Raw genomic sequence first — 135,336 nt, forward strand, 5'->3', positions numbered from 1 at the left:
ACCGTCCTGGGACTTGAACTCTTGCCCTGGTTTCTGTCTCTAAGTTTTTGTGCTCAAGGCTAATGCTCTACCATTTGAACCACAGCTCCCTTCCCAGATTTTGGTAGTTAATTAGAGATAAGAGTCTCACGGACTTTCTCCTGCTTGGACTGTCTGAACCATGATCCTCAAATCTCAGGTTCCTGAGTAGCTAGGATTACAGGCATGAGCCTAGCCCCTGGCCAAAGCTGTTTCTTTTTTTTTTCTTTTTTTCCATATATTTTTAATTGTAATTAATAGAAGGGTTACATTATATTCACCAGATAGAAGGTGCATTACTTCACAAACATTGATACCCTTTCTCATATATCAGATAAAGAGGATATAGAAACAAAAGCCATATAATGAGTGATTGTTATCCTTAATGTACTATGTGATCTCTCAACTCTTTTGCTGTCCCTTGGTTATCTCCTATTGTTACAGTATTTCCCCTTGTTTCTTATTTCATGTATATAGCAGAGTGTATAATACCTTGAGACTATCAAATGATCATAGGCTTTAGTCCCTGGAAATAACTCGTGCTGCTACCAAAAGAATGGTGCTGCATTTATTTTCATAAATATTTGCATAATATTGGCTACTCATCCACACGCTGTAAATATTTCAAAGGGATTTCAGTCTGACCAATGCCTGCTTACAAGACAAACACAAAACACTTTTTTTTTTAAAGTAACCCAGGAAACTGACGACCCCTCCCAGAGCAGAGAGTTGCTTAATCATGGCTCAAGTGCTCTTGACATTTAAGATTTCTTTATTCCATGGTCAATATGAAGGAGATTCATCAGTTGTCACAATAAAGAAAAAGAATTATGTTTTTGCTTGCCAAAGAAAAATGTAATGTCTTGTAAACTGGAATTCTACACCCCCTGCTGGATTTTATGGCTTATACGATTACTTTTAAACAATATGGGAGAAAACTAAGACGTTGTTTAAGATTGGAGGCATCAGTTGTTCTGTTAAATACTCTGTTCTCCTATTGACGCTTCAGTAGATGCATCCTGGGAATGAGGATTGGAAGACAGTGTGACTAAATCCACAATTTCTGATGGCATTTTTGCCCTGAGACTATGTACTTCCATGGTATTTAGACAGTGACTATTTTTTAAATGAGAGGAGATAGATGACAGATAGATGGATAGATAGATAGATAGATAGATAGACAGACAGACAGACAGACAAGACAGACAGAGATATCTGAGAATGTCTCAGAGGATGTCAAAGCCAGCCCAGACTCTTACCTTCAATTAGCCATAAAGAAGTTGAAAGTGGAGCTGGGGCTCCAATGGTAGAACACCATCAGGCAGAAAAAGCTAAGAGGACAGCATCTAGGCTGCGGGTTCAAGTCCCGGTACACACACACACACACACACACACACACACACACACACACACACACGCTCTACAACTTCCTGTCATCAGCATGATGGATGCTCGCAGGAAAGATCACACACTTGTCTGGTGACTGATGTTGACATTAAGAACACGCCACAAATGTCACTCTGATATTTGCCACTCTCTAAGTGAGTGGGCGTTGACTTTTCGTCGCCCACCGCCTGTAAATCCTTGAAGGATTTCTCAAGCCAGCCACCCCTGTGGAACGGAAGGTATTATGCATGATTAATTACTGAAAAATTCAAGCAGGCAGCCTTTGTGAAGGCAAGCATTTCAAGCCTCCGTGGTGGCTTTGTACTGCTAGCAAGAGGGGAAAGAATAAGAAAAGCTGCTTTGATATTGCTCAGTCTGGAAATGCATTTCACTTGAGGACTGCTTGGGCTGTCTTCCCCTGGAGTCTCAGCTGGGGTTCCTTTCCATACTGCAGAGGCCAAGGTGTGTCACACCTCACTTGTACTGTCCTGGTGGCTCCTCGCGTGTACACACCCACAGCTTTCTCTTTGTCTGTGTTGTCAGTGGTGGGGCTTGTGCCACAGCACCACTTCTGGTTTTCTGATGGTTCACTGGAGAGAAGGGTCTCATATGGATTTTCCTGCTTAGGCTGGCTTTGAACTACGATCCTTAGATCTCGGCCTCTTGAGTAGCTGGGATGACAGGGACGAGCCTGGCCTTTCTTCTGTCTTTTCTTCACCTTCTAGAGATGACATCACGTCTAGGTGAGGGTTTGGGGAAGGCTGTGTGCAATAGGTGCTATTGTATAGAAGGAATCTGGGCATCCACATGGCTCTGGAAGCAAACCACTGGAGATAGCGAGGAACAACTGAAATCCTTGACCAGCTCTGGCAGCTCACACCTGTCATCCTAGCTACTCAGGAGGCTGAGATCCGTGGATCATGGTTCAAAGCCAGCCTCCACAAGGAAGCTTGTGAGACTCTTATCTCTAGTTAACCACTAAAACGCTGGATGCGGAGCTGTGGTTAAGCACTAGCCTTGAGCACCAAGAGCCTCAAGTACAGCACCCAGGCCCATAGTTCAAGCCCCAAGACCAGAAAAACTTCAAGTTGAATAGTCATATTTCTCCCAAACAATCTTCTAGCACATGTAGTAATATTTATAATAAGCTTGTGGCCTGCTTTTCCTCCAAGTAACCTTTACAACCCTGAACACTAGATGTCCTTCCCTCCCTCCATTCCCTTCTTTCCTTTTCCTTCTTTTCTCCCTCCCTTCTCCTTCCTTCTTCCTCCCTTCCTTCCCTTCTTCCTTCTTTCCTTTCTTCTTCCTTCCCTTTCCCTTGCTTCTTCCCCTTCCCTCCTTTTTTCCTCCTTCCCCTTCCTCCCTTCCTTCTTTCCTTCCTTTCCTCTTCCCTCTTTTTCCTTCCTTCCTTCTTTCTTTTCTTTTTTTTTAGACATGTTCTCATTATATAGATCGAACCAGGCTCGGTTGTTATTTCTACCTGCATCTTACAGAGGAACAGATAGGTATATATAGGTGCATACTTTGCCCAAAGGCTTGGGACAAACAAATTCCCCAAGGAAGAGTTGATTGACTCAGAAACTGAGTTGCCCACAAACTCCCCTGCCATTTTTCTCCCAGGGAAAGAGTCAGGCATCCCCACAAGCATCAGAGGCTTCACCCAACTCCATAAACACCTGACAGGAAAAACAACCTGGCTCCAAACCTAAGCCTTTTGCCTTTTATGTGGAACCCAGCCATTCATAAAGTAAGGTGTTATGAATACCAGGATGTTATTTTTCTATTGCTTTTGATTTAATTAATCTGTTTAGCAGAATTTTAATGGCCATGAGATTAGTTTTGTTCTTTATCACAGCAAAGTCTATTGTAAGTTCATCAAAAGTGTTATTATGACTTAAGAGAGTCAGCAGGTTTTAATGAGGTGCTAGTCCCACAGAACGCTTTTCTTTATAATGATGCTTTTGCTCGGTTCTTCAGTTGTAGAGTTCTTCTATAATCAACTACCATTACTGCCAAATTAACAGCAACAGCAAATTAAAAGAATGATCTCAAAAATGCCAAAAATGACAATTCGGAGTGGAATCAGGAGCAAGACAATGATAGCTTGGTTTTCAAAATTCTTACAATAAATAATTGAATCTATGGTCCTCTATCAAATACGAATATAACTGAACACCCAAAATAAATGAAGCTTATGTGCTATTTGTGGGTGGAAAGATGCCATAGTGCTTAAGATGCTTAATCTTTCTAAATACATGGCTTACATTCAACACATGCTATCAACCAAATAAGATCTAAAATTTACATGCAAATGCACCAACGCTCAACTGCCAAAAGACATCTTAAAAGAATCAAGTTGGAAGACTAAGACAATCTGATTGCAAGACTTATAGCTACCATAATCAAGAGACTGTTTTACTGGTGTCAAAAGAGACCATTGAAGCAAGGTGCCAATGGCTCACACGTGTAATCCTAGCCACTCAGGGGGCTGAGAGCCACAAAAACATGACCTGAAATGGGCTTGATTAGAAAAGTCCATGAGAATCTATCTCCAAAAGGGTAAACCAAAATGTGGGCTGGAGGAGTGGTTCAAGTAATAGAGTGCCAACTGAACAAATCCAATGAAACAAGTGAAGACCTGAATTCAAATCCTAGTACCACCAAAACAGGAAAGAAGGGAGGAAGGGATGGAGAAGGAAGGAAGGAGGGAGGGAGGGAAAGAAGAAAGGAAGGAAGGAAGGAAGGAAGGAAGGGAGGGAAAAAGGCAACTATCAAGAAAACACAATAAGGGTCTAGATATAGATTCACATGTATATGAACAATTGACTTTTGTAAATGGTCCAGGGACATACAGTCTTTTCTACAAGGACTATTGGAACAATTGGAGATTTTAGACAAATCTGCATATTATACATGGATACATACATCTATATGTCTAGGCTTCCTGCAAAATAAAATGAATAAATGGGTCATGCCTATAAATACAAAATTCAAAAATATAAAGTGTATCCATGGGAAAGTCTTTGTGAACTTGGATTCGGGAAAGATTTCACATATGTGACATCCAATGCCTGAACCTAGCCAAGTGACTGAACCAGCCTTCAGTAAATTATCCTACATACATGAGAGGCAAGAATTCAGGGGGTAACATAAATATATAAGTAAAATCTGATGTATTCAAGTTCAACTCACAAGTAGACATGGTGGTACACACTCACTATTTCAGCAACCCAGGGAAAACATAAATGGGAGGAATTTGATCCAGGTTGGTATAGACATAAAAAGCATGATCCTATCCCCCCAAAATAAATAACCAACGCATAAAAGGGCTTGTAGAGTGTCTCCAATGGTAGAGTACCTAGTGCTAGGTCCTGAGTTCAATCCTTCAGCACGACCAAAAGTAAAAATGTAAAAGACAAGCATTGAGTTTTTCCTCAGTGTATAAAATAAACACTATAACAGCAATAAAATTCACAAAATGATTCCTACTTTCACTTGTATAATGGATGGCAAGGCACAGACTGAGAGAAAATATCTATTATCACATATCTGATCAAAGCTATCCACTTACCAGCAGTCTGTGTATGTACCCATGTTCCATACACCAGAAATCAACATGGCTGCAATCCTTATACCAATGGGCCAACAGCCCTATACCAATGATCCACGTACCCAAGAACAATCAACCCAGAGCTTCAGGCTCCCACTCAGACCTGCCCTTGAACTTGAGCACATGTTAAATCTGATCCAAGGCCATCCCGCTGGAGCTCCATGAACAGAATGACTGTCTACAAAAGTATAGAACCTGCTTCTTCTTATTGCCCCCTGTTCAGGTCCAAGAGTCCCAAGAAGCAAGGAAGAATATATGCTCTGCCTTCTGGCAATGCAGGGAATTGGTACTTCAAGTGAAAGCTCCCCTTTCCAAAACCTTGATGGTTAACAGAGGCTGCAGGCATGGAAGGTGAAGAGGTCAGATAGGGCTGGGCTGGTAAAATGCAGGGCAGGCCTTTGCTGTGATCTGCTATGTTACATATAAACCTAAACCCTGTACACAGTGCTTAGCAGATCTGGTTTTGTGGCCCTCTTTACACACAAGCCCACTCACGCTCCATATCCTTTTACAAGGCCCTGTTTCCTGCCCTTTTCATACCGGAGGAAAGGCTTGAAAGAAAGTAAGTCAGCCCTTTGCCTCATCTGTACCCTGCGGCCTTCCTGTGTCCTGTCTCCTGCTTCCTTTCATATAGAGTCCACAAATAACTCCTCCTCTCTCCAGACCACTTTACAGCAGTGGCACAACTCTCAAAAATGCCACAGAGTTCTGCCTGATCCTGTCTTCAGTTTAGTTTTCCTTCTCCTCCTCCTTCTCTTCTTCCTCCTCCTCCTCCTCCTCCACACTTTTTCTCCTTATTCTGTGTCAGTGCTGGATTAAACTGTCCCTTCGTTTGTTTTCTCAAGGCTGGTGCTCTACTACTCAAGCCATAGCTCTGCATCTGGGGGTGGTTAATTAGAGATCAGGAGTTTTCTTGCCTGGGCTGGCTTCTAACTTCGATCCTCACATCTCAGCCTCCTGAATTGCTAGGATTACAGGTGGAAGCCACGGCACCCAGCTAGTTTCCCCCCCCTTTTTTTGAATGACAAAGGCACCCTTCCCTGAGCTGGCATTGTCTGATACAATTTTTAAAATCTCAAGCCAGAGATTTGCAATTCTGGCCTTTGGCTCAAAGATGTTACAAGTGCAAATATGAATATATATATGCATGTATATATTTACATATATATGCAGTAGAAAAACTGTTTTAGACGACATTAGGAGTGAGGGAAGAGATGACGCTGGCCAGAAAGAAATGTATTGTTGACCTGACTTATGTCATTGGAATCCCTCTGTGTACCACCTTTAAAGTAACCACAACAAAAAATGGTTTAAGAAGCCATTGGTTAAGATCCTAATCCAGTTACATGTAAGTAAGTACTGAGAAAAGAAAAATCCCTTGTTTAACTCTAGAGATGGGGAAGCCCAAGAGCAGGCCCCCAAATGGAGCTCTGTGATCACCAATGGAGTTTGGCAATGCTTTGCTAGAACTGGCCTCAATGGCTACAAAGAGATGAGGAAATATGAATGAATGAATGAATGAATGAATGAGGAGTATGCTAAAATTGCTAAAACACACACACACACACACACACACACACACACACACACACACACACACACACCATAACTTGATTAAGGTATCCAGGGGCCGGGAATGTAGCTTAGTAGTAGAGAGTTTGCCTAGCATACATGAAGCCCTAGTTTCAATTCCTCAGTACCACATACATAGAAAAATCTGAAAGTAGTGCTGTACCTCACGTGATGGAGAGCTAGCCTTGAGCAAAAAGAAGCTTAGGAACAGTGACCCAAGCCCTGGGTCTGGCATGTTAATTAATAATAATAATAATAAAAGTAATAATAATATTGGAGCAGATTAAAAAATAGAAAGCTGATACTCACACATGCACAGGGTGAGATATTAAAAACTCCTTTCAAATCTGCTCCTAAATAATGATTTGATGATGCTCTGATTACACGGTGTGGTTGATTAGATAAAGGTTTTCAGTGCAGGGAGCTTTGAGATAGTTCAGGGCTATCACAACAGATGCCTTTGAAGTGTCTGAGCTGCATTCTTCCAGTAAATTCAGAGTCAGGATTCAAATACAGCCAACAGCCGCCTCCTTCCGGATTAAGTTCAGTCCTGTTTCCTGCTTGCAGGAGAGCAGATGCTGTGAGAAGCTGCTCAGTCTTCTTAATATGACCCTACGAATGCAAATACACTCTTTGGGAAATGGCTGTACCAGAGAGGAGAGACCAGAGAATGAATTCATGGTAGAATTAGAAGTATTGATTTTTATTTGTAAACATGAAGGCGATTTTACACACACACACACACACACACACACACACACACACACACACACACACACGGCTGATTCAAGGTATCAGCTCAAAGTTTCTCTTCCAGAGAGTTACAGCCTGGCCAGACACAATCCCTGAGCTTTTGTGCTCAAGGAGAGTGCTCTAACACTTGAGCCACAGCCCCACATCTGGCTTCCCCCCCGCAGATCTTCCTGCTTGGATTGGCTTTCAAACCACGATCCTTAGATCTCAGCCTTCCAAGTTGCTAGGAGACACCACATAGTCACCAGAGTTGGCTAGAAGATCATTCCTGTGGGATGTTTCACAAAGTATGGACTGCCTGGGCTAGGAGGAAAGAACCACAGAAGCCCCTTCAGTGGCCCTTATGGAACTCATTGCTCTGGGCTGCAATGTGCTGTTCATCAGATCTGTTTTCAAAGAAAGATTCTGTCTGGCCTTTTGTACGAAATTCCAAACTATCTTCTCCAAATGGAATCTGTGGGGGGCTGAATTATATCTTCTTATAATTTATTCATTGAAACCCTAACTCCCAGTGCCTCAGAATAGAACTGAGTGTAGATATAGGGTCCTTAAAAAAAAAAAAAAAAAGAAAGACAATGGAGCTAACGGAGAGACATTGGGGTATCAGGATAGATTCTTATTGAAGCTGGTCAGTGTCCCTGTAAGAGGAAAATACAGATACACAAAGAACACCAGGTATGTAAAGCAGAAAAGAAAGACTTCAGGTGCAGGGGGGGGGAGGTACAAGTGGGCAGGAGGCAAAGAGAAAGGAAATAATGAATGCCGAGATTTGAGGATCACTATTTGAAGCTAGCCAGGCAGGAAAGTCTGGGAAATTCTTGTGTCCAATAAATTACCCCAAATGCCCGAAGCAGATCTGTGTCTCAAGACGTAGAGTGCTAGCCTGAGGAAAAGAAGCCCAGGAATAGCATCTAGGTCCTGAGCTCAAGCCCCAGGACCGACAAAAAAACCCCAAAACAATGAATGCACTCATCTTGATCCTGAACACATTTCTATTGTTCAGTGTCCTCAGGCTGTGGGATTTAGTGATATCAATTCTAGCAGATTCATATGCTATGCCACCTCAAAACTATAATATGTCATCTTTACATGGTATGTGGCAGCCATCCGTCAGCAATGCTTCTTTCCTATATAGTTTTTATCTACATTTCTCCTCCAGGGAGGAAAGTTCTTTTTATTCTCTTAGTGACTAAAACAAAAGGAGAGAGAAATGGCCACCATTTCCTAGACTAGCTTTCTTCACAAAGGTAAGCATTCTAAATAAATCAGTCTTTTTTTTTGCAGACTGAATAAATTGAACTCGTAGAAGAAGAGAGAGAGAGAGAGAGAGAGAGAGAGAGAGAGAGAGAGAGAGAGAGAGAGAGAGCGAGAGCACTCCAGTCTAACAGTGAGTACACTAAAGCAATGTGAAGAGGGGGCTGATGGGAAATAGAACCTCTAATGGAAACACAGCAGCCTGTCTAATTTCTCCTCCCTCTCTTTCTCCTTGCATTTCACATTTGGTTTCCATGGAAATCTACTTTTGTAGATGATCTCGCCTGGAGCTGCAGGCAGAAGATTTTTCAATTTGCATACCACCGTGATTTATGAAGCAGGCAGGAAGCTAGCAAAAAATAAAAAATAAAAGCAAGGATGATTGAGAGAGGGGCTGGAGGGGGCTAGGATCGTTTGCAATGTGCATGCTTCCCATGTTGAATACGTCCAGGGAAGCCACGGTGCAAGGGGTTGAGGAGTCAAAAGACACAAATCTCCTTCTTTCATGGATATTGTGCTGGCTGAATCCAGGGCTGCATCAAATCTAGGGAATGTTGTGAAATATCAAGATGATCCCTAAATGGCTTGACCACCTTTCTGTCTGTGGAGAGGCTGAGGAGCATGGCTAGACACCCCTGATATTAGAAATGCCACTCCAGCTTAGAGGGGCTTAGAGGTAGGTAGAGTGCTTGCCTAGTATGCATGAAGCCCTGGGTTCGATTCCTCAGTACCACATACACAGAAAAAGCTAGAAATGGTGCTGTGGTTCTAGTGGTAGGGTCCTAGCCTTCAGCAAAAGAAGCTCAGGGACAGCACCCAGGCCCTGAGTTCACACTCCAGGACTGGCACAAAAAGAAAGAAGGAAGGAGAAAAGGAAGGAAGGAATTAAGGAAGGAAGGAAAAAAGAAATGCCATTCCTGCCTTTACCCTTCCCATCCTGCTCTGCTGTTCTTACAAGAACCAGCCAGGCCCAGTAAGCACTAGTCCTGAGCTAAAGAAACTAAGTACAAGCCCCAGGATTCACACACACACACACACACACACACACACACACACACACACACACACACACACACAGAAGCTAGGAAATCAGTTGAAGGTACAGAATACATTCCCTGATGCTGAGTCGAGGATCCAGGTGTTCTGTGAACATCTGTTCCTACAATGTCAAGATCCAAGGTCATCTCTATAGAGACAGAAGCTATGGAGGCAACTGTTTTTTCCCACATTCTCCATCCTGGAAGCACTACAACTGCATTCTCTGCTGTCCTTGACGTGACCACTGAAGAACTCGGGACATAATCACTCTCTTATTCTTCTACCTCCCTCTTCCCCACTGGCTATTCGTTTGTGACTGAATTTCCAGGTCCTGGAAACTTACCTGACATCCTTTAAAAAATAAACAAACAAATAAATAAAATAGATGTTGAATGAATAACAAAGAAATGAACTACAAGCAAACAAATGCACAATCTGGTAACATAGGCTACCTTCCTCTATTCATTTCTATGTATAATCTATTTTTCCTCACCAGAAATCAAAAGAGGCCAGGTAGGAATTCAAAGCACACCATATTATCTGCCAGAAGAAACTGTTTAAAATAACGACTCCATGTTTCCTGTGGGGAAAATACAGAACATGTAGTACACACCCCATTTCTCCTGGAATTCCATCATTCATTATTTTTCATGGATCATCCATAAATTTTGTCCCACTGATTATCAAAAGAATCAGTCCAGAAGGTGTCTTGTTATTTAAAAATAAATAGACTTGGTCAGATTTCAATGACTCACAGTTATTATGCTAACTACTCAGGGATTGAGATCTGAGGATCATGGTTCAAAGCCAGACTGGGCAGGAAAGTCTGTGAGACTCTTTATCTCCACTTAAGCACCTAGAAAAGCCAGGAGTGGAGTTATGGCTCCACTAAGTAGCTAGCCTTGGGCACAGAAGCTCAGAGACAGTGCTCATACCCTGAGTTCAAATACCAGGGCCAACGTGCACGTGCGCGCGCACACACACACACACACACACACACACACACACAAATAAGTTTGTCAGGTGTGTATTATGAATGTGCAACTGTATTTTATTAGTGCCAGATGATCCTTCCAAGCCTTCTGATAATCTTGATATCGACATCCGGGACAGACTTTTGATTCTACTGCAGCCTTTTGTGGCACTTCAACAAAGAAAGCAAATCTCCATCTTCAACTGGACATGGTGGAAGCCCTCTGTGACTGATGGGAAAAGGTTCTTGTGAGGTTCGAGACCCTGCCTGGACCAGAGTGTTTCCAAGTGTAAGGACGAGGGTGGAGGTGACAAACCGCTTAGACTAAAGAATCAAAATCTTTTTGGAGTGAGTGACCCTCCATCGTGTTCCCAAAGCTTTGTCGCCTCATCTGGTTGTCAGGGAGGCTCTATTCTTGGGCTGTCTCGGGGTTGCCATGAGAACATGATAAGGATGAAATGTGTGTAAAACACTTAACACATGCCCCAATGCCTAACATCCCCTGCTGGTTGCCATGGTTACTTAGGCAGAAAGTCCTTGCTCTCCATCACCCAAATATGTGGCTTAAAGCCTGAGTTCCTGTTCAGGCATTGCTATGGAACATTAAGAGAGAGAGAGAGAGAGAGAGAGAGAGAGAGAGAGAGAGAGAGAGAGAGAGAGAGAGAGAGAGAGAGAGAGAGAGAGAGAGAGAGAGAGAAAGCTCTCCCCTCCTCTAGACACCAGAGGAATGCAGCCACCAGAAGACAGCGCTTCCCTTGCGACAAAGTCATTCTTCATCATCCATTTTTCATGAAATTCTAATGACTGCATTTACAACCTGATGGGCCCTCCAGAAACTAAAGACAGGACTGTCCTGTGATCCAGTCATAGCATTCTTGGGCATTTATCCAAGAGATTACAAGGCAGAACAACTAAAAACACTTTCACTTATGTTCCCTCTGCCTTAGTCACCAAAGCCAGGTTATAGAAACAGCCCAGGTGCCTTACAATGAATGAATGGCTCAAGAACATCTGTACACACACACACACACACACACACACACACACACACACACACACACACTAGAATTTTATTCAGCTATCAGGAAAGATAATATGTTGTCACTTATAGGAAAATGGACAGACTTGGGGGAACATTATGTTAAATGACAGAAGTCTGGCACAGAGAGACAAAGGGCTCATGTTTTCTCTAATACGTGGAAGCTAGATCTAAAGCATAAATATATGGAAAGATATACAGGACTGTATGTATGTATGTTTGCATGAACAAATGTATGGTATACACAGGGGAGGATTGCAATGGCCTGACTTCTTCAGGGCACAAACAACAATTCAACACATGAATGCCAAAAATGATCAAGTATGCTTTCTCTGGCAGGGGAAGGGGGGAAGAGATCAAGTAGAGGGGCCAGACAAATGGAGAGAAAATGTTCATCATCATCATCATCATCCTCATAATCCTGGCCAAAAGTAAATGAATAAATAATGTGTAAATAAATTATAAATGAATGTATAGATATATAAATGAACAAACAAAGCCAGGTACGGATGGCTCACGCCCATAATCCTAACTACTTTTGAGACTGAAGTCTGAGGATTATTGTTCAAAATCAGCCTGGGCAGGAAATTCTGTGACACTCTTATCTCCAAGAAACCACCTAAAAGCCAGAAGTGGAGCTGTGGCTCAAGTGGTAGAGAGTAGTTGACTACAAAAACTCAAGGACAGTGTGCCCAGGTGCTGAGAGAGATGGTAGATAATAGATAGATGATAAATAATGTAGATATGCATATAGATAAATGATAGGTAATAGTCAGATGATAGCTAGATTGTGGATAGATGTTGGATAATAGATATATAGATAGGGAGTGGGTAGATAATAGATCAGTAGGTAAACAATATATACATAAATGATAGGTAGATAGATCTTAAATTGGCTTCAAGGTAAGCGATATGATATACCAACTCTTGAGAGCACTCTTTTTTTCCGGGGGGCTTGAACTCTAGGTATGGGCGCTGTCCCTGAGCTCTTCAGCTCAAGACTAGCACTCTACCACTTTAAGCCACAGCACCACTTTTGGTTTTCTTGTGGTTCACTGGATGAAAGAGTCCCATGGGACTTTCCTGCCCAGACTGGCTTTGAACCACAATCCTCATCTCTCAGCCTCCTGAGTAGCTAGGATGACAGGCATAAGCTGCCAGCGCTGGGCTGAGAAAATAACTGTCTCCCCCCCACCCCCAGCCCTGGGTCCAGCAATCCCAGGCACAGAACCAACGTACTGGGATTAAGCCGCTGCCGTGCTGGGGAAGCTGCTTCTGGGAGTGCTGTGATTCACAGTAGAACAATGAGGCTTCTCCAACACGCACACCCTGATAGGGTGTCACAAGTGAGGTGCCTTTTAGGAGGGGGCATAGGGGGACAAAGTGGGTCCTGCTTGTAGAAACATCCCACGTCCTGACCGACAACCAAATCCGCACTTTATACAACAGCTAGTACTTTTTGTGTACCACATTCATGAGGAGACACAGTAAACTTTACCCCCATACAGTCAAGACACATGCCCTATGCACACAGGCCAGGGAAAGACATGAGAATGTTTATAATTTAATCCAGACGAAATATCATGATCATTGTTCCTTCTGATTCCCTCTCCCTGTCTCTCTCTCTCTCTCTCTCTCTCTCTCTCTCTCTCTCTCTCTCTCTCTCTCTCTCTCTCTCTCTCTCTCTCTCTCTCTCCCCCCCCCACCCCGCCCCGTGAGTACATAATCTAATAGGTGGACAAAGTCTTTCATCACAGCCCATTACCCAGCATTTAGCTCCTAATTGAAATTTCACAGTACAGTAGTACTTAAGACACAATTCCAAATTGTATCACCATTTAAGCAAATGTGCTTTCCTTAGCTATTTAACTGTATGTGATTCACACACACACACACACACACACACACACACACACACACACACACATACATGCACCAGGCTATATGCTCCCTATGATATGCTGTTGGTTTCTCTGGCCATTAAGCCCTTGTAGTAGTTACTTGAGGATATTCTGGAATGTTCTCTTTCTCTGTGAACTGAATTTGAACCAGTGATTGTGCTACTTGCCTCACCTGACTGTGTGTCTTTGGAAAGAAAAGGGAACATTTTGTTCTCAGAGGAGACACTAGCTCTTTGGCTTTTCTGCACCAGCAACTCTGTCTGGTTTTCTTTCTTGCTCTCTTGGGCTTGACCCTGATATGAGGTTGTGTGGAAACTCCATTCTGCCGTTAGGAGATACAAGCAACGTCTAAGAATAAGTCACTGGAAAAACGTGAAAAGTCTGTCACTCGGAAAGATTCCCAGTAATCTTTGCTTTTTCCTTCTAGATGGCATACTTTTTGTTGTTGTTATAAACCTTTCAAATGAGCGAAAGGGTAGAATAACGTGTATTATAGTGTTGTTGTGATACTTTTAATTGATCACACTGGCACGTGCCAGTTTTGGGTCTTGAACTCAGGGCCGAGGCACTGTCTCTGGGTTGCTCTCCCCCTCAAGCTAGTGCTCTACTACCTGAGCCACAACATCACATTTTCTTTTTATTTTTGCTAGTAAATTGGAGATAACAGTCTTACAGATTTCCTGGATCCTCGCCCAGATGTCAGCCTCTTGACTAGCTAGGATTACAGGCGTGAGCCACCGGCCCCTGGTTCTCAGCTCCTATTTTTTTTTTTTGTTCAATTTTGTGTTGGATTTTTGCGAGGGACTTTTATAAGATATGCCATGTCATCCCATAAAAGACTTCACTTTCTGCTCATCTAATGAAAGCAGACTTTGAGGCAGAGGCAGTGGGTTCAAACTCTACGGGCTGCACTTGGCATCGACAGTTACTTGCTTCCATATGTCAAAGGAAGAGACCAGTGAAGAATAATGGTGACAGTCAGAGAGAGATGGATTGCACAGCCATGGGGAAAGCAAAGCAAGTACTTCAGCTCTTTTCTTTTCTTTTTTTTTTTCTGGAGTACAGACATGAGCTTTTGGGTTAAATCGAAAAAGAATTGGAGGAAGAAAAGAAGAAAGCAGCAGAAACATCCCCATCCACAGAATACTTTTGTGGAAGCTTGTCAATTACCCAGTATCTTTCATGAATATAATAGAGTTGCTAAACAGTTACTCTAGGCCTACGCCAATGATCTGAGTCTCCTTGTGTGCATTTTGGGACCTATGCGAGGAAAATTCCTTCCACTTTCTAGAGGTTAACACATTTGTGAGCTGAGAATTCTTCCTAAAAGTCTGCCATCTCTCAAGGGAATACTGATAACCGCTCTTCGATGTTTCTGATTTATTCATGGTTGGCATGACTAATTGGCTCATCAATCTTATTGATCTTTACAAAGACCCAAGTGTTACTTAAGTTGGCATTCACCATTCCTCTCTTGTTTTCAGTTTCATTGATTACTGGCCTCATGTTTAGGGTTTTATGCTTCAATTGCCTTTAGGCTTATGTAGTTCCTCTTTCCCTAGTTTTAATAAGGAGTAGCCTTAGATTGATGATTTTCAAATCTTTCTTTTCTAATATACATACTATATGCTATATTAATATGTAATACATAATATAATAATACATTATGACTAATAATATAACATGTTATCATATAGTATTAACAATATATAAACCATATTATATAATATATGCAAGCATATTAATTTTGTATTCTAATTTTAAATATATTAATGTAATATATTGTAATTATATTGTAATGAATTATTACATGTTTTCATATTTGTATATTGTCACTAATATATAACCATATATTATATAACACTATACAATATATTATATATTGATATAGTACATGAACATGTGATATATAAGTTATATTATTACTATATATTACAATACATATCATACATTATATTAATATATAATATATATTCAATGTCACAAATATCTCCCTAAATAATCATTTTATTTTACTCAGTACACTTTTTTTTTAAATTTCTCTTTGCTTCGGATCAGTCTTTTCCCTAAAGTATGTAGAGTTAAATGTCTAAGTGCTTGACAATTGTCCAGTTATCTATTGACAATTGATTTCAAATCTAAATCCTCATTTATGACCCTGAGCATATTTTGCCTGGTTTCTACTCTCTTCAATATATATTATAAATATATATTATATAAGTATACATATACATATAAATATAAATATATATATTCTATGGCTCTGAGTGTGGTCTATCTGGCTGAATTTTCTATATAAATATCCAAAAAAGGGTGTTCTGTTGGGTAAAATACTCAGGAGTCAACTAAACCCACTTCTGGGGGTACTTCTGCTCTCATCCCTGACAGAAAGGATGTGTCGAGAGAGATTCCAGGAGATGAGGCGAGAGCACAGTCTAACAGCAAGCATTCCATCATATCCTCCTTCCCCACACACCCCATGGACTTAAACAAAACTTCCTGGGGTAGCCTAGCGTACCCACAAATTATATAACACAGCCTATTGTTCCGTGGGACAAATCTAGATGACTGCATTGAACACTTTGGGCTATTCTAATCCAATGGTATTTACGGATCTAAATATAGGACAGATACAATACTTGCGTAAAATACTAGGCAATAGAAAGTGTTCAGCTCCATTAGACTCTTATGAGGCCGCAGCTGTCTGGCTGTCATCATTGTGACAGCGTATGCTTGCTAATTTCCTGCCTACTGGATTTTGTCCCGTTACTAACAGAGGGATGTCTCTGAACAGGAGTGGATTTCCCTATTTCTCTTGGCAGTTTCATAAGCTTTTTTTGGAATAGTATTGATGTTCTGTCTGTACTCCTATTCATGTTATGGATTGTGCTGGCTTTGGGGAGCAGGGATTCCTTGAACTTCTCCATCTCCCACACTTGGTCTGACTGTAAGTTTTGTACTTGGCTCAGCTTGACTTTCCTTCTCCAACTTTCTTTAGAAAATTGGGGATACTCTCATGGGTTTCTCTCATGCCCACCCCAAGAGCGGTCGACTTCTCTTTGTATTTGAAGCTGTGTTCTTAGAGACAAGGCATCCAAAAATGCAGGGTCTAAATGAAAGGACACGGTGGGTAGGGGGAGAATGCAGGCCAGAATTCACAGCATAAACGATGGAATTAAGAAATAGAAGGGGTGGGTGAAAGACGAGGGGGTGAAGGTGTTGAAGTGACGGCAGAGATCAAGATGCCGCGTGCACACAAACTGCTTTGTCAAAAAAATTCAATATATAACCTAAAATTAAGATAACTAGGGAAGGAGGTAGGTTTGGAGGGGTGGGTGAGAAAGTTGAAAGCGGTGACAGTGATCGTAAACTCATAGTAACTCCTTTATACAACTGCTTAAAGATAATAATTATTTTTGTTGATTATGGGGCCTGGGCACTGTCCTTGGGCATCTTTGTGCTCAAGGCTAGCAATCTATCACTTTGAGCCCTAGGGCCACTTCCGGTCTTTGAGTGATTAATTGGACATGCAAATTTCATGGGGATTTTTCTGCCTGGGCTGGCTTCAAACCACAATCCTCAAATCTCAGCCTCCTGAGTAGCTAGGATCACAGGCGTGAACCACCAGCACCCAGCTCTAAAATGTTTTTTAATGCAACTTCTGTGTTTTAGTCACTATATTCCAAATTGTTCACATTTGAAATGACTTGTTTCTGAATTTCACGTCCTATCTATCCTGATTATAGCTGTTTTATGCCATTACATATTTTTTTTCTTTGTTGTCTTTAGAAGTATCTTCTGGTTGACACTGGTCAAGCTACATTGTATTCATAATTTAACCTGCTGCATTGAAATCCCCTACATACAACTAAATTATTTTAACTTAAAAAAATAAACATGTTTCTCCATTTTCTGTTTTCCTAGGGCTTTCATGATACATTTTGTTTTCAGTGCTGGAGATCAAGCTAAAAGACTTCATGCATGGCTGTATCCTACCACTGAGCTCTGTTCTCAAGGTTTAATTTAATACTAGCATCACTTAGATGAGGCAAGGCCAGCAGATCACAAAGACCAGTGGAATGATGACATAGACCCCCAATTCTCAAGAGCATAGCCCCCATGTTCTTAAAAGCTAGAGTCCAAGCCAGAACCATTTTCTTCTGCTAGTTATTTAGCAATACTCAGTTTCGCAAATAAAGAAATCCATCCTGTCTTGCTCAGCTCATGAACCTACTTATCCAAAACCTCTTCGGTTCTTCTCACAATTTCTCTCTGTTATTGCCCTGGGAACCATTCAAGTTAGAGGCTTCAGTGGAAATGGCAGTTCTTAAACTGGCTTCGTGCATGGGGGAGATGACAATGACAGACATTTATAATTGGAGAACAATCCATTTCTTCGTTAGGGAGAGAAACTGGGTAATTAAAAAATATATATGATTATTGATGTAAGAATAATGCGATGGTTACCCTGCTATTTCTTAACAGATTAGAAAAAAATGGCTCTTACTGCAAAAGATTTGTAGAAAGGAAAGTTAATTGACAGCCTAAGATGGAAACTAATTTGGAATACAATTAATTTTAGGACTCTTGAAAAGTAATGCATTTTACATTATAGTGAACGGTTACAACTAATTACTATCTGCGGAATTGGTTATATGTTCTTTATTTAATATAGTTTCTGGGATTGCTTGAGCCCTTATTTATGAGAAGGTCCAGTTTTCAATTTAAGATAATTACTAAGAAAGAAAAAAAGGGAAGGACACAATTTTTTCTATTAAAAAAGGACTGTATTCAAAACACAGCAAGCTGGGATGACTTTGAATTTTTTTTATTTGCACTGCCAACACTACATTCTCCTACCCACCATCAAAACAGAGATCTGAGGATCATAGTTCAAAGCCAGCCTGGCCAAGAAAGGCTGTGAGACTCTTATCTCCAATGAAACTAGCTAAATCTGGAAGTAGAGCTGTGGTCTAAAGTGGTAGAGGGCTAGCCTTCAGCAAAAAAGCCAGGGACACATCCCAGACCCTGAAATCAAGATCAGTGACCAACACACACACACACACCCCACTCCCAATCATGCAACAATGCTGCTGTTGATTATACTCTTCAGAAAGCCACAAATGTCTATCTTCTGCCCTAACTAACCATACAATAACAACAAAAATAATCGTAAGTAGAAGTATCACTCATAATATAGCAGGCCTATATTTAATGCTTCATTTTTGGTTTTTTTTTCATTTAACGTATTCACTTATAGATAACGCATCTTGATCAGCAGCATGCATTTTATTTTATTATTTTCTTTTTGCCAATCCTGGGGCTTGAACTCAGGGCTTGAGCATTGTCCTTGGGCTTTCTCAAGGCCAGTACTTTACCATTTGAGCCTCAGCATCACTTCTACCATTCTACCACTAGGCTAAACTCCTGCTTTCTTCCATAATCAATTTCTTTGATCCATTTTCACACAAGTATGTAGATTATTATGATCATATTTCCCATCTTTTCTGCTCATTTGCCCTCAATGCTTTGCTTTTATCTTATTTTATTTATTTTATTTTAGTGGGATTTTGTTGTTTGTTTTTTTGTGCTTTGTCAGTTGTGGGGCTTGATCTTGGGGACTGGGCACTCTTTCTGAGCTTTGCTGCTCAAGGCTAGTGCTCTATCACTTGAAGCCACAGCTCCACCTCCAGTTTTCTGGTGGTTAAGTGGAGCTAAGAGGCTCATGGACTTTTCTGCCTGGACTGGCTTTGAACCACGATCCTCAGACCTCAGCCTCCTGAGTAGCTAGGATTACAGACCTGAACCACCAGTGCCAAGCAAGATTCGTTATTTTTTTTAATAAAGAAATGAAGTATTTAATGTCATCTGCCTTGTCTAAGAATTATGGACAATTTGAATTTAAATAAATGTCTACTCGATACAAATAAGGAACTATTATAATTATATCCCCTATCTCTACCTTTACAGGTTTCAAGTTTAAAAACAAAAAAAAATACTCAATGGGGCTGGGAGAATGGCCTACTGGTAGAGTGTTTGCCTATCGTGTACGAAGCCCTGTGTTTGATTCCTCAGTACCACATACACAGAAAAAGCTGGAAGTGGTGCTGTGGCTCAAGTGGCAGAGTGCTAGCCTCGAGCAAAAAGTGTCCAAAGACAGTAACCCAGGCCCTGAGTTCAAGCCCCAAGACTGGCAAAAATAATACATTCAAATCTATGCATCAATGAAATCATAACAAACCTAATTTTGTGTAAAAGATTTAAGAGTAACTCCTGAAGAAAATCTGAAATTTAGATTGAAAGTTTAAATTAATTATGTTCCTAAAAAATTCTCAAGTCATAATTAAGCTGATGACATAATCAGAATAAAAGGCTAGAACTAAGCAATTTCTATGTCATTTCTATTTTTTTATCTGGACTTTTTTTCCTGTCTTTGAGTTTGAATCAGGTGATCCACTAATTATTACTTTAAAGGTCACAAAATAAGTAGATAGACTGCTACCCTCTTGGTTTACTTAGCAAGCATTTCCAAGTTCCTGGGTTTGAAATCAGGCATCAGATTTCCTTACATCATGAAAAAATGCTGTTATTAATAAGCTTCAATGTTTTGGATCTTTCTGCTGGAGCCTTTGAAAAACATCAGAAAAAAAAAGAACTACAACTTCCTGACCCCTGTGGAATTTATTAATTGGTTTATTTTTTGTGCATAGAAAGCAGAAAATCAAATAACTGCTACCAAATGTTCAGTATGCTATGTATGAAAAACAGATCTGATTTTTACCCACAAGGCCCAAAGAGAGAAAACATTGCTGAAACACACAAAACCCCATAACCTAAATCACCCCTCTTAGACCCTAGGATACAGAAGTTATCATTTGCATGGAAACAAGACATCCAAAGACCACTTTCAGAACGAATTCTCTTGGCTAAGAAACATTGACTTCACATTTCAAACCCTTTCCTCTGTGCCAATCTCTCCTGCAGTGATTTTGCCACCCATCACCTCAGGCCAAGGTTTACCCATAAACACCAAGGGAAAGAAAGGAGAACTGTTAGGTAGATGGTGATAGAAAATGACCAATGAGACAACGTGGGAAAGCCAGGATGCAGAAGACAACCCATGGCCCACTATGGAGTTTCTTGTTCCCATAATGCCTGAGACTCCTGCTCAAAATGGCACTTCTTCTTCCCATAATGCCATGGGTTCTACTCAAAAAATCCTACCTCAATAGTGAAGTAATGGCTTGTGGACAACTGGGCGTAATTAATGGGACTGACTTCCATGCTTCTGCCCAGGGGCAGAGACTGATAAGGGATGTAAGTACACATGTGGCTCTCACTGACCAACTGTTAATAAAGCATAAAGGCCACTTCATACTCTCCCCCTTTCCCGAGGCAACTTCATTGGACTCAGAACTTCAAGAGCTTTCTCTATGGGGGAATCCATACTTTCACTGAATTTCCTGCCCAGCCACATTTCATGACCCCTTTGCCTCTTAACACTTTTCTGTTCGTGCATTTTTTAATCGCTATTGTAAAGGTGGTGTGCAGAGGGGTGACAATTACCTAAATCAGATGAAGAGTATATTTCCTTTGAACACTGTCACTCCTTCCTTTGTTCTCTCCCAGTTTGTCCCTCCGGTCCCCATCCCCAAGTTGTGGATTCATGTTTCACAGTGCTCAGTGAAGACCACTGCGGTATTTGTTTATCCTTTGTCCCTCCACTTCTGTGTCCTCCTTTACCCTCCCAAAGGCAGATAAATGAACAAATGAGACAAAAGAAAAAGAAAACAAAAACAGCAACAATGAAAAAAAAACCCTCTTGTTTCCATTTCCTGAATTCCTTTTCAATATGGTCAGGTACATGGTCATAGGTATTATTACTCTTTTGTGTTCCTCTCCTAAGAATGCCTCCTTTGGTCTCTCGAGGTGTGACTGTCTCTTAATTCTTTACCTTGCAGAAGAACAGACCTAGACAGCATCAGAAAATTGTGATAAGAAAGCCCAAAGTGTCCTTCAGACTAGCAGTGCCACCTTCGTTACTTTTTTGTTGTTGTTGTCTCTTTGTTTCTTTGTTTGTTGCCAGTCCTGAGACTTGAACTCAGGGCCTGAGCACTGTCCTTGGGCTTTCCCAAGGCTAGAGCTCTACCATTTGAGCCACAGCACCACTTCTGGCTTTTTCTATGTATGTGGTACCAAGGAATTGAACCTATGTCTTCATGCATGCTAGGCAAGCACTCTACCACTAGGCTAAACTCCAGGCCTGAATGCCTTCTTCTTTTCATTTTGGGAAAAAAAGATAAAACTGCTTCAAAGGCCAAGAGCAGCTATCTTGGAAGCCAAGAATGTCCAGCCCATCCTGCCAGCTTTCAGAGACTCTTATTATTGCATCACCTCTGACCACCCCAAACCTGCTGGAAGTATGATGCACACCTTTCTCACACCCTGCCCTCCGTTCTCTCTACTTAATAGAAACAAATGTCTATTCCTGAAGACAGCTGGAGATGGCTGAAAGATGCACTGGAGTGCTGTATTCCTCTAGCTGTCATGTATGCAAGCTTTCTCTTCTTGTCAACATGTCTCTTTCTTTGGCATACAGGGGTATATGTGAACTCTTGGAGCTTGGGCCTGGGATCTAAAAACCAAGTTTTAATATTACTTCTAACCTTTCATGTCACTCTCCCACCCTTCCCCTGTTCCTGCCCCCCCAAATGTCAGGCGACAGATGTTCTAATAAAATATTCTTAGGTGGTGACAAACATGTTTTGGGAAGGTCTAGGGAGGTTAGGAGTGCTTCTATTTTTAGGACCCCACAAGAATTCAGGGATATCAGGCTGAGAGAAGCAATTAAAAATTAGGGTGCTGCTCGGGGCATTTACAAATCTCTGAAAAACCTGTCTTTCAGATGAATGTAATTCTTTTCCATTTTTTCCTCTTGTTTGTTTGTTTTCCTTCTGAAACAAGATCTGGCTTTTAACTTGCCAGGCCTCAGCCTTACAAGTGCTAAGCAGAAGGCCGGCAAGTTCAAAGTTAGATCCTGTTCAAGTGATAGAGCACCAGCCTTGAACTGAAGAGCTCAGGGACAGCACCCAGGCCCAGAGTTCAAGACCCATGACCGACCAAAAAAAAAAAATCCCAAAACTTTACCCTTCTCCCAACTCTCTAACTCGTGAAAATCAGGCTTAAGCTATCCTTGCACCAATTGGGAGGAGAAACGAAAAGGGGAGAATGCTGAAAGACTCTGTCTTCTTGGAATTCCAAGTACAAGATGGATGGCACTCGAATAGCAACTCATAAATCTCTGCACATTTTTAGCCTACTTTGTCATCCTGCATGAGAGAGCTGTGTAGCCTCGCTGATCATTAGAGGGAAATAGCCTCCCCAGAAAAATCTTTTTTATGTTTCTAATCTTCATCCATAGAAATACATTATTTTTCCAAAGACTGTAATTAAAGGGAAAGACGCCATCCAACTTCATTTCTCTGTACATCAGTTGGTCCCTGTGATCCCAATGTCAAATAAGAATCATTGCCTCTTCAAATGGTACCCTGTCAAACAAAGCGGAAGCAGAACCATCATCTCAGCTACCTTGATGCAATCAAATGTTTTAAGATTCAAATATTGGCTCCTTAAATCACCATGTATCCAGTCAGTTGTGTGGGATATCCGCTACCACTGAGCAAATGATTTGTTGCTTTTAATTAAATCCAGTCACAGATATTGCCACTTTTGCACTAATCCTAGACACACTGCAAGTGATTTTTTTTTTGGAGATGATGAATCTTGCTTCATTGAAGCAATGTGCAAAGTCCTTTTTTATTATTATTAAATTTGAATTTGTTGGAGAGTTTACATAAATCATGGCCAAAAAAAAGGAGAGTGAGCAAATATTACCAGCTCCATAAATCAATTCGTGTGCATTGAAGATGACAAGCTTGTATTAACTGCTGGCCTGCATACGAGAGTTAGAGAGTTATGCCTAGAGGAAGTACTTGAAGGAAATAACTCATGAGTAAAACACCAAGACGCGCAGGGACTCGTTCCTTCAGGTTTTCCTTCTGTGGGTTCTGCTCCAGTGGCAAAGCTCTCGCTGTGACTTTACTACTGCCATCTAGAGACTCATCAACGCTATTACCACAGATGCTCAGCCATTTGTGTGACAAAGATAGCACAGCATAAAACAGCGGAAGGAAGGAAGGAAGGAAGGAAGGAAGGAAGGAAGGAAGGAAGGAAGGAAGGAAGGAAGGAAGGGAGGGAGGGAGGGAGGGAGGGAGGGAGGGAGGGAGGGAGGGAGGGAGGGAGGGAGGGAGGGAGGGAGGGAGGGAGGGAGGAACTATAGAAAAGAAACAAAAAGGAGAGGAATAGCTCCAGTGGTAAAGTGCCAGCTGTGATCCAAAGAGACAAGCAGAAACATAGGACCCTGAGTTCAAATCTCAGGGCAAGAGTGAGCGCGCGCACACACACACACACACACACACACACACACACACACCACGAATTTTCAAGTGTTTCTTTTCTTCTTTTTAATATCATTTTATTGCTATGAATAAGGTGTTGTACAGAAAGGTCATAAGTCAGTAAGTCAGTAATTGAGAACATGTCATAAGTCAGTAATTGAGAACATTTCTTTTTGGATAATGTTACCTCTTTTCTTCACTTTTCCCCTAGTTTTTCTCTCCTGCCCCTGCCCACAAGTTGCATAGTTCACTTTCCACATTTTGTCTACTGAGTACCTGCACTTGTATTTGTTTATATTTTCCTTTCACCATTTCTGCACACCCCACCCCACCCCCCCCAAAAAAGACAGGAAGAACAAACAAAGCAAAAAGAAAAACAAAAACAAGAAAAACACACCCACTCATATTTCCTTTTCATTCAACCCCCAATAATATTCACTTCAATTCAATAAATAGTATTTTAAATGTTCCGAGACATTATGCTTGTGAGTTTCTCCCCTGGAGTTCCCTCCTTTATAAAGTCTGTGAGTGACTGCCTGGAATCCAATGTGTTTTGAGGCCTGGTATAACACCACAGCCTTCAGTTCTATAATATATCCCAGTTTCAAAATGTCTTTCCTCCCTGAAAAGGGCGGGAAACTGCAAGGAGACATGGTTTTTGTAACAATTAAACGCATGAATGTATTATATGAGGTGGGTCTAAGTGGAAGAAATAGCTCAGCCTTTCTTAGTCATGGCAGCTGAGGTCTTTTGTTAAGCTTCTCACATGCTCAGATCTCTTACATATTCCAAGCACACAGCCACCTCTACTCCCTTCTTTTCTTTCTTTTCCCAACATACACACACACACACACACACATACACACACACACACACACACACACACACACACACACACACACACACACGAAGGAACAATTCCATATCCAGAGTACATGTGTAAATAGGAAGAGACATTACTGTAATGACTCGAGGTTTAACATGGGGGACTAAAGAGGAACTGATGAGAAAGAAATCTGACTTTGAGACACAACTCTGAGATTTTCTGTGCAAACCTAGAGATGACATTTGCATTTGTACTCACTGATCTTCATCTAAAGAAGGGGCTTGGATTACAAGATGACCCGTGATACCTGCATTTGATAAACGATGGAGCAGAACTCGTTTTTTGTCACTGGAGCTTGAACTCAGGGCCTCTGGCACTTTACCATTTGAGCCACACTTCCACCTGTGATGGGTTTTTTTGCTGGAAAACTGCAAATAAGAGTCTCACAGACTTACCTGCCTGGGTTGACTTTGAACTTGCGATCATCAGATCACAGTCTTCTGAGCAACTAGGATTACAGATGTGAACCATTAGCATGCAGTGGTTGTTTTCTCGCTGAAGGTCCAAGATATACATATCTTCATCTTCACAGAGACTAATCTATAAAATTCACTAGTAATAACACATAGCTGTGAAAAGAAATGCTTTAGAAACAGATCCTACAGTTTATCTCTCATTCCAGAGGCTTTGTGCATCTCAAAATTCAAAAACAAAGCCCATCAAATGCATTTATGACTGACATCTCCTTTGGGTAAATTATATGCTAAGGTGCAAGAAACAGGATACTTCTGTCTTTAAGAGTATCATTTGGCATATTTTTTGTCATTCTACTTGGGGTTTTTTTTCCCATTTTTGAGAGTTCTTGCTTGAAAGTTTGGAATAAATAGGTCTTTGTTACCATGATCTTTTATTCTCCAAGATTGTTACAAAATGTCCTATTCTGCCAAGCAATTCTGACTCACCAGTAATTCCATCCCTCACAAATGACAGAGATGAGTCTGACAAAAGAGTTATTCCAGCTCCTCTAGCACATATTTCTTTGTTCCACGGAAGGAGGAAACTCGTGCTTTTACCATCAGCTGCACACATGCCCGCTCATAACCATGCACGTTCACATGCATGCACATATATTCACGCATGTGTGTAATGTGTGTACATACACTCACACCTGTATGTATAGATTCACAGTTCCACTCTCTCATATACACATAGGCCTAAAACAGCTCAATATTAGACTTAGGACAGATGCCAGCCTTTCCTTGAAGCAACAACTACTTTTCATGCAAGGCTGGCACATTACTACTTGAGCCACCTCTCCACTTCTGGCTTCTTGCTGATTCATTAACTTGGCAGTTATAGCAAATGCTGGCGTTAAACTGAGATTTGAAGGTCCTGAGTAGCTAGGATCACAGGCATGAGCCACCAGCACCCAACACAAATGGTTTTTTAAAAGGGTGGGATCAGGGTTGGAGGTGGGGCTCAGATAGTAGAGCACTCGCTAATGACAGAAAATGTCAGGTACTGAGTTTGAGTCCTGACCTCAGACCAGAAAAAAAAAAAAAGAGGGTGGGATCTAACCCTACTTAATTCAGATTTTTCCACCAAAGTAATGCAAGGAGTCAATAAACACCAAAAGGTCCTCTTTTAGTTGTGTGATTCTGTGCCATATCAGATACTGAACTATCAGTTAGGGTTGCCATTTCTAATGGAGGACATCTCTTATATGTGTGACATTTGAGACATACTTATATGACAATACTATTTACTCTTCCAAAATTCAAATTTAATGGAGCACCCTGTTTTTTTTTATTACTAAACCCAGTGGTCCTTGAATGACTACCTACACACACACACACACACACACACACACACACACACACGCGTGCGCATCTTCACATGTTACCAGTACTGTTGTGTTTGTCTTTTTGTCTAATGCCCAACTTCATGACCATTCTGTCGTTATTCCATCTATAAACAGAAAGCCCTAACACAATCCGATACCATCCTTCACTTTCCTTTCCTTTCCTATATGATACAGATAGGGATCTGGGTAAACAGAGATATATAACCTTCCAGAGTTCTCTCATCAGCACAGTTCTGGGAATCACCAAGACCCCTTCCTCCTGGGCAGACCTTCAGAATCTTCTGTGAATCTTTGCTAACTTTCCTGTCTATTCAGTCCACCTGGCTGAATCCACACTGCTTTTTCTAAAGCATGGCCCCTCTTCATTACTCTTCAGCTTGCTGGTGGGTCTCATCTGAGCACCTCAATGCATCATCCAAGACTCTTTTCAATATGGTACCCACCAGCTCTGGGTCCCCTGCGGAACCTGCATGCCTTTCTCCACACCGTGGACATCTAAAACTCCAAGCCACTCTCCAGTTCTCCCCTCTCTGTACCTGAATCGTCTCCTCGACACACAATCCCACCCTTTCCACTGCCTCAGCCACCTGTGGCGTTTTTAATCAACTGTTTTGTAGGATTATTGTTATCTGTGTGCTTCTTGCAGCCTCCTGGGGGGCTTCAGATGTGTGAAGGGGAGGAAAAGATTGCATCGGTAACAACCTGCCCGTGGTAAACATTTAGTAAATACTAGCTGAGATGCATTGAAATAAAGAAGCAATTTCAATACCATTACTGCTATCTGATTTTTTTTTTACTATTATGGAGAAAGGGACAAGATAAGCAATATCTGGTTGGAAAAGAACTGTTATAGTTAAAGAAGAGGAGAGATCAGGCAGAGAGGAAGAAGAATTCTAGCTCTACCCATTGGGTGAATATTTGCCCAAAATACTGAAAGAGAAGAGTGCGATGATTTTTTTCGAGTGTGTGTACCTATTTCAGCTCTCCAGAATTTACAAGCTAGAAGTGAGAATAGTATTTTTTGAAATAAAGAAAAGAAAGGCACTTGTGCCTCACGCTTACTCAGGAGGCTGAGATCTGAGGATCACAGTTCAAAGCCAGCCTGGGCAACAAAGTCCATGAATGTCTTATCTCCAATTAACTACCCAGAAAACGCCAGGAGTGGTGCTATGGCTCAAGTGGTAGAGCATTAGCTTTCAAAACGTCCTGGACCACGAATTTGTTCTTCATATGAATTTATTACATTTCCACTTATATAGGTGTCACTGGAAGGCTATTAAATAGGGCTTGAATAGTCTGAACACCAGTGCCTCACACCTGCAATTCTAATTCTAGTTACCCAGGGGGCTGAGATCTGAGAATGGAAGTTCAAAGTCAGCCTTGGCAGGAAAGTCTGTGAGAATCTTATTCCCAATTAACTACACCCCCAAATAAAACCAGAAGTGGAGCTGTGGCTCAAGTGGTAGAACAGCACTAGTCTTGAGCTAGGACTCACAAAAGAGATGGGGGTAGAGGGAGAGAGGAAAGGAGAGAGGGAGGGAAAGAAGGAGATAGAGAAAGTGACAGAAAGAAAGAGAGAGGAAAGAGAGAAAGAAGGAAATAATGGGAGAGAAAGGAAAGAATGATAGGAAGGAATGAAAGAGAGAAAGAAACAGATAGGGAGGGAGGGAAGAAGGAAGGAGAGAGAAGGAGAGAGAGAGAGAGAGAGAGAGAGAGAGAGAGAGAGAGAGAGAGAGAGAGAGAGAGAGAGGAGAGAACACTAATCCTTAATTGAAAAACTTACTTCCGTGGCATTTTCCTCCCTTCTTCTCAACAGATCGTTTTGACCCGGTGTGTGAACTCTTCCTGTGAGCTCTTCCTGAGCCAGCGTGGCCTTCCCGTGGGACTCCTGGTCTCGGGTTAAATAAAAGCGCCCTCTGTACTCATGTGCAGTCATGGGTTTGCTTTGTGACCGGGTGATTCCCTTTTCCACCAGGCCGGCCTGGCAGCTTCGCAGGCTTTGTGGTTTCTCTTTGTTCTCACCAGTAACTTACTGATCACCCATGGGCCTTTTGAACAAAATAATGTCAATTATCATCCCGGCTGTAACTTTCTATCATGCCAGGCTTGCATGGTGACTCAAAAAAGGAACTTCCTGACCTGAATCATTGTGTCACACATGACATATATATACATATATATACATATATATACATATATATATATATATTGCAGCGAAGAATGATTAAAACATTGACCAATCAGAAAACCATGAAATGGCACCATGATATCTGTTACTTTTTCCTCTAAGCCAGGACAATGGGCAGAAGGGAAAAAGAAGTTGGGTTATTACACACCAATTACAGAAACGAAGCAAGCCCATGAAGCAACATGGAACCCAAGAGCCAGTGGCTCTGTAACTTTCAGCACAAGACTATTTCAGGATAGACACCAAAGAGATGGCCTATGCCCACCAAAGCAGCCAGGCTTGGGATTTTAGAGCAGTTGTGGTACCCCAAAATATCATCTACCCCTCCCTCCACCACTACTCTTAGCTCTGCCAAAATAGCCTGATGCCAATCCAGCATAGACAGTGGCTGGGAAGGAGCTTATGGGGAGGGACAGGAAGACAAAGAGGAAGCGCCCCTCTGAGACTCCAGAGAAGGGTGCTGGTGGCTCATGCCTGTAATCCCAGCCACACAGGAGGCTGAGATCTAAGGATTATGGTTTGAAGCCAGCCTAGGTAGAAAAGTCTGCGGGACTCTCAATCTTTTATTAATTAATTAATCTCCAATTAATCACTAAAAATGGTAGAAGTAGAGCTGTGGCTCAAGTGGTAAAGCACTCACATTGAGCACAGAAACTCAAAGACAGGGCCAAGGTTCTGAGTTCAGTCCTAGGATTGGCAAAAAAAAAAGCAACCCGTGAAAGACATCCTGGAAACCAGACATAGCCCAGTAATTTATATGAAATCACACACCTAGAGCCCAGAGGTCTTTCAGATGCCATCCGAGGATTCTGCTTACATTCAACTCACGCCAGTGTGTATCCCAGGGCCCGATGAATTCTGTGTCATTTTCCAACACTAGCAACTGAAGGCTATGGATGTAATATTTCACTTCTCATGGACATAACTAGGAGAGGACACTAATGTGTAAGAGAAAACTATTTCAAAGGTCCTGTTATTGATAGGATATATGTTTCAAAGAAGCGGCTAGAACATTTGCAAGCAAACATGTTGGGCACACAACTGTTTTTTCTGGGGCCCTGGGAATTGAACCTTAAGACCTCGTGAATTCTAGGCAATCACTCTACACAGCAGGCCCCAGGGTTGTACTTTTAGTATCGTTAATGATAAAAAAAAAAAAGAAAAATGGGACAGGCATGGTAGCTCATGCCTGTAATCCCAGCTAGGCAGGGAGGATCAAGAACTGAAGCTGGCCTTAGACAAAAACTGGAGACCCCATCTGTAAAATTACAGCGCGCACACACACACACACACACACACTCACACACACACACACACACAATTTTTTAAAGCTTCAGGTGTGGCTTGAGAATGCACTTGCCTAGCAACTGTGAACCCTGGCAATCAGACCTCAACAGCACATACTAATAACAACAGTAACAACAAAAACAATGCAGGATGCATAGAGCAAAAGAAACGCCATTAACTCAATGATACTTTCAAGTCATTTTTATATTTTATTAGTCTAGGTAAGATCTACAGATAGGTATGAAACGGTTCATGCAAATGGGAGTTAGCCCTTCATTTGTGTAAAAATACTGTTCCAGTATACTTCAGGACCTCCCCTTAGGTGAGGTAGAGTGACGCTAGCTCATAAATGGTGCTAGGCCAGCAGGGAAGGTGAACAGACTGAAAAGAAAAAGAAAAAGAAAAGAAAAGAAAGGAAGAAAGAAAGAAAAGAAAAGAAAGATGAAAATCAGGTGCCAGTGGCTCCCTCCTATAATCCTTGCTTCTCAGGAGGCTGAGATCTGAGGCTCCCAGTTCAAAGCCAGCCTGGGCAGGAAAGTCTATGAGACTCTTATCTCCAATGACCCACCAGAAAACCGGAAGTGGTGCGGGGACTCAAAGTGGTAAAGTGCTAGCCCTGAGTGCAAAATCTCAGGGACAAGCATCTAGGTCCTGAGTTCATGTCCCAAAGAGATCTGGAAACAGACTTCTTGGCATGAGTAATTAAAGTCTGACCTTATACTATATTCCATCTTATTTAAAAATAATCAGCCTAATGCCTATAGCTCACACAACTGCAATCCTAGCCCCAAGCTACTCAGGAGGCCACGATCATAAATGAAAGACAACCAACGCAGAAAAGTCCTCTAGACTCCATCTTCAATTAACCACTCAAAAGCTGGACTGGAGGCATGGGTCAAGTGGTAGAGTACCAGTGGTGAGCAAGCAACCTGACCAAGCATGAGGCCCCCAAATCCCAACTCATAGAACTGGAACAAAAATAAAATGTCACATGGTAGTCAGTTCCCACACACCCAATCATTTATTTATGTGTTAAATCTACCAGCTTAAAATGTATGCTAAATGACAATTCTGTTAGACCAATATGAGACAGAAGCTGGCAAGATGGATTCTCTCACTTGCACAGAACATTGTCTTATTCATTCTGGACTATGAAGTGGTGTGTGTGTGTGTGTGTGTGTGTGTGTGTGTGTGTATGTGTGTGCGCACGCGCACGTGTGCATGCATGCCATTACTAGAACTTGAACCCAGGGCCTGGGTGTTGCCTGTATTTTCACACTCAAAGCTGGCTCTCTACCAGTTGAACCCCACCTCACTTCACAGCCTTTTCCTGGTGAGCTGGGGAGAAGTGTTTCACAGACTTTCCTAGCAGGGCTGGCTTCAACCCAGAATCATCAGATCACAGTCTTGTGAGCAGCTAGGATTACAGGCGTGAGCCGCCAGCACCCAGCTGACTTGTTCATTGAAAAGCAATGAAAATACAGGCTTGGGAGAAGGCGTTGTTCTTTATGAGATTTTCTTTTCCCCAACAGGAACAGGGGGAAAAAACGGGTTTGGCAAAAGGCTCTTCTCTCAGCAGTAAGCGAGGGGAAGATTTCATGTGGGAATCGCAGCTACTTTCATCTTTTGGGGTGGGAAATACAACACAGCTTGGGGCTAAATATTGTAATTTTTAAAAATTACATTAAAAAATTCAAATCCCAGGAAAGGAACCCAAAGGGAAAAAAAAATCAAGGCAGTGTGTTTCAAGTGAAGGCATTTTGATCAAGTGTTTTCCCCAGAGGAAATGTTGCACCCAGATGAAGACAAAATAAAATCCTCTCCCGTCCCCTGTAACTCCCTAGGAAAGTTGCATATAGACCACCACCAGGTGGCGATGTTGCCCATCTCCCACTCCCCACCTCTCCAGGTTTTGCCTTCTTGAAGGGGGGGGGGGCATCATAAATCAAATCAAATAAATAAATAAAAGCCAGGGGACCCACACATCCGTGGTGTCTTGTGTTCAGTATTAACAAAATCAGAAATGCATCTGAGCCTTCGAGTCATGTCCTGGTGAGCTGTCTATTGAGCTTGAAGGACAATAACCAGATTTAGATACCCTCTTACTCTAATACATATGTATAATATATATATGTTATATGTTGGTTGGTGGAGAGAATCAAATTGAAGTTATTATTCTGGAGGAAAGCAGATTGGATAGCAAGTTGGAGTTGTTTGAGAAAAGGAGATGGCACCCAAGCAAGATTTAAGAGCTATCAATCAGCCTTAGGGTCTAGAGCCTGGCAGGTGGATGGTGTTTGCTGCCAAATGCCAGCAGACACTGGAGGGGTCATAGCTGCCTTCTTTGGCTGTGGAAAAGGCAGTCTGGAATGCAATGATCTTCAACCTCATTACTGACAGGATTTCCTTCTATCAGTGTGTGTGTGTGTGTGTGCACGCGTGCCAGTACCCAGAGGGAAGTGCTCTTGCTCTCAACTTTCCTTGCTCACATCTGGGGTTCCTCTACTGCTTGAACAATGCCTCTAGACCATCATTTTGCTCTTTAAGTACCACCCCCCACCACCCCCAACTAAAAGAACTTCTAAAATATCTCTGCACATCAGCTGGGTCCCAGGGGCTCACACCTAGATACTCAGGAGGCTGAGATCTGAAGATCATGGTTCAAAGCCAGCTCAGGCAGGAACATCTATGGCTCTTATCTCCAAAGAACCACCAGAAAACCAGTAGTGGTGCTGTGTGTGGCTCAAAGGGGTAGGGTGCCAGTCGCTGAGAATACATGTGCCCATGTTCTGGTTGCTGAATCATGTGCCATTTCATCATGCCTAAAATATCTAGCAAAGGGAAGACATAATATCTTCCCTGGGACTCTTCACTCGTGGCCAATTCCAGGGCTCATAATCCTGCAGTGACAGTCGGTGAGCTGTGCCAGGGAGCCGCTAGCCAGATAACCAAATCCATGGATGCCATTTATTTTTACAGCACTGCTCTGCTGAAGTTTGGGCCCAGGCCAGCTGTCCCTCATGTTGATGACAATTCCCCTGGATCTAGGGACAATCTCCCTGTCGGTCCAGGAACCAGAAGGTTCTCTCAAGGACTCTGAGCCTATGGTTCAGGCTTAGTAGTCCATGAGTCATTTCTGTGCCAAGGCCAAGAGGGCCTCTTGTTCTTGGCTTTGAGAAAACCCAGACACACCCTAAAAGCAGAGAAGAGGATTTCATTCAACACCTCTGCACTTTCCAAAACATTACAGGCACCCCAAGACCAAACAGGCGATTGTAGTATGATTTTAAGAACAACAACAAAAATTCCCAGAGTCCTGAAACTTTCAAAGACAGCTGTGTTTGCCCTTTGAAGGTCAGGCTAATATTTCATCTATTTTATCTTCCCGAATCACCCAATAGCTTACGTCGGTAAGCATTTCCCAGGTTCCCAAAAGAAAACTATATTCGTGATGCAAAAGGGTTTTATTTCGAAGTGACACAGAGTGACACTGCCAGGGGGGCCAGGGGAAGCAGAACCCTTGAGGGGATTTTGGGGGGTGGAAGGTCACAAGCTTCCACAAAAGTCCTGACGACCTGCAAATGTGAGATATGAGTTCCCCCTGGGAGACATTTCCTCTACTCCCAGACTCCAAGGTCACCATAAAGGTTAAACATTGTTTATCTTTCCATCTCCAAAGACCCACAAGCACATTTATCAACCAAAAAGATTAAGAGAGGATGTGGGGCGTTTCCTTTTCTAAAGTTGGGTGCTTGCACACTTTTTTTTCTGGCGGCCTCATTCAAATCCCTTTCACTATAAATGGTTTTCACTTGTGAAATGAATCATACAAGCCTCCCCATCCAAACTGAAAAATTGCCAACTTAATCCTAGAATGTCAGAAATGGGATCCTGACATTCCAAATGTCAGAATTCTTTCTCCAAAGGGGACCAGGCCTGTCCATGAGGCAAACTCTGAACAACTCTGTGAGATTCTGTCCAAAAAATAACGACAGGCTCCCTTCAAGGAAAGGCTGGGGTCTTGGCTCAGAAGAGCACCAGTGTTCACAAAACCCTGCCAAAAAAGCTTTGACAGCAATTTGTTAATAATCGGTGATAAATTGTTTCCTTAAGAAATGTCAGGGCTCTCAGCCAGGAATAGAATGCCCTTTTTTAGCAGGAACAAGGCTCTGAGTTCAACTTCAAGCACCACAAAAAGTTGTATGTGTGTGCACCTATGCGTGTGTTCAGAATTGTATTGGAGATGCACTACTTAGACAACGAATGAGAAGCCAAGTGCCAGTGGCTCACGCCTGCAATCCCAGCTACTTCACGATGCTGGGATTTGAGGATCCCACTTCAAAGCCAGCCTGGGTAGGAAAGTCTGTGAGATTCTTATCTCCAATTAACCACCAAAAAGCCAAAATAGAGCTGTGGCTCAAGTGGTAGAGTGCTACCCTTGAGCAAAAATATTGTTAGGGACAGTGCGTAGGTCTTGAGTTCAAACCCCAAGGGGAGAAAGAGAGAGAGAGAGAGAGAGAGAGAGAGAATTTTTTCATTATGTTGTATATAGTAAATGAACATTTTTTAATATTAATACCCTCCTATCTATATTTAAACTTGGACAAGACATCAAAAGCTACATGTGAAAGATTGTAGCTTTTTGGTGACGTTTTTAGGAATTTTTGAGGGGGTTCTTCAACAGGCACCCATGGAAAGTTTTTTCTTTTGCCAGTCCTAGGGCTTGAACGCAGAGCCTGAGCACTGTCCTTGGGCTTCCTCAAGGCTAGCACTCTACCTCTGAAGCCACAGCACCACTTTCAGCTTTTTTCTGTGTATGTGGTACCAAGGAATCAAACCCAGGGCTTCATGTGTGCTAGGCAAGAACTTTACCACTAAGCCACATTCCCAGCCCAATCGATTGCTTTAACTGGTCTGAAGTTCAGATAGTCCTTTCCTATTTAATTAGATTTCTACAATGTTTCGTGGCCTATGGGGAATAGAGCCATACCTAAAGGCCTCGGGCGACTTCTTCATTTCTAGTCACATCTGCACTTGTTTATGATAGTTCTGGCTGTCTCCACAGCGAGCCTTTCTGCTCCCACTTCCCCACATTAATCCAGTTGTCCTCATGAAAAATGAACTCATGGACAGAAGTGTTTCATGCTCCTGCATGTCATAGTTAGGGAGGTTCTCCTCCTGAAGTCCCATGGCTTGGAGCCTCTGGTGAGGGCTTCAGGTGACAACGACAAAGAAGAAATCATTTAGCATATAACCAGAAGCAGAGATAAGCCATTGAAGGACACATCCCCAACAACCTAAAGTCCTTCCATTAGGCCCCACCTCTTAAAGGACACACCCCACTGACTTAAGGTCCTCCCACTAGGCCACACCTCTTAAAGGGCCTAGCACTACCTTCATCTCCTTCAACAGAGCCACCCTGGGGCCTACCTTTTCCATATAGAATTTTAAATGATAGCATACCTTAAAGGAGCATTGGGTTGCCACAAGGGAGAGTGCATTTTTTTTTTCACGTCCACAAATGACATTTTCAAACAGACGTTGACATCGTTTCAGAAGACTTAACTTTCAGCATATGTTGACATTACCAAAACTGCATGCTCTTTTAAACGTGTCTAATGGAATCTAAACAGCCCAGAGATTTGATATCTGCCACCATCCATTTTCTTTAATGTGCAAATAACCTCTTCCTCTGCTGCATTTTGTTTTTCTCCTAAAACTTCTCTTTTATTTACTTCCCTCAGAAGAGAAATCTTTGCCAGGTTACCCAATCAAGTTTTAATAAAAAAATAAAATGAAAATGCAACCTTTTTAATAAACTTGCAGTGAGATTATTGTTCACGAAGTTATACAGGTATCTATATACCTACTCTTCTTCTTTTTATTTTAAGGTCATGTGACTGTTTTCTGCTCAGATGGGTTCTCCATGTCATCCCCAGAGTTAATAATGAATAGAATATCCTTAGGCAAAGTCACTTTGTACCCACACCAGCATGCCAGGCCCAGCCATCCAGGGAGCCTGGAGGTCATGTATGCTCCTGACCAGAGGCCACACTGGATGCTCTGCAGGATTGCCCACCCTGGGGCAGAGCCAGCTAAAAGGCAAGTCAGGGGAAGTGCTGTCCTTCTCCTCCTGCTTATATAAGGAGAGTAAGCAAGGCCAAGAATGTACAGAAAGGCTTGAAGATGTCCTGACGTCCTGAAGGCTCCAGGATCTATAAGAGTGTCTTCCTTTTCCCTTTCTCCATCTTTCCTTCCTTCTTCCCTCCTTCTTTTCTCCTCCCCCAATACTCCCCCCCCTTTTCTTTGGCAGTACTGGGGCTTGAATTCAGGAACTCACGCTTGCTAGATAGGTGCTCTACCGCTGAGCCAGGACCCCAGCCCTACCTTTTCACTGGTTATTTTATTCTGTGCCTGGACCACAAAAACCTGTTTTTGGCTTCCTATAGTTGCTGGCATGAAGGTCCCATGTCACCCTGTCAGGCTTCCCTGCGTGGAGATGGAGTCTAGTGGGCTTTTCCCTGTGGCCTGGCCTGGAACTATGATCCTCCATTGTTCATCTCCCAAGTAGCTAGGATTACAGGCCTGATTTGTCCTGACCCACTGAAGATAGTCTCCCTTTGACAAACTCAAAGTGACAATGTTAGGAAACTTGATTACCTTTACAAATGCGCGATTTGTGATCCCAGTGCAACTCCCATCCTCTAAACAGACCTGGGCTTCTAGACAACGAGAAAAGAGATTATTTAGGGTGTGAGCACAAGAATTGATAGTTCTGGAAATCACCCACTAGACATCCAATTTCTAGATTCTATTAGAGACTGACCTGACATTGGAATCACACACACACACACACACACACACACACACACACACACACACCCCGCAGAACACTGAAGGGCAAAACCAGAGCAGCCAAGAAAGTCTTCAGGCACTGAAGGAATCTCGGGCCCTTGTTGCTGTTTTAATCAACTGAGGCAGAGAAAGGAGAAAGTGTATAAGCCAAATGTGTGCAAATAACTCGGGCTCTGTCATGCTCAGCACGCCATCACCACCACACACACTTAGACCCATTTTCATTGTCACGCTGACTTGACCTCTGCCTGCTTTGGACCGTTCTGCAGCTTGGGTAGACACGGCCGGGTTTATGAGGCCTGAAGTTTATCTGCACAAATGATGGCTTTGCTCAACACCTCAGCCCTGGCCTGTCATGGGACTCCTCCCCCACATTCAGGGAGACAGCCCCGCCAAATTCCAGGGCTCCCCAGCAACCAGGCCAAAGGAAATCACCCTCTTGACACAAAGTGGAGACAAGTTAATGTCACTGTGTAGCTTATAGAACAGACAGGGTCGAACCAAAGGAAAGCTCAAAGGGCACGTTGACTCCTAATTTCAGCTATTAAATAAGAATCCACAAGATCCTGCCAAATTTGGTTGAATAATTCTACTAGATGCCATCAGCATGGCAGGCAAGGCCAGCCAGGTTCTTAGGAAGTGATAGCTAGTTAGGGTCAAGGAAGATACTGATGTGGCTCCAAGGGCCCCACAAAGAAAACCAGTCCTAGCTAAGCAGGGCACACCTGTCACACCTGGCACTTGGAAAGTTCAGAAAGGAAATCTCAAGTTCCAGGTGATCCTGAGCTATGCTGCAAGACCATGTCTCAAAAGCTTTAAAAAAAAAGGAAAAAGAACAAAAGAAGAAGGAAGAAAGGAAGGGAGGGGGAGAAGATAAGGAGAGGGGAGGAAGGAAGGTAGGAAGGAAAGAGGGAGAGGGAGAAAGGGAAAAGGGAGAAGTTCTCACACCTCTGGAATAACCACTGGCATAGCTTCTGGCTTCTCTGGGTTTCTATTTAAAATCGTTTTTGCTCCAGGCCCTAAGTAACTCCCTAGTTTTAGCTTTCAGATCTGTAACTTGACATTTACCCTTTCCCAATTCTTTATGTTGCCCTTCTCTTTGACATATATTTCATGGATCTTATTTTAAACTCTGAGAACAAAATCTTGTCTACAGAAGCTCTGTCTCCAGGGAAGGTCATTGTCCTCTTAAACCCACGTCTTCCTAGCCAGGTGACTTGTGCCTGTAATTGTAGCTACTCAGGAGACTGAGATCTGAGGATCATGTTGAGAAGCCAGCCCAGACAGAAAAGTCAGTGAGACTCTTATCTCCAAGAAACTACTCAGAAAAAGCCAGAAGTGGCACTGTGGCTCAAACTGGTGGAGCACGAGTCTTGAGCTTAGGAACAGCACCCAGGCTCTGAGTTCAAGCCCCAAGACCTGCACAAAAAGAGAGGGGGGTGAAGAAAGAGAAAAAGGAAAAAAGAAAAATTACCATTCCCATCGTCGGTGAATGCACACATGCATGCATGCACGTATGCATACATGTGCACATGTACACACAAGTTCTCCAGGCTTACATAGTTCAGGTTCTTGAGTTCAGCCATCTCTAATCATGAAGTTCAACTTGTACCCTTTAATGTGGTATCTCCATGAGCCAGTGGAGTACGAATACCAACCATTTCTCTCTCTCTCTCTCTCTCTCTCTCTCTCTCTCTCTCTCTCTCTCTCTCTCTCTCTCTCTCTCTCTCTCTCTCTCTCTCTCTCATCAGTCATGGGGCTTAAACTTAGGGCCTGGGCACTGACCCTGAGCTATCTTTGCTAAGGCTAGAGCTCTACCACTTTTACCCTCAATGCCACTTTAGGTTTTCTGGTGGGTACCATCTCATGAATTTTCCTACCTGGGCTGGCTTCAAAGCTCAATCCTCAGATCTCAGCCTCCCGAGTGGTTAGGATTACAAATGTGAGCCACCACACCCTGCAGGCCCATCTCTTTCTAGTCCTAAAAGGACTCTGGTTCTATACCAGTTAAATACCCTTGACAGCTCTTCTAGATTGTTTTGATGCTTCCAAGGACAGCAATTCTTTCAACAGAGTAATGGACTATTCGTAGAAAATCAAGCACCAGACATGTTAACACTGTGCCCAAAATAAAGGAAAGGACAAGTCGACTGTTGAGTCTTGTACTTCATTGGTAAGGGGTTGATTAGCTGTTGTTGCTGGGGGCATCCCTCTTCATTATAAGCAAAGTAACAGAAATATTTTCAAAGGAACCTCCGATGTCTAGAACAAAACTCCATCTTTAGAGAGCACACATATCAGAGCCCAGAAATGAGCAACGGGATCTCTCTCCACTTTGAAAAGAGGCAGACCATATCCATCAGTGATAAGGGAGGTGAATCCGATGAAATGGAAAATGTTCCCCTCTGATCTAACATGAAGGTCAATGGATGGAAAAAAGAAAACCGATTCAGCATCACAGAGCAAGGGGGTTCAGAGGTCATCTTGATAAATTTCAAAGGACAAGAAAGGCCTTGATTTAAATTGTGGATGCACACCCATGCTTCAAAAGAGAAAGGGGGTGGTTTCAAAGTAGACCTTTTTTCTTTCTTTGATCCAGCCATAGATCTGAAAGATGAAAACATGGTCATAACAAAATGGATGTCAATTGAAATAACATTGACTCTGCAAAACATGATCTTATCAAAGAAAGGGAAGAAAGGAGAGAGGGAGGAATATGAGGCTTTTATTAGACATGGTGATTCTGAGAATCAAGATTGTTTCCTTTTGACAGAAGTGCAAAACTGTGAGGTCATAAAAATTAGAACAATATACAATTGTTTGTGTACAGTCTATCTCATGCCATGTTTTAGAGCAAGTCTAGTTTACTATTTCTCTTTTTTCTTCTTCTTTCTTTCTTTTTTCTTTAAATGCCAGGGCTTGAACTCAGGGCCTAGGCACTGGCCCTGAGCTCTTTTGTTCAAGACTACTCTATCACTAGAGGCACACCTTCATTTCCAGCTTTTGGAGAAGTTAATAGACCAGCAATAGATCAGGTATCTATTGGTGGCTCATGTCTATAATGCTAGCTACTTAGGAGGCTGAGATCTAAGGATATAGGTTCAAAGCCCGCCCATGCAGGAAAGTCCATGAGATCCTTATCTCCAATTAACCACTGGAAAACCAGAAGTAGAGCTGTGGCTCAAAGTGGTAGTGTTAGACTTGATTAATAGAGCACAGGGACAGCGGCCAAACCCCAGAGTTCAAACCCCACGACTGACACACACACACACACACACACACACACACAAACTATATTAAGATTACATTTCATATTTACCAGGTTGACAAACATACAAGATACTGATGACAAGCTAGGCTGAAGCCACAAGGGAGTGAACACTGTCAGACATGTGTGGCATTCACTCCCAGAGGCGAATTTGGCAAGACCAAACAGAACTACATGAAGATTTACTTGTGACTCTATAATCATATTTCTAGGAATCTAGCTTGAAGATAGCCTGCAAAAATAGGCAACAATATAAGCAAGAGCCTGTACTCCTTGCCGAGAAAAGACTAGAAATAGCTCACATGTCTAAACAGCAGCAAATTGATGGAATCCACCACCTATATCATGAAATCGTACAAGGCAAAAAGGAAGCTGGGAATTGTCCTGTTGAATTTCCTATGCTATTTTCTTGCCTTAGTGCTCTCTCTCTCTCTCTCTCTCTCTCTCTCTCTCTCTCTCTCTCTCTCTCTCTCTCTCTCTCTCTCTCTCTCTCTCTCTCCGTCCCTCCCTGCCTCTCTCCTTCTCTCTCTCTGCTTTGTTTGCTGTTACCACAATGTTAAGTACTGCACACACACACACACACACACACACACACACACACACACACACACACGTCCTTCTTCCCCAGAGAGATTAGCCCTGGATCAAGTAAGAGTCTCTTTCATTAACACGAGTCCTGGAGAGAGGCCCCATCACTCTTCAAGAGCTTGCTTGTGACAAGCCATCTATTGCAAAGTGTTCAGTGTCTCTAAGTTGGAAAGTTGCTGCTGTAAAGCTGATGCTTGGCTACTTTACAGAGAAATATTTTGTTACCATCGTGATTCTTTCCCACTCTTCAAATTTATGAATCTGGCTGCCCTGCAGACTTCTAGCAGCTGCTTCTACCTCAGCTGGCGTCTTCCTATTGCCTGCATCTGCAGTGAAATGTGGCAGCTATACCTTTGAGTTATTCCTAGCAGAAAACCACAAGGTTGTTCTCTCTGAGCCCTAGGGAAGACTTCTCAGGGGCGTTAGGGCATTACAAGGCCTTTTGCCCAGCCAGAACATAACTCTGTCCCCAGCTTCTCTCCCCCGAGCTCTAGACAGCAACCATGCAAAATAAACAAATACCACCAGTAAAAACATACATTCACATAAAATCTTGTACCCAGAATGCTTCAAGCAGGCTGTAGTTATATTTGCCAAAAAAAAATGAAAGCAACAGAGATGTCCTACAGGAGATGAATGAATAAATGAACAGTGATATGTCGCTGGAATGGAATCTAATTTGGCTTTCTAAACAGTGAGCCATCAAATCACCCCATAGTGTGATGCCATAAGGAACATGGCTGGATGTTACTGAATGACAGAGGTCAGTTTGGAAAGGCTACATCTTAGATTTGTTTAACTCCATAGCGGTCTGGGAAAGAAAAAAAAAACACGTGGATTGATTAAATAAATAAATAGAAAGTCTTCATCTTCAATTGTCTACCAAAAAGTTAAAAGTAGAAAAGTGACTGTGGGGGGGAAAGTACGTTTTCCATAAAGTAAGTTGCTTCCTTTCTGTTAATTTTGAGAGAATTTTCTTAAAGGGTTCCTGATTTGGCCCTTGTTAATTACATTTTCCTTACATATATCCTTTCATCCCTTTCCTGATCACTTTAATTAAGGCATCCTATTTGAAGCTCCTTGTATTTTAGTTGCATTCTGTTAATTAAACCACATCCTTTTGCAGACTGTGAGTCTGAGACTAACCAATCAGAGCAGAGGGGTGGGGCCCTACCTGGCTAGAGATACAAAGGGAGCAGCCTGGGATCTCTGTGTGCTTGCTTGCCAGATTATTAGCCCAGGGTGTACCCTTGTGCAGAGGTAAATTTCATCTTTCAGTTCCTTTGGAGTTTGTATCCTTATTTCTACGCAACTTCTCAATATCCTAAGCTACTTATAAACTTGGCTCAAGTGGTAGCGTGCCAGCTTTGAGTAAGAATGAGCAGGGACAGTGCCTAGGCCCTGAGAATGGCACACACACACACACACACACACACACACACACACACACACACACACACAAAACAAGTCAAGTGATATGTGCTAAGCTACCCCTGGGACACTGAGCTGCGCTGTGAGCCACTAGCCATGTGCCACAATAGTTTCAGAAAGTAGTAGCAGGCCCAAACATCCCAGAAGTTCAGGCAGAAGGAAGCATACCTGCTTGGTTCTGCATGTGCAAACGATAGAATTACAGACTCAGTCTCCATCCAAGTAAGAGATGTGTAGCAGCTGCATGGGATAAGTCCCTCACATAACATGGGGCTATTCTCACATAAAATGGAACAAAATCAATAGGAAGAGTGGCAACCAAGAACCAGTCATGGAGGGGAAGAGAAAATAATGTACATTTCAGTTGGGCTTCTTGAAGTTGAACCAGAAATATGACAGCTCTTTCTTCAGAGAACTGGGCTTTTTGATATTATGACTTTCGTTTGTTTGTTTCTGTGTGCCAGTCCTGAGGTTTGAATTCACGGCCTGGGCACTATCCCAAGCTTTTTTGCTCAAGGTTAGTGTCTTATCACTTGAGCTACCACTCTGTTTCTGGGATTTTAGTGATTAATTAAAGGACTTGTTTTCCTACGCTGACTTTGAACCTCTATCCTCAGATCGTTTTCAGTAGCTAAGAACCCAGCATAAGCCACTGGCACCCACCCCATAGAAGTGTGGATGATATCATCCCCAGTATTTACTATGCTAGAAGAGAACAGAAGAATGTGTTCTAATATGTGTTTTCCTCACAAATGTGTGTTCGTCTAAAACAGGAAAGCTCATGTTTTCATCATTTCTTTGGATTTGATCCTATGGCAAAGATTCACCTGAACAATCTTTTTAAATGAATGAAATTTACATACTGTTCTTCATTAACTAGATTTCGTATTAGGTCAGTTCCTAAATACAAAGAACCCATTAAGAATTAAGGGATGCCAAAGGGGAAGTCTCTCACCCCCACTGTCTGCCTGAGCATCTTAGACAAGTCAGTTAACTATGCCTTGCTACTTGAGAGATTGAGGCCTGAGAATCTCAAGTTTGAGCCAAATAGGGCGACTCTCTTAGAAAGTGCAATAAAAAGGTCTAGGGTGTAGTTCAGTTGTACAGTAGCTGCCTAGCATAGGTGAGGCCCTGGGTTCAATACCTGGTAGCACAGGACAAAGAAAAAGAAAGGAAGGAAGGCAAAGTTATACAATATGAGTGACAAGTTTAAAAATTAGCATGCATTAAAAAGACCAGTCACTATAGTTTTGCTAGGAAATGAAAAGCATCCCTGGAATCTAGGTTTCTAAAAATAGGAATAGTCAACATCAGAAAACTTCACAGTGCAGACTCCAAATTAGGTATTTAAGAATCTGAGTAATAGAATTGTAAGATATGTAGACCATAGAAAAGTGGATGAGTCTCTAGCCCCAGCTACTCAGGAGGGTGAGGCAAAAAGATCATTTAAACCCAGTAGTTTGAGAGCTGGGGAGAAAAGTGTCCAAAAGCCCATAATAAAACATTAAAAAAGACAGTTTTGCCAAGTGTCAGTGGTTCTGCCTATAATCCTAGCTAGTCAAGAATCTGAAATGTGAGGATCCCAGTTTGAAGCCAACCAAGACAGAAAACTGATTGAGACCCCTGGCTCCAATTAGCAAGCAAAAAAAAAATCAGTAGTGGAGCTGTGGCTCAAGTGGTAGAGCACCAACCTTGAGTTAAGTAAAATGGAGCTAAAGGACAACATCCAGGCCTCTGAGTTCAAACCCCAGTATTTTTTAAAGATATTTACTAAAATATCAGTAATGAGCAAAGCCTTAAAATAGCTAATAGCTCAGCACAATGTCCAGGGCCAGGCAGAATATGTAACTCAGTGTTAGAGCATTTGCCTAACAATCAACAGACTCAGGGTTTGACCCCAGGAAGAAAAGGAATAGGAGATAATGTCTACAGATAGGAAAAATGACTACAAGTAGGAACATCTGCTAACCAAGGTGATCAAGTATAATGTTCTACCTGAGAAATTAATATTCTCTTGTGATGGAACAAGAAGTCCTAGGTTCTGGAAACTCCCTCTCTTCCCGTATCACTGGCTCCTCCCTATTCACCTCTGGGCTAGAACTGGGAGATTGGGCAACATCTGACAGAGGAAACACAGAGCTGAGCATCCAGGTGAGGGCATGTGGTGACCGTGCTGGAGGTGCTGAACTCCCCCTTCAAGGTCACTGGTCATGTCCTTCAGCCCTAACCCTAGAATGCATGACAGTTTTAGCTCCGCCCCCCATGTCCTCTGCCACTCCTGATGGATGGGATCAAAGCAAATTCATTATATCATCACAAGCAATATCATGAGGAGACAATCCGTTGACTTTAACCTCCCATCTCTGGAGCAATCTGGAAAGTTCTGGCTACCAGCTTAGGAAGGCTGGCCAGAAAACCAGAAGAGGCCCATATTCAGAACACTTTGTGTGTGTGTGTGTGTGTGTGTGTGTGTGTGTGTGTGTGTGTGTGTGTGTGAGAGAGAGAGAGAGAGAGAGAGAGAGAGAGAGGGACAGAGACAGACAGAGATAGAGAGAGACAGAGACAGAGAGAGAGGCAGAGAGAGAGACAGAGAGACAGAGAGAGAGACAGAGAGAGACAGAGAGAGAGGGACAGAGACAGAGAGACAGAGAGAGACAGAGACAGAGAGAGACAGAGAGAGAGACAGAGAGACACAGAGAGAGAGAGACAGAGAGAGAGACAGAGAGACACAGAGAGAGACAGACAGAGAGAGAGAGAGGGGGGGGATGGGGGAGGAAGTGGCCTTAGGCCTGTGTCCTACCACAGAGACCCCAGGGCTCAAAAACAGACTTGAAACGTCATGGTAGAGAAGCTAGTTGTGAGAGACCTCTAGGAAGACAAACTTGAGGACTTTTAGAAAGCCACTTTTCCACCAGACACTGGTAGCTCACGCCTGTAAATCCTAGCTACTCAGGAGGCTGAGATCTGAGGATCGAAGTTCAAAACCAGCCCAGGCATGCAAGTCCATGAGACTCTTACCTTCAGCAAACCACCAGCAAGCCAGTAGTACTATTTGTGGCTCAGGTGGTAGAGCCTTGAGCTGAAGAGCTCTGGGACAGGCCTTGAGTTCTAGCCCCACAATCAACAACGACAAAGAGCCACTTTTCCTGTTCCTTTCCCTTAGCCCAGTCCTGCAAAATCTATTTTCTACCTCCTCTAGGCTCTCAAAAGAATTTGGGTCCAAACAGGCTGGGCGTGGCACAGGAAAGCACAGTGGGCTACACAAATCATCACATCAGCTAGTGAGGAGGGCTTTGAAGATAGGCTCTTTGGGGAGAAAATACTAGAAATCCAAAATTGGCAGGTGAGAACTTTGTGGTGAGGGCAGGAAAGGAGTCTAGAGTTCTGAGTGCCTTGCACAAGTGTGAACAAAGGGGAACGGTAAAGACTGGAGCCACAGAGACCACGAACAGCGAAGCATTCTGGGATCTCTATACACAAAGACTCTAGAAAGGCAATACTGCACTGTCGTAGGGTTGCTGGAACTCAGAACCTGGGACCTGTCTCCTGGCTTTAACATGAAAGCAAGCATGTTACCGCTGTATTACAGCTCCACTTCTAGTTTTTTGCTGGCTGGTTAATTGGAGAAGAGAATTTCAGAGACTTTTCCTGCCTGGGCTTGATCCTCAGTTCTCAGCCTCCTGAATAACTAGGAAGAGGTGTGAGCAACCAGTGCCACCTGCAGATTGCTTTTTTTTTTATTTTAAACCTAAAGCTTCCTTTCTTTCTCTGTGCCAGGAGTATGTGTGTGTGTGCTTGTACTGAAGAATTAACTCAGGGCCTGTTTCTCTTCTTTGGCATTTAACAGCAGGCTGAAAGCAGTGTTCGTGGCTTTGGTGTGTGTGTGTGTGTGTGTGTGTGTGTGTGTGTGTGTGTGTGTGTGTGTGTGTGTGTGTGTTGGTGTATCCTAGTATATATGTTCCATAAAGCGAGAGTAAGCCAGCCATTCCCATGCAGTCATTAATGAACAGCAATCATGACACGTTATGACAAAGAACAGAGATGTGCCTCAGAGATTCTTGGCTTTATTAAGTCAATTAGATGAGCTCCTCCCTGGGAGAAGGCCACAATGCGTTTTACTGTGCCAGGGAATTCAAGTTTCAGAGTGAGGGACAAGACAGGTGCAGGGGTTTGTCAAGATGGTGTCACAGTCAGGACCAAGGGTTGACCAAGAATGAAATCTGATTTTCAATTGATTTTTCAAGAATAGTATGTGTTCAGGAAAAGGGACACGTCAGCTATGTGAAGCTGAAGGATTGACACATAACAAATACTCCCATTAAAGAAATAGAGCATTTCCAGTCCTCCAGAAAAAAAAATATATATATCACTTGAACCCACAGAGACCTCGCGGAGACATGCTTAAAGGCAGCCAGAAAAAACAAGAAGTGTAGAAGTCTCAAAATACACCGTCCAGTGATCCAGTCTGGAAAATCTCCCACCAAGTGGCCTTTGACCTTTTCCAGTGAGTCCTCATTCCAGATCTAGAAGCCACTACCATTCAAGTTGTGTGTGTGCTGTTGGGGGTGGGAATACAGTGTGTATGTGGACTGGGCATTGAACTCAGGGCCTCACACTCTCACTTGGGTTTTTCATTCAAGGTTGACACTCTCCCGCTTGAACCACACCTCCATTTCTAGCTTTTGGCTGATTACTTGGAGAGAAGAATCTCCCAGATTTGTCTGTCCTGGCTGGCTTCAAATCATAATCCTCATATCTCAGCCCTCTGAGTAGCTAGGATTACAGATGTGAGTTATCAGCATCCTGATTTATACCAAGAATTTAAAAAGGAGAATATCATAGAAAGGTGTGCCATCTTTATAATGCTGGCATGGGGAAGATACACAAGACAAGATCAACCACGTGAAAATACCGCTGTACTACAAAAGCCTGGACTGCTAACATTTTAACGAGCACTTTAAGCCTTGTACCTGTGGCTCCTGATGTAATTTTAGCTACTCAGAAGGCTGGGATCTGAGGATTATGGCTTGTTTGAAGCTAGGCAGAGCAGGGAAGTCTATGAGACTTATCTCCAATTAGTCATCAAAAAGCCAGACGTAGAAATGTGGCTTTAGTCTTAAGAGTGTTAGCCTTGACCAAAATATCTCAGGGACACAGACCAGGCCCTGAGTTCAATCCCCAGAACTAGTATAAAACAAACAAGCAAGCACATTTTAAGACAGATATGATCTATGATACATCTGAAATATGACAGCCTCACTGACTTTTCTGCTTCACCTAGATTCATTCTTAGGCTCTTAAGCACCCAGGATTATAGGCATGAGCCACCAGGCCTAGATCTATAGACTTAGTTCAATGCAATTTTATCCTATATGTAGAATCTTATGAACACTACTCCATTTAAATACAGAAAAGTACCATTCCAAGGATGTTTTGCATTATCTACTTTATTTATTTATTCACAGGAATCAATCAATTCAGGGCCTTGCACTTACAAAGCAGATACTCTTCTACTTGAGCTACACCTCCAATCGCTATCTACTTTCTTATAGTCATGGACATTTCCCTCTCTCTTGCCTTTATTAACCCTTAGCTGGCACTTTATTCTCTATCTGCATGATTTTGTTGCTTCAAGAATATATGCCAATGTCTACAGAGATCAACTTTCTTGCCAAGTCCTGAGAGCTCACATCAATAATCCTAGATAACAAGGACACTGACATCTGAGGATGATGGTTCAAAACCAGAGCAGGTAAGCCAAACCTGAGAAACTCTTATCTCTCACTAATCAGTGAAAAGCCAGGAGTGGTGGTGTGGCTCAAGTGGTTAGAGCACCAGAAATTTTGAATTGGAAAAAGCTAAGCAAGGGGCTGGGAATGTGGCTTAATGGTAGAGGGCTTGCTAAGCATGTATGAAACCCTGGTTTTCATTCCTCAGTATCCACATAAACAGAAAAAGCCAGAAGTGGTGCTGTAGCTCAAGTGGTAGAGTGCTAGCTTTGAGCAAAAGAAGCTCAGGGACAGAGCCAAGGCTCTGAGTTCAAGCCCCAAGACCGGGGGGGGGGGGAAGAAAAGTTAAGCCAGCGCATGAGACCCTAGATTCAAACTTCAGTACTGACACCCTCCCAACACACACCCATCCATCCACACCTCTACACACACAGATTGGTTTTCTTCTCTCAGAAACTTGAGATCCATCCAAATTGCATGTCTCATCAGCTCATTTTTTAATTGCTGGGTAGTTAATTCCATGGCATAGATTACAACCTACTTGTTTACCCATTCACCTGTTGGTGGTATTTGGTTTGTTTCCAATTTCTGGCTACCATGAATAAATCTATTGTGCCACAGGCATTCACATTTTAATTTCTCTAAGATAAGGCCCAAGAGTGTCTTTCTGTGGTGTACAATGAGCACATGTGAGTTTTATGAGAAACATTACCATAAATCGTTAATAAAATTGTTTTAATATTATGAATACTATATGTGCTGTATTTAAAAAATAATAATATACTGTGTTTGCTCTTGGAAATTACCTTTTCACTTCCTATTAGGTTTCCAATAGTTCTTCATGTGGCTTTTCCTCATTCATTCATTCTCAATTCTGTGCATATTTTACATGCATTACTGTGAAATGGGTGGAAGAAACTGTAGCATTTTGAAAACAAAGTAAGCACTTAAAAAAAGTAAATACTTTAAAAGTATAAAATGCTTTTGGATATTTTCTTACTGAGTGTAGCTGGGCTCTGGTGTCTGATACCTATAATCCTAGCTGCTCTTGAGGCTTTGATTTGAGGATCGCGGTTCAAAGTCAGCCTGGGCAGGAAAGTCTGTGAGACTCTTATCTCCAATTAGCCTCACAAAACCCATAAATGGGGCAGTGGCTCAAAGGGGTAGAGCCCTAGCCTTGAGAGGGAAACAGCTCAGGGATAGGACCCAGGCCTCAGGGCCCCATAACCAACACACAAAAAAAGCGGGAGGTGGGGGGAGATAACTGAGTTTTGCTAATATTATCTACATACTTTTTGAAGTACTTTTGTGATTCTTTTCCTCTTGAATATTTTCTTCTAATATAGAGGCTTTTGTTGACCTGATGAATTTTCTGGTTGGCTGTTATTAATGTCTTCATGTTTATCTTCTCATAACACTCATCATTGAATACTTTCCTGATAAAAGCTACTACGTTATAAATAGTAATGCATTTTACCTTTTGTTTTCTAATATTTATTCCTTTATCTATTATTATAAAGTAAAGTGGGGGGAGAACCTTGTAACTACCTGGACGCTGGTGACTCACACCTGTAATCCTAGCTAATCATGAGGCTGAGAGCTGAGGACTGAGGTTCAAAGCCAACCCAGGCAGAAAAGTCTCTAAGACTCAGGTCTAATTAACCAGCAAAAGGACAGAAATGGAAATGTGACTCAAGTGGTGGAGTACCAGCCTTGAGCAAAGAAAGTCAAACAGGAGCTTGAAGCTGTGAGTTCAAGCCCCAGCATCAGCACAAAATACACACACACACACACACACACACACACACACACACACACACACACACACATATATATGTATGCAATAACATTTCCTCATAATTCCACTTTCCAGTTTTAATAGATTTTTTTTTACTAATTCTATAGAATCATTTGAGAAAGTCTTACTTTTTTTCCTATTCAATTACAAATCAAATGAAAAATAATGAACTATTTTTGAAGTTTCAACAGTCTTTATCTGTGTTTGCCAAGGCCAAGTCTGGAAAGATGGTATTCTAAGAATGCCTTCCAGATCTTCTAGAGGTGTTTTTTTTTTTTTCTTGCCAGTCTTGAACTCAGGGCCTGTGTGCTGTCCCAGATCTTTTTTGCTCAACTTGAACCACAGTTCCACTTGTGGTTTTCTGGTGGTTAATTAGAGATACAGGCTCACAGACTTTCCTACCCAGGCTGGCTTTGAACTGTGATCCTCACACTCAGCCTGCTGAGTACCTAGGATTACTGGCATGAGCCACCAGCATCCACCTTGTTTTGTTGGTTTGTATTAGGTCTCTAAGACAGGTACTCTCTCTGTGGCCCAGGCTGTCCTTGAATTCCTAATAGTTCTGCCTACGCTCCCAAACACTGGGTTTATCAGTGTGCATCCAAACATCCAGCTGGAGTTTATTTTATTTACTTATTCCTGAGTCATCTACATTAGTATTTATGTACTTAGTTATAGAAAGCAGGAAAGAAAACACTTCTGTATGCACACACACATATTTTATGTTTATTATATAATTACATGAGTACAGGTGCTGAGTTAAATATTTCTTTCTTCTGAACCCTCATGTGTCTGTATATGAATTTCATTACCAAAGCCATTGAATACCGACTTGTCTAATGAAGAAACCTATATTCAATGGTGAACTCATAAAAACTGGGCAGGGAGTTTAGCCTAGTGGTAGAGTGCTTGCCTAGCATGCACGAATACCCAGGTTCAATTCCTGAGTACCACATACATAGGGGGAAAAAAAAGCCAGAAATGGTGCTGTGGCTCAAATGGTAGAGCTCTAGCCTTGAGAAAACCCAGGGACAGTGCCCAGGCCCTGAGTTCAAGACCCAGGACTGGCAAAAAAAAAATTGTGTGGATGTTTGTCATGAAGGTAGATACAGCCTGGCTTCCTACATCTGTAAATCTTTCGTCCCTACATTGAAGCAATGGCAGATTAAAGTGACACCAGGACCTTTTCTGGCATCAGAACTAAATATGGGCTGACCATTTCTCTTGCCGTTATTCCCAAAACAAGAAATACCATGCAACTATTTGCCCAGTACGTCCATTGAATTAGTAATGTAATCAGAGGTGCAAACTTGTGCATTACAAATTGACATCATCAAAGGTGCTTTTTTTTTTAAGTATAATCCAGCTACTCAGGAGGCTGAGATTTGAGGATCACGCCAGCCCAGGCAAGAAAGTCCATAAGACTCTTGGCTCCTCTTAGCCACCCCGAAAGCCAGTAGTGGAGCTGTGTCTCAAGCGGTTTAGAGGGCTAACTTTGAGTAAAAAGGCTCAGGGACAGTGCCAAGGCCCTAGATTTGTATTGGGACAAAAACAAAGACAAAACAAAAACAAACAAATCATCTTTGGTGACTTAAGTCTGCAATATTCCATATCTCTGTATCTCCGGGGGCTGGCCTCGGGAATCTCTTCTTTGACTTCCCTCTAACAAACACTGAAATCCTGGCTGTTCATAGTCTTCCAATAAAATAGCTTACTATTTGCTTACAACCTATGCATACCTTATCACATGCTTTTAAAATCACTTGTAGAAAGCCATATAATGAATGATTGTTGTCCTTAATGTACTATGCTGTCTCTCATCTCCTTTGCTGTCCCTTGGTTATCTCATATTGGTATAGTATCTCACTTTGTTATCTGATATATTGAATTTATTTGTATTTGGATATTTGAAATTTGATAGGGAAGGGGGGAAAACCAAGACGGGTGGGGGGTGTGGGGGGGGAGGGAAATGGGTACCAAGACATGTGAAAGGGTATCAATGTACGTGAATTAATGTACCTTCTATCTGGCAAATATCATGTAACCCTTTTACTAATTACAATAAAAAATAGAAAAAAATAAAATAAAATCACTTGTAGGTATTTTACCCTACCTAACACAATTGAAAGTGGCATGCAAATACTCGGTTTAGAGAACACATGGCATGCTAGGCAAGCACTCTACTGCTAAGCCACTTTCCTAGCTCTACTTCCATCTTGTTACTACCAAAATATCATCTCGGGGAAATGCCTGTTCTCCTTCACAACCTTCTACATGGCCAATGCCTGGAGCTGGGCGGGACGCACTGCATGTGGTGAAAAAGGTTATTTGCTTAACAAGCAGTCATCACAGTAATCTCCACTGCCCTCCCCCCCCCTTTCCTTCCAGGCCTAGCGGCCTGGCCATCCTTGGAAGTTTAGTGGTCCAGACGATCAAGACCCACCATAGCAAATATTAGTCTCACCGTTGGCTAGCAGGCAGCCTGGAGTTTGAGAATGAGCCCCATAGATTAACATCCAAAGTCAAAACTTCCATGTGGTCTCATGGATCCATCCCCCTGGCTGGTGTGGAAACCTTCTGGAAAGATGAGTTGAACTCAGCCCTACCAGAAAGCCTGGATGGAGATTGGTGGAAACATTCCAAACCTCAAATGCTGTATGACTCACAGAATCTTGGAACCTTGGTGTGGAATTTAGGTGGGATAAGCAAGGCCTATTCCGAGGAGGGGAAGGAGACCCTCTTCGCCTTGGGGTGGGCTGGCACCAGCAAGTGGGTGCCAGTTGCCCCAGGGTCTCAAGGGACCTCCATCTAAGGAGTCCACTTTTGACTCCTAGAAGCTGTGGGGTAAGAACTTGAAGAGAGTTAAATAATTGACGGTGGCAATCTTGAAGGGTTCGTAGTTGGAGGGTGGGGGTAGGAAGGCCGAGGGATCACCCTGGGGTTTAAGACGGGAAACCCAGGTAGGGAAATGGGGGTTGAAAATGGGGACCAGCAGGCCTTGATCTGAAGGTGTCAGGCATCAGAGACCAGGGGACTGTGGTCAGGCATTTGCTGTTCATGCCCGTCTTCGGGTGGCACTCTTCCCTGTAAGATCTGAAGGCATTTCTGAAAATGCACGCCTATCCTCGAGGCCTAAGGTTTCTCTGGCTGGGGCTGCCTTCCTCAGAGTTGAACTCCTGTGGCTCAGGATCTCCGGTGGGTGAGGAGGAAACACTTTTCCCATGTCTAGGTATTTCCCCTCTTTATTAACTGGCAACCCTACTCTGTAGAAAGGTGACACCCTGACATGCAGGACAGGGCTAAGCTGGGTTGCATGAGGTGAGCGGGATAGCAACCAGGATAGAGGAAGTAAGCAGAACCCAGCACTGGTAGCTGATACTTGTAACCCTAGCTCCTTGGGAGGCTGAGATCTAGAGGACTGCAATTGAAAGTCAGTCCTTTAGCTTCCAGAAAGGACTCCATCCTCATTAGCCAGCAAGATGTCAGACTGGAGAAGTAGCTCAGGTGGCAGAGCACCATGCATGAGCAACATGAGACAGAGGAGGGGGGAATGGCCAGTGGAAAGATACCCCCCCTCCCCAAATCTAGACCAGCAGAACCCCAAAGCACATTTCTCATTCCAGCTTCCCCCCACCCCTGCAGGTCTGGCCTCGCAGACTACAAATCTCAGTTTCTTATCTCTTCTAAAGTGGATGCCAGTCACGGCTGTGGCACATCTGGGGTTACTGGAGAGGAGAGGGTACTCTTCAACTCCTTCCAGACTAAGCATCCCCTCCACAAATTCTAGGAAGGACTCTCTGAATCCCCATTAAGAGGGAGGGAGGGAGGGGGACTTCTGCCCCTCCCCACACCCCCTCTTTCTTCCATTCTTCCCCACACTCCCCAATCACTTGTGAGGGTGGTGTGGGGTCTGCAAGACAGCATGGATTGGGGGAGGGCATTTCAGTCCTCAAGTTTTCCCTGGAAGAGGAAAGAGGGACTCAAATGTGTGCAGAGAGCAGCCTGTCCTTCTGCCATAGTGCTGAAGAAAGATTCTCCTCTGGAGAGAGGGAAAGAGGGATGGGGAAGGAAGCAGGGGAGAGGGAGAGAGAGAAAGAGAGAGGGGGAAGGAAGAGGGGGGTAGGGGAGAGGGAGAGAGAGGAAGAGAGAGGGGGAAGAGGGGAATGGGGGAGAGGGAGAGAGGGAAAGAGAGAGGGGAAGGAAGAGGGGATGGGGGAGAGAGCGCGCGCACTAGGGTGCGTGGGAAGGGGGCAGGGGTGTCTAGAACCCCATATACCTTTTCCAAATACGATCTGAAGACAGAAGAAGGGTGAGAGCATGGCGGGAGGAGGGGTGGATATCTAACTAACCCAGGACTCCCGGGTCCTGGGGCCCAGCAGACCTGGGGGGAGGGCTGTGGCTCCCCCGTCCGTCCCCCCCTCAGTGGGGAGGGCTGCGGTGTGTCCCCCCCACACCCCGGGGTGGCCCCGCTCGCCGGGCACCAGTTTCCCGCGCGGGCTTCCACGAGTTCTTTCCTCTGCTTCTGGGATCGGGTTGGCGTCCTCGCCCTCCTCTCCCCCTCCTCCCCTCCCTCCTCCGCCCACGGGGCGTGGGGTGAGCCCGCGAGGGCGGGGTCCGGGCCGCCCCCCCCCCTCCTTCTCTGGAAGGGCGGAAACCGCCCGGGCCGGCGCGCTGGCGGGAGAACCTGAGTTTGAACAAGGCGAAGTCTGTGCGGCCCCGGAGGGCGGGCGAGGGAGGGCCGGGGAGGGGGGAGGCGGGCGGGCGGGCCGGCGGGCCGGGGCGGATCCCCCGGGCGGCGCCGACCGCCCCGCCGACCCACCGCGCGTCCCGCAGGCGGGGAGCCCCGCACGGCCGCGCCCGGGGCGGCGGGCGATGATCACCTAGGAGGCTGGCGCGAGCGGCGGCGGAGCCGGGCCCGGGCGACAGGCGGCGGCCATGGAGCGGGAACCGGGGTCGTCCGAGGAATCGTCGGGATCCCCGGGGAAGCGACGGAGGCGACGCCGGAGACGCCGCCGCCGCCGGCGCTGGGACGGGAGGACGCGCACGGTGCGCTCCAACCTGCTGCCGCCCACGGCGATGGCGCCGCCGCCGCCGCCGCCGGGGCCGGGCGCGGAGGACGCGGGCCGGGGCGAGCGGCGGCGCCGGCGGGGGTGCGCGCAGCACCTGGCGGACAATCGGCTCAACACCACCAAGTACACGCTGCTGTCCTTCCTGCCCAAGAACCTCTTCGAGCAGTTCCACCGCCTGGCCAACGTCTACTTCGTCTTCATCGCGCTGCTCAACTTCGTGCCGGCGGTGAACGCTTTCCAGCCGGGCTTGGCTCTGGCGCCGGTCCTCTTCATCCTGGCGGTCACCGCCATCAAGGACCTGTGGGAGGACTACAGCCGCCACCGCTCCGACCACGAGATCAACCACCTTGGCTGCCTGGTCTTCAGCAGGTGAGCCCCGGGGTGGGGCGCGCCAGGCTTCCCAGGACGCGCGCGCCCCTGCCTGGCTCCTCTCCATCCATCTGTCCCATCGCGCGCACGCCCGAGGCTGGGTGTCCCCCCCCCCCAAACTCCCAGGCACCCAGGACGACAAGGGAGCCCCTGACTTCCCCAGGCTTCTCCCTTCCAGAGATCCATCCCTGGATGCCACCTCTAGGCCCTTGTCTTGGTCCTTGGCCCACCAGGCCCTGGTGTGTAACAAATCAAGGCATGGTTGGCTCACATCGGTCATCCTAGCCATTCCGGAGGCTGAGATCTGAGGATCGCTGTTCAGAGCCAGCCAGCCCGGGCTCTTAATTCCAGTGAGCCACCAGAAAACTGGAAGTGGAGTTGTGGCTCAAAGTGGTAGAGCGCTAGCCTTGAGAAAACAGCCCCGGGGGTAGCGGCCTAGGCCCTGGGTTTAAGCTCCAGAATCAACGTGAAAGAAAGAAATAGGCGAAAATGGATCTGGATCTTAATTAAGGTAAAGCTGTTTGGAGACAGTAGAGAAAATTGTCCTGAAGTTGGGCCTAGCGCGGAGCAGGCTAGGTTGACAGGGGCAGGGATCACAACAGGCATGCATGCTCCCGTGGAGGTGGTAGGGCTGTCTCCTTGTCTTCCTAGGAACTTAACTTCTTGATGGAAAGAGACTGAGTCCTAGAGATTGTTCTTTCAAGTCGAGGTCTCCTGCACGTGGGACCTAGTCTGAGTCTGTCTGGATGACAAAGCTGCATCTTTCCCTGCCCAGCCTCTCACCAAGCCACCCACAAGGACCCAACATTGAGCCACATTGAGCCACAGTGTCACTTTTAGTTTTTTGGGTGATTAATGAGAGATAAGAGTCTCAATGGCCTTTCCTGCCCAGGCTGGCTTTAAACCACAATCCTCAGATCTCCGCCGCCTGAGTAGCTAGGGTGACAGGTGTGACACCAGTGTCTGGCTCATGTATTCTACTTTCTAATATCACAGAGCCTACAACTCCTAGAGCCTCTTTTGCAGAAATACTTAGGCTTCAGAAAATAGTTCCATTTATCCTTTTTTTTTTAATATATGCCACTTCTGTGGCTTGAACTCACAGCTTCAGGTTCTCCCTTGTTTTTTTTCCATTAAGGTTGGTGCCCCTACCACTTGAGCCACAGCTTTACTTCCCACTTTTTTGCTGGGTTATTGGAGATGAGCGTCTCTTAGACTTTCCTGCCTGAGGCTGGCTTCCCAACCCTGTCTTTTCAGATCTGAGCTTCTTGAGAAGCTGGGATTACAGGTGTGGGCCCCCCAGCCTCACTGATGTAATGCTGCTGCTTCTTTGCTGATTTGACCCTTCCAGCAAGAATTACCCCACCTTTAGGCTGAGATCTTGACTTTGCAATGCCTGGTGGGATTGTGAAAGTTTTCCGTGGACCACCCCTGTGTAAATGCACCACTGGTTCCAGTACATCCTTTACTTGAGGCTGATCCTGTGTGATTTTCTGTGCTTTCAGAAGTTTCCAAGTTCTTCCCTGGTCCCAAGCAAATCCCTCAAGAACTTTCTGTGGGTGAGGAGAAGGGGGAGAGGAGTCCCTGGGTGTGTCTGGTAGGTGAGATGCCTAAGTGTAAAGAAAGCTTGCCCTGGGCATTTCAGCTTCTTCTGTGAGTGGTCATCTCCCAAGAAACTTGGGAGTTCTCCTTCCCTTTTCGCTTCCTCAGGGAGGGGAGTCAGCCTGATGGCCATTTCTGTCATTATTCCCATGGCTGAAAGATCAGATGTTTCTGGTCCTAGAAACTCTGAGATGGAAGGAAGAGAAGAGGCAAGGGTTCCAGCCAGGGCCTACTGTGGGCTGAGACCCTGGACAAGGGACCCTAGCCCAGGGTGCAGGTTGATTGTCCAGAGAGATGGAGAGCCATGGGAAGATGGAGTAGGAAGGGGTAGAAGGGAGGTTCAGTGAACAGGAAAAGGTCAGGTGGACACTGACAGGACTGGGGTACTGAGACCAGGGATGGGTTACGGAGTGCAAAAGGTAAGAGGTACTGCAGGAAGCCCAGGGTTATGGGAAGCTGGCACATCAAGCTATAGTCTGTTCAGTGTGTCTGGTTTACACAGCAAATTTGGGGTGTGCCTCCAGGCTTTAGCTTCTGGGCAAAGGAAGTGTCAGAATGTTATAACTTGGTACTGGGCCTCCCTTCCTCCCTTCTCCCCTCATTCCTTGCAGTTCTTGTCAGGAATGTGACTTCTTTCAGCACAGCCTGGAAGTTGGAAAAGCAATCTACCTGCTTGTGGCTCCAGCCCCATGGGAAGAGCCACCAACCCAGTGGGGTGAGGTTGGGAGTGAGGATTCTTTCCTCTAATTCTTTCCATCTCTCTCCCAGAGACAGATAGGCACAGATGTGGTGGCAAGAGAAGGTTCTTCCTTAGGGTCCTGGTGGAATCTTTCAGAGCATGCCTGCCCACTCTAGAGCAAACTTTAGAAACAGTCAAGGTTAAGCTGATCAAACCATTTAGGGAGATAATGATAAAGCTCTTCTGAGGCTAAACAGCATGACCCCTGCAGCTCAATGAATGGTCCCTCTTATCTCTAGGCTTTTCAGAGCTGGGTGGAAAGCCCTCTTCACCCAGCAAGGCACCAGATGGTTGTAAGGGCAAGGCATATTGCTTTGACCCAGTGTCCTTACTTCATATGTATCTATATCTATACCTATATGTACCAATGTCTGTATTTGCCAGTCCCGGGGTTTAAACTCATGACCTGGGTGCTGTCCCTGACCTTTTGTGCTCAAGGTTAGTGTTCTGCCACTTGAGCTACAACTCCATTTCTGGCTTTTGGGGGCTTTATCAGAGAAGAATTTCACCAACTTTTCTGTCTGAGCTGGCTTCAAGCTTCAACCCTGAGTTCTCAGCCTCCTGAGTAGCTGGGATAATAGGCTTCCAAGTACCTGACCCAAATGTATTCTTAACCGATGTTTCCCAGCCTGTGTGTTGAGTAGTCATTCTGTGTGACATAACCTGAGCTGGCCTTTCTCTCAATCTGTTTGCGTCTGAGCAAAACCTCCAGTGGAAGTGGAGGGGTAGTGTGTTTCCGTCATCTACTGGGAGACGCCAGCGGCTTTTGAGATGCTCCAGGCTGATTCTGGAATCACGTTAATTTTCTGTCTTCCATTTCCTCCTTGGTCCACACTTTATCTTCTCAGTTTTGCAGATTGTCTGGGCAGCTTGTATTTTATTTCTTCCTGGATTGTTTCTAAAGACCCTGGGAACCTGAGGTGATATTTTTACTTAACTAAAGTCTCCTTTTCTCTTTTGCTCAGAGATTTTGTTTTTCTTGCCTCCCCTTGGCTTCTCAATTGTCTTTCCCCCCTCCTTTTCCTGGTGAGCCTACAGGCCTCTTCCTCTCTAGAGTTTTTAGACCTTGGAGGGCAGAGTCCTTCCTCCCTTCCCCTCCCCTCTTATTGCAGCTAGAAGCTGGCAATGAAAGCCCAGCATCCCCCCACCCACTTTACCCCTACCCTAAGCCCAGAACCTTCTTTTTGGTCATTCGGAGTAAAAGATTTGCAAAAGCAAACACCAATTATATTTAAAGTAAAAGATTTGGAGCAAAAGAGATGACTTTCCATTAAGTCTTAAAAGCTAGAATGTTCCACATTAAATGTTCTTCTTTGTCTTTTTATTTAGGCCCTGCCACATAGCTTAGGATAGGCCTTGTGTTATTTATGTCCTTAGACTTTGTAATTTGTATCACACTTAGTCCTGCTTAATACAGTAATATCCACATTGTTCTTCTGGCTAAAAGGGCTTTGATAAATCAGTTAATAAAAGATGCTTTGGGTGAGACTGGGTGGTGGTGTTTTTAAACAATATGTGTTTATGTTTTTGAAATTAAGAAAACAGACCAACACTAACCGTGCCTCCAGCCTAGGGAAAAGTTTTCATCCCTTTTGCCTTTTATTTTTCCTTTAACTTTCCCTCCCCTGTTCTCCCTTCCTCTTCCCTTCCTTCCTTCTTTCTTCCTTCCCTCCATCCTATTTGATTTTTGAGGGTAGCCTTGAACTTGTAGTCTCCTACTTCACTCTCCCCAATGCTGGGATTATCCATATGTACCTCTATGTCCTGTGGTCATGTTACTTTTTAAATAAAAGTTTTTTCAATTGTAAGGTTAGATTAGTGATTTGAGATATTTTTTGTTAAGATAAATATTTCCATCTATAAAGTCCCATTTGAACTGCTTTAGCTTGTCTCTTCAGTTTGGGGGTGTTTTGCTTTTATTTTTAACCATTTCAAATTTTATTCATTTCTAATTTCCCTTATGATTTCCTCTTTGATTACACAGGAGTGTGTTTTTTTAAATTTCTGTTTATTCACTTATGAATTTTCCAGACTTCTTTCTGTTGCAGAATTCTACTTTCAGTTCACTGCCATGTGAAAAATATATTTTGTAGTTATCCCCCCTTTTGATTTATGGAAAAGTAATGTAAAAGTTGGTCCTGAAGAATAATCCATAGGTACTTTGGAAAATACGTATATTTTGTTGTGTGAAGTGTTTTGATTGTTTGTTTTGTTTTATAGCTGATTTTACTTAAAAGCAGATATAGTTAATCCTTTTCATGGTTACTGTCTGATTGGTGTCTCTTTTCAAAACCCTTTATTGTGTGTGTGTGTGTGTGTGTGTGTGTGTGTGTATTTGTGCGCGCGTGTGCATGTGTATTATTTGTTTTTCATTGATTTATTTTGTACTGAGGTGGGTTTGAATTCAGGATCTCACTCTCTGCTCTGACTTGGATGTTGGAATCCGGCATGTTTAGTGTGTGTGTTGGGAGGGGTGGGAAGGAGGCAATATCTATCGGAGTTTTCCAGCTCTACATTTTGAAGATGCTTTGAGATTAGGTTGCTATCTTGTTTCTCATGGAAGTATTGCCCAGTAAAGTCAAGATCTTATTCTGCAAGATTCTTGCAGTGGCATATTCCAGTGACTGCTTACTTTTACTCCTGTCCCTTCTGTGGCTAATAATCCGCATTCTTAGAACAGCTGCCTTTTTTCTTCCTTGTTTATTTACTTGACTATTTATGTCAGAGCAGACACATGGAAATTTATTTCCTTCTGTGGGATATAATTGAGTGATATTGTCATGTATTTTATCCACTTTTTTTCTGCCTGTGGGGGCTTCCTCAGTTTAGCTAGCCTGTACTCTTTTTTTCTTGTTCTTTTGGTCAATGCTGGGTCTTGAACTTAGAGCCTGGGTGCTATCCCTGAGCCTGTTTGTACTCAAGGCTAGCACCCCACCACTTGAAGCCACAGTGCCACTTTTTTTCTATTGTGGGGTTTGAACTCAGGGTCTGGACACTGTCCCTGAACTTTTCTGCCCCCAGCTAGCACTCTGCCACTTTGAACCACAGCACCACTTCTGGTTTTCTAATGGTTAATCAGAGGAAAGAATCTCATGGACATTCCTGTCTGGGTTGGCTTCAAACTGCAATATTCAGATCTCAGCTTCCCAAGTAGTTCAACTGACAGGCATGAGCCACTAGTGCCCGGCTCTGTCTTGGCACTTTCAATGCAATTCTGTGGCCATTCACTGTGATGGCCACTACCAGAACATATGATGTCCTTGTCATTCTGGGGACTGTCCCATCATCCCACAGGCCCGTCAGATGTTAACCCACACATCTGGATTCCTTGACAGGGCACACTGAAAAGAAGCTGTGTGCCCAGCAGGCTCCTGCCCTTGGCTCCCTGGCCCAGCTTCTTCCTGCCTTCTTCCGGCCACAGCTGCCCACTCTGCTTTGCAATACAAGACGTGCCTTGCTATATAGAGAGGAGTGTAAGGACTTACAGGAAAAAAAAATGGAGAATACTATTTTGAATTTTACTGTTTTTAGAATTTCTTCGCTTGGCTTTCCATGTTTACTCGTTTGTCCAAATTTTTTTTTGTTTTTCTGGAGCAGTGTGTGTGTGTGTGTGTGTGTGTGTGTGTGTGTGTGTGTGTGTGTGTTACTCTGGCTGTATCCTCTGGTTTATTTTCCCATCATGGTGACCGACTGTATTTTGGAATGTCTTGGCTTGTTTTAAGCTAACCAGAGACAGTTAAAATCCCCTCCATGAAATGAAAACCTGACCATGCAGGCAGATCCTAAGCAAGCTACTTCTCTCTTCAGTCCTCATTTAAATAAAAGGCAGGGTATTAAATCAGGACACATCAATAACCTGGGTGTGCTAAGTGGGGTGAAGGGGGGTTCGTGATAAGATATACCATAGGAGTGGAAAGGTGGTCTGATTTGTGGCTCTTATCCTGATCACAGCCATAATTGTGATAGTTATGACTTTAGTCACAGGCCAGTGCCGGTGGCTCACGCTTATAATCCTCGCTACTCAGAAGGCTGAGATCTGAGGATAACGGTTCAAAGCCAACCTAGGAAAGAAAGTGTGTGAGACTCTTACCTCCAATTAAACCACCAAAAAAGCAGGAAATGGAGGAGTGGCTTAGGTGATAGAGCATTAGCCTTGAGCACAAAAGTTCAGTGACGATGCCTGAGTTGAAGCCTCAGGACTGGCACCAAAGAATAAAAATAAATAAATAAATAAAAATAAGAATAGTAAAAGATCTTACTAGTAAAAGCCTTGTGGAAATGGTGAAATTAAGTCATTATTTGCTTAATCATAATGAAGGCAACATGTTGTGTGATTAAATGGTTTACAGAAAGGCTTTTGTTTTTGAAGGGTGGGTCTGTTTTAAAAATACAACTTGAATTTAATTCACTGGACCTGTTTAATGAAATCTTGGAAATTGTCCTTTTTGCTGATCAGCAAGAAGAAAACTTAAAGCCCTAAAAGAAGTCTCTGGTTTTCTAAACCTAGGCTAACACCAGGGGACGTTAGTCTAGGTGGTGCAGTAGGAATCCCTCCTTCAAAGCTGGGCATTGGTGTCTTCTGGCTTACTCAAGAGGCTGAGATCTACAGGTTTGCTACTCCTGACAGCTCATCAAAAAGATGTGAGACTCTTATCTCCAACTAACCAGCAAAAGGCTGGACTGGAGGCATGGCTCAAGGGGTAGAACACCAGTTGTGAGCAAGAAAGGTCAAGTGAGTTTGAGGCTCTGAATACATGACCCAGTACGAGCACATACAGAAAAGAGAATAACCTCTCAAAGGTGCCTGAGTGATTTCTCTGCAGACCTGTGGCTTAATAGTAGGGAATTGCCCCGTCCACCATAGACTGCTGTATTTGTCCTCTGGCATCAGGCTTATGGCCTGTAGGACCTAAAGGCTCTGGCTGGGAACAGGCAGGAGGACATACAGCCTCTGACAGCTCTGCTGAGCATGTAAGAGCTCCCCTCCCCAGCCTGGTCTGCTTTTCCCCTAGTAAGTAGAGCTCCACCACCAGAGCCACAGCTTTCCTTCCAGTTCTTGCTGGTTAAGTGGAGATAATAGTTTCCCCTATTTATAACTGGGCTTCTTTTTTAACTTTTTGCCTATCCTAGGGCTTGAACTCTGAGTCTGGGCTCTGTCCTTGAGCTGCTTTTTGCTCAAGACTAGTGCTCTACCACTGCCAGCAGTATCTGTGTAGTTCATAGAAGTCTCATGGACTTTGCTGCCAGCTTTGGTTTTGAACCATGATCCTCAGATCTCAGCCTCCTGAACAGCCAGGATTATAAGGCCTGAACCACCAGCAACCCAGCATTAAAACAAAAAAACAAAACAAACAAACAAAGGAAAACCATGTTCCTCAGATCTCAGGTGCTTGGCTGTTTTGTATACCCCTAATAATATTTTAAAAATCATGTCATAGACTGCCACAGTTTGCTCCCACATTCTGTCCTTTGTCCCACTATGACCTTGGGGACTCTGCTCTGGGTAGTGATCTGTACAGAAATGTCAGTTAAGGAGCAAAGGGCTGAGGCATGCTGGTCACTTTGACTCCTCTGTGCTTGGCTACCGAAGGGATGATATTGGCTCTCTCTGTAGCCAATCATATTTGAGTGGCTTCCTCTGTAGCCAATCATATTTGAATGGCTTCCTCTGTAGCCAATCAGAGCTGAATGGTTCCCTTTGTAGCCAATCAGATCCCAGCAAGTTAGTCAAGCTGGCCCTATGAGCCACCACAGCCCTGACAGGACAGAAGGCACAGCTCTTCAGTTTGTCACTTAGCAGTTCAGTTCTTCTAAAGCTGAAATATGGGGCCTGGTGGAACATCCTAGGAGACTCTCCCTCTCTCCCTCTGCTGTCAACCTGAAGGGTGTGGTCACATCCTATTTATTTATTTATTTATTTTTGCTTGCCCTTTTCTCTCCTAGCTGGGTGGAGGTGATTAGACACAGCTGAGGCCTGACCTTCCTTGCTCCTTGCCAAGTTGGATATTCTCTTTTGATTCAGTGACAAAAATCTATTCTCGCTGTCTATCTTAGTCATCTCCATGTGTAATGGCTTAGGCAGTCTGCAGACTCAAAAGCCAGAAACATCTGAGAGGAAGAGACCATGTGACAGGAGGAGGCTGTCCTCATGTGTGTCTTTCTCTCTGCACAGACATCAGATTTTTTTGGGGGGGGAGGGGTGGGAGTTATGGGGCTTGAACTCAGGGCCTGGGTACTGTCTCCGAGCTCTTTTACTCAAGGCTAGTGCTCTACCATAGCGCCACTTCTGGTTTTCTAGTGGTTAATTGAAGGGAAGAGTCACATAGACTTTACTTGCCCAGCTGGGTTTGAACCGCAGTCCTCGGATCTTAGCCTTCTGAGTAGCTATTAGGGTTGTCAACCTCTGTCTCTTCAGGCACCAAAAAAACCAAAAGCAAACCAGATCAGGAGTAGTTTAAGGCATCTATTTCCAAAGCTAAAAGTTCTTCCAGTTTAAAAGCAACTAGGAAAACAGAAATTATTTCTAAAGGAAAAACAGTTTGAGTTATTTGATTCACTTTTGACTGTCTGGATAATGAATATCTTATTTTAAAATATGACATCATTAAAACTGATGTATTAAGACCATGATCGTAAGTTGGAAAAAATCTCTCTTAAAACCTCTCTCATTACCCTAAACAGGATCCTCAGTGTAGGAAGACCCATAAAATTTCCTTTTACGTGCATCATAATTTGTCTTGAGGTCAGTTTATGAGGCCTTCCTTTTGTGCTGGCTCTGTGCTATGGGGGAAAGGAAAACCCCCAAGACAAGACATCTTATCTCAATGTATTCTTTTTTATTCTCCTTCAAATGACAATGGTGGGATTCAATAATTAGCCCATCCTAATTAATGGCTATGTAATCAGAGAATTTGGGGAATGTATTTTTTTAAAAAGAACCTAATATATGTTTTGTGGTCTTATTTGTGTCTGACAATTTGGTTTTGTTACTTAAACTGCTTATCTGTTTGTCAGTCGTGGGACTTTGAACTCAGGCCTTAGACACTGCCCCTGAGCTTTTTTTGCTCAAGGCCAGCACTCTCACACTTTGAGCCACAGCGCCACTTCAGTTTTCTGGTGGTTTATCGGTGGTAGGAGTCTCAAGCTCTTTCTTGCCTGACCTGGCTTTGAACCTCAGTCCTCAGATCTCAGCCTCCTGAGTAGCTAGTTTTACAAGTATGAGGCACCAAACCCGCAAGATGCTTTGTTTGTGTGTGTGTGTGTGTTGCGTGGTTTGTGTGCTAATTCTGAATTGAGGTTTGGGGCACTACCATTGGAGCCACACCTCTACTTCTGGCTATTATTTTTTTTTTTCAGATTTTATCCTATTGTTGGGATGATGTATAGACAGTTACTTTGGACAGGTAGTGTTTACATTACTACTTAGAATCTTCTGGCTGTTTTTGATAGTTCACTGAAGAGTCTGATGGATTATTTTTCTCCTGGCTGGCTTTGAACTACGATTCTCAGATCTCAGCCTTCTGAGTAACTAGATTATCGGCCTGAATTAGTGGTGCCCAGCTCAGGTTTCTTTGTCAAATCAGACTCTTATAGGGTAGCCTTAGGACAGCACAAGGAGAGAAAGTTTCAAAGGGAACAGAATCATTAAAAGGCCAGGAAGAGATTAAGAGAGCTACCTGGGACAAGTAGATTGGGACTAGGAGAAACTGAAGGGAAGAAAAAAGTGGGGTAACGAGGACACTTCCTCCCCCATTTCACCCTTTTATCTGCAAGAAATAACTGAGACCCCCATGCTCCAGAAAACTGATCTGATAACGGACAGTGGTCTGGCCAGCAGGAGGCTTTGTGAGTATCATCATGGCATCCTGGGGACAATGTGAGAGGTTATCTCATGACTCAGAGCGAAATGCAATTTACAACGTGAGAGTCTTCTCTGGAATTTTCCATGTCATGGCTTTTGGACCACAGTTGATGTGGGTAATGGAAACCATTGAGAGTCAAGCATAGGTGGAGAATGGAGCATCATAGGACCGGGAGAGAGGCTGTGTTTGCCTGGGGGGATAGGAAGTGTTTGGTTCATAGCTAGGGTTCCAGGTGTGAGCTGCTGGCGCTTGGCTTCTGTTCCTGTCTTATAAAGACACTAGGCATTGGAGTAGGACCAGTGTATTCCAGTATAACCTCATTTTAATAAATCTAATCCGCAAAGACCCCATTTTCCAAAGAAAAAAATAGAAGAAGAAATAAAAAGATCCTATTTCCAAGTAAGGTCATATTCTGAGGTTCTAGATAGGCCTAGATTTTTTTTTTTATTTTGACAGGGATATACATACGGTTACTATGTGTGAATATTTGTGTATATATATTACATATAACTTGCACTTATGGCACTTGCAGATGTGTGTAGGAGGTTGTTTTTAAGGTTGTTTTATTTGGGTAAAATGCCAGTGGAGGTTGGATGGCCCGCTGTGTCTATGCTTTGTCTTTTATACCAGTTTACCTGGTTTAGTAGGGAGGTAGGCCGTGCCCCCAGTACCTCTAGCTCTAAGTGCAGAGTTGCCACACCTGGCCCTGCACCTGGCCCCGCACCTGGCCCCGCACCTGGCCCATACTGGAAGCATGTGGGCATCCATAGAGACTCGGTTCATGAAGACTGTCGTTGCTTGCCAAGTTATTTCGAGGATATTGCTAAATTGGCCCCAGTTGTTTAAACTCATTAAAAAAAAGTTTTCTTCAAGCCCACGGGGTTTGTAGTTTTATAGAATTCCCCAATGAGTCTTCATGCTAGGAATTCCCCCTCTTAACAGCCGCCCCTGGGAAAATATGTCCTCCCTACCTTTCCCTTCTGTCCCTCCCACTTCTCATCCATCCTTTCTTCCCTCCCCTATTCCTTCCTCTTTATTTTATTTTATTTATTTATTTTTGCCAGTACTGGGAACCCAGGGCCCTGAGCTTTCACTTAGCATTTTTGCTCAAGGCTAGTACGCTATAATTTGAACCATGGTTCCACTTCTGGCTTCCTCTCCCCCCCCCCGCCCCCACTGCCATGGCCAGTTCTTTGGAGATAAGAGTCTCATAGACTTTCCTGCCCAAGTTGACTTTGAATTGTGATCCTCAGATCTCGGGCTCTTGAGTAGTTAGGATGACAGGCAAGAGCCACCAGTGCCTGGCTCCATTCAGCGTTATTTGGAGGGAGTATAAACACCCAGAATCCCTTAGGGGATCGCAGTCACCCAATCGTGTAAGGACAGTGTGGAGAGCCTTGTAAGGGCGGAAACTGAGACCTCAGAACCACACACAGCTTTGAAAGGTGAGGGATGTGGCAGCACCTCCAGATGTCCAGATAGGGGGTTCAGCCTTGGCTAGGAGGGTGTTGGGAGGTTGAGGAGAAGCCAGTGGGAGTGGGTGACAACAGCCGGCAATGTGGTGTGCTTTTCTTTGTGGTATCATCTATCCCAAGAATCATTTTGCTTTTGAATAATGGAAACGAGGAGGGAAAAGCCTAGCATTTCTGGAGGAAATGAAAGGAGGAAAGGTTGGCTCCAGGAGCCGTTAGCTCAAGGAACTGCTGTCTTGCTTTCCTTTGAAAAAAAGTGAAATTATTGAATTACAAAATATCATATATTATATTGTGAAATATTATATTGTCAAGAGTTGGAACTAAATAAGTCAGATAAAGCAAAAGGGGGACTGTATTTCATTGTATTTCATGTAAAGCAAAAAATAGGAAGTTATTTCTCTCAAAATGACTAAGAAATAAAAGCAATCTTTTTGTTTAACATATGGAACTTTTTAAAATTGGTCCATAAACTTAACATCTCCCCTAAATTGGCCAACAAATAAGAGTAGTTTATTGTTTAAGCCAACACCTTTTCTTTTCTGCAGAAAAGCAGTTTTAGACAGAAAATGTGATTATTTAAAATGAGGTCAACAATTTTTTCAGAATTCCTTTGTATTTGTAGCTTTTCCTTCCTTCCTTCCTTCCTTCCTTTGCTCCTTCCTTCCTTCCCTCCCCTTCCTCCCTCCCTCCTTCCCTCTCTCTCTGTCTTTTTGGTTTTTCTTTTTCTTTCTCTGCTTTCTTTCCTTCTTTCACTCCTTCTTTCCTTCCTGTCACTTTCTCCTTCCCTTCCTCCCACCCTTCCCTCCTTTCCTCTCTCCCTTTTCTTTCTTTCTCTCTCTCCCTTTCTTCTCTCCTTTCTCTTCTCTCTTTCTTTGCCTTTTACAGTTCTGCAAGTTGAAGAACATCTGGGAATCAGCATTCCAGCTAATGTATTGAAGTTCCCATCTTTTCTCTCCCCCTCCCTCCCTACCCGTCTCTTTTTTTTTTTTTCCTGTGCTGGGGCTTGAACCCAGGGCATGCTTGGAAAATGCTCTGCCACCAAGCAACATCTTCTGCTTGCTTTCCATCATTTTTGTCCTGGGCAAGTAGAAAAGAGCTGGTGGGATGGCTGGAGGCAGGTAAGGACCAGAGGGTGTGTCCTTGAGATGCCCTCTGGTGGTGGTGGTGATGGTGGTGCCTGCACAGTGCCCCCTGGTGGTGGTACTGAATGACAGCAGAAACCAGCTCATCCTTAGATCTCCAGCTAGTGGAATTGAGAGTGCAGACTGCATTTTCCAGCAAACAAGACATAGAGGTTTTCCTGTCTTTTTAAAAAGTTTTCTCCCTAGTTTTCACCACAGGTTGGCATTTCAGCATCCTCCTGGGACAAACTACTCCATGCTATCTTGAAACAGCTGGAAATAGAACCTGGAGATTATTTGGAGCTGCAGGGCCTCCTCTTTTCAGTGAGAATTCCATATAGATAAAATGGCCTGCCTGTAGTCTCATCCTGGGATTCTACACGAGCTCGATTATTTAATGAGCATGCTTCTCTTCCTGGCTTTGTTTTCCTAGTGATGGAGAAGAGCTGTCAGCTGCCATGCAGTTGAACTTCGAACGGCCCAGTGGTTTGGGTAAACTTGCTAATGGGTAGAAGGCGGTCACGTGAATCAAGTTGGTTGACGCTGATGGCCACAGCACCCTTTTCCTTAGAAGGACATCTTGATGCCTCAACAGGAACCCCTCTATTCTGCCTACAAATTAGAGGGACGGTTCCAATTTGCAAGGTACATGCTACACACACACACACACACACACACACACACACACACACACACACTTATCCTTCATCATTGGTTGCAGATTCTTACCAATATCACAGTGCCATGTGGTAGGGTTGGCTTTCCCTTTATCTTTTGCTACCTGTCCTCAGCTTAAAAATTACAAAGAAATTCTTCTCTATTTTATTCATCCATCCATCCATCCATTCATTTATTGTGCTGGTACTGGGACTTGAACTCAGAGCCTGGGCTCTGTCCCTTAGTTATTTTGCTCAAGGATGGTGCTCTATCACTTGAGCCATAGCTCTACTTCTTATGATATATAATTGGAGATAAAAATGTCATGGACTTTCTTGTTTGGGCTGACTTAGAACCATAATCCTTGGATCTCAGCTACCTGAATAGTTAGGACTATAATTGTGAATCCCTGGTGGGTATACGGCGTCACTTTTTCTGTCCTTCTGCTTCATTGCTTCCCATGCGATTTGACTATTCTTATTTATTTCTTTGCACAGCATGTATTGTTTCTCTGATGGTTTTACCATTTATTTACTTTTAACCAAGGCTTGAACTCATGTCCTCAGTTTGCTTGGCTGATGCCCTACCACTTAAGCCACACCTCCAGACCTGCTTTTTGCAGGTTATTTTGGAGGGAGAGGTTCAGCCTCCTGAGTAGGTAAGATTACAAGTGGGAATCTGCAATGAGGCAATGGACCTTAAAGCCATTTGCTAAGTCAGGATGTAGATTTCTTGTTTCTTGTACTTGGAGTTTATTGAGCATTTTGAATTGGTGGCAGTAAGGTTTATTTTAAAAACACATTTGGATATTTTTCAGTAATTATTTCTTCAACTGTTTCTCTGTGGCCCACCCCATGGTTTCAAATTATAGATATATTAGACCAATAGCCGTCCTTTCCCTCAGGCTTGTTTCCCTCATGTTTTGTTGAAAATCTGTCTCATATAGGATAGTGCAGAATACTATGTGTTTACATTCAGTAGTTTTTCTTTCACAGTGGCTGATCCACTGTACCTCAGCTACTAGATTCCCCCCCCCCCCCGCCATGCTGGCACTTGAATTCAGGGCTCGGGCACTGTCCATGAGCCTCTTTGTGCTAAAGGCTAGCACTCTACCACTTGAGCCACAGTGCCACTTCTGGCTTTTTCTGAATAGTTTATTGGAGATAAGAGTCTCCTGGATTTTCCTTCCTGGGCTGGCTTTGAACCACAATCCTCACATCTCAGCCTCCTGAGTAAGATTACAGGCGTGAGCTACCAGCACCCAGCTTCCAGCTACTAGATTAAAAACAAACAAGCACAAACAACTCAGACATTGTAGTAATCAAATCTTCAAATCTGATCTGGACTTTTAATTTTTTTTCAAGTGTTCATTCCATGTCTCCTTAAATCTTCTCTAGCTTGTCTTATATCCTTATCTAATCATTTAATCCCCCATATCCTTTCTGAATCGCTTTCTAATGAATTGATTTTTATCCTAATTGATTGTGTTCCCTTGTAATTGTTGATTAGAGGTTTAACCTAGTACACTATATCTTAGAGAAAGCTGGTCATTTCTTTTTAAGTTCTCATAAAAGTTCTTGAGCTTGGTTTTAGGATACAAGTAACCTACTCATACACAGTTTGTTCTAAGGGAGATTTACTTTGCAATTTTCATAAATGGAACCAGAGCAGCCTTTAGTTAAGCGATGATTTCCCCCTCACAACCCAGGTATTAACTATTGATTTAGAGAGCTGCTTATTTCCTAGACTGGTGGACACGAGCTTTTGCAACTGGCTCTTTCTAGTTGGGAGAAATTTCCTTACCTCTGTGGGCAACACTGAGATTTTGAGGGGGGAAAAAAAAAAAACAGAACACAACTCCAGGGGCAGAAAGACTTAGGGTTGCATTTGTCTACAGATCTGTGCTACTTTATCAGGATCAAGAAGACATTGGTGGCTCACAGCTGCAATCCTAGCTTCTCAAGAGCCCTACTTCTAAGGGTAGTAGTTCAAAGCTTGCCAAAACAGGAAAGTCTAGAAAACTCGTATCTCTAGCCACCAAGAAGTTGGAAGTGAATTGGTGTGATTCAACTGATAGAGCTTGAGCAAAAAAAAAAAAATCTAAAGGACAGTGCCAAGGTCCTGAGTTCAAGCCCCAGTCTTGGTACTTAAAAAAAAGTGTTTCTTTTTTATTTGGTGGAGATGGATAAAACTTCCACTCTTATTTCCATCTTGGCGCAAAGTGGAAGTCTAGAATCATTTTCAACAGTGAAAATATGGTATGTGTGGCTTTTTTGGAAAAACTCCAAACAGAAATTAATAATAATATATGTGGCTGCTTTTTCATGGACCAAGGAGAAGAATATAGCAATGTTTCAAAATAGTATATTCCTGCGTGTTCAAAGAAACCACAACTCCAAACCACACATCTTTCATATACAAATAGCTTGTTTTAATTTAAACTGGAAAAAAATTGAGTATTATTTTCCCCCTCTGTTTAAAGCAGATTTGATCGTAGATAAATTCAAGGACTTTGATATCATGAGTACAAACATTCTCACTACCTCAGGAACAAATGTAAGTGTTCCTGGAAAAGACCAGTGGGTGTGTGGAAGCCAGTCCTTGTTATTTTCCCTCTGCTTTGAATGAAACAAGAAACTTATTTATTTTGATAGCAATGTTTCCTCAAAGAGATTATATGGCTACTATGGCCCAGAACACTCACACTCCATTACAAAGCAAAAACAAACAGCCTTCTGCCGGACCTGATAGCCAAGCTTCTCAAGAGAGAATGGATGCCCGGGTTCCTTTTACCTGACTTGTTTATTTTTAAGTGTGATTGATATCTTAATCTTCACTCCAGAAGAGTCAGAAACTAAGGAAACTGTTGAGAGACAGAAAAAAAAAACAGATACTTAAAATGAAAACCCAGCCTGGTGTTGGTGGCTCACACCTATCATCCTAGCTACTCAAGAGGCTGAGATCTGAGGATCATGGTTCAAAGCCAGCCCTGGTATGAATCACCCTGCGAACCCTCCACTGAACCACCAGAAAACTGGAAGTGGTGCTGTGACTCAAGGTGGTAAAGCACTAGCCTTGAATGAAAAAGCTCAGGGACAACACCCAGGCCTGAGCCACTGATGGCTTAGCCTTTAGCTTTTTCGCCCAAGGTTGGTATTCCATCTTGCTCAGAAGCCACCGCTCTACCTCTGCTGACTTTTTGCTGAATGATGATCTGAGTCTCATGGACTTTCCTGCCCAGGCTGCCTTTGAACCTCCATCTTCAGATCTCAGCCTTCTTGAGTAGCTAGGACGACAGGCATGAACCACTGGCAGGCATCTGGCTGAGCATCTGGGTTTGGTGGCAGCTTTTGCTTCAGAACCTAGCTAGCCCTTGCTTCCTGGTACTTCCCAGTGCTGTGCTTGCTCTGTTTTCAGACTGGAATATAAACATGTCTTGTTGATATTGTGCCTATTATGGAAAGGTATGAGAAAAATGCATAATTTAGATTTATAATCTGAATTTATATGGCTGTTGTTTTCTTTGGCTAGCTTCATCAGTGTGTACTTTTTAGCACGTGCAAGATAGCCTGTATAGCCAGGGCAGTGCTGTGCTTTCAAAGCAAACAACAGAGCCAGCACTGGTAGCTCACTTCTTAAACCCTAGCTATTCAGGAGACTGCCAGGTGAGGATAGCACTTTGAGGCCAGGCCCCACATAAGAATGTTCAGGGACAGCACCCCAGCCTCTAATGATGATGGACCGTTCTCCTGTGCTTCCCCACCCCCAGAACTCTTCTGTTTGTAGCAGCTGAATGATGCCATTGCCAGGATCTGAGATGGAGGGGGCAGAAATCTAGGAAGTCTGAATCCCAAGCTCTGAGACTTCCTGACAGCTGATGCTATGAGAAGCTTGGTGGGTTTCTTGCTTTGCCTCCCTGAGTCATGGGAAATGATCAGGAAAGGATAGGCAGAATTTTCAGCCATCTTCCCTTCAAACCAGTGACCCTGACATTGACCTGCGGGCGGGTTGGGCTAGCACCCGGGGCCTTGTGAATGCTAAGTACACACACTAGCCAGTAACCCTGACTTTTGAAACAAGGTTCCAAAATAAATGTCTGTTTCTTTTTGCCTCTGTTTTTGTTTTTTAAATAAAGGTGGATGGGGACTAAAGCTGGGCACTGGTGTCTGTAATTGTAGTTACTCAGGAGACTCTGATCTGAGGATTGTGGATTATGGTTCAAAACCAGCCCAGGCAGACACATCTGAAAGAGACTCTTATTTCCAACTAAACCCCCAAAAAGCTGGGAGTAGAGTTTTGGCTTACATGTAGAGCATCAGCCTTCACTAGAACTGAAGGGAAATGTGCAGGCTCGAAGTTCCAGCCTTAGTACTGGCATAAAAGAATTTTTAAAAAAACTCTTGAATGTTTCCTTCTTCCTCCATACTCTTTCTGTGGTGAAATTACTGGTAGTCAGGGCTGCAAGGTTTTCATGTGCTGAGAAAATGTCCTTGCATTGCTTTCAGGAGGGGATCAAATGTCTTAGAACGGCTTTTGTTGTAGTACGGGATGCACACCCAGGAAGACATTTACTTTTCTGTAGTTGATAATAATCATGTGTAGCCATTTTCAGCATCTTCAGCTGTTTGTAAGAATGAAGGAAAGTAGCTTAGAAAAAATTATTCCAAATTAATAGCAGACATGGCTCCTATCCTTGATTCTAAATACTGTTCTTCCTAATATCTGGTTGTGGGAAATCTTCCCCTCCTTCTTTCCTTTCCTCTCGCTCTTCCTTCCCTCCATCCCTCAGCCCTTTCTTCTTTCCTTCTATCTCTTCCTCACTTTTCACTTCCTGCCCTCCTTTATTATTTCCTTCGCGCCCTCTTCCCTCCCTTTCTCCTTTCTTCTCTCCTTTCTTCCTCTCCTCCTTACTTTTGTTCCTCCCTTCCCTCCTTTCTTTTCTATTCTTTGTTTTCCAGAAGTAAAAATGGTTATCACGAAGCAAATGCTTACACGTTCAATAACCCTTAGATTTAAGTGAGTTCGGGAAGGATTTTTTTTTTCCTGAGGATCCGGCATTCTGTCCTCTCTTTGTATCCATTACAAATTGGTTCCAAGACCTCATTTCTCATATTCACTGACACTAAACTCTGATCCATTCCACTACATAAAACGGCATGATTCATCTCACAGATTTTCCTGCCCAGGCTGGTATGGAAGCACGATCTTCAGAGCTCAGTGTCCTGAGATGCTAAGGATTACAAATGGAATTGTTAGTGCCACAGCACCACTTCTGGAGATAACAGCCTTTCCATCCCAGGATGTCTTCATCAGACCTTGATCTCAGCCTCGGATTGGTTGGAATGATAGGTGTGAGGCACCAACAACCAGGTTGGCAGTTTTTAAAGAGCCTAGCACTGGGTTCTTGCCATCAGAGCAGCCTGACTCTTGCTTTGAGAATGAACTTATTCATGTTTCCTTCGAGTGGATAAAACCCCATGCATTTTGTCCAACTTCTTCTCTGGTTCAAGAAGAAAAGCCTCCAACATGGAGAGTTCCCAAATAAAAAATCTTGGCTCCCGGAAACATGTTGCTCAGTGAATGCAGTCAAAGAATGTAAAGAGTTTTTCTAGTGAACAAAGATGGCTTTGTAGTTTGGGTTGAACCCGAGGAGGCCGCGTGTTCTCTTCCTGTGAAACACATGTCCTGTGTGTGAGCACAGGACCTTAGATGCCATCTGTGGCACTGGAAATACAGGAAGATGTCCACCGAAGGCAGACAACTGATCCTGATCCAGTTAGCTGAATCAGCCATGGGATCAACGAGGGCTAGGGAGGAGCTTTGAGAACATGGCTTCAGGATCTCCCATTTCTGCCTAGAGGTGGCCAGTGACATTGTAAATGCAACCGCATCCCTGCGCTTTTAGGGAGTTTGGAAGGGATGGTGTCCTTCCAATCAAGCTACTAGGGCTGGGAATGTGACTTAGTGGTAGATTCCTTGCCTAGCATGCGTGAAGCCCTGGGTTTGCTTCCTCCATTCTACATACATAGAACAAAACCTGGGCGCTTTGAGGTGTAAGGGTTCTCAACCAGGGGTGATTTTGAACCCCTGCAGGCATTTGGGTATGTCTTTAATCGTCATCATCATCACTATTACTATTATGTTGTTTATTTTGGGAGTCTCCAAATTGGGGAGTTGCCCAGGGCAGAGAGATGTCCCTTTTGTAGAATGAGGTATATTAAATTCTTTGCTTCTGCCTCCTTTCCATACTCCCTTCTGGCTGGGGGAGTGGGGATGGGGATTGAACTCAGGGCCTCCCTCTCTGACTTTGCTGTTTTACTCAAGACTGGTGGTCTCCCACCTGCTTTTTGTTGGTTAATTGGAAATAAGAGTCTCAGATTTGTCTGTCCAAGCTGGATTTGAACATGAGCCTCCTGAGTAGCTAGGATTACAGGTGTGAGTCATTAGCTTCCATGGTGGTGGTAATGGTGGTGGTAATGGTGGTGGTGATGATGATGATGATGATGATTTTGTGTGTGTATACCTGTCTTGGGACTTTCATACAGAGCCTGAACCCTGTCCCTGAGCTGCTTTTTGCTCAAGGCTATCGCTCTACCACTTGAGCCTCAGCACCACTTCTGGATTTTTCAGAGTAGATAATTGGAAATAAAGTCACAGACTTTTCTGCCCCAGCAGATTTCAAACCATAATCTTCAGTTCTCAGCTTCCAAAGTAGCTAGGATTACAGGTGTGAAGCCTCCAGCTTCGGGACTGAAATCCTTATTATTACTCACAAGATACTATCTCCATGCCCAGAGGAATTTTATCTCTAGAGTGCTGGCTGATCCTGGCTTGAAAACCTTCAGTTAAAAAAAAACAAATTTAGAAAAGCACCATGCCTCCATTTCTCTATGGCCCTTGTAGGGGAGAAGTGTTGGAAAAGAACAGCTGTGTGTGTCAGGAGACTAAACAGCCTGTAAAAATGTGTTCGAGGGGACTGGGCGGTGGGGGGGGGGGAAGACTTTTGTCAAGCCCTGTTGACTGGGAGACTCTTTGCCAGGGAAGAGAAGAAATACGTGAACCGGTTCTGGAAAGAAATCCGTGTGGGAGACTTCGTGCGTCTCCGCTGTAATGAAATCATCCCGGCAGATATCCTGCTCCTGTCCTCCAGTGACCCGGATGGCCTGTGCCACATCGAGACGGCCAACCTGGACGGGGAGACCAACCTCAAACGGCGGCAGGTGGTCCGCGGCTTCTCAGAGCTCGTAAGTGACCAGCGCCTCCTCAAGCATCTTTGAACTTGTTCAGGTTTTTAAAATTCTTATTCTAAAGGTGGTGTACAGAGGGGTGACACATCAGTCAGGTCACCAGTACGTTTCTGTTAGGACAGTGTCACCCCTTCCCTCGCTCCCTCCCAGTTTTTTTCTTCCCATCCCTACCTACAAGTTGTAGAGCTCGCCTTTGTTTCCATTATTAATGATAATTATTATTTGTTGGCTCTGAGGCTTGAACTCGGGGCCTAGGTGCTGCCCCCTGAGCCTGTTTGTGCTGAGGGCTAGCACTCTACCACTTGAGCCACCACTTCCAGTTTTTGAGTGGTTCATTGGGGATAAGAATCTTGCAGACACTTTCCTGCCCAGGCTGGCTTTGAACTGCCGTCCTCAGATCCTCCTGAGTCTCGAGGGTGACAGATGTGACCCACCAGTGCCCGGCTCTGATAAATATTATTTTATATGATCAGAGACACATATGCATTGCGCCTTTGTGTTCCTCTGCTAGAAGCTCATGAAGTTCTGAGTCGCACCAGGTCTTAGGAGTGGGCTCTGTGGGTGGATTAAAATACTTGTCAGGTCAGGATCCTTCCTTAGAAGACAAGACTGACAGTCTAAGAGGACCCTGCCCTGCACAAGCATCCATGGAGGACGACCTCTGTCTAGTGTGGCAAGATTTCTTTCTCAGTGATACGATTTCCACTGGATACCTTTGTGCGTCTCAGAAGGATATTCAGAAGCTCTGCAAAGTACAAGGAATATTTCCTTCTCTCTCTCTCTCTCTCCCTCCCCCCCTCTCTCTCTCACTCTCTCTCTCTCTCTGGACGGGTACAACATTTTCCAAGTCTACCATGCTAGCAGGCAGAAGCAATGGCCTGTTTCTCAGTGGGCAGGTGAGGAGCGTTTTCTCCTCACGGGAGTTTCTGAATTCTGCCTCATATGGTCATTGGCCACTTGTGCAGGGGGCTGGGGAGACACACACACCAGTGAACTGGAATTCCCCCCGGGTCCTTCCCTTCTGTCTTAATCCTCTCTTGCATCTCTTGCAGAAGATGCATGGTACATTTTTTCCCCTCCTACATCCGGTGAAATTAAAGTAGCACTGGGTCTTATTGACTACAGAGGGGCTGCCCCTAGCCTCTGTCTGACCTTTGTCCTGGCCTTTGTCTGAGTCACACCCCGGGTCAGACTACCAATTTCTATTAGGCTTACTGGTCCCAGTGGATCATACCTTTTTCTTTTTCTTTTTTTGGCTTAAACTTAGGACCTAGCACCACTTCTGTTTATGTTTTTCTGTTTATGTAGTATTGAGCGATCGGACCCAGGGCTTCATGCATGCTAGGGAATCACTCTACCATTAAGCCACATTCTCAGCCTGGCTCACTCACGCCTTTTCATCCCAGCTACTCAGGAGGCTTGAGCTCTGAGGATCACAGTTCAAAGCCAGCCAGGACAGCAAAGCTTGTGAGACTCTTCTTTCCAATTAAGTACCAAAAAGCCAGATGTGGAACTGCTGTGGCTCAAGTGACAGAGCTGTAGCCTTGAGTGAGAAAGCTCAGGAATAGTGCCCAGGCCTTGAGTTCAAGCCTCAGGACTGGACCAAGAACCAAATAAAAATTTTAAAAAAAGGTCATTCCAGGAAATGATGCCTGCTTTTCACAGGGATAAGGTCATGGTGTGACATCTCTTACTCGCCCTGAGCTCTTCCTGGAGAGGGCTGTCCTAGGCCTTTCACCCAGAATCCACTGGGCTCCACTTTGTTCATTTTCTGTATTATGGATGTTAAGGCGTCCATAGGTGATATGCTGAGGGAAGCGTTATGGCTGTGTCAGTCTGAGTATCCCTTCTTGTGCAGTGTCGTGCTACCACTGTCACAAGCACAGGGACCTCTGCTTCTTTCGAAAAGTCCAGACAGAGCTGTGCACCCTGTACTGGGTCTGGGGAGTTTCTGGGCCTAACATTGAGCCCACCTATAAATGGGTCCCTTTCTGACAAGCCTTTATTTAGATTATTGCTCTTTTCTTTCTCTTTATTTCTACCACATTTCCTAACTTCTCCTTAGAGAGATCTTCCTTTCTGAACCAAGTCTATCTTGTGGTTCTGTCTCAAACGTCAATGTAAATCACAACAGACATAAAAATTAGAGGAGAACACATAACCAGTGCCCAGCCGAGACTCATTTGTCGCCAAGTTTTACTCATGGGATACTCAGGAAGCGTATATGAGCAGGAACCACTGTTTTCAGTGCAGCCTCGACAACAGTGGGGAGCGTCTTTTGCCTCTGGTACTCACGCGGCTCTGTGTGAATAAGCATGTTAGATAGACATTGAAGCCGTAAGGGAGAGCTGGGCCTAAGCCATAAAGCAGAAGTAGAACTGGGAGGACATAGGCATTCCAACAGAGGGTGGCACCCCTTGAGAGAATCTAAGCCTAGAAGCCACATTCTGATTGAGGCAGAGCTGTCAAGGGAGGCGACGTCTGTGTTAGTTAAATTGCTAGAAAAGCGTGTTCCCTTGGTTTGTCTTTTGGATTATCCTGCACACCCCAGGCTGTGTCTAGGTCAGCAGCCTGTCTGGAGCTGCCATTGTTGGTTTGTAGGAAGAGCTCTCACCCAGTAACTCTTTCCAGGCATGTGTGGATGTGTGTGCTCACGTGTGGGTGCCACAGAAGGGGAAGAAAAGGCTGAGTTTGACCTAGTGGTAGAGTGCTTGCCTAGCATGCACAAAGACCCAGGTTCAATTCCTTGGTACCACGTGCATAATAAAAAAAAAGCCAGAAATGGTGCTGTGGCTCAAGTGGTAGTGTTCTAGCCTTGAGAAAAACCCAAGGACAGTGCTCAGGCCCTGAGCTTAAGCAAAAAAAAAAAAAAAAAGAGGGGAGTGGGTGGGGAGAAGAAAATGAAACAGATCGGGCGGGGGGTGGGGGGAGGATAAAAAGCATGAGCTGGGAAAGATATCTAATATCCAGATCTGCTCAATTCTAGATAAGTGCCTATCTTCCCAGGCCCTGTATGAACATCTCAGAAAGTTCTAGTAACGGAGTAGGTTGAGGAAAAGCAGCTTCATTCGTGCAGGAAAAGCCCATGTATCTCAAGTGATAGGACAGAATCCAAGGAGTACTTTGTCTCTTTCTCTCTGTCTCTCCCTCTATTTTCTCTGTCTGTCTACTCTCAGTATATCTGTCCTCTTTCTCTATTAGCTTCTGTCTCTTGTTGTCTATGTGTCTCTGTTTTTGTCTGTATCTCTATTTTTGATGTCTTTGACTCTGTGTCTCTTTCTTCCTCTTTCTGTCTCTCTCTTTCGTGTGTGTGTGTGTGTGTGTGTGTGTGTGTGTGTGTGCACGTGTGTGAAGCATAATCTGATGCTCTTGGTTTCATCCCCACCAGCTCCCCAGCCCCACTCTAGAGAAGAAGATTAAGCTAAACCCAAGTGTCTCATTAGACTCTGGGTCTTGAGGTTAGAAGGAAACCAAAGTTCTTTTTCACCTGAAATGACTTCTGAGCCATCGCACCTGCCATTGGCTGAAACACCCAGCACTTTCGTGTGAATGGTTAAGAAAATCAACTTCAAAGGCCTACAGATGGAGGTTTGTTTTGGACAGAACTTCAAATAGTTGGTTTGGCCATCCGGCCTTTATCAAGCATTTCAGAACCTGGACTATCAGGCAGGAAGTGCTTTGAGGGCAGATTGTGGGGTGACGCCTCCACATTGCTGAGGCCAAGCGAGACCTGAATGGGCCTGGGCCCTGCCCAGGTATTTGTTATGTTATGTTTCTAGAGTCAAAGTAGAGGAAAGTGCTTTTGATGCAGGCTTGGGTTCTGAACTTGATGTCAGCCCTGATGATCTCCAGCCTTCAGGACAGAAGGTTGTGGGAGGCGATGACTGCTGCCTAAGAGGAAGCCTTCCCTCTTCTGGGTATTCAGGAGACAAACAATAAACCACCCATCAATGGGAGACACAATCCAAGGACCTGGGATTGGAGCAACAGCTCATGCACCTGGGTTCATCAGCTTTCCATGACAGTAACAGATACCTTGAGGGTGATTAACTTAGGAGATAAAAAGGTTTCATTAGGTTTTTGATGTTTTGGAGGTGCTGTCCACAGTAGGCTGGGCCTGTGACTGATTGTGGCCCATCATGGGATATGGGATATGTGGCTAAGTCACAAAACCACTCACTTTGTGACTTGGAAGCAAAAAAGAGAAGGAGGTTCCTTTCGAGGACATCCCCCTTCCCCCCACTTCTTCCTTCTCCTCCTCATCTTCTCCTTCCTCTTCCCTTTCCAGTTCCCCTTCTTCCTCTTCTTCTGCTTGTCCTCCTCTTCCTCTTCCAAACATTCAGAGAGGGGACCCAAGGGAGAGACCCCAAGTGGGCTCTTCTTAAATCATGTCACAAACCCAGCCTTCTGCTCCCAGCACCCATTCCCACATCTCTCTGCCTCCTGTCTGCCACTCTGTGCCCAGGACCCAGCGTGGCCGCAGCAGTACCCAACTGCAGTCCAGCCCCTCGCCGAGGTAGCATCTGGGAGCAGATGCATGGGTGTGTCACATTCCTGCAGTCTCCGTCCCCACTGTCAGCCCAGCTCTGCAGCTCTGACTGCCAGACTGCTGTGCCAAATTGCATCTCTGACCTTGGCATTTCCTGGCTCCAAAGCCATCTGAAGAGATGAAGCAGCACTTTGGGTCCCTGGGTGAAAGGGAAGGATGCCACCAGCCTAGGACAGGCAGACGTGATTTGGTCACCGTCCACAGATCCCCTCTGCAGTGCTCTCTGCAGCCAGGTGGCCTTAGCTAACCTAACTGCAGATGCCAAGAACCCAGGCAAAGGAGCATGCGCACTAGTCTATACATGGCAATGTATATGCACACAGTGTATACGAGCCCCACTTATTTTTATATGTGCAGATCCTGGGGCTTGAACTCAGAGCCTGGGCACTGTTCCTAGTTCTCTACCACTTGAACTACAGCTACACTTCTGGGGGTTTTGGTGGTTAATTGGAGAACAGAGTCTCACAGACTTTCCCTACCCAGGCTGGCTTTGAACTGTGATCCTCAGATCTCAAGTCTCCTGAGTAGCTAGGACTACAAGCATGAGCCACCTGTGCAGGGTTGAGAATCCTGCTTTTCTTTTTTTTTTTGCCCTGATCCTCCAGTGTAGCCGATATGACAGATATGTGCCACGGCACCCAGGCATTGGTTGAGATATGAGGTCCCTTGATCAGTGACCATCTCCATATCTGCCTCTTAGGTAGCTAGGATGACAGGTGTGAGCTGCCAGCACTTCAGATCCATAGGTGTGATTTTAATTTTAAAGGGTGCTTAATTTATCTCACTGATTGATTCAAGTGGGAGGAGCTGATAGCTCATTGCCTTTAAATTTTACCAATGAGTTTGTTGCATCTCAGCATTTATTTCTTGGGAGCTTATGTTAGCTAAGGTGAATCCTTTTCATATTAACGCTTCATATAGTCAGTGCCTTGCTGTGTGTTGTATGCCTCACACACAGCCCAGACCTCCCCAGATAGAGCTGTATGGCCAACACACATCATAGCAGTGTTTAATCTGGGTGCTCCTCAAGTTGACCGTGTTTATCTGGAGCCTGAGAACAAAGGCATTGCTCACACTTTGGGGAGACCCATGCTCCCCCAGATCCCAGGATTCTCTCCTGGGGTATTGTGGACATTCCCAGCCTCCAGACACATGAGCCCAATACATTTTTGTTGTTATTGTTTCTTAAAGATTACTCACTGTCAGTATTTTGTTTGATCAGTTGAATGTCTTCCACTAAGACAGACTGTGCTTCGCTGTTCTGGGTGGTGAGTGGCTGGGTAGACCAGATGTTCTACAGATGTTGTGGATGGGTGGGAGACAGGGTGGAGGGATGTGGGAGCCAAGTGAGCTGAGCTGTGGATAATGGGACGGCCTAGAAGGAGGCGAGTGAGGGAGTGAGGATTTCCATGCTGGGTAGGACTTTGGAAAGAGTTTCTAGGAGGAGAGGAAGAGGAGTGAGGCAACGGCAGCTGGATCCTGGCCTTGTGTAGTCTTCTGAAATGAGTCAGGTTTACCCAACAACAAACAAGCAGATGTGAAATTAATGGTCTGTAATTAAAAGGACACCCGATCCGCTAAAAATAACTGATTTTTAAGAATTCTGTGGACAAGCAACTCAGGCTTTGTAGAAGCAAAGGCCTCGCTCTTGGCAGGTTAATTATGCTCTACAATGAGCCATGTGCAGGTGGAGAAGCTATTATAGTCTTAAAATAATAAAATCCTCTTTCTGCAAGATAAAGAGCTCAGATTGGGGGGTCACAGTGTCTTCCCGAAGGACCAGCAACTCATTCACTCTGAATTGTTCTGTTAAAACTTCTCTTACAAAATGAAAAGCTAAGGAAAGTTAGAGTGCCATGAAAATAAAGAAACCATGGTTGGTCAACACTTGCAAATTTGGGGCTAGTACCAAGACTCAGTGTCAAGCCCTAGTACCCTCATTTAGCTTTCTTGTTTATAGATGATGCTCTTATCACCAGAATCATGCCTTCAGTCCCTACTTTCTGGTTGTTAGTTGGAGATGTAATCTCATGGGTTTTACTGTCCAAAGTTGGCTTCAAATCATGATTCTCTAGGTCTCAGCCTCCTGAATAAGTAGGATTATAGGCATAAGTGGCATTTTCCTCCTCCTCCTCCTCCTCCTCCTCGCTCTTCTTTTTCCGCTTCTTCTCCTTCCTCCTTCTTTTTACTTGGGTTTTTGTTTTTTTTTTTTTTTTTGCGGGGGTACCTGTCTTGGAGTTTGAACTCAGGGCACTGGGTTCTGTCTCTGAGCTCTGGTACTCAAGCCTCACACTCTGCCAGTCACAGCTCCACATCCAGCTTTTATTATGGTTAATTGGAAATGAATGTTTTGCAGGCATTGCTTCCCAGGCTGGATTTGAACCATGATCCTTAGATCTCAGCCTCCTAAACAGCTAGGATTATAAGCATGAGCCACCAGTGCCCAGTCTTTCATTTTTTTAACCAGCTTTTTGTGAGATGTTATTGGTATTCAGTAAAGGGCACATAATTGAAGTGTATGGTTTAATGAGCCTTAACACCAAGGTAAACTACCATCACCACAATCAAGGTGATGATTTCATCTGTCACCCCCCAACCCCTTCCTGAGCCCCCGCCCAAATCATTGATCTTCTTTTAGTCATCCTAGATTATTTTGGACTTCTTTGAGATTTATATATAAATAGAATCATATGGTATGTAAATTTTTGTTCTGTCTTCCTTCTCTGCAGTACAAATATTTTGAGATTCAGCTAAGTTGTATATATAAACATTTGCCTATTTCCTTTTTGTTACTAGTACTATTTGCTTGTTTAGCTGTCTCAGCTATACATCTTGACAATACATTAATCTGTTGAAAATCCATATGTTAGGGTTGTGTGAAGCCATAGAATTTCATTTCAGCTAGACAAAGAAAATAGCCAAAGGCTGAATCCTATAATATATGTTTAACTTTTTTAGAAGTGGCCAGATTTATAGCTAACAGTTTCAGGTTTTCCAAAGTGCTATGCCTTTTTTTGTTTTTTAAAGTAAGCTTTATTGGGATGGTTTGGTTTGGTTTTTTTGTTTGTTTGTTTGTTTCTTTTGCCAGTTCTGGGTCTTGGACTGAAGGCCAGGGCCCTGTCCTTGAACTTTCTCAAAGACTAGCACTCTACCACTTGAGCCACAGTACCACTTTCAGCTTTTTCTGTGTATGTGGTACCGAGGAATCAAACTTAAGGTTTTGTGCATTCTAGACAAGCACTCTACCACTAGGCCGAACTCCCAGCACCTTTTTTTTTTATCCCCACCAGCAATGAGGAAATTCTAGTTCCTTCTTCTACTCAGCAGGGCTCAGTATAGTGCCTGGTAAAATAGATATATAGCATAACATTTTGCTGGCTTGTCATCTTAAATGTACAATTTAGTGTACATTTCCCCCTACACATATTAACTGTTGTTACCATTTTCTCCCCCGAGCTTAGCATCTTCTCTCACAGAATCTCTGGAAACAGTCAAGCAGTAATTCATCATTTCACTGTTCTTCAATCTCTTGTAAATTTCCTCTCTATTCCTCAATTCTAAGTATTTCATATGAATAGTAAAAGACATTATTTCAGATTTTTCCTATCTCATGTAGCACATACGTTTTCAAGGTATATCCATTGAGGTAGCATGTCAGAACTTTCTTTTTTCCCATTTTTATTTATTGTAATGTATACAGGGATTACCGTTATATTCACCAGATAGAGGGTGCATTACTTCTACATTATTTTTTCCCACTGTTGAAGAAAACATTCTATTACATGAGGATACAGCTCCCACTTGTCATGGAAGACAAAGTGCTAGATAGCCTGGGACTGTAAAGCAGACAGGCTGCTTTGCAGTCTGTGCAGAGCAGCCCAGCCTCACCCTTATCGACACGCGTCATGCCACAGAATCATGTTAGAACAAGTCCAGATTCTCTGGAGCCGGCCATTGTGAAGAGAACCCCTCCTTGAGGTGTTGTGTGGACTAGCTCTCATTATTTGTGTCTGAATTTATAGCCAGTCTTGATGCCTTCTCCCTATTTGATCAAAGAAAATGGGGGTGTCAGGGGGAGTCTGCAAACTGCCCTACCATGCTCGTGCAGCGCGAATTGTTTTTGCCCTGGAGGAAAAAGAAAGGCATTTGATTTGGCGGGAAATCCAGGCTCAAACCCAGACATTTGAGCCTTGGGACTTTGGCAACATGCAAATGAAAGCTAGGGGTTGGGGGTGTGTGTTTCTTTTGGCAGGGAGGGGCTGTGAAGTAGCCAGAAGGTAGAGGAACAAAAGATGCAAAGGCAGCAAGAGAGGTCAGACTTCAAGAGAGAAAAGCTGGCTCTCTGCTCTCAAACAAAGCCAAGACCACTTTATCTCTAGCACAAGAAAGTTTGCAGTTGGGCCGGGGGGGTGGGTGGGAACGTGGAATAAAGTAGAAAGTCAAACACCCCTTGGTGTATTTATCCAAGAGCTGGCAGAGATGTTGAAGTGGCCGGAAGCAATGTGGTATGGACACGATGGCGTCACCCCTGAGGATAGTCTGGTCTATGAGGATCCTGACATAGGCATTCCGGTTGCCATGGAGACAGTGAGGCAGCTGGAAGGGCTGTGTCACATGCAGAACCTGTCACTCCATAGGCTGCCTCCATCCATCCACTCCCCTGCCAGCCGCACTACATTTAGGATTACCAAGTATATCCATATGATTGCTATTGTTGATTAAATTGTAAGTTAAGTGGGACAGAAATCACTAGAAATGCTGAACCCAGGAAACTGAATGGGAAGAACAGTGACATTTATGCTTCTTTATCTGTTTAGTAGATTCTGCTCCCAGCAAAACAATGTGTGTGGCTTTGTTAGGATACTTGCTTATTTAACGCACAGGATGAAGTGGTCACTATATGCTAGGGCAAGACAGGGTATCTCTTTGTTTCTTCCAGTTAATGAATTGGAGACATTGACATGCAAGATGAGTATAAGTAAGTTCTTGCATTTATTCACTCACTTTTTTTTTTTTTTTTGCCAGTCCTAGGGCTTGAACTCAGGGCGGTCCTTGGGCTTTCTCAAGGCTAGCGCCTCTACCACTTGCGCCCCAGCACCACATCCTGCTTTTCTACGTATGCAGTACCAAGGAATGGAACCCGGGTTTTTATGCATGCTAGGCAAGCCACTCTACCACTAGGCCACGCTCCCAGCCCCCTCTTTTGAGATACTAGGTTAAGACTTCAACATGTGATTTGGATAGGGACCAATCTGGCTCATAGAAGTTTCTGGAAGTCCTCCTTTCCTCCCTCTCCAGTTGCAAAAGAAAGGCAGGCATCTGTGCCTACCCAGATCTCAAAGTGTATGATTATGATACGGAGGCTGTGAGTTCCCAGAGACAGAATGTCCAACTGTTTCTGAACCATGTACATTACATTTTTTCATAAGAAAGAATAATAAACAGAGACAGAATATTTTAAGTCCTGTTTTTTCTTGTCTGCCAAAAATAATTGTGGTGTTCTCTGGAGTCTACCGCTTTCAGAATCATCTTGTACCCTGTATCTGGCTTCTGGCTTCAAGAAAATTCACGAAGTTTTAAATAAAGACGGGGCTCTGAAACACAGTCTTGCTCTGTAAATGCAATGGACCGCCATTTCAGCTAAGGAGGAAGGAGCAGAAAGTTCCAGAACCATCTTCTTAAAGTAGCATTCTTTGGAACAGGGCTATAGTTCCATTTGCCTAGCATTCATTGAGATATTACATTTGATCTCCAGTGCTATTAAATAAAGTTGAAAAGAATAGCATTATAATCTCAATTATTATTTTCTCTAGTTAAGCTCCCCTTTCAGTAAACTTGCTGCACTGTAAACTCATGAGGTGAGAGATTTGAGAAAGTACCTTTATAGCTAACGGTTATGTGTAGGTTGTGATGGTGAGATAAGAATTCTAAAAACTCAGTGTATATCCTACAGAATAAAGAAAAGTGTGGGAAGAGGTAGGCTGGGAGAGGAGAGAATGTTGAGAGGGTGACATAAATGTGGACGCACAGTCTTCGTAAACTGCTTTGTGGAATGGCATCTCCTTTGTATAACTAAAGATAATTTTTAATAATAAAAAAGAACATCTTAGAGGGGAGTTAACGGTGTTTATGCACTTTTTATGAACCGGCTCATGCACTTTTTTTCCCCTTGATGATGGACGTGTGAAAGAAAGGTTCATTTTTGTTTTTTTTAAGTTTTGAGCTGTTTTTGTTTTGGTTATTTTGTGTTTTTTTTTCTGGCCATGGAGTTATAGCTCAGGGCTTCTGTACTTGGTCAGCTTTTACTCTTATCACTCTGGTGTCAGACCTCCAGCTTGGGGTTTTTTGCTGGTTATTTTGGAGATGGAATCTGGCAAACTTTCCTTCCCTGGGCTGGCTTGGCATCTCATTTCTCCAGACTTCAGCCTCCTGAGTAGCTGGGATGACAGGCGTGAGCCACCAACGTCTGGGCATTACAAGTGTCATTCAGAACAGAACAGCCTGAACTCAGATTTATTTCCCTAATGTATGCATACCATTATTTTAGGTCTCTGAATTTGATCCCTTGACGTTCACCAGTGTCATTGAGTGTGAGAAACCAAACAACGACCTGAGTAGATTCCGTGGTTGCATGTGAGTACTGTGCCCTATTCCATTTCTGTCCTTCTGTTCACACACACACACACACACACATTCTGGAGCATTCTTGGCCCTTGGCTTGGGCTGCTTGGTCACCTAAGCAATCTCAACTACTTAGGTTGACTGAGTAGTAAAAAAATTCCCAGTGGTGGGCTATGGCCCAAGTGGTAGAGTGCTGAGCACAAAGAGGCACAGGGACAATACCCAGGCCCTGAGTTCAAGCCTCAGGACTGATCAAAAAAAAAAAATCGGGGCCGGGAGTTTGGCCTAGTGGTTAAAGTGCTTGCCTAGCATGCATGAAGACCCGGGTTCGATTCCTCGGTACCACATACATAGAAAAAAGCCAGACGTGGTGCTGAGGCTCAAGTGGTAGAGCTCTAGCCTTGAGAAAGTCCAAGGACAGTGCTCAGGCCCTGAGCTCAAGCCCAAGACTGGCAAAAAAAAAAAAAATCCAGGGGCTAGGAGTTTGGCCTAGTGGTAGAATGCTTGCCTAGCATGCACAAAGACCCGGGTTCGATTCCTTGGTACCACATACATAGAAAAAAAAAAGCTGGAAGTGGTGTTGTGGCTCAAGTGATAGAGCTCTAGCCTTGAAAAAAAAACCCAAGGACAAAGCTCAGGCCCTGAGCCCAAGCCCAGGCCTGGCACACACAAGAAATCCAATCAGACGATGACTTTAAGAGACCCATCAGGACAGATAGCGATTAGTAGCAGCTGGGTTAACACAATTAGACAACTGAAGACTCGCGTGTTATGTGTTTAAATGTAGGGACTTATTGGGACATGCTCTGCCATTTTTCCTTTACATTAGGGATCAGAGAATATAATCTGTCATTTCTTGCTCCCATTATGCTATTCCTCCAACGTCCTTCCCAACATTCCCACTGGATAGACCCAACCCAGCACCAAGATCATGTGGCCCAAAGCCAAGGTCAGAGCCAACGTTCAGCATTTGCTAGACCACTGAAAAACACGTCCACAATGCACAACAGACTACAACATATGAGGATCTCTTAACTATAGGCCTGGGGGAATTTAACTCGGAGAATATTCCTGAAGGCTGTTAACCTTGAACTCACCCTTGGAAGGTTGCGCTCTCCACCCAGCATGAGAAGAGCTGACTTGCTTGTCCTGTGTAGCTGGCTGGTTCAGAAAGCTCCACAGTCACATAGGAGCTACCCAGTCACCTGAGCCACACATACCAAGCCAGAGGAATACTAATAGTTGAACATAACATTCAAACTCCACATGGGAAGATTGCTCTGGCAACTGATAAACACGGTGGCCTGGCATCAGGCTACTTTCTCAGGGTAGAGCTAAAGTGCTCAAGTTTCTGATGATAGTAGCTGGTGGGTTGGTTTGGTGACTTTATTCAAGGTGCCTGGACTTTGGCCCTGTGACGTTTGGCTTTGAGAAGAGGTGGCTGGACAGGGAGCCAGCCTGGTTCTGTTGTGTTTGGACGGATGGCTTCCCACTTGCGTGGCAGGTCCTTGTCATTATGTTGGTGCTTACCTCAGAGCCCCTGCAGGAACCTGACAAATGGTACCTGTTCCATCCCACTGAGGGTGGAACCACTTTGGAGAGAGAGAAGAGCTGGGTAGGACAGTTAATAGATGAACTCAGCTGTATCCCCAGCCCCAGGCATCCACGAATGCTATTGCCACATCTAGTTGTTTCATTTAGAAGAGAGGGTCAAGAAACCCGGACACTTGAAGCACCTGAGCTTTTCTGAGGAGCTTAGGTTAAACGGGAGAGGGATTTGTTCAGCGGCCACCAGCTGCCAAAGAGTGCAGCTTTGACATCAGAGATTGATGTCCTGTGAGCTAGAGTCTAGAAAGCTGAGGTCAAAGGATCATCAGAAAGGTTGTCCTGAGGCCTTGCTCTCTGCATAAGCTGTGGATGGTATCTTTCCCTGCATCTTTACTCGGCCTTGCCTTTCTGGATTAGGGGCCATCCTAACAGCCTTATCTTAACCATATTACCCATTCCCCGCCCCAAATTTAATTTTTTATCATTCAGTAGTTGTACAATGGGGTTGCCATTCAACAAAGTAGTTCCTTGCTTGGGCTAAGGATGAGTGGTACCTGAGATGATTTTATTTTCTTTTTTACTGTTATCCCAGAGAGATTTCCACTGAGGACCCTCATGTCCTCTTCCTGGAAAATGTAGAATGGGACTTTTTTTGTGTGCAGCCATGTCGCTGACAGGCTGGTCTTCGATGCTTCACCCGAGGCTTTTCAGTCTTGAGTCACTTTTTCAAGGCAAGCCGTCCACTGTCTGGGAATTAATTGCCAGTGTGGACTGTTAGCAGCGTGCTGGCTGAGCCATGTCCTGCAGTTCTCTTGTATTTGGCTGTGCCAAAGAATAGCATCCGAGCTTCGGTTTGATGATGAGCTTTTCCTCTACACCGGAAAATAGGTTGATTGCTGTGGTCAGTGTGCTTGATGCTAGGAGACGGCAGGAGGGATTTCTTCAAAGGTCTCTGGTGAGCTTTCAAGACTAAGAATGACCGAGGAAGCATTTGGATTGTGGGTTTGCAGGCGGGCGGGCAGGCAGGCTCACAGAGCCCGTCCGTTCAGAGTTATGAAAAGAAGGCTTTTTGGAAGGTGCATCCGTGGTTAACAGAGAAAGGTTAGGCCAGGCTCCTGCTGTGGTTCTGGAAGCTTCCAAAGCCTCTCCCTATGACCTGTGCAACTCAAACTGAGTCTCCTAATGTGGTCCTGACACAGTCCTAGCCAAGTGTATGAATTTGAGAATCCGTGGATTGACTAGAGTTCTGAATCTACATTGACTACAGAGTTCTGAATCTATTCTCTCTCTCTCTCTCTCTCTCTCTCTCTCTCTCTCTCTCTCTCTCTCTCTCTCTTTCTGTACCTGACCTGGGACATGAACTCAGGGCTTAGATGCTGTCCCTACACTTCTTTTGTTCAAGGCTAGTCCTCTGCCATTTGAGCCACATTTCTAGCTTTTTTTTTTTTTGGTGCTTAATTAGAGATAAGAGGCTCAGGTACTTTCTGGCCAAGACTGGCTTTGGTCTGAGATCCTCACATCTCAGCATCCTGAGTAGCTAGGATTACAGATGTGAGTCACTGGCATTTGATCTAGTTTTATTATCTTTAAGTAGTTGTACAAAGGGATTATAATCTAACATGCCAGTTTATGAGTACAATGTGTTTGGATCAGGTTCATCCTTCTTTCCCATCTCACCCAACCTCACCCATCCCTTCCCTTTTCGGAGTTTTGTAGGATATGCATTGAATACTATGATGACACTCTTTTCCCCCTTTCTTCTTCTATGCAACCCCTGTCCCCTTGGTCTCACTTCCACACACCTCAAGTACCAGCCTCCTGGCATTCATGTTGTTAGACTGTGAGTTTGTTTTCCTAAAGAGTTATACTTTTGGAATCTTCCCCTGAATATACTGTACTTCATTTAACACAATCTGTGTACATTGACCTATGACTTACATATTTTATAAATTAGATCTAACTTGCACCTATGAGAGAAAACATGTGCCCTTTGCCTCTGGGCCTGACTTAACTTCATTCAACATAATTTTTTCCACTCAGCATAAAGATTTACACATTTCAAATGAACTCTTATTAGATTCCATGTCCATTCCATCTACATTTATTTATTTATTTAGTCTTAGGACTTGAACTCAAAGTCTGGTACCTGTCCCTCAGCTTATGTGCACACGGGTAGTGTACTACCACTTTGAGCCACAGCTCCACTTCCAGTTTTCTGATGGTTCCCTAGAGAAGAGTCCTGCCAGGGCTGGCTTTGAACTATGATCATTAGCTCTCAGCCTTCTAAATAGTTAGGATTACAGGTGTGAGCCATCTGGCCTATTTCTAATAACTTCATAACTTCTTAATAAGGAAAAAAATGTCAAGAAATATTACCAAAATGAATAATATTCCCTTTTCTAGAGGCATCTGTGTGTTTTTGTGCCAATTAAAAGTAATGCATCTCCTATGGAAAGGGCACCACTTAGAAAGGCCATTCTTCCACTTCTAGGAAGAATGTTTTTCTAAGAAGTTTTTCCTGGAAGAAAAACAAGACCAGGTCATCTGGGCATTCATGGCTCATGCCTGTAACCCTAACTTCTCAGGAGCCTGAGATCCAAGGATGGAAATTTTTTTTTGCCAGTCCTGGAGCTTGAACTCAGGGTCCGAGCGCTGTCCTTGGACTTTCTCAAGGCTAGAGCTCTACCACTTGAGCCATAGCACCATTTCCAGCTTTTTTTCTATGTATGTGGTACAAAGGAATCGACCCCGGGTCTTCGTGCATGCTAGGCAAGCACTCTACCACTAGGCCAAACTCCCAGCCCCAAGGATGGAAATTGGAAGCCAGCCCAGTCAGAGACATCCAAGAGATCCCATCTCCAATGAACCAGCAAAAAGCCAGAAATTACATATATGGCCCAAGTAGTAGAATACCAGCCTTGAGTTCAAGCCCCAGTACAGGAAGGAAGGAAGGAGGGAGGAAACAACCCCATTTTGTCAGGTCCTTTCTTCCCTGTAAGACAGTGCTGTCAAGACTGCACCATCACATAACACATGGCAGTCACATGGCCTAGCATGCCGAGTCACGTGACGGGCAGCCTGTTCCTCCCCAGCATTCATGACAACGGGAAGAAGGCCGGGCTGCATAAGGAGAACCTATTACTCCGGGGCTGTACCATCAGAAACACCGAGGCCGTGGCTGGCATCGTGGTCTATGCAGGTGGGTGCCGGCGTCCCAGGCCAGGAGCTGCCCCCCCCCACGTGGGGGGAGTGGGGTGGGGAGGGCGCCTACTCCTGCCTCTGCTCCATCTTTATCTGATTATGAGAGAAGAGCACTCAGAAACCTGAGACAGTGAGGAAAACAGAAGAAAAAAAAGAACAAAAATCATTCTTCCAATAATACCCCAACCAGAATACTTTCTAGCCGGTGTTCTTTCTTTCTTCATGGTGGTATATATATGTACACACATCCATATACACGTGTATCATAAATTATGTACATATAAAATATACATTGTATATCGCAATATGTAATGTCATAACATAGATACATTTATAAATATAAAATTTGTTATGCATTATATATAACATACAATATGTATCTATTGCATTGAATTATAATGTATTATACACTACATTAGCATAAATATATAATTAGATAATACCTGATTAATACAAATATAAAATTATAAAACAGATTTCCATATGAATTTATGTATTCCTATACATATGAAATTACAGAGGTAGGGTGGTAGTTTTGAGCTGAAGAGTTCAGGGATAACACCCAGGCCCACCACCACCACCACAAAAAAATTAGATGGAATTATATAATTATTTTCTATGTGATCTATGAATGTATTTATATTAATATATAAAATTATATATCGTCAGTTTATCCTCTGCGAGGTAGACTGAGTGTGTCACATAGCTATAGTCAGCCTATAGCATAATTGTTTAACTTCATAAGATGCCGGTAATTGGTCCCGAGGACACAGGGGACATGGATTCATCGCGTCTTCGTCCTCCCCTCCCAGGACACGAGACGAAAGCTCTGTTGAACAACAGTGGTCCCCGCTACAAGCGCAGCCAGCTGGAGAGGCAGATGAACTGCGACGTGCTGTGGTGCGTCCTCCTGCTTGTTTGCATGTCTCTCTTCTCGGCGGTTGGTAAGTCCTCCAGATGGACCATCAGCCGAATGACTGTGGTCCCACCGCTTCCAGAGAGGCAAACTTGGCGGACTGTCTCCACCCACTCCCCGCCAGCACAGCCTGGACTCAAGGGCTCTTTGAGTCTGGTAGCCATGTAGAAGAGAGCCGGATAGTAGGCTGCACGTAGTAATGGAAAGTTCAAGACTTAGTGGGTCCTGAAGACGGGCCGTGAAGAGGAATGAGAAGGTTGAGGCAAGAGTGGACGTGACCTTCACCTTGTCCCTGAGCAGCTGCCTGCCAGGACCAGGCAGGTGTGATACAGCCCTGATAACTGGCTGTACAGAATATAAAGAAGGCTTCTGTTACCAGATAGGTATGGGACCTGTTAGTGAAATGACAGTGCATTTGCACTGACTTCTTATTCTGTGTGAGGATTGCTACACACTCATGGCTCACACTCACCTACTCAGGAGGCTGAGATCCAAGACTGGCTTTCAAAGCCAGCCTTGGGCAGAAGTTTGAGAGACTCTTACCTCCATTTAAAAGCTTAAGTGGTGGGGCACCAGCCTTGAACAGAAAAAGCTAAACAAGAGATTGCAGCCCTATGTTCAAGCCCCAGTAGAGACAGACAGACACACAGACACACACACACAATGAGGATTAAATCTCAAAATAATGAGTATTGCCTATTGAAAAATCTGTTGCTTTTATACTAAGCATCTCATGAGATTTTTTTTGTTTTTACTTTTAGTACCAATCCTGGGGGCTTGAACTTCGACCCTAGGGGCTAGCCCTGAGCTTTTTTGCTCAAGGTGATTGCTCAACCATTTGATCCATCCCGTCACTTCCAGCTTTTTGGTATTCATTGGAGATAAAAGGTCTCACTGACTTGTCCTGCTCACGCTGGCTTTTTGAACCTTGATCATCAGATCTCAGCCTTCTAGAGTAACTAAGATTACAGGTGTGAGCCATCGGCGCTGGGCTGAGACTAGGTTTTTTGTGAGATAGGCATTGGTAAACACCTTTACTAGCACTTCCTGCATTCTGCACCAACCTCGGGGGAGAAGAAAACATCAAGTTCAGATTCCTCCAGAAGTCTGACCATGAATGCCAAGAATTGGCTGTGCTTTTACTTGCTTGCTCAAAAGGCAAACTAAGAAACCAAATGTGCTATGTGTCCCATAACAAATTGTAGTTGTTAAACCTTCATTTATTTTACCAGTCATGTCCCTGGTTTTCATTCGGCTCAGTCACCTTTCTCTTTGCATGTGGTTGCAGGACATGGATTGTGGGTACAGAGGTATCAAGAGAAGAAAGCTTTATTCGAAGTTCCGGAGTCTGATGGCGGCTCTCCTTCCCCTATCACAGCTGCAGTGTATTCCTTTTTGACAATGATCATTGTTCTGCAGGTATAGTCAGTGCTTTAATTCTCAGTGGAGAACTTCAGAGTCATCGCACATGCTAAGAATTACCAGTCACTTCTGCAGCCTGCCTAGTATTAGTTCAACATGGCAACTGACAAAATGGCCTTTTAGTCATACCTCGTGATGGAAATAGGTCCTCTATGATAAATGTTGTTTCCTTTTGTGGCTTCTCCCTGAACTGTGGGGATTTGTCCACAAGTAACAGATAGCTGCTGTCACCCAGAGCCCAGGGAAAGCCTGGGGGTTGAATCTTGCTGTGGTTTGAGATGACATTGCTTTTACAAGGAGTCTGACTATGCTATGTTTTTTCTTTTTTCTCTCTCTCTCTTTTTCTCTCTTTCTCTTCCTAGCCTCTCTCAAGCAAACTTTAGTAATACGAAAACGCTTGCTTCTCTCCAGACACCATAGTGGATTTCTACTCTGCAGGTGTACTGTAGGTTCTTCCTAGTTTAAACTCTCTTTGCCAGCAATCTAATCCTTTTCCAATAGTGACTCTAAACCAACCCATGTATGCTCTTAAAGGTACAGTACAGTTCCTGTTCCTTTCCTTTATAGTCATTTGTTATTGAAGTAGATTTGACCAAGTCTGCTGCTTTCTGATTCTCTCCTTCATTCATCCTGTATACTTTCTGTCTTCCTCTAGGTGTTGATCCCCATTTCCTTATACGTTTCCATTGAAATTGTCAAAGTGTGCCAAGTATACTTCATTAACCAGGACATAGACTTGTACGACGAAGAGACAGACTCGCAGTTGCAGTGTCGGGCACTGAACATCACGGAGGACTTGGGGCAGATACAATACATCTTCTCCGATAAAACAGGCACTTTAACTGAAAACAAGATGGTTTTCCGAAGATGCATTGTGTCTGGTGTTGAATATTCTCATGATGCGAATGGTGAGTCTGGAAGGGGGGTGCTAGGGATAGGGACCCCAGACTACTAGATCCAAAGTATGTGGACAATCTCTCCTTCCCTCCCTCCCTCCCTCCCTCCCTCCCTCCCTCCCTCCCTCCCTCCCTCCCTCCCTCCCTCCCTCCTCTCTCTCTCTCTCTCTCTCTCTCTCTCTCTCTCTCTCTCTCTCTCTCTCTCTCCTCTCACACACACACATACACACACACCACCACCACCACCATATCACAAGTCTCAGAGAATGCTGATTTTCACCTTGGGAGCCTGAATCTCGGTGCTGTTTATAGACCAGGCTGACATGGCCCCAGCTCACTCACTGCAGTCTTTGGAATTTATAGCCATCTGTTTCCGTATTCATTTTCCACCAGGCAGATGCAGCAGCCAGGCAAGGGGTGTCCCACCCTTGAGGAACTCATTTCTATGCCATGCAGTCCACTTCACTGTGCCACCCCAAAGGGACCCAGAGAGAGATATCTTTTGTCAATCATCCATCTTCCTGTTACCAGCTGAAAGTTCTGAGAAGGGCATTGGGTAATTCAGGCTGCATTCTTTCCCTTGGAACACAATGTCCGTGGGAGCTGGAGAGAAATGAATTGCCTCATTTGTGATTAGGTAGGCAGGTTCGCCTCCCAGCTTTCCTTTCCTTATCCTCTGCTGCCTCCTTCCTTGTTGAAGGAAATCAGGAGAGTTACTAGCTTCCTAAGCCAAGGGTGTCTAGAACCAGCCATCCCCAGCTCTGCCAGGAGATGGCGCTGTGGTGAATGTTCCCCCACTCACAGGAGTGTTTGTAAGGGTGATTGCGTGACCAAAGAAGACTCCCTTTCCTATATCAGAAACAAAGAACATCAAAGGAACAACCATGCCTGGAAACAGGTTCCTTCCTGAGTTATAGTCTGTACAGTTAAAGTAGTCAAGGCCTAATGGAAGACACAGCAGCTCTTGTTTACTGTTTCATTTGGCATCCCAAATCAACTGCCAGTGTCCCCTGCAGCCATTCTGCACTCTCTTTAGGGTGTCATTCCTTTTCCTGTGCGTCATCCCCAGCTCTACATTCCTTTCCTCTTCCCAAACACCTAAACTTTATACAGAGTAGTTCATTCCCCAGGCGAAATTTTCTGCAAGGGCCTTTCAGAGAGAGTCAAGAAGAGTAGGTTTGCAATCTAAACAGCTGATTGACTCAAGTCACTAATGTATATTTCAGAATAGCTACGGGTCCATTTCAAGTAGGTAAAGCTGGTTACTGGAGACTCATGCCTATAATCATAGCTTCTCAAGAGGCTGAGTTCTCAGGGTTCTAATTCAAAGCCAGCCCAGGCAGAAAAACCCATGAGACACTTATTTCCATCTAAGGAGCAAAAAGCCAGAAGCAGAGGTGTGGCTCAAGTGGTAGGGTGCCAACCTAGAGAAAAAGGAAGAAAAAAAGCTAAGAAAGTGTGTGAGGCCTTGAGTTCAAGTTCCAGTACTGACCTCCCCCTTCCCCATACACAATAAAAGATAGGAAAGTGGGGTGACAGATTAGCTTGACTTAATCATTCCTCAGTACATACAGACATCAAATAGTTGAGATTTGAAACCCCGAGGGACAGAATCACAGAAAGATTCTGACAAGTTGTCATAAGTTCTCACAAGCTGTCCTGATAACAGGAAACTGAGAGTTTCTGTGGCCTCCAGAAGACAGAGGAAGACTGAGACTGCCATGCACCATGGCTCCGTGTTTTAGAGATGTGTGTGGACCCGCAATTGGCAGAAACAAAGGCAAAGAATGTGTTCAGCCAGATTAGTCTTGGGATCTGCGTGCTCGTTGGTTAATGAGTTCAGATAGATTTTCCATGAGAGCCGAGCCCCAGCTCACATGCCAGAATCAGCCATGGAGACCACCTTTCCTTGTGACCTGATGACCTGCCTCCTGGTTGACTGGCATTCACATTCCTGAGGCCACTGGGGCCTGAACCCCACTTCCCCCACTCCCAGGCTCAGAAGGAAGGAAGAGCCCCGAGCCAGGACCACACAGACCTCTCATGTCAGCTGCTGGCAGGGGAGGGGAGAACAGACAGATCTGTCCCTCTGAAGGCCAAAGCCAAACTCCCAAGTACACAAAAGTCAAGAGCAGACACAGTCTCACTGCTCTTCCGTGCTATCTAACTGTCACCAAATTGGGACAATATCTCCCAAGACTGACCAAAGGCATGGGTACCTTTAGCAAGCTTCCTGGTGTTGGGGTATCCTGCGTTTCTACCCAGTACCGTGCCTGCACACGATGTTCTACTTACACACTTGTTTTGAATTAGTGATCTTCGTGAATAGTCTAATGCTATCAATGCTAATCCATGACGCCACAGGCCATGCTAACTGGGCAAAACTCAGGAAAAGATTTTCAGAGCCCTGAGCTAGTAAGCAACAGCCCATAATACCACCATTCCCAGGAGGCTGCAGAGACTGTTCAGCGCCCCCTGTGCCTCAGCTGCAGCATTACTTCTTGGATGGAGCTTGACTGACTGAGCCTCAACTCTGGCTGCTTAGCCATACCATGTGATGGCAGAAGGAATTTCAGTGGGGTGTGTGTGTGTGTGTGTGTGTTTATATATACATGATGTGTTATATCTATTTGTGGCAGTACTGGGGCTTTAATTCAGGGTCTAGGTGTTGTCCCTTAGCATTTTTGCTCAAGGCTAATGGCTCCACTTTGGGCTGGCTTGCTTTCTTTCTTCTTTTCTTTCATGGTCATGGGGCTTGAACTCTGGACCTGGGCACCATCCCTGAGCTTCTTTCCCGGCCCCCTCGGGGCTAGCTAGTGCTTTTACCACTGGAGTCACATCTCTACTTGTGGCTGTCTTTTGGTAATGTATCAGAGATAGGAATCTCACAGACCTCCCTGGTCCAGGATGGCTTTGAACCTGTGAACCTCAGATCTCGTTCATCCTGAATAGCCAGGATTACAGGCATAAGCCACCCGCTCCTGACAAAGATATTCTTTATCCCTTTGTTGGTGGACACTCAGGAAAGGTGGCCTCGCTATTGAGGAGCAAAGGTTGTATGTGTGCGTGGAGGGGTGGGGGGGGGGCTTGGTAAAGGCTCACGGTACAGGAAGTACCTTCCATCAGTCAATGCTCCCTGCCCGGTGTCCCTCTCTCCCCACAGCCCAGCGTCTGGCCAGGTACCAGGAGGTGGACTCGGAGGAGGAGGAGGCAGTGTCGAGGGTGAACACGCTATCCCCGAGAGGCAGCATCGGAAGTCACCAGAGTGTACGGATCACGCACCGAACCCACCGGCGCACCAACAGCCGTGCCGAGGCCAAGAGGGCCAGCATGCTATCCAGGCACACAGCGTTCAGTAGCCCCATGGTGAGTGCAGCCAGGATGGGCGGGCGGCCCTCTGGGAGAGAACCACGAATCTGCCCGTTTCCTTTCTCGTCACTGCCAGTGTTGTTTTCAGCCACCACAAAGACAGACACTGGTGTTCGGGTGTCTTGTGGGCAGTCTGTCTTGGCTGGGAGATTGTGGTTCCAGCACCTGTCATCCTAGCTACTTCACCCAGGAGGGTGAGATCTGAAGGTCGTGGCTGGAAAGTTCATGAGACTCTTGTTTCTGGTTCACCAAGGGAAAAAAAAAAAAAAGGCCAGAAGCAAGAAGATAAACATCATGCTGAGTGTCCATGTGTGAAAGTGCTGAGAGGAGAATGGAGTGGACTGGAGGGGTGGGGAAGCTAGGAGAGACAAGAGAATGATGGTCAAGATGCATGGTTCTATTGTAACCCCTTTGTCTAGCTACTTAAAGATGAGATTATAATAATCTTTTTTGTTGTTGTTTTGAAGCCAGAGCTGTTGCTCAGTTAATACAGTGGCCAGCCCTGAGTGAAAAAGCTAAAGGCAGTGAATTCAGTAGAAGCTGGGGGAGGGGCAAAAAAGCATGTTAATTGCCAAAAGGAGAGAGTACACACACACACACACACACACACACACACACACACAGAGAGTATTAATTAGATAAACTTAAGTCCCATTAAAACAGCTTTCCCCGCCTCCTCTGCTGTTCACATACTGCCTCCAGAGAGGAAAATTTCCGGAAACAAGTGGAAATTTTCTGGGTGGCCTTGCTCTTCTAGATGTGTACAGAATGTACCATTTAAATATGATACTCCAGAGTTGTGGACACACGGACCCCGGGAAGGCAGGCTTGGGGCTGGGGGAGGCGGTCCCTGCATTGTAGTACATTCTCTGTAGCGTGTGTGACAGATTTGTGAAAGGTCAGACTTTCCAACCTAGCAGACCAGCATACTCAGGACTTTACCAATGTGGTGAGAGGTCCTTAGAAAGCCAAAAAGAAAGAAGATGACCATCATAGATAGATCATGGGGACTTGCATCCATTTTGATGTTACTGGTTTTGGGTTTTTTTTTTAATTTTTTTTAATATAATTAAAGCCCTGGAAAAGTTCAGGAAAGATAGAAGACTGCAGGAAAAAAAAAAACAACAGAAGCATGGTTTTTAAGAGGAAAGCGTTACTTTTTTGAGATGGATGGTATACATTTGTTGTGTTGTGTGTGTGTGTGTGTGTGTGTGTGTGTGTGTGTGTGTGTGTGTGTGTGTGTGTATGTATTCGCCGGCCAGTCCTAGGGCTCAAACTCTGGGCCTCCTTGCTCTTGACTTTTTTACTCAAGGCTAGCACTGTTACCCCTTGAGCCGCGGCTCCCACTTCCCACTTTTCTGATTAGGCCTGACTTCAAAGCGCAGATCTCCTCAGATCTCAGCCTCGGAGGTAGCTAGGATTCCAGGGGTGAGCCTTTCACTAGATACATACACTTCTGTACAAAGTGCTTGTAATTAGTTGCATAACACAAAAACATATGCTTTTCTTCCCTTATGTGTATGACATACGTGTTTATCCAGTTAGAATCATACACCACAAATGCGTGGAAGGAGGATACATATACCTGACAACCACCAGAAATCAAATCACTGCCCCTTCAGTAGTTCAACTCAAATCAGACCCAACTGGGTGCCTCTATTTTTCCCCTAGGAGAAAGACATCACACCCGACCCCAAGCTGTTGGAGAAGGTGAGCGAGTGTGACCGATGCCTGTCCGTCTCCAGGCACCTGGACCACCCGCTGGCCCATCTCTCGCCTGAGCTGTCCGACATTTTCGACTTCTTCATTGCCCTCACCATCTGCAACACCGTTGTCGTCACCTCCCCGGATCAGCCACGACAAAAGGCAAGTGCTGGCCCTGATGCTTCTCTGAAGTGCTCGGTCCTCAGTCTTCCCCGGGTGATACAGGCATACGCGCTGCCTGCAGCACCTCTCACATTGGAGGGTGGACAGGTGAGTGTGGGAGGTCTCACCTTGCCTCAGTGCTTCCAGATCCACTCAGAACTTGGCACCCCAGAGCCACACAGGAGGGAGGGCTAGCTGGATTTGAATCCAGACTCTGGGATAAGGGGCTTGGTTGGACATTCTCTCTTAATGTCTTCAGACATGTCACTCACACACACACACACACACACGCGCGCGCGCGCGCGCGCGCGCACGCGCCATGTCTGTGCTCCTGGTACCTCACAGAGCCCTGGAGTGATCGGTGAGGATTTGTGGATGCGAATTCAGGTTACAGAGCGGGAATCCTCAAGGTGGTTTGGGTCTGGGCTAACACGAGGGCTATTTGTTTGTTGATTTGTTTGATGAGTTTTTCTGCTGGCCCTGGAGCTCTAACTCCGTGCCAGGCACTCACTATGCCTTAGTCTTGTTGTTCAACACTGAAGCTCTACCCCTTGAGTCGCCCCTCCCCTGTGGCTTTTTGCTGGTAAATCGGAGATTCAAGTCTCACTTTTTTTTTGCCACCTCCTGAGCAGCTAGGGTCACTGGCCTGAGCCCCAGCGCCCTAGGAGAGGGGGCTGGTGTATAACGAGCATGCCCCTCCAAAGGCCTGCAGGGGTGCCACACGGCACAAGGGCTGTGCCTAGAGATGTGCACAGCAAGCCAGGCAGCTTGATATGGATGAAGAATGAGGGCATAACGGAACTCAATTGTGCCCCTACCTCCTCTTATTATGCTGAGGTGTAATATAATATCCATATCATATACATATAAAATTATATGTAATTATATAATTTTATATACTATACATTCTTTCCATTATACTATAATCGTACAATTATGTAACATATACTATTGTACATCATATAGTACATTATACATGGTATATAGTATAATAGTATACATAATATGTTATATATAACATGTATACTTATATAGAGTATTTAATATATTATAAAATGTGCATTAATATATTTATATATTATAACATATATAACAATATATAAATATATATTTGATAAAATGAAATATATTTAAATATATATTATATATAATAAAATCATTATGGAAGCCAGTATTTTTCATGCTGTTGCAATTCACAGCCTTTAGATACACATTGGTTCAAAAGTGTTGAACATTAAACTCTGTTTTTTGGGGGTCCGGCATTTGTTCTGTTAAATTAAATGTGGTACCCACTCTCTGTTATTGAGCTTTTCCAAACATGAACAGTTGTAAGGTTAGAACTTCGGCTCCACTTGATTTTTGCTATTCAATTTGCTCACATGCCAGGTATCAGGGACTCACGCCTTGTCTACCTAATTATTCTGGAGGCTGAGATCTCATGCTTACAGTTTGAAGCCCAACAGCCTGGGCAGACAAATCTGGGACTCCTATTTCCAACTGGCCAGTAAAAAGCCAGACATGGAGATACAGCACAGACAAGAGCCCTGAGTTCAAGCCCCAGTACCAACCCAAACAACAGCACTGATGGATGGATGGATGGATGGATGGATGGATGGATGGATGGATGGATGATAGATGATGGATGGATGGATGACAGATGGATGGATGGATGGATGGATGGATGGATGGATGGATGGATGGATGATGGCCGGGTGGATGATGGATGGATGGATGGATGGATGATGGATGGATGGATGGATGGATGATGGATGGATGGATGGATGGATGGATAGATGACCGATGGATGGATGGATGGATACATGATGGATGGATGGATGGATGGGTGGATGATGGGTGGATAGATGGTGGCTGGATGGATCTATGAACTTGGATGGACGGATGACAGGTAGGCAGAGACAATTTACTAAGGAAGATACTGAGGGTTTGAACTGTGACGTTTAAATTAACCTTCAGCACATGAGAGGAGCGCGTACCCTTTGCAGCGGCGTCTGGGTGAGGGGCCGGGCAGGCGGGCTGGGCGGCAGGCCGGGGTGAAGCGAGGGGCGGGGTGTGGTGGGGGCCGGGGGGGGGTGGGGAGCCCGGCCCCGCTCCCCCCGCTTCCCCCCGCGCCCCGCGCCCCCGCCCCGCGCCCCGCTGACCGGCCGTCCCGCAGGTGAGGGTGCGGTTCGAGCTCAAGTCCCCCGTGAAGACCATCGAGGGCTTCCTGCGGAGGTTCACGCCCAGCCGCCTGGCCGCGGGCTGCAGCAGCGGCAGCCTGGCCACCAAGTTCAACCAGAAGCCGGGCTCCAGCTTCCTGTCCACGCTGCCCCACGACAGCCTCTTCGCGCGGCTGGACGAGCGGCTGGGCCCGCCGGCGCCCGCGCTGCCCGGCGACGGCGACGCGGCGGCCGAGGGCGCGGCGGGCGGCGGCGGCGGCGGGGGCGCGGCGGGCGCCGAGGGCGCGGCGGGCGGCGGGGGCGCGGCGGGCGCCCAGGGCGCGGGCGGCGGGGGCCCCCCGCGCGCCCCGGCCGCCGACGCCGACGCCGAGCGCCGCTACGAGGCCGAGAGCCCCGACGAGGCGGCGCTGGTGTACGCCGCGCGCGCCTACCGCTGCCGCCTGGCCGACCGGCTGCACGACCAGGTGTCGGTGGAGCTGCCGCACCTGGGCCGCCTCACCTTCGAGCTGCTGCACACGCTGGGCTTCGACGCCATCCGCAAGAGGATGTCGGTGGTGATCCGCCACCCGCTCACCGACGAGATCAACGTCTACACCAAGGGCGCCGACTCCATGCTCATGGACCTGCTGCTGCCCTGCTCCCCGGGTAACTCCCCTCCCCCCTTCCCTCCCCCTCCTCCAGTCCCCCTCCTCCCCATCTTCCCTCCCCTCTTCCTTGTCATCTCCTTCTCCTCTCCCCTTCCCCCTTTCTCCTCCCCCTCCCCTCTTCTTCCTCCCCAGCCACACATCTCCACCCTCTGCCCACCAGTCTCCCACTCCCTCTCCCTCTAGGATAGTTCTAGTTCTCCTCTCATTTTCCATTTTCTTTTACTTTTGTTTTTCTTTTTTCTGGGGCTTGAACTCAGGGCCTAGGCCCAGCCCGTGGACACTTTTGGCTCAAGGCTAGCAACTCTACCACTTGAGCCCATAGCACCACTCCCGGCATTTTCCATGTCTGTGGTAGGGAGGGATGCAACCCAGGGCTTGGTGGGTGCTTGGGCGAGCACACCAGCACTAGGCCACGCTCCTGGCCTACTGTTTCTGTCTTAATTTCAAACTTCAGAGGATGATCTTTCAAATCTTGTAAACGAAATGCCAGAAGTGGTCTTGTACTGCTGGGTATTAACCTTGAACAGTGAAAGAAGCTTCGGGACAGTGGCCAGGCCCAGAGTTCAAGGCCCAGGACCAGAGGGTTCCTGCCCAGCTTGATTTCAGACCAGGATTATACAGGGGTGAACCACCTGGCGGGGTTCCTATTTTAAACCAGCATGGACTTGGCACTGTAGTGGAAGTGGGGTGTGCTATTTCATAAGGGAAGAAAAGGGCCCTGGGGTGAGGGCAGACTTGCAGCAGGATATCCTGGTTGGCCTTTCCTTCTCCTCCATGGTCTTTGTCCCACCCACCCACCCCCAGATGATGCCAGAGGGAGACATCAAAAAAAGATCCGAAGCAAAACACAGAGTTACCTCAACCAGTACGCGGTGGAAGGCCTGCGAACGCTGTGTATCGCCAAGAGGGTACGTGGAGGCTGCCTCTGCAAGAGTGCCCTCTGGACACGCGCGTACACATGCACGCACACGCCAGCTCACCTCGGCCTGTCCATTTTGGGCCATAGGTTCTAAGCAAAGAAGAGTATGCCTGTTGGTTGCAAGGCCACCTGGAAGCAGAATCGGCCGTGGACAACCGTGAGGAGCTCCTCTTCCAGTCTGCCATCCGCCTGGAGACAAATCTGCATCTGCTGGGTGATTTACACTTTCCCAGCTGCTGGATGGGGTGGGGGGGGAGGAGGGGAGAGACCAAACGGAGTTTGCATGGCGGTGGCTGGGCTCTGGGCATGCTCTTGAGTTAGCTGTGTTTGTCTAAGGAACGTATGGACCCATGGTAGCCTCTCTCCCAGGCTAAGATAGTCTCTGATTTTCCCTTGGGACTCATATGGCAGCAGGTGCCTTGTTTGTTACACAGCCATTTTGCCTTCCCTAGGCCCAGCTTTTTTCACAAAAATGGAAATGGCAAGCCCTTTTCTTTTGTGCCATGCTGGGACTTGAACTCAGGTCCTTGTCCTTTGGTTTGTTTTTTTTTTTCCCACTAGTGAAACCACACTTGCACTTTGGGCTTTCTGCTGGTTCATTGGCCATGAGAGTCTCACTGACTACTCTGCCCCAGCTGGCTTTGAACTACAATCCTCAGATCTCAACCTCCTGAGTAGCTAGGATGGCAGGTGTGAGCCACCAGTGCCCAACATTGACCAAGCCAGCCTTTGGATGTGACTGGTACCTGACAGTACTAACTCGCTCTGGCACAACCAGAGAAACATTTATACTCCTGAAACTGCTGAGTTTCACATTTTATAAATATTTCAGATTCACTTGGGATAAAAAGAAGACTGAGCTCATTTTTATCAAAATGTGCTGTTTCCTTCTGGGGGCGTTCCTATGTATATTTCATAAATATTGATCAACTGATGGTAATAAATTAGGGTGTTCATACTTTCACACTTCATTTTAGCATTGAATTTCAGATTTAAGATAATTTAATATAGTATTTATCAAAGTGGCGAAAGAATCTGTCAAGGCTTTCTATACATGGGCTGGTGCCTGGCTCTCCATGCCGTCACAGAGGAATTGGTGACAATATCAAACACTCCCTGATACTTGGGGACACTCCTCAGATCTCCCCACCAAAGCTCCAGAATTCTTTTTTTTTTAATAGAAAAGGCTACCTTTATTTGTGTTTAATTTCTTGGGCAGGAGAGTTAGGTGATTTACCATTTCTATATTTGCATAGCTAATATATGTGTAGCTAAGTGAATAGCAATTCATATTTAATAACACACAGTGTGGGGTGTGGCAGACATGATAAATACAGATGCAAACACTTTTCGGAAAGGCCCAGGATCATGAGAACTGGTGTCCTGTTCCACTGCGCTGTATCCCTGAATGTAAGTTAAAATGGACTCCTCAAAAAGTGCTCAGCTTACTTTGATCAACAGAACTGGGGTGCTCTAATCAGATGGGCTCTCTGGATCCACACACGAGTGGGTCATTTGGGGATACTGTTGTGTTTCATTCTTCAACATCGTGGTTTGGTTGGGTTTTTATTGTTGTTTTTTTTTTTTTTAGAAAAATGAAATAAGCTATTCATATTTTTTCATCTTTTTGAACCAAGTACCCATTTCTAAAGATCTCTTCATTTAGATGCTTGTGTTCAGTGGCCTCAAAGAACCACAAATAAATATCAACATTAGAAAAGTTCCCCATGCACACTACATTCTGGAAATTTCCTTTTTCCTGCCCATTCTGGCCAAGACTCTAAATTCCGAGGAGAAGTGGGTAGAATGCTAGCCTTGAGCACAAAAGCTCAGGGATAAGCACCCAGGCCTTGAGTTCATACTCCATGACTGACAAAAAAAAAAGCTAAGACACAGAGTACAGGCCCTGAATTCAAGTCCCAGTATTGACCCTAAAGAAATAATGTCTACACCATCTGCTTTGGTAACAAGTGGTGAATGTCATTCAGAACAAACATGGTGTTGTCAGAAATTTGGCAGAGGTTACATTAGATTGGAAGTGTGGCCCTTTCTGCCTCCACCCCCAAGCTTGGTTTTCAAAGCATCTCTAAAGTTACAAGATCACTGCCTAACACAAGAATTCAAGCCCTGGTTGGTTGAATTTACGTAATTCAGTGACTCACTCACCTTCTACACAGAGCTGAGTCACGTCAACAGCTCTGGATGGTGTTGCATCATGATGGTTTTTCAAATGGGCATTGGCTTTGCCTGTTAGCAGACGACCCCTAGGCAGGTTACAGGGTGTATTTGATGTACTGACAGAAGGAAAGGCTAACACACTACCGTTGCAGGAGCTACTGGGATTGAGGATCGCCTACAAGATGGAGTCCCTGAAACCATTGCTAAATTCCGGCAAGCAGGCCTCCAGATCTGGGTTCTCACTGGGGACAAACAAGAAACAGCCATCAACATCGCCTATGCATGCAAGCTACTGGATCATGGCGAGGAAATCATCACTCTCAATGCTGATTCGCGGGTAGGTCGGTTTCAGAGAGGCACTGCCTCCGTGTCCCTGTGTCCTGGGGGGATTTCACGGCAGCCCCCTCTCCCCCCCATCCTTGGGGAGGCCATCTTTGAAGACTTCCATCTCTAGCAGCTGCAGTGCGAAGGGCCTTGGCTTTTCCTGAATCCCTCTGGGCACTGGGACTGTGTTTCTGGGACTTGAGGATATGTTTAGAAGATGTGAAGTTTTTTTTTTTTGGTAGCAGCTGGAACTTGATGATTGCCAAGTTTAGCCTTTCTTATCCTTGACATACTAATTCATGTCAACAGTACGGGAGAATACATTTTTTTTTAAATCAGGAGGGTCACGTGTGTGTCAAATGTGGAACTGGAGCTGGGTTCCATTTTGCCGAGATTTCCTCTAGATTCGGACACCCCAATAGCAATTGAGGATCTTTGTGATCAAGTCACATGGGTCCCTGTAAGTCCCCAAGTACGTAAGGAGCTACGTGCAGCCTCTGTATGAGCCCTCACCCAACTTCTGATTCTAAGTGTGAACTCAACTCAGAATGTAGCTGTGGGCCAGGCATTGATGGCTTATGCCTTTTAATCTTCATTACTCCGGGAGGCTTGAGATCTGAGGATTGAGGATTGAGGTTTGAAGCCAGCCTGGGCAGGAAAATCCATAAGACTCTTATCTTCAATTAACCACCAGATAACCATCTTGTAAGCAAGCACTCTTGGTTTTTGTTGTTGGTGGTGGTGGTGGTTGTGGGGCTTGAACTCAGAAGTCTGAGCATTGTCCCTGAGCCTCTCTGTACTTGAGGCTAGCACTCTACCACTTGAGCCACAGCACCATTTCCGGTTTTTGAGTGGTTCACTGGAGTATCACAAGGCCTTTTCTGCCCAGGCTAGTTTCGAATTACGATCCTCAGATCTCAACCTCTTGAGTAGCTAAGACTGTGGAGGTGAGCCAGCAGCTCCCAGCTGGGATATTACTGTTGACTTGGAATTTGCTTCTCAGGCTTTCCCACTGTAAACTTTTTTTTCCTGCCCATTCACATTCTAAACTCAGTTGAAGTTGCTATAAGAGCTCATGCTTAAGGAATACGGAGTTGGAGTAACGTGCTGCTGCATTACATCTAACCTGTCATTATCTCCTATCTACTCAGGAGCCTGAACCCAGAGGATTGTGACTTGAAGTCAGCCTGGATAGGAAAGTCTGTGAGACTCGGTCTCCAAAATAACCAACCACAAAGCTGGGCTGAAGGCATAGCTCAAGTAGTAAAATGCCAGCTACATGAGGAGACCCAGACTTTGATCCCAATACCAGAAAAGAGAAGGGAGAGAGAGACAGAGACAGAGAGAGGGTAGGGGAGAGAGAGAAAGGAAGGAAAGAAGGAAGGAAGGAAAGTTACAGTCTCAGGACAGTTAAACAGTTAGGACTCGTTGCCACCCATCTGTCCAGGTGGGAGACATTTTACGTTATAACATGGTCAGTCTTTGAGACATCTAATGCTTTCTTTCCTTTCCAGAAAGAAAGATACCCTCCCTGAACACTGAACTTGCATTTCTGGAGGGTACCCCCCCCCAACTCCCACCCCAGGTCACCAGACCCTGAAGCCTGGAGCCGTAGAGAGAAATCCACTCCGAGCTTCCAGCTCCAGGTAACTGGAGTCTGGTGTGACCTTGAGTGAACCCCACTGTCCTCTCATGTCCCTTTCCAGGAAGCGTGTGCAGCCCTGCTGGATCAGTGCCTGCAGTATGTGCAATCCAGGGGACCTCACAGTACCCCCGAGAACATGGAAAGCAATGTGAGCGTGGGGTTCTCCCCTCTCTACCCAGCCTCCACGTCCACTGCCTCTGGCCCCAGCCCGAGCCTTGTGATCGACGGGAGAAGTCTAGCTTATGCCTTGGAGAAAAACCTCGAGGACAAATTTCTCTTCCTTGCCAAGCAGTGCCGCTCAGTCCTCTGCTGTCGGTCAACCCCCCTGCAGAAGAGCATGGTGGTGAAGCTCGTTAGAAGCAAGCTCAAGGCCATGACACTGGCTATAGGCAAGTTTGGGTGGTGAATCCATTCCTTGGCTTCCTCCCTTATCACCTGGGGTTTTGATATCCTTCCACGCAGCACTATAAAATGTGGGGAGAAGTCCAGCGCTGGACTTACTCCTATCATCCTAGCTACTCAGGAGGCTGAGATCTGAGGATCATGATTTAAAGCCAGCCCGGGCACTAAAGTCCTCCATGAGACTCTTATCTCTAATTAACCACCAGAAAACCTGAGGTGGCGCTGTGGCTCAAGTGATAGAGTGCTAGCCTTGAGCTGCAGACCCAGGGACAGCACCCAGGCCCAGAGTTCAAGCCCCACAACCGACCAAAAAAAAAAAATCTGAGGGGAGTGTTCTTCACTCTTGGTTCCATTCTGTAAAATAATTACTGGTGTGATTGACAGGAGTGGTAAGTGCTAAGGTATTTAAAGCTTAAATTGGAAGCTAGGCACTGGTGATTCACCCTTGTAATCTTAGCTATATGGGAAGCTGAGATCTGAGGATCGAGGTTCAAATCCAGCCCAGGCAGAAAAGCCTGAGAATCTTATGTTCAGTTAAGCAGCAAAATGCTGGGAATGGAGGTGTGGAAGTGGCTCCAGTGGTAGAGCACAAGTCTTGAGCAAAAGACCAAGCGAGAGTGAGGCCCAAGTTCAAGCACCTGGATAGGTGCATGTGCACATCTAAAACATGCACACACACACACACACACACACACACACACACACACGAGGCTTGCAGGCTTGAACTCAGGGCCTCATGTTCTCATTCAGCTTACCTGCTCGCGGCACGCCTCTAGCCCAACTTTTTTTGGCTGGTTCTATGGAGATGGAGTCACACAGACCTTTCTGCCTGAGCTGGTTTCGAACCTCAGATTGCCTCCAGGTCTCAGCCTCCTGAGTAGTTAGGGTTCCAGGATACCTGGCACCCCACTACTTTGATCTCTTGTGAGCTGAACTTTGCTAATGGTGCTCAGATGGGCAGCTTATAAAGGCAGTGAGATCTGAATAGCTGTACAATTTTGTACCATTAAGTAAACTTAAGGACGTGTGTCTAATGGTGCTTTTCCCCTTTTGAGCACTGATAGCTGCTAAACCCTCTAGGTTCCTCTCCAATGGTACCCCAGGGGCAGTTTCTCCTACTGTGTCAAGTGGAGTCTCTAGCACTGAGCTCAGGGACTCTGGATTGCCACCTAGTGGTGAGACCCAGCAAGGTGGGCTGGATATGCCCACTGGAAATCACTCCTTGGTGGGGATGACATCCTGTCACCTTGGGCACCTCATCAGGTAGGAGAGGGCTGGCTTAAAGCCTTAAAGGTTGGGGGTAAAAGGAAAGACCCTTGATCAAAGCCCAACTGGGACCCACTCAGGGGAGCATATGGTTTACCCTGCCCCTGGTCCCAGCTTAGGAAACCCATGCAGCTCCCCTAGAGACAGAAGACAGGCTTTCCTGGGGCCATCCTTGTCATCATGTACTTGGGGCCTTCGGGGTTTCACGAAGCAAGTGTTAGGTTCAAGACCACTCACTGCCCACACACTGTCTTTGGTACTAACGTGCGCCCCCTCCTCCCCCTAGAGAACGTGAGGATGAGATATGCCTGAAAGCTTGGAGTGCAGAGTGAGTAGGAAATGTCCTCTCAGCCTGCTCAGCAGCTGGCTCTGTCCATTAGTCACCAGCATCTGGCATTTGTTTTACAAAGCAGAAGTAAAAGCCAAGTTGCTTGGGGCTCATGCCTTGTAATCCCAGCCCACTCAGAAAACTGAGATCTGAGGACTGAGGTTTAAAGCCAACCCTAGTCAGGAAAATGTGTAAGAGACTCTCAACTGGAACCAACAAAAGACCAAAATTCTACAGGTTCCCGGGGCTCACACCTATCATCCAAGCTACTCAGGAGGCTGAGATTGAGGATCTAGGTTTGAAACCAACCACTCTTGGGCAGGAAAGTCCATGAGACTCTTATCTACAATAAACTACTCAGAAAAAAATCAGGAAATGGTGCTATGGCTCAAGCAGTAGAGTGATAGCATTGAGTGATGAAAGCTAAGGGACAATGCCTGGCCCCTGAATTCAAGTGCCAGTACTGGTACCAAAAGAAGAAAAAATCAGGCAAGAACCACTCTGTGACCACATTGTACGTCACTTTGACTTCATAGATCTTCATGTTGTATCATGTATGCAGTTGTGATTTCCATGATCTGAGCTGTTCTGCTACAAGTTCCCAGAATGCTCACTGTCCCTGAGGGATAGTGACCTTATTTCTCTACTCTGCCTGAATAGAGAGTTCTCTCTGTTGGCGAGAACTCTTGACTTGTCCCCTAGGATCTTAAAACATGTCTAATGGTTGTTTGACAGAATAAGCAGGCATGTTCCTTCATTATACACTCAGAGAGACCAAAAGATAACTTACCACACACTAGTTTCTAATCAATGTGGGGCAGGGAGTGGGGGGAATCTCTGTAGTTGTTGGATAGAGCAGAAGCTCTTCCATTTAGTGTAGCGTAAACAGTTTGGGTGAGTATGAATTGCAGTGGTATGGCTGCCTGACTGACTTCTTGTAAACAAGAAAGAAGATGATGAGAACATCCTTCATTATACCAGACACCAGGCTATGGGCTTTGTTTGTACAAGAGCCAGTACCGTGAGGGAACATTGAATTAAAAGCTGACTCAGTAACTGCATTAGGGAGATTTCTCGATTAGCCAGATGGCTAATCAGACCGCTTGCCTCTCTCCTCCCAAAGAAGGTACTAGAATTGCTGTTTTCTCTGATCTTTCCCACCATTCATTTACAGGACTGCGATCTGAGCATCATGGTTCAAAACTCACCCTGGGAAGGAAAAGTCTATGACCCTATCTCTAGTTAAAGAACAGCACCTAGCCCCTGAGTTCAAGCCCCAAGACTGGCACGCATGCTCACACACACACACACACACACACACACACACACACACACACACAGTATTCTATATATCTCAAGTGACTTCCGGCCTTTGCGCTTTCTAGGTGATGGAGCCAACGATGTCAGCATGATCCAGGTGGCAGATGTGGGCGTGGGCATCTCAGGCCAAGAGGGCATGCAGGTACTGACCAGTTACTGGCCTCTTGTCCTGTCATTCTGTCCAAACTTTCTTCTAGGCACTTCCTGACAGAGCTGAAGGAACTGGCCTTCAGGACTGCCATTTTACCAAGCTAGTAGTAGAAAATAAGATGGTATTTACAAAGCCATGTGCAAAAGCGTCTCTGCCCATGTGTATACAAATGTATTTTTTGTGGGGGGGAGAACTCTAGTTTAGCAGGGGTAAGGTGAGTTTGCACCTACAAACCTGATTCACTCTGGGAAGCACTCTCTACTTTCTGTCCATAAACATTGGCGAATACCCCATGAAACTGCCTTTCTTATAAGGTGCTGTTGGCATCTACTAAAAGATTAAATTTCCAGTGTGTGTGTGTGTGTGTGTGTGTGTGTGTGTGTGTGTGTGTGTGTGTGCACGCTTGAGGGAGTTCTTCAACATGCATATACATTGAAATAGTTCAGGGACAGTGCCCAGGCCCTGGGTTCAACCCCCAAGGCCAACACCAAAAAAGAAGCCAACATTAAAACAAAAACTCAGACCTTGCCACATCTACCTATTACCTGTTACACAAGTCCTATAAAGCCATTTCGCTGAGTGCTTACTGAGAATGATTTTGCTTGGATGGAAAGAGATGATGGAACTGGCAGGGGGCTGGGGGGAAGCCATACCTACCACTGAGCTTGAAGCTGGTGCTCCCGCATCCCCCAGCCTCCCATCCATTCATCCATCACCTTGCATTTGGGAAAGGGGACACAGCTTAAGGCCCGTGAGGCATCGCTAATCCCCCAAACCCCTCTCCTCTCCCTCTCAAGGCAGTTATGGCCAGCGATTTTGCAGTCCCAAGGTTCCGATACCTGGAGAAACTCCTCATTGTTCATGGTCACTGGTGCTATTCCCGCCTGGCCAACATGGTGCTATATTTCTTCTACAAAAACACAGTACGTACTACACACCAGTCGCCAAGAGGGTGGTGGTGTTTTTTAAGCTGGGTGCCAGTGGTTCACATCTGTAAGTCTAGCTACTCAGGAAGCTGAGATCTGAGGATTGTGGTAAAGCCAGCAAAGGGCAGAAAAGTTCCCAAAACTCTTCATGTATTTAATTGTCTTTTTTTGGTCAGTTCTGAGGCTTGAAGTCCGGGCCTGGGCACTGTCCCTGAGCTTCCTGTGCTCAAGGCTAGCACTCTGCCACCTGAGCCACAGCTCCACTTCTGGGTTTTTCTGTTTATGTGGTACCAAGGAATTGAATCCAGGGATTTGTACATGGTAAGTGAGCCCTCTACCACGAAGACACATTTTCAGCCCTCCCTGAGACTCTTACCTCCAATTAACCAGCAAAAAGTTAGATAAGGAGCTATGTCTCAAGTGGTAGGGCACCAACCTTTTCCAAGAAAAAACTAAGGGCCAGGAGTTTGGCCTAGTGGTAGAGTGCTTGCCTAGGCATGCATGAAGACCCAGGTTTGATTCCTCGATACCATATATATAGAAAAGCCAGAAGTGTACTGTGGCTTCATTGGTAGAGCCACTGAAGAGTGTGTAAAGCCCAAGGACAGTGCTCAGGTTCTGAGTTCAAGCCCCAGGACTGGCAAGAAAAAAAAAAGGAGAGCATGAAGCCCTGAGTTCAATGCCCAGGACAGCTTGAGAGAGTGCATTTATCATTATAGATGCAAACTCACTAAGATCGGGGTAATGTTAGGTTAGACAAGGGCTCCTGTCTACCATGATATAAGCCTGTCTTTCCTTATTGTGGACAAAAGAAGGGAAAGTGTCACCTGTTTTTAGTTCATAACATATGCTGGGCCTTGGTTAACGAGTTATCTCTCCACAGGACGGGTTCAAGGATAATGTCTCCTAACAGGAGAGATTTATCCCTATTTAGAATACATTGGCCTTCCCTTCCAATAAAGTACAGAGGAGAGCAGTTTCCATAGCAACAGTGGTTTGGGAACAAAGCTCTTCGGTACTACAGGAAAAAGAAACTTAATTATCTTATTATTTTTTCTCCCTCTTTTTCTTGATTGCAGTGACTCACAGGACTGATGGGGACTGGGGGAATAAGGAGGTGATAGGGAGCATGTTCAGGGGACAAGTGAGAAAATCAGCCATGGGAATAAGAAAGGGAAAGAAAGTCAATGAAGAAAATTTCAGCTGGGCACAGGTGGCTCATGCCTGTCATCCTAGCTATCCAGGGTGCTAAGATCTGAGGAGCACACAGTTCAAAGCCAGCCAGGGCAAGAAAATTTGTAAGACTTTTATCTCCAATGGGTCAGCAGAAAACCAGAAGTGACCTTGTGGCTCAAAAGTGGTAGAACACGAGCCTTGAACAAAAGAACCCAGAGACAGCACTCAGACCCCAATTTCACCCCCCCACACACCCTGGTAACCAACAACAACAAAAAAGAAAAGTCCCAAGTTGCTGTGGAGGGAGAAAATCCAATATTAAGAGATATAATCATAGATTGAAACATGCCTTGAAAAATATAGAGAGCTGACCATTTATTGTCATCTTCTCAATAAGCCATTTTCAGGTTCCAACACCACATCTCAAAGAAATCAATTGTCTGAGTTAAAGTTCAACAAAGTAGACAGTTACAACTTCAGAAACAAAACCCAGACCTTGCTCAACCAAGAGCCTGCATACCCCACATCATTCCCTTACCGCAGACCAAGACCCATTTGGAGCTTATTCGTGCTATGATTATGGTCCAGAATCACTCCACATCTCAGAACCTCCCATTTCCTTTTCCGGAAATGATAAGAAATCTGCCCCTGCTCAAAAAGAATATAACGATGTTACTTCGTACTAAGACCAGAGAGAGTATAAGAAGTGCCTGGCCTGTGCCAGGATTGCTGGCGAGTGCTTTAAAGCCATTTGATCCTTATCCCTCATAAGCAGTATTTGTCAGAGAAGGCTGCAGTGGTCTATTACCGCATTGCATAACTAACAAATTGAACCGCTGGTCTGTGTGCTTGCTCTGTTTCACTGTAACAAAATACCTAGATAAACAACTTACAAGAAGGAAAGATTGATTTGGGCTTGTAGTTCCATGGGGCTCAGCCATGTTGCCTTTGAGCCTGTGAGAAGGCATCATTGGAACACATGACCGATCGAGCAAAGATGCCCACTAAACACCACTTCTATCCTGTGAAGCCCCCCCTGTATACCGCTAAGCCCCACCTGTAAATACCACCACCACCTTCAGATAATAACACCGCACATGCCTTTAACGCATGGGCCTTTCAGGGGAATTAAAGATCCAAACGGTAGTGGGCCTGTTAAACTGCTCTACCTTCCTCCCTGCCCTGTGTCAGTGCACTCAGTGTGTTCACTTAATAATTATCTGTACATGAGAAGGGGTGTCACTGTTCCAGAAGTAATGCACCCACTATCTGACGAATATAACCGTAACCTCTATATGCATTACCCTGACAAATAAAATAAGTAATAATTATCCTTAGCTTTCCAAGCACAAAACTTTGCCCTGCCAGGACTGCTCCTGGAAATTCCAAATTCCCACTGCAAGTCTTTCTAGTGATGGGGACAAGGTAGGTTAGGAGGAGAAGAGGTGAGAGGAAAAAAAAGAAATCTCTGCCTGTTGACTTGATTTACACTACAACTCCATGGGGCTCTTAGAATTAAACCAGATGTTGGTTTAATTGACTGGGATTCTACAGGGTCTGGGGACATAGGCAGGACTTCCTCTACAGGTGGAGCTCAGGACCCTCTGATCTCACACATCCTTTTTCTTGGTTGTAGATGTTTGTCTGCCTCCTGTTTTGGTTCCAGTTTTACTGTGGCTTCTCTGCGTCATCCATGATCGACCAGTGGTACCTGATCTTCTTTAATCTGCTCTTCTCGTCGCTTCCCCAGCTGGTGACTGGGGTGTTGGACAAGGATGTGCCAGCCGACGTGCTGCTTCGTGAGCCACAGCTCTATAGGAGTGGCCAGAATATGGAGGTAAGCACATGCCGATCTCCAAGAGTCCCTCCTCGTCTATACCACCAAAAGACCTCACGCGCTTCTGACTGGTAGGGGTTGCCAAGTGCCTATAGGTGGATTGCACACCCCAGAACAAACTGCTCACACCAGGAAACAAAGAGGAAGAGACTGGGCTTTCCCTCTGTCACCTGAAGGGCCCAATGACCTAAAGACCTCCCCTGCTTCCTGAAAGTTCTACCACATCCCAATAGTGTCACTCTGAGAGTAAGCCTTTAACACATCGGGCCATCTTGGGACCGTTTCATATCCAACCATTGCACATCTCAGTCTCCTGTTTAGCTAGGATGACAGGAGCGAGCCACTGATGCCCGGCAAGCTGTTTCATCTTTTAACAGTCAGCAAGCTGTTTCATCTTTTAACGGTGTTAGTGCTGGTGTGGTATCTTGTGACGGATGTGAGGCTTGGTGTCTTTTTGTCCTTGACTTGTATTCAATCATAAGATTCCTCCCTGCCCAATTTATTGAATTCTATTCCCTTCCCCAAAGCCCCATCCCTACACACTGTTGTCGGATTCACTTTATCTTCTTACTAGCTCACCATGGGCACAGAAAGCCTTGGGGAATGTTTCCAGACTATATCCAGATCATAGCAATAACCTTTTTATTTTTAACAGTAGGGGCACAGCCAGCCTTTGGTTTTAGAATTTCAGGTTCCTAAGAAACATCTAAGTGATCCATCACAAAACCTAGAAGAATTAAAAGTGCTCAGACTTCACATGATGTCCCTTAAGATGCAGGAAGCCCTCTTGCTCTTTCACTGATGAGTGACAGCCATGACAGCATTTGGGTAGTGGTTTTTCATTTTTCCTTCTGTTAAGAATTATTATAGGACCGGGAGTGCGACCTAGTACTGTACTTGCTTAGCAAGCAAGAAGCCCTGGGTTCGATTCCTCAGTACCACATACACAGAAAAAGCCAGAAGTGGTGTGTGGCACAAATGGTAGAGCACTCATCTTGAAAAAGCCCAAGGACAGTGCTCAAGCCTTGAGTTCAAGCCCCAGGAAGGGCAAAATAATAACAACAATAATAATAATATTAAAATTGTGATTATAAAGGTGGGAAGGAATACCTTTCTTTTGGCGATGTCACCCCTTCCCTCCTGTCCTCATCCACAAGTTGTGTAGTTCATTTTCAACATAATGTCCAGTGAGTGTACCACTGCTACATTTTTCACACTTTGTCCCTTTCCCTCCCAAAGACAGTTTTAAATAAAAGACAAAAAAAGAAAACAGAAAACAGCAACAAGAAAAAAAATCTGTTTCCATTTCCTAGAATGCATTTGGATAAATGCTATTTTATATGCTCAGAGGCACATAAGCATTGTGCCTTTGTATTCCTCTCCTAAGAATATCCCCCTTCATTCTCCCTGTGTGTGAATGTAGAGTTCTGTATCATCTATCATGTCCCTGTGTATTTTAGATCTGGCTTCCACACATGAGAGAGAATATACACCATTTGTCTCTCTGGCTTACATCACTTCACATGATTTGTTTTAGGTCCACCCATTTCCCTGCAAATAACATAAATATTATTCTTTCTAATGGCTGTGTGAAATTCCATTGTGTGTAGATTGGGTAGGGGCTTCTCATCTATTGCCTAGGGCCTCCCCCTTCCCCCAATCCTGAAACAGCAAGCTTTATTCTGATGTGGGAGCTGTGCGTTAAGGAACTAACACCTTAGAGGAAATGGCCGCTGCCTGTCATTGTCCTATTTCTCTTTGTGTCCCAGGAGTACCAGCCCCGTGCCTTTTGGTTAAACATGGTGGATGCCGCCTTCCAAAGCTTGGTGTGCTTTTTCATCCCTTACCTGGTGAGTGTAGCACCTTGCCCGGATTTCCTCATCTGCTGTGTCCAGGCATACATGAACCCAGGACCTCACCGTCTCTCCGCTCGCTGTCTTCTCAGGCCTACTACGACTCAGACGTGGACATGTTCACCTGGGGAACCCCCATCACGGCCATCGCACTGTTTACCTTTGTGCTGCACCTGGGTATTGAAACCAAAACCTGGGTGAGACATGCTGGTCAGGTCACAGCCCCACCCCCGATAAAAGGACCCTGAAGCTGTAGGCCCCACACTTCTCAACAAGGTTCCTGGAAACATTAGAGAGTTTTATTGCTTTATTAGCAGACAGGAGAGACTGCAAAGCTGGCCTCATTTTCGTGAGAAGGAAAAATGATATCTAATTCAACACTTCCTTCTCCTGGGAGGGGGGGAGCGAGGAAATCCACCTTATTGCTGTGTGACCCTTACAGACTTGTTCCAGTCTCCTAAGCCCCACCAGCCACCGCAAAGACTGCCTGGTACAGTGGCTCAAGTTTATCATCTCCACTACTTGGGAGGCAGAGATCATAAGAGGATTATAGTTCAAAGCCAGCTAGGTTGGAAAAAAAATGAGCAAAAACCTAACCTCAGGAGTATGGTGGCACTTATCTGATATCCTAGCTACTTGGGAAATCTAGGTAAGGGGAATTACGGTGCAAGGCTGGCTGTGGGTAAAAGTGTGAGACCCTATCTGAAAAATAACTTTCTAAAAAATGCTGGAGATGTGACTCCAGTGGTAAAAGGTCCTGAGCTCCAAACCTAGTATCAAATATAGATAGATAGATAGATAGATAGATAGATAGATAGATAGATAGATATTCAGCTTCTATTAAGCCCCTAGAATGTCACACCCTCTCACTGAAAACTGATACTGTTTCTGCCTTTTTTGTGCTGGTAGTGGGGCTTGAACTCGGGTCTGGGACTCTGTCTTGGCTTCTTTGCTCAAGGCTTTATCACTTGAGCCACAGCTTCACCTCTGGCTTTTTAGTGATGAAAATTGGTGATATGAATCTCACAGACTAACCTGCCCAGGCTGGCTTTGACCCTTGATCCTTGGATGTCAGCCTCCTGAGAAGCTGACTAATGTGACCCACTAGCAAACACTAATGCTTTAGTTTTATGTAGCCTTAGACTATCACATCCATTCATTGATGATTGGTACACTTTCGTGGCTATCATCACTGCCACCGTGTTGTGCGTGTGTGTGTGTGTGTGTGTGTGTGTGTGTGTGTGTGTGTGTGTGTGTGTGTGTGTAGGCTTTGGGACTTGAACTCAGGTCCTGAGTGTTGTCCCTGAGGTTTTTTGTTGTTATTGTTTGGGTTATTTTTGCTCAAGGCCACCACTCTACCACTTGAGCCATAGCTTCACTTCTGCCTTTTTCTGAGTAGTTTATTGGACATTAGTCTCATGGACTTTCCTGCCCAGGTTGGCTTTGATCTGTGATCCTCAGATCTCAGCCTCCCACGTAGCTAGAATTACAGGCGTGAGCCATCCACACCCAGCATCACTGCCACTTTTTTTTTTTAAAGTTGACATCAAATTCCTTTCTCTGGTTTCCCCCTGCAGACCTGGCTCAACTGGATCGCTTGTGGCTTCAGTATCCTTCTGTTTTTCTCGGTGGCTTTGGTTTACAATGCCTCCTGTGCCACATGCTATCCTCCATCCAACCCCTACTGGAGCATGCAGACCTTGCTGGCAGACCCCGTGTTTTACTTGACTTGCTTCCTTGCACCCATCACAGCCCTGCTTCCCAGGTGGGTATCAGAGAGGCTGTCCCCACGTCCCCAGAGACACAGAGCATCTCTGTGCTTGAGTCCTGCATGGGTCTCCAAAAGTACCAAGGCACCGCCTGTCTACAGTCTCACTTTTTTTTTTCCTCCACCCTTCTCTCCTTCCTGCCCCGCCCCCCATCATCCACCTGTGCTTTTTCCAGATTGTTCTTCAGAGCCCTCCAGGGAAGCCTGTTTCCCACCCAACTCCAATTGGGACGCCAGTCAGCCAAGAAATCCCCCAAGAAACTCAACACTCCCCAAGAAACCTTTGCTCAGGGACACCTCCCAGGAGACCCAAGAACTGAGCATTCCCAGGGACGGACCCTGAATCCTTCTATGTCCCTCTCCAATGACTGCACCTCCTGCTCCCCCGAGGCCAGGGGAGAGCCCAGCTCAGTGGACACCACTGTGCCATTGAGAGAGACCACCCTGGTGGAGGGGCTGGGTACCCAAGCCCCAGGACCCTCCCTACTGGGAGAAGCTACTTCAGAAGACTGTCCTGGAGACTCAAAGAAGAAATCAACCAGTGCGAGCCGGGCAGCGCCCCTGGCTTCCCTCTTCAGCCTACCCAACTTGAGCTCCCTCAACTGGGTCTCCTCCTTGTCCCTGGTCAGTGGACTGGGGAGTGTCTTACAGTTTTCCAGGAGTAGTTTACAGATGGATAAACAGGATGACGAATTCCTGGCCAGCCCCCCACCATCAGATCAGGACTTACATGGCTTACAAGGACAAGTCTCCGACTATTTCTAGGGGTCCTTTTTCTTTATATAACATAGATGTTAATATTATTTATGTTTATTATTTGCACAGAAGAGTTCTAAGGGAGATGTTATTTTTAAATGTTTCCAAGGCTAATCCAGAGAAACCAGAGGTACCAAAAGAAAAAAAAAGTTTTTATTTTTTAAAAGTTCTAAATAGAGTATATTGATAAAGAAAAGTAAGAGCTTTAACATATATATGTGTAAATATATATATATATAAAGTTTAAAGAAGAACAACACTTGAGAAGTGTGTTGAGATGTATTTTATTCATCTAATTTGTGGAAGGAAAAAAGGGCCTGTTTCCAAGGTGTGTGTGTGTGTGTGTATGTGTGCACGCGCGTGTGCGTGCAAACCCCACCAGTCACAGGGGAGAGGCACAGGTCTCCCACTGGTTTCCAGTTCTACCATCATTGTGGCTGTGGCTTCTCTTCAGACAGAAAAGGAAAGGTGAGACTTCGCCTGTGGAGAAAACTTCACAGGTGAACCAGGATCCTCAGATCTCAACCTCCTGAATAGCTAGGGTCGCAGGCACCAGCCATCCTGGCTTGCCCTTTTCTTTATTCATACCCTTGGTAGTCAAAATATTCTCTTAATTATTTTCTTACATTTGATGCTGAAATTTGGGACTCAAAACTCAGGACTTGAAATACTTCCTTACACTTAGTGCTGAGACCCAGGATGCGAAACCCAGGACTGGAAATATCCCCTTAACACACCAAGCCTAATTTAATATAAAATCTCAAGATCTACCTGGACCTTAGAGAAGAGATACCTCGCTACACGCCTGTGTTGAAATTGGCCGCTACAATCTTGAATATATTGCCTAAAAGTATAAGATTCTCTTCATAATTTTTGGAAGCAGACCCTACTTAGCTAATCCTCTTTACCTCCAAACAGTAACCTTGTTTTCTGGGCTCTATCGTACTCCCATCATCACAAATCACACGTATCAGTGCTTCAAGAAACACCTCCTGTCAGGGTCCCTTCTGAATATCTGTGTGTGTGTGTGTGTGTGTGTGTGTGTGTGTGTGTGTGTGTGTGTGTGTGTGTGTATGCAGACACATGCATACATACACCTGTCCTGGAGCTTGAACTCAGGGCCTGCTCGCTGTCCCTGAACTTCTTTGGCTCAAGGCTCTACCAATTGAGCCATAGCTCCACTTCTGGCTTTTTCTGGACATAGGATTCTCACAGACTTTCCTGCCTGGGCAGGCTTGGAACCACAGTCCTCCAGTCTCCAGCTGCTGAGTAGCTGGGATTGCAGGCATGAGCCACCAGCGCCTTATCCAGAAATGCAGTCTCACCTCCATAGCACCCTGACACCCTGAGGCTCTTTTTACTTTTTCTTTTGAGCTGTCTCACTCAATTCTTGTACTTCGATGTTCCTGTCACCTTTCTCCTCCCAACATTCACTTCTTGAGAGCAGAGTCTATAATTCTCCAGAGTGACTTGTTTAATAACTACCTAATGAATCACTGTTATCCCAGATTAGCTGGGCTGTCCATGCCATGCATCAGTGGAAGAATTAAGTCACTCCTACCAATTTCATTTCGCTTGTGGCGTGCTCTCCTGTCATTATATAATCTCATAGCCATCTTAGCGCTGGAGATGGAGGTGTGTTATGGTTAAGGTCACTAACTTCCCTCAGGAGAGGTCGTGTGTCAAAGGTGTGGCTCTCGTGGTAATGCTATTAGAAGTAGTGGAACCTTTTGGAGACGGGGCCTAATGGGAGGTTGCTAAGTCATTGGGGGGGGTGGTGTCTTTGAAGGGGATTGGATTGTGAAAACACAGACCCTTCCTCTATCTCTGTCTCATAAGCCAAATTCCATCACATACTCCCTACCTTTGCTACCCAGCATACATACACACACACACACACACACACACACACACACACACACTCACACAGAACCAGCGGCCCATCCCAATTTCCCAGTGGGATAAATAAGTAGAAGAAGGGAACATTTAACTCTCAATCCCATCCTCCCTCCCTGAGAAGATGGACTTCCCAGCTGCTCTTACACATGGACATTAGACTCCAGGCCCTTCAGCTATTGAAGGAGGACTTGTGTGTCTGTGGCTCTCTAAGAGGCTCTAGGCCTTCCATTTCTGACTTAAGGCTGTTGTCATCGACCCTTCTTGTTCTGAGGCATCTAGCTGCTTGGACTGAACAATTAGCAACTCTCCTGGATTTCCAGCCTGTGGAGAGGCTGTGGTGGACTTGTAAGCTTTTCTGATCCTGCCAGCCAGTCTAACAAATCCCCTCTTATACATATATTCCATTAGTTCTGTTTCTTCTGACTGTCAGGAGAGTTAAGGACATCAGTGAACCAGACCAGCTAGCTTGCCACCTCCCACACCAGCGGCCACCACCCAGGGAAGGTTCTTGGGTCTGGCCAAAACCAAGGCCAGCCTTCCTACAAGCCACTGCCCAGGGGAGGATTTGAATTTACCGTGTCTCAGGCCAAACTCACCCTTCTTGGACCACCACACAGGAGAGAGGGTCTGGCCTGTTTTAAACCAATCCTGATCCCAGGCCAGCTTAACATCTGTAGCTCTTGCCCTGGAGATGGTCTGCCTGATGGTCCAAACAGACCAATCATCATCTGACAGATTGCCTGGAGGGAGGAGAGAAAGGAAGGGGAGAGAGACCACACAAAGCAACAGCCCAGGACCCCGGGTTGGGACAATCCATTTCCAGGTCCTGCTGTCCCTTCTTCTGCATGGCCTTTACTCCCTCTTTACTAAATAAATTCTTTAAAACTGTGCTTGCCACCAGCACCCAACACTACTAGCTTTTCTTCCTTTGTCTTCTTTTTTTTTGTTGTTTCTTTAGTAAACTGATAGCTCTCAGTTATTTGAGCAAGAATTGTGCACGAGGTCAAAGCCTCTTGTCTCCTTTCCAGCCCCTGCCATTTGATCTTATAGTGGAAATCATCTCCAATAACACTCTTTCCTGCCAGGCACTGGTGGAATCCTCGCTCCTCAGGAGGCTGAGATCTGAGGATCACCATTCAAAGCCAGCCCAGGCAGGAAACCAGAAAATCAGAAGTGGCACTGTGGCTCAAAGTGGTACAATGTTAGCCTTGAGCAAAAATGCTCCGAGATTGTGCCTAGGCCCTGAGTTTAAGCCCCACAAATGACATCACACATACAAAACAATAACAAATTCCAGGCACTGGGAAGGCCTCTCTTATTATACATGTCCTTGGGGTGCCAGGAGGATCTGCTTGTTACAGCTCTTTCTTGGGATCAATTTAGCCAGTTCAAACGCAGTGTTAATCAGATGTCTTGTATTGAAGGACTCCCCCCCACTGGTGTTTGTATAGAAAAGCATGAAAACTCTTTTGAACAGTCTGAACTTAGGTTTACACCCAAGGCCAGTGTTTCCAATCAATAGAAGTGAACAAGAGTAGAACAAGACATTTTCAGAGGTGTTGCTTTCCTTTAGTCTCCATTAATCAAAGCGCCACTGGAAGCTTTTTGCTGGAAAGTTCATGATGTGGTTCAGACATCAGATGGCATAAATAAAAACCCTCCTTAACCAAACCCAGTCCCAACCAGTACACCCTGTGTCTGTAACTTTTACCGGGAAAACCATCTACTTTCATGAGTGTCCGGAGCTGTAGGCTCACAGCCAACCACAGTGGGTTGAGACAGGTTAGTCACCGCTTCAACCCACCACTAATTTCAGGCCACTCCTGTTGACTTCATTAAGCTTTCCAGTTTCTACCCTCCATGGTTGGACCAGCTCACAAGTCCTCGATTGTTCATATAACCAAAATCCTTTCTGGTCCCTGCCCTTCTCCACCCTTCCTGGCTACAAGACAAACAGAATCTTGGCTTAGAAAGAGGCAGAGGAAAAGGGCTGGCTTGGGGTGTAAAGGTGCCCTAATTTCTCTTCCATCTTTCCAGCAGGCTTCTTTCTAGAAGATCCCAAGAAAAGTAATCTGTTGAGTTTTTTTTTTAAAGAAATAAAATGTTTTAAGAAATCACAGAAATTAATCAAACTTGGCTTGGTCCTCTTGTTTTGAAGAAGTTATCTTTCAGTTTTATAGATTGTCTTTTAACTTTGCATTTTAAAGTGAAAGGAACGCAGAATGCACACTCAATCATCTTTGCTCCAGCAAATGGCCTACATTCAGAAATAAGCCAAACAAACAAACACAAAAATCCTAGGCAGTCAAGGCTGATCCCCTCCACATTTTTGAAGCAATGCCATAAAATTTAAAGAGAGTTGGCCGGGAATACAGCCACTAAATAAGACAGCGAGAGAGATTGTGGTTGATTAGTGGTGAGTCCAGCTGTCTGATTGGAGTTATGTGGTCATTTATTACAAAGAGAAGTCCATGCATGAGGTTTTGCACACATGTTCGAGCTCCCCTCTCTTCTTGGGCCCCACTGTGAAAGGCTATCCTGCACTCTGGGTATGCAGTGGGTTCTCTATCTAGAGCACTGTCAGAGTCCTCACACATGTTGGGGATGGTATTTGTCCACATTGTAGAGCAAGATTCTGGACTGGCATCCAGTTACCATGAGGCATGCCTCCTCTTTCCCTTCCAAGTGAGGGTCGCTGAGGTCCAGGGCCCAGGGCACTGAGTCAACAACTTTGATAGAGAGGATCTCAGGCTACCCTTGTCATCACCTGTTTTTCATCACCTTCTTTTTACCAGCCCAATAGGAATGACTGTATCTTCCATCAGACTCCTGAGCAAAAATGTATAATAGTAATAAAGAGCATAGTGCTGTTGGAGCTGAGAGGTCTCCAGTGTCTGAGATGCTCATACAATAGAACCCTATGCTTGGATTGGTTGAGCTCAGGTTTATAGTCTGCTTGTGATTGGCTAGTGTGAATAAGGTAAGATTTATTTGCCTAAGGATACCTTCACGATACAGAAGAAATCTCAAACTATCCCCACACCCTCTGATATTTCTTGAACAATCTGAGGCATGTCTTCTTTTCTTCACACATGGCCACTGTGCTGGTGAGTCCAACTACAGGACGTGGCTAAGAGCTGTTTAATTGGATATGGAATCTGACAGATTATCAACCCAAGCTGGCTTTGAACTTCAGTCCTCCAGATCTCAATCCCTTGAGTTGCTAGGATTACAGTTATGAGCCACCAACACCAGCTCTTGAGACTTTCAAATATTGCAACCTCACCAAGGAGTTGAGGCCAGCAAAGAAAGACACGTGAACTCTGCTCTAGTCACAGAAGGCCAAGTGAATCCTTCAAAACACCTCCCCTACCCTAAATCTTCGATTCTAGTCCCTTGTGGAGTTTCAGTCACTGTTATTTGTGAGTTTCCCCATGGTTAAGTCCAGTTTATGACTGAGTCTTCTTGAAGAAGAGGTGTTAGGATTGTTTAAAACTGAAGAGAGCATAGAGTGCAAAAGGAAAAGGGCACTGTCAGAAATGCACCTCTTTTCCAGTTGGCCCATTGGTTGATGAGCTAGAAGGGGAGTGGATAAATAAAGCTGACACCCGAGAAACTCTTCACCCCTTTTCAGTTCCTGTGTAATTTTCCACTGAGGGGTTCCAGTCAGACTACATGGATCTCTGTTCACCACTGTCTGGTGAAGATACTGGAAGAGCTCATTCTTCTACATTACCACGTCCTGGAGCTGGACTCAACACCATGTTTCACTGTCAGATGGCTGAAAGTCTATCTCATAAAACACACAGAGCAGCAAAATGCATCTGCTCTGACTGGGAAATTCTAAATCACTCCTTGGAACCCCAGGTAGTCATAAATCTCTGCCCTGAGCTATGGCTCACAGGAGCAGGAAACACATCAGACATGAGCTGTTTCAAGGGAAAGTCCTTCTGCTATTTTTAGCTGCTGTCCTTTCTCCGAGAAGTTAGCTAGCAGAGAAGCAGCTAGTTTTGCAGGCTGGGAGGAGAGCTGTTCCTGGGCCAGGGTGGGGCATGGGTAGCTGCTTAAGATTCCTGCACAGGACACCCAGCCTGCAAGAATGCACCCACAAACGCCTTTCCCAACTCCAACACTTTGGGAGCTGGAGAGCTCACAGACTGCACCCAGGCCCAGATTTCAAGCTCCAAGACCCAACCCTCCCCCGCAAAAAAAATTAACACTATGGAAGGGATGATACAGATGAAAATAGGTTGTATATGTAAATGGCTTTGTTAAATGGCAAATATAAAAATATCAATCCATAATCATAAAAATTGAGAGAAGTAAGGGAAGAGATGAGGTGGAAAGGGTGGGTGAGAATGTTAAAAAAAAAAAAAGGTGACATTGAGCAAGATGCCCTGTATTTATAAACTTCTTTATTGAGTGGCAACTCTTTTGTAGAACTACTGAAAGATAATACAAATGTTCACCAGAAAAAACCTTTCAGAAATAAACACTATGGCAGCACAAGACAGAGAACTGATAAACCCCATCAGAATTTTGCCTTTTTACTTTCTTTTAATAAAGAAGCAGAAAAAAGCCCAATTTCCCAAACACATGCAATCAGATTGAATACTTGTAAGCAGAGTCAATAAAAGAAATTTCTCTGTGCTGTTTACTCTGTTATTTCAAACTTTTAAAAGATTAGTCCCAAATCACTTCTTTTATTTTGGTGGTGTGTGTGGGGAGGGGGCCTTCTTATGGAAGCTATGAAAGGAAAATACCACAATTTTATTGCTAAAGATAACACACACACACACACACACACACACACACACACACACACACACACTTTTCTTTTTTTCTTGTGATTTAAGGAAGTATACAATTACATTGCACAGTGTAAAAATAAGAGAGAGAAATTCTTGGCGGCACTTAGATATGTGGCTGCGTAGTTATTCCTTACAAGGGAGCTGGGAGCGGTGTGCTCTAAACCTGGAAGCATTTTTCACTGGGTGGCAGGGTGAGGATATGTGGAACAAGGCCACCTTGTGAGGCTGGGGGGGGGAGGAGGAGCCCCCACCTCTCACCCTTCCCCTGTGGAACATTCCAACAAAAGCAATCCTCAGTACACACTCCAGATGGTATCTACAGACAGCGGGAGTTACAAAGCCCATCCCCAAACAAGCAGCATCTCCCAGTGCAGATTAAAATAAACCCCTGTCTCTACTGGGCTGCACAGAGCCCTCTCCTCAGGCAGCTCTGCACGCTGGATAAAAATTTGTGCCCCTCCCAGTTTCCGAGTGTGCTATTTTGGGTTTGGATTCTTCACATGGGCCAGCCATGGGGAGCTTCTGCTGGCTGCAGCCTTGCTGCTGACCATCTTGCTAAGGCAATGGGGGTTGCAGTTCTCTCTCTCTCTCCCTCTCTCTCTACCCCCTTCCCTCTCTCCCTCTCCCTCTCCCTCTCCCTCTCCCTCTCCCTCTCCCTCTCCCTCTCTCTCTCTCTCTCTCTCTCTCTCTCTCTCTCTCTCTCTCTCTCTGTCTCTCTCTCTCTCTCTCTGGGGTTTCCCTTCCCCTACCGCTCAGACAGGGATTTCCAAACCTGGCCAGATATCAGACACAGACACCCTTCAGCAAGGGTCCAAAAGGGTCTGTTTAAATGAAGGTGCCGTCTCTAAGACAATTGGCCCATGTCTTCCTGAATATACACATGCTATCAGCATATATTGCAACAGCTTTGGAGACAACATGCGTTAACATTAGCTTTTAACATTCGCTATTTAAAACCCCATCTCCAACACACACACACACACACACACACACACACACACACACACACACACACACGTAACACATTACCTATTATTTAACCAAATATATGTCTCCTTTAGGGATGAAATATCTTCAGAACATTAAAAAGGAGCCATTTGCTGGATCTTTGGAAACTAGAGTGAATGATTTTAATTTCATGGCTTAGGAACTTCAGAGACCTGCTTAGTTAGCGTCTTGGGAGGGAGGGTTATATGTATAATGTCAATCAAGAAAGAGTACCTTGGGTATCATTCAGCAGCTCAAGTAAGGACAAGGAAGAAGGCTGCTCTCTAGACACTTGTACACTGTCTAATGAAATCGGCTCTAGGGTTCCTTCCATTGGGAAACCATATCTTCATGATTTATTTTCTTCTCATGGGCCATCATAAAATCTGAATCTGAAGCAGCTTCATATATATTCATATATACATATATAAATATATATTCATATATAGGCATCATATAATTATTATATAATGCAATTCTCATATAATGTAATTATATATAATCTATAGTATATTACATCTATATAATGTAACTATTCTCCCCTTTCTCCTTCCCAAATCTGGAAGATGAAATGTCCATCCCTTGCAGAGCTGGGAGTTTGGCCTAGTGGTAGAATGCTTGCCTAGCATGCACAAAGACCCGGGTTTGATTCCTAGGTACCACATAGATAGAAAAGGCCAGAAGTGGTGCTGTGGCTCAAGTGGTAGAGCTCTAGCCTTGAGAAAGCCCAAGGATAGTGATCAGGCCCTGAGTTCAAGCTCCAAGACTGGCAAAAAAAAGAAAAAAGTCCATCCCTTGCAAGACAGTAACTCAAGCTCCACACTGAAAATGAATAACCACATCAGGAATGGAGAAGGCTGAGAATGGAAAGGATATAATTTTTTAAACAGTAATTGCTTTCCCTGGACCAGTTTTCTTTGCACCTTTTTTCCATGCACCCAATTAATTGAATATTCTCAACATATCTGAGCCATATATAAAAAGGAAGTTTTATGACTGAACAAGGCAGGCAACAGACTCTCAAAAAGCATGAAGGTGAATTTTTATTTTCTCCAATCCTGGGGCTTGAACTCCAGGCCTGAGTGCTGTCCCTGAGCTTCTCTGGTGTTTCCTGGGTCCTCTGAACACTCAGCTGTCACTCACCTTCCCCAGATACTGTTCAATTTTGTCTCTTTTTCCCCAGAGCCCACACTCCCTCCTAAGCTCTATAATTAACTTTTAGAAAGAGTCTAATTGGTTCTGGTCTCTATTGCCTGCTATAAAGTCAGGGTTCTGTGTCTTGTTTATTTCAGTATACTTCCAGGACCAAGAGCAGTGCTTGGCTCACAGTGCGCATTCAGTACCCACGTGCAATGAACAAGGGATTGAAGAAACAGAAGGATGGATGGATGGATGGATGGATGGATGGATGGATGGATGGATGACTCCAGGCAGCCACCCTTTCCATTCTAGGCCTCTACAGAGAAACTCAAATTGGCTGTAATTCTCAGTGGCACCTCCCTCTCTGTTTTAACCTGACTGCCTTTCTTTCCCATGTCATTGTTAGGTACCTTCATATAATTGACTAGGGTTCAAGAGAGAGCTAAACCTAAATGCAGGTGTGTGCACTGCTGTCTTTATTTAGAAATGACTTATCTATCATATTTCTGGACCTGTTTGTCTTTCATTCTGTTCCTGGTAAGAATTTCCCTCTTCCCTTGCTGAGGAAACCCATTTTTAACTTTTCCTCTCTCTTTCTTTCTCTTGTATTTTAATGTTGCAACCTCATTCTTTATGGTTGCTTCTTCCTAATCTATACACATGTTCTTTCTGCTTCTCCCTACTTAAAACTGATTGATTAGCCCTCCAGCTCATCCTGTCTCTTTCCTTCCATTAAGTTAAATCTCTAATGTTTCTTATGAGACAGATACTAAGATTGTAGAAATGACTACAATACATTTCTGTTGCACAGCCCCGCATGGAGCCATAAAAGAAATAATCAGAGGGAAAAAGTGCACAGATGGGTGAGGATGGAGGTAATGCTTTACTGAATAGAACTCCAATTCCTCAGGAGATAACAAAACCTGAAAAAAATGGGTTCACATTAAATTGAAAAGCTTCGGCACAACAAACAACCAGAAATCAAAAGAAAACTTGCACAGGGAAGGAAATCTTTGCCAGTTATTCAACCGAATATCCAAAATATATAAACATCCCCTCCAAAAAAAGGGTTTAGTCATAAACAGGAAAATTGATTGGACAGTTTTCCAAAGGACAAGTACAAATGGTGAATCAATAGACAAAGAAATGTTCCACATTTTTAGCCATAATAGAAATGCAAATCAAAACATCATTGAGATCCATCTCACTCCTGTGAGAATATCATCAAGAAAACAAACAACAACAAATGCTGACAAGAATGTAGAGAAAAGACAGACAGCCGTTATACACAGTTGCTGGGAGTGTAAATTAGCACAGCTACTAAGAATAGCAGCATGCAGGTTTCTCCAAAAGCTAAAGATAGAGCCATAGCAAGATATGATCCTTCAATGCCACTCCTGAGTATTTAGCAGAAATAATGCATATCAGCATATACTCAGGATACCTTCACACACATAAGCGTCACAGTGCTACTCACAGGATTCGAAATCTAGAATCAGCTGCAATGCCTTGTCAGCCACTGAATAAATAAAGAAAATGAGGTAAGTGTGTATATACACGTGGGATATTACTCAGCCACAAAGAATGAAATGAAGTCATTTGCAGCAACAAAAAATAAAATTTAAAAAGCTCAGGGCTAGCACCCAGGCCCCAAATTCAAGCCCCACAACTGACCAAAAGAAATTTGACAGGGCTTCTTTCTACACTTTGAGTGTTGTGTGCAAGCAGCTTTCTTCTTGATGTATAGACGTGTTACTGTTTGCCTGAGGAGGTTCATGCGACAATAGTCAGTTGCCTTGCAGGACTATGTCCTTGGAGGCAGCTTCAAGAGCATCCAAGTGTGAAACGAAAAAGTCACACTTACACACACCTTCTAACAGACAATCCCATCTCATCATTGTCTACCAGCTCACCTGGTTCCCACTGCGAACTGTGCCGTCCACGTGTCACGAAAGACCTGCTCAAACACAGCACTGAGAGACGTGACCTTGCTTGCTATCCTGCTGCCACTTGCACAAGCCCACATTCCTAAAGGCAACCCACTCAAGGAAACCCAATGACAGGAAATGCTGACGGCTGCCATCCCAGCTGCTCAGGAGGCTGAGGTCTGAGGATTACAGTTCAAAACCAGTCTAAGCAGAAACGTCTGTGAGACTCTTCTCTCTAGTTAACCAGCAGAAAGCTGGAAGTAAAGGTGTGGCCTAAGTGGTAGAGTACCAGCCTTGCAAAAAAAAAAAAAAAAGCATATAAATATTGTACAGACTGATGAAGAATCCTGTATTTCACACATTGTATATTACACAATGTTCAAATCAGAATGAGTGTATCTATCTCTGCAGCATTTACCATTTCTTTTTATTGAAAACATTCAAAACTTTTTCTTTTAATGTGTGTGTGTGTGTGTGTGTGTGTGTTGGTACTAGAGTATGAACCCAGGGCTTTTTCCTGAGTTTTTTCCTGGACACATGACTAGTGCTCTACCACTTGAGCCACGGTTTCACTTCCGGCTTTTAACTGGTTAATTAGAGATAAGACTCCCAAAGAATTTCTAGCCAAGGGCTGGCATTGAACTGAGATCCTTAGATCTCAGCCTCCTTAGTAGCCAGGAATACAGATGTGAGACACGTAAATATTGTAGCTCAGTTGGTTTATTTTGTTCGGGGGGTGGGTTTCTTCCTGAATGGATATATTATATTCTATTTTGTCACTCCTTTTTAGTTTCTTTTGATCTTATGTTTAGAAGAATCCAGAACACTTATGACAGGCCCATATGGTTGATCTATGCAGTGATGTAATTTCTACAACAGAAAGAACAGCGACTCGTTTAACTTGAGGCTCTTTCTCCTGTATTTTCTATAAACCAAAAAGTTTGGTTAAGTTAAACATAAACATCACATTCAAATATACATTACCATTACCTTGACTATTTAAAAGATTTCTCATTGGATGCCTGTGATTCTAGCTACTCAGGAGGCTGAGATGTGAGGAGCATAGTTCAAAGTCAGTCTAGGTGGGCATGGTAAAGAGGCTCATCTCCAATCAAGCAGCAAAAAGTCAGAAGCAGGTAGAAGTGTGGAGCAAGTGGTAGAGTCCCAGCCTTGAGCAAAAAAAATCTAAGCAAGAGTGTGAGGCTCAGGGTTTAGGAGCTAGTCCCAACACAGAATGCGAAAAAAAGCAGGAGTAGAAGGAAGAGGAGGACAAAGAGGAGGAGGAGGAGAAGGAGGGAGGAAAGGGGAAGGGGAAGTAGCTGAGCAATGGAGCCCAAGGTATGTTAGCCAGTCCTAGAGCTGGGCCAGATCCTGATCCTAGATACCAGACCCCAGGAAAAGGAAGGGATACCCTAGGAAAACATCATACCAGCTCGGCACTTGTCTCTGCAGAAGCTAGGGCTGTCCTGGGGGACACAGAGGTTTCTCCAGCTTCAGCATCCATCCATGATCTAGGAATCTGGTGTTCTGGAACATTCTCTAGATAGAATGATGGAGATGTTTTGCAGAGCCCTTTCATCGAGCACCCTCATGAATGAGCACTGACTGAGAATGAGGTGCAGAAAGCCCTGAAGCCAGCTGTGGGTGATGACTGAGATCTTTCATGGCTGGAAGTTCTCCACTGCCTCAAGCATCTGCTTAGCCCCCCTCCACTGGCTACCTCATGGATAGTAGCTGGAGGCTGGGGAGGAAATCCTTCTGTACAGAAGGCACAACCACAGAGTCATTAACGCGCCATCTTCTCTACCATAAGGAATCAGCAAGAGAGCCAGATGGGTCCCTGTGCCAACAGAATGACACATGCATTATCTGAAGTGTTCCCCTTTCCTCCACCCCTGGCCAGCCGTGATCCCAGCAGCCAGGGTGGGGAAGGCACCTGTGCAAGCTCTGATTTCACAATGTTTCCTCCTACTGGAGAGGTTTCTTTTGACCAAACAGACTGTCTCTGCTGCCAGACCAAAGCCTCCAACCCTTACAGTGTCCCAGCCACAAAGAAAGAGAGCCAAAAGGCTTTCTGCAGAGATCAACCTTCTGATTTCATGTCATGTCATTTCATTTTTATCATCTAATGATCATTTAATTTGTGCTTATACCAGAGCTGGAACTCTGGCCCTGAGCTTTATTCTCTCAAGGCTGGCGCTCTTTTACTTGAACCACGACTCCAGTTCTGGCTGCTTCGTGGTTCATTGTGGGGGCTATGTCGGATGATCCTCATCTGATTGTGCTGGAGCAAGGATCTTTCCTGGTCTCTAGTCCCACCCCAAGTTCTTACGGTCTATCTGGCTTCTGCCAGGCGAGGCCGGTCAATGGTCAGTGGGCCATGGGAGAAACATGGAGTTATGAGAACAAGCAGATTCCCCTCACTCAGGTCATTGGAATCACAATTCATAAAATGTTATACAACATCTCCTGGGGCCAGGAGATGAGCATTAGTCTCTGCCAAAGAATTCCTGCCAGGTTGCCACAAGCTCAAAACAATGGGACCCGTTTATAATGGATTGGAACTTGTAGAGCTTTAAGCCATATAACGAATTATCTCTGGTGTTTCATAATTGCTGCAAAAAGACACCAATAGATTATGGTATATCCACACATGGGACAACTATACTAGAATTAAAAGGAACGCCACTAAGGACCGGGAGGTTAGCATAGTGGTAGAGTGCTTGCCTAGCATGCACAGAGACCTAGGTTCAATTCCCAGGTACCATATACACAGATGAAAAGCCAGAAGTGGTGCTGTGGCTCAAGTGGTAGAGCTCCAGCCTTGAGAAAGCCCAAGGGCAGTGCTCAGGCCCTGAGTTCAAGCCCCACAACTGGCAAAAAAAAATCAAAATAAAAGGAATGCCATTAGAGAATCAATTCCTTAAGGAAGAAAGAAAAAAGTTTACCAACATTTATCAGTCAAATTAGTTACATAAGAGCTAGATAAATGCATAGAAATGTAAATGATAGGTAAATGAACAGCTACAAACGATAGATGATAGATAGAAGTAGATAGATAATAGGTGTAGATAGCTCTTGTTTTTGTTATTTATGACAGTTCTTTTCTGTAAAGTTACTAGAACACTGAATTAGTGAATATTGAACTATTACTTCTACAGGAAATACAGTATAAGATTCATATGAGCCTGTGTTCATATTTGTATCTCCTAATCTATATACATCATTTGTGTTTCTGTTTAAAAGCACCTTATCTAACACCTTGTTAAATGTATGTTTTATAAGAATCGAATTTTATTGCATTGTCATTAAGCAATTTAGAGCCAAGGACATCTAAAGGCCACTTGTGGTTTCTAGACTCACTTGCCAGCACCCACATATAATAAGCCAGTGTCGTCAATGTCAAAACCCTGATCTTTCTCATAACCTTGTTCACCACACAGCAGTTGTTTTACAAATTCTTCTGCCACTTCCTAATTATCCTGGCTCGCCTCACGTATTCCACTGAAACTGTGCATGTCAAGTTGCCCTTTGAAATGTTCAGCTTGTCCACACACTTTGGGAAAATAATCAGTTTCTACAAATACTTTTGAATCTCAGCTTCACAATGATCCTGCCCATGATGCTTTCCCACTTTCTATTTGGTTTTTTTTTTTGTTGTTGTTGTTGTTGGATAGTTATTAGGGCTTGAACTCAGGGCCTGGATGCTATCCCTGAGCTTTACTATTCAAAGTTAACACTCAAAATGGCCACAGTGCCACTTTCTGTTTTCTGGTAATTCATTGGAGATAAGAGTCTCAAGAGAAAAAAAAAAAAAGAGTCTCAAGAGATTCAAGGACTTTCATGCCAAGACTGGCTTTAAACCGTGATCCTCACAGCTCAGCCTTCTGAGTAGCTAGGATTACAGGCATGAGCCGCCAGCGCCTGGCTAGTCTACATTTATCATATGACACTATTCACAATAGCCAAGTTACAGAGTCAGCTTCATGCCTCTCATCCAGCAACTAGGGGATCTCTCTGAACACTCAAATCTGTGTTGTCCTCAGCCCAACTGTTCTTCAAAATGGGAAGGGAATCTAACAACATGGACTCTGCTGGACAACCATGTTCAGATTGGTCTGCAGGTCACAGTGACAAGTTTCCAATAGAAACTTGGCTTCCAGAAATGGACCGCTTTGGCCACAAGAATATGCTGTGTTTTCTAAAGCATTCTGAGATGGGTCTTGCTGGCGCCCACACTGGCCTATTCTGAGGGATGTTTTAAATAAGAGTCCTGGCACCGAGCCCCAGAGCTTCTGAAATATAAGCTGGTTCTTCTAATGAAGCTCTTACTGGTCTTTCTGAACACTGTCAAATCTGTGTTCTTGGCAGTATAGTCGTTCCTCAAATTATCCTTTGCGTGAGCCAAGAAACTGAACTTTCTAAATAAGGATTTCAAAGGCTCCCCTCTTGAGGCAAGTATAGTTCTCATTTGGCTAGGTTGAGCCTCTCTGCAACCCTAAATGGTACCAGAAATTCAATAGACCCTTAGAAG

The 135,336-nt window shown here is 44.7% G+C and overlaps 1 protein-coding gene and 1 long non-coding RNA gene across 4 annotated transcripts; one reads left to right on the forward strand and one right to left on the reverse strand.

Moving 5' to 3' along the window:
- Positions 1-28,519: 28,519 nt before the first annotated feature.
- On the reverse strand, positions 28,520-52,442 carry LOC150044221 (uncharacterized). 3 transcript variants are annotated; one of them, XR_016533194.1, is made up of 5 exons: positions 52,300-52,442; positions 36,827-36,888; positions 35,630-35,791; positions 35,157-35,378; positions 28,520-28,739 (listed from the first exon to the last, which is right to left on the reverse strand). It is a non-coding gene; the product is annotated as an uncharacterized LOC150044221 (long non-coding RNA). The 3 variants fall into 3 exon arrangements; XR_016533195.1 differs by lacking the exon at positions 28,520-28,739 and adding an exon at positions 33,670-33,741; XR_016533193.1 differs by lacking the exon at positions 28,520-28,739 and having other exon boundaries at positions 35,101-35,378.
- Positions 52,443-52,567: 125 nt separating this feature from the next.
- Atp10a (ATPase phospholipid transporting 10A (putative)) lies at positions 52,568-120,288 on the forward strand. Its single transcript, XM_090321337.1, has 23 exons — positions 52,568-52,679; positions 54,669-55,273; positions 75,769-75,973; positions 87,073-87,158; positions 91,787-91,893; positions 92,708-92,839; positions 94,100-94,230; positions 94,889-95,141; positions 98,293-98,495; positions 100,170-100,364; positions 102,538-102,780; positions 102,859-103,186; positions 103,993-104,096; positions 104,195-104,321; positions 106,438-106,622; positions 108,316-108,643; positions 111,636-111,712; positions 112,519-112,644; positions 115,460-115,660; positions 117,430-117,510; positions 117,606-117,710; positions 119,091-119,278; positions 119,458-120,288. Exons 2-23 carry the CDS (start codon positions 54,771-54,773, stop codon positions 120,044-120,046), a joined length of 4,497 nt encoding a protein of 1,498 aa, XP_090177463.1. The 5' UTR covers positions 52,568-52,679; positions 54,669-54,770; the 3' UTR covers positions 120,047-120,288.
- The last annotated feature ends 15,048 nt before the right edge of the window (positions 120,289-135,336 follow it).

This window comes from Megascapheus bottae, chromosome 30, assembly GCF_031878675.1.
Source record: "Megascapheus bottae isolate mThoBot1 chromosome 30, mThoBot2.hap1, whole genome shotgun sequence".
NCBI lineage: Eukaryota > Metazoa > Chordata > Mammalia > Rodentia > Geomyidae > Megascapheus > Megascapheus bottae.

Bases quoted from the DNA above. Each gene is read 5' to 3' on its own strand.
- Atp10a (XM_090321337.1), top strand. From the start codon at position 54,771: ATGGAGCGGGAACCGGGGTCGTCCGAGGAATCGTCGGGATCCCCGGGG. The intron at 95,142-98,292 runs GTGAGTCTGGAA...CTCTCCCCACAG, and splicing joins ATATTCTCATGATGCGAATG to CCCAGCGTCTGGCCAGGTAC. The intron at 100,365-102,537 runs GCAAGTGCTGGC...GCCGTCCCGCAG, and splicing joins CGGATCAGCCACGACAAAAG to GTGAGGGTGCGGTTCGAGCT.